This window comes from Chlamydotis macqueenii, chromosome 6, assembly GCF_036417535.1.
Source record: "Chlamydotis macqueenii isolate bChlMac1 chromosome 6, bChlMac1.mat, whole genome shotgun sequence".
In the NCBI taxonomy this organism is placed as follows: Eukaryota; Metazoa; Chordata; class Aves; order Otidiformes; family Otididae; genus Chlamydotis; species Chlamydotis macqueenii.
Genome location: NC_141561.1, coordinates 29,853,783 through 29,967,258, shown reverse-complemented (window position 1 = coordinate 29,967,258; position 113,476 = coordinate 29,853,783). Strand labels below are relative to the sequence as shown.

At 41.7% G+C, this 113,476-nt stretch overlaps 2 protein-coding genes across 2 annotated transcripts; one reads left to right on the top strand and one right to left on the bottom strand.

Moving 5' to 3' along the window:
• Nucleotides 1–5,332: 5,332 nt before the first annotated feature.
• Nucleotides 5,333–46,944, bottom strand: ALS2 (alsin Rho guanine nucleotide exchange factor ALS2). Its single transcript, XM_086751003.1, has 34 exons — nt 46,879–46,944; nt 41,988–42,077; nt 39,401–39,555; nt 37,085–38,004; nt 34,399–34,759; nt 33,340–33,508; nt 32,801–32,897; nt 32,321–32,398; nt 31,213–31,389; nt 29,416–29,587; nt 28,839–29,019; nt 27,042–27,107; nt 24,305–24,467; nt 23,413–23,544; nt 22,984–23,112; nt 22,542–22,612; nt 22,116–22,182; nt 21,625–21,827; nt 21,419–21,484; nt 20,134–20,232; nt 19,397–19,561; nt 17,436–17,547; nt 17,067–17,144; nt 16,825–16,958; nt 14,486–14,653; nt 14,100–14,217; nt 13,372–13,529; nt 12,534–12,656; nt 11,293–11,469; nt 10,852–10,897; nt 9,163–9,224; nt 8,370–8,519; nt 7,970–8,066; nt 5,333–6,595 (listed from the first exon to the last, which is right to left on the bottom strand). Exons 2-34 carry the CDS (start codon nt 42,005–42,007, stop codon nt 6,557–6,559), a joined length of 4,953 nt encoding a protein of 1,650 aa, XP_086607129.1. The 5' UTR covers nt 42,008–42,077; nt 46,879–46,944; the 3' UTR covers nt 5,333–6,556.
• Nucleotides 46,945–50,442: 3,498 nt separating this feature from the next.
• Nucleotides 50,443–83,309, top strand: CDK15 (cyclin dependent kinase 15). Its single transcript, XM_010129790.2, is given in 11 exon segments — nt 50,443–50,546; nt 51,211–51,290; nt 54,801–54,895; nt 55,662–55,724; nt 57,715–57,838; nt 58,419–58,539; nt 63,077–63,170; nt 67,974–68,037; nt 75,068–75,116; nt 77,711–77,850; nt 83,200–83,309. Coding segments are annotated over 11 exon segments (1,044 nt in total).
• Nucleotides 83,310–113,476: the final 30,167 nt, after the last annotated feature.

Here is a 113,476-nt window from a genome sequence, read left to right as displayed (position 1 = left end):
CAAGTAACCCTCAGCCCGGTTGATCTCTGTCCCTCTCCTCTTTTTGGAAACTAAGAGTCTATAGCTCCAGATTCAGTTGCAGAAGCATTTACAAAGAGATGGTACTCAATATGAGAAGGAAATTTCTTTGACAGCTTATCCCATCCCATAAACTACATTTCAGAAGCCTCATTTGCTATTTCTAATTCTAAATTTTCACTAGCTTCTAATTTTTTTTTCCAGATTTTTCAAGAACTAAAGACAGACCCTGCTGACATCTGTTGGTTCTCACATACAATGTCTGTTTGCTTTATATAGTCTACACAGACATCCAACACCATACTCCTAATTGTTAAACCCTGATTACAGTTTTGCGATAAAGGATGTCTGAAGACAAAATAAAAGAGCATGTCCAATCACTTCAGATTTACTGTAAGGCAGCCAACTCCTGATCTATATGTTATATTTCACATACTGAATGTCCAGATTTAAAAATCTCATCACATACATCCCTCAAAAAAAAATGACCCAACTTTTTCCACCTTCCTCAATGAAAAATAAATGAGTAAAATCCCTGTTATAATACAGCTGGGCTTTGTGGGACAACTCCCCTAATCCTATCTGAATCTGTTTGGCCAACTCATATAGAATCATAGAATGTTTTGGGTTAGAACCCGAAGGACCTTAAGGGCCATCTGGTTCCAAACCATCTGCTCTAGGCAGGCACACCTTCCACCAGACTGGGTCACCCAAAGCCCCATCCAACTTGGCCTTGAATGTTTCCAGGGATGGGGCATCTACCACCTCTGTGGGCAACCTGTGCCAGTGCCTCACCACCCTCAGTGTAAAAAATTTTTTTCTTAAGTTTACCATCTTCCAGTTAAAAGCCATTACCCCTTGTCCTACAATCTACAAATATATTCTGGTTGTCAACTGTAATCAACTTTATTACTATGCATCTGTTACATGATATATGATTTCATAGCAGTTAGTTCACTCCAAGTATATGACTTTTATCCGTAAAGATACTCTGCCACCCAGAAGGCTCTCAACACATTGTACTTACAGTACCTTCCCATTCGACAAGCCCAATTCTCTCCAGAATAAAACTCCAGTTATTCAAGTCTAGATCTGGCTTTTCCTATGTTTTGTCCTAGTTAGCTTCAAAGCATCAGACTGTGTGCCCTTTTAAGTAGGGTAGGAGCCTGCAAACACATACAGGGAAACAGGTGAAAGACAAGACGTACTTCCAAAAGCTTTTTGGTTTAACTACTTAAAAGAAAGTTTAGAAGACCCCTTAACTTCAAAATAGACAAGTGAAACCCTTCAATTTTTTTTTTTTGTAGAAGATTTCTCAGATGCATACTGAAAACTGCATCTTCTCTTGTGATAACTGTAGTGAAATTACCATAATCTTAAGACCTGCTTTGTTCAAGCAGTGTTGTCTACCAAGCCAGTATGTCATCATATTGACAATTAGCATTGCTTATACTCTATTGAAAAACAGAGAAATGTAAAAGAAAAGAGGAAAAAAAAAAAACCCACACACAATCCTCTCCAGTATAGTCTTAGGAATACCTGAATCAAGGGCCCTTTTTGCCTTTGGGAGCTGGATCATATTTATTTCCTCTTAGCTAGGACAGATCTTGCACAGCACAATGACTCAGAATGGGAAGGCAGTAAACCAAAGTAAGTCACCCTGTTGCTCTCAAAGAAAGGATATTCTACAATCTTCTACTGAACAGTTATTTCATTTTTAAATATGCCACTGAGAATCATCCTGCAAATACAGACAAAGAAGAAAATTTCTGGAGATGCTAAAATACTTCCAATTCTGCTAAAATCCTAACCAATATTGTTAGTACTTTAAAATACTCGCGATACTAATTTTTTTTTCCTCAGAGAGCCCTGTAGCTACTGGTATCGCTACTTCCATAGAGAACAGATGTGGGATTAACTTGAGTGTGTTTAGAAGTTTTAGACACACTGTTTGTCTTGAAGGTTGACCTCAAATTTCAAAGAAAAACTGAGAAAGCTACTGAATGGTGATTGCTTGCTTTTTTGGGTGAAATCCTTGGGTACAGCTATCAGAGCTGTTAGGGTTAATAATTAACACAGAGTTCATAACTCATCCACTGTTGCCTTTTTAAGCTAGCGTTTACGTTCACACTGACAGAAACAGCATTTAAACATTAAAATCTGTCAAGTTCTTAACAACACAGCTCACCTAATTCATAAAGTAGCTGTATCATATTTTCACACAACAAAGAAAAGCAGCTTCCAGCTGTGAAGCCTGGTTTCAGCAGCTGTCAGTAGCAACAGATGATGAATAAGTCATTACCAGAAGAGAGGAAAAGTAACTGCTTCTCTGCAGTTCTTTAGAAAAAGACCCACTAATTCACTTGCCTAAGTGGAAAGGTCAGAGTTCAAACAAACTTATAACTACTACTGTGCCTTCATTTCCTGAGACATACCTATGTCCAGACCTCAGGGTCTCCTCACTGCAGAGATCTAAATAAATTAGACGGAAGTTCTTACTAAAAGGCTTACCTGACTAATCTCCCAGCCAGTGTAAGGTCCTTCCCATTCACATGTATCACATGCAATTACAGATGCTCATTAATAGAAGACTCTCTGTCCATTATTAGGGACAGAACTGGATATCCACACTGAGTGTGCCAGAATTTAGAGTCAAAAGGAGTCCGTCACCTCATATCTACAAACATCACTTATCCCAAATGTGGGCTACAGGGCTTACTTCCTTAAGCAGTAGAATATGAAATTCCTTGACTCAATTTGTTAGACAGACCAGAAGGTCTTACTGATACAGGACTAGAGTTGCAAGGGAACACAAGCTCTGCTTTTAATACAGTTTTCAGAACTGTCTTTAAAGGGACAATTTTGGATGCTGGCAATCCTCTAAAGGGGACAACACCAGAGAACCTCACATTCAGAACATCAACCCTCCTGCTCTTATAAGCTGCTTTGGTTAAGATGCTTGACAAGGTTTTAAGCACTTTTAACAAGGAAAACTACTCATTATCTTTAAATTTATAAAAATTAATGATTTGGCATATTGAAAATTGAATTACCTTGAGGGCAGGTAACACTGAGAAAGCTCTTGTTGCAAATAAGCCACTATAAATCAGCAAAAAAAAAAAGTAATAAGAGACATTCAACATCTCTTGATTGACATGCACTATTCGGGACTTTTTTGTTCTGCATTAAATAAACTTCATTAGGCTAGTCTCATCACTGAAGTCTGTCAGCTTTTTCTAGTCAGTATCTTGCTTTTTGTACACTTTTTCAGACTTGAAAGTGTTTTCATTAAAAAAGCAACCCTGAATATTTTTTTAAGCAAAGGTTGAGATCTATCCTTTGAAACCATATATCCTTATCTTAACCCAAGAACCATTTATTGCAAGTCTGACGTGGTACAGGTTAAAAAAAGACTTAATAAATTTTGTTCATGTAAGGCATTCTGTGATAATTTAGATCATCACACCTGCATATGTAAGGTTGCTGATGGAACAAATTGTGCTATTACTTTTTGTAATCAGGTATATTCAGTGCTGGTTCATTCTGCCTGCCACTAAAAAACTTACAGCTCCAGTGGTGGTGCAAGCATCTCATTTACATGGGGGTAAATGCCACTAAAGCATCGCTTCCTAAAGAGTGGCACATTCAGAGAAAAATACTTGGGTGCTGTGCACTGCAGTCACGTGAGACAGCCAGCTTTACTTCCAGCTGTTTACTGCCAACAGCTTGGGCTTACGAAAAAAAAAAAACACCAATCCAAACAATAACCACCTGACAACATCCACACATTAATACTAAATCAACTTAGAAGTACAAGGCTAGATAGTTCAAAGAAAGGATTTGTTTTACAGTCCCATATCAGCCACGTATCTTTCCTCTACATCCTCTCCCACCATACCAGAACAAGTAGTTCCCTAAACTGCTTCTAACCACAAGTACAGTTAGGAAGTCAACCTACTTTTGGCAAAATAAGTCAATAATGTATAGCAGCTGGCATTCAAGTCAGTACTTTGTGAAGATTAGGAGCAAGAGGAAAAAAAAAAAGTCTTTTTTGAGCTCTGACTCCCCACTCACACATATCTTTAATATTTAGCTAATGGCAATTAAGCAGGTAACACAGGTTTAATTAGCTTTGCCATAGGTTTGAGAAGAAACTAGATTTCACAGTTGCATGGGGGAAATGCATCTCTGCAGTACAATGATATCAGGACAGTGCATATGTTCTTACCTGCAAACACCGCAGAATACACCGTGTTCAGCTCATGCAGAATTTCCAGAGGGAAAGAGTATTTGCTGGATGTTAGTAGAGCAAGTAACCTCACCGCCCTAGCTAATCTGTGGACATCCTCTCCTTTCTAATCCGCAGAAACCTAACCTTAGAACTACTCATTACCAGGGAGAAGAGAACAAATCCCCTTAACCCTTTTCTTGCATAAAAAGCCTACTTTAAGTTGTCTCTCACTTCAGCAGTTTCTTCTCAGCAGCTTTCCCAGTCAATCAGGTACTCAGGGTCTGTCTTCAGCTACCATGCCTGCAATTACAATAAGAATCTACAATACTGTAACATCAATCTTCCTTGTTACAGGATTTCTGCTGCAGCACAGGAACTAACTGGCTTTCAATTTCATGAAGAGTGGCAAAGACAACACGAAAAAAGTAATTACTATGAAGCAATACAGAGAACTCCTGCAGGTTAACTCATTTCTTTGTTAGCTACAGAAATACACAAATCAAAGCTGGTCTGTACTGATTTCCTAATGCCTCACAGTCCACGTAGGCTGTAAAGTGGAATCTGTGTCAGAAGCACATTTAATCCTAGGATTCTCTTCAGCTAATAACTGAGCTATATATCAGAAAGACCAAAAATAATCCAGCTCAGCTGTTCAGCACAGCTCCTTTTCAAAGAGCAGCTCTGCTCCTACAAGTTTCAGTTAAATATTTTTTGTACATTGAGTTGAGATTATTGCATGGAAAGACTGCATCTAGCACAAAAGATTAATTTCTGCCTCACACTTCATTATACTCTCCACCCTTAGCTGTGTATCTTTTTTTCCCCCTCCTTCTCAAATTAACTTTTTTACAACTTCCCTTTTATTCATATTATTGCTTATCTCTCCTCAAATTATTCAGTATCATTTAAAAATAAGATTAAGCTAACAAAAAATTGTTTGCAAACATGAAGTCTATTATGTCTATTTTCTATTATCTCTATAGTCTGCGGTGAGTATAACAAGTATAACAATAGTTTTAAATGTCATCTTGCCAGAATTAATCTTTCCCTTCTCTGACAAAACTAAAAATCATTTCAGAAAGATCAATCTTTTTTACTTTATTATGAAAATTGCTACATTACAGTCACTGTTCAAAACAGTATTTTGACATATAGTTTCTTTCCATTTAGGTGCCAATACACAAGCCATGATTATTATTTCAAAAATACGATTAGCATTATCTATGGTAGTTTGGCATAACTTAAGCCATTATAGCATTCTATAATCTGTTCCTCCCTCCCCTTTTTCTGAGTCAGTCATGGTAAAGAACAGCACCTACATTATTCAAATTATCCATGGGTGTTATTGGCATAAAGTTAACCACAAACCACAGAAGAATACACACACACAAAAACCCCCCAGGCAAATTACTTGTCTCTACATGTTCAAAAATGCAACAAGGTTAGCTTTTTTCAGTCTGATATATAAGTTAACAGGCAAAAATCTCAAGCCTAATCCATTGTCAGCTTGTTCAAGAGCACATTCCCATTCTTCTGTCACGTGGGCTTCCAGAAAAAGTGTTTGTCCTCAGACATCGGGGTAGTGAAACTGAACACTACAGATTTCAGGTATTTAATTCAGTGCCAAAATTTGAAGTGATCAGTGCCTTTTATTTCATGAACACAAAGAATGGTGAATGCCTTTATATTTATAATTCTAGTAAACAGAGAAGTTCATAACAGTGTGATTATTTCCACAACAGCACATTAATACTGCATTCAGCAACTCTGTTCAACACAGATGCCTCAAAACCTTTACAGCTGAACACTCTACAGGCTATCCATTATAAATATGAACATATTTCTATTTTTTAAATAAACAAATATAATAGCTTTATTCAGGAAGACTGAATGGTTCTGTGGTGCAATTAATTCTCTTTAAACATCTCTGTTGACAAACCAGGAATAATGAAAACAAACCCACTGCTTTAGAAGCCATGCAGTCCAGACTTTCACATGTAGTCTATGTAGATGCCATGCCTTTTTGCAGCATTGTTAATCAGAAAGGAGTGAAACAGGAAATTATTTCTTCTTGGCAAGTACTTGATAAACCAAGTCTCTAGCTTCATCACCACTTCATAGATAACCTCTCACTGCAGTTTTCCAATCTTAAAACTGGAGGTTCAGAAGAAACAAGTGAATATTTTAATCTGTAACAACAAGAGCTGTAACAGAGTATTTTCTAAGTGCCATTTCAGGGAAGAAAATGGGTATTAGTGAAGTTCCACTGAGAAGATTATCCCACAGAGCCAAGTCGTAAATGATGGTCTAGGTAAGCTTTTCATGTTGAATCTGGTAGTAACATGCCTAAATTAAAACAAAGTTCAATTTAGCATACATACCAGTTCTTAGCAAGCTGATAAAGCATCATACACAGAAAGGCTGATTTTTTTCCTATCCAAGAAAACAGACGACTAGACTTTCTACAAGCAGTGATGACAACACTGACACACAACATAAGACATGTAAACTAGCAAAAAGAACAATAGGAGGAGTTTTTAAGTTACAAATTATGTCCAACTCTTAATGGAGCAAGAGAGCATTATTTGAGACTCTTCCACAGCTCCCAGCTTTGACAAGATAAAGTACTTTTTTTTTTCTCACAAGTCTTTCTTTGCCCTTTGACAGAGGGATCCAAAGAAGAAAATATTTTCTTACAGGACAAGGATGCAGGGATTAAGCATTTCAAAAACACTCAGGTTGAAAAGCAAAGGTTTCTATCATCTGGATAAATACCCTGACCTGCTGCTTGATATCTATTCTCTCCTTAATGCTGGTTCAAAAATGCATTAGGTCAGCCATGACCAGAAAATACAAGTGTCTGTGACAACACTTGCATTCATGGAAAATAAGTTTCTGCTTCTACTACATAGATTTTTTTGACAAGTTTTAACCAACTCAAACCTTTCCTTTTTGCAGCACTATAAAAATAACAGGTATAAAAAACCCTGCACCCAAGTATTTCCAGTTTGCACAGACAGAAAATACAGTCATGTTCATCTAGCAGCTCAGCTTAAGATTTTCATTTAAAGTTAACAGCCTCCTTCCAAAACAACCCCATAAAAAAGCTCCACACAGCTGAACTGTCACAAGACCTCCTTGTCTGAACAGTTTTGAGGTACCAAAACAACTTATTTCCATTATGGAGGTCCTAGTGTACAACAGGATATTCATCAGAAGAACAGATTATCTCCCTTTTTCTATACTTAGAAAAGAATACCAAATAGAATGTGGAGAGTGACACAGTAAAAAGATTTATTTATTTATTTTTGCAATCTTGAATTCCTGAAGCATCTTGATTTAATGTTAGACTTACATTACTGGAATGGCTAATCTCCACAGCAGCGCTTCATTCCAATTTTTATAAAAGGAATAAGGTTTGTTATGTTGCAGGGGAACTACAAGCTACAGGCGAGCATTCAGAACAGTCAACAGTACCCAATATTACACTTGAATAAAATACATTTGTATATTGCACCATTTTCTTAGCAGTACCTGCAACTGTTAGATTATCTTAAGCTGTAAGTTAAGTTTCCTTGCTTATCCTAGCTAAAAACTTCAATAAAAATGTCAAAGAAGTTACAACTTAACATTCATACAATTGTCCTAAGCTGATCAGCACTGCTCAAAGCTGATTAATTGCCAAATAAAGCTTTTAATAATCTTGAATAATTTTCATACCTTCAAGGTAGTGAACATGATGCCTTGCTCCCCATGCTGCAGATAAGGATCCATGAGGTCTTCAATTAAGTGCACCTCAGACCCCAAATTCCTTATCCTGTCACATGAGGGAGAGAGAAGAGGTGAACGAAAGATACCATTATAATGTTTTTATTTTTTTTGTACATGGTGTTGTGCACAAAACATGCTTTTCCCTATTCTCATTCTGAGGTCACAGTCATTTCACAGTTAAGTATTCAAAAGTTCTTCAGGCCAAAGCAAACAGCCACAATGGAAAATTTATTAAGTTACAAAAAGCTAGCAAGTTGTTCTATAATGGAAAGCAGGAGTGTTTAATACACGTAAAAGTACTCATATGGCCTATGTTCAGCTTATGACTGATGCCACTCTTAATGCCTACCTGGCTCGTAGCACCACGTAGAGAAAAACAGGAAATAAGTCATCCATGGACCACAAAAAATCTTCCTGAAGTGTTTCAAGTACATTCTGAGAAATCTCTTCAAAAGTCTGCTGGATCACCTTCAACTTGTCAGCTGGGGTAAAGGTGGTACTGTTTGGAGAGCAAGAGCAAAACGGGGTAACGATAAGAAGTTACATATCTGCATCTAAATTAGGAAAACAATTTGCTAGTTAGCATGCCCCTGTGCCAAAGAAGCTAAGCCAGATCATTCACACCACAACAGTCATGGCTGCCAGGGTTGTGTAGTACCCCAGGCTATAATTACTGGATCAATGCACACTACTGCAAGTGAGACTGTCTTCACAGTTTTAATATATTTTTTAACATAGTGGTAAAGGTGGAAAAATAATCCTAAAGGCCTTTAAATTTCTACTTATATTCTTACAGCAGAATTCCTTATGCCAACTAACCAACACAGAAAAGCTCCCCATACACAGGTCATTTTGCCATAACTGTTCAGAAATTCACATGTATATTTTATTAGACATCCTCAAGCTTTTGATTCTAAATAGTGTCCTATGGACACATCTCTCAGTTGCACTTATGAGGCTATACTTCATTCCCCATTGGGAGAATTTGCTAACGTTTTTAGTAGGAACTCTGAAACTTCTTGGTGACCTCTCTTACAAAGGAGAGCAAAGAAAAGGTGACAGGTAAAGGATCACAATCAAGTAAACTAGGTATTACTATAGCAGGAACAGTAACGACTAAAAGACAGTTTTCAGATAATTACCTGATTTGCTGTAAACATTCAACTGCAGAGGCAAAGCAGGCATCTTTTGTATTTGATGATACCTGTGTTATCATAAGAAGATTTATCATGCAGGTTTAACAACCCCACTATTCAGCAGGAGAAGAAAAGCAGACTATCATGCAACACTGGCATAAAAGAAATCTTTTCAGTTTTCCAGTGCAAAGAAAGGGAAATGCACCTGAACGCTGAAGTCATCCAGGAGATCTGCCTACATATAATTTGTAAGAGTTTTATTTAAAATTCAGAAAACGCTGTACTCAGTTCCTTGGCATATTACAAGAATCAGTGATAGTTTTTTATAACTTCCAGGTCAAGTAAGACTGAAAAACCATTAAATCTTAACAGTTAACAATCAAGAGGGAACAGTTGAAACCTAGAGAAGTCATAGCAGTCAGAGACTCAGGTTTAGAGCAAACAGAAAAGAATAACAATGTTAGCACTTAGTATGCAACCGAGTTTAAGTCTTTCTGAACAGAGCAGGTAGAGAACGGATGGATGCAAAAATACCTAGAGAAATTCACAGAAATAAGGAAATTGAACAGAGGAGAGAGGCAAATAAACATGATGTCTAGGCTAAACACATCCTGTTTAACTGAAAGAATAACCCAGCAAATAAGGTAAAAGGTGGCAGAGAGCATAAAATACTGCGTAATTTCAGAGAAGACACCTGCGACACAGCACTTCACAGTGCAGGGACTCTACTCCATAACTAAAAAGTCAGAAGTGTGAAGGATTTGGACAGTTAGTAAGAATTTTGTCCAGTATTAAAAATACAGAAGATCTGAAGTAACTCAAGAAATGTGTTATTGTTGGATTTCGTAACATTTAGTCTGAGTGGAGGTTCATATCATGTGAATCTTAATGATTTGCGAAAAAGAAGTCTTGTCTTGCTGGGAGCCTATAGCCTCAAGGGTAGGGTTCAGCAGCAACTTTGGTTATTACTACAAACTTGTAACACTCAATCTCTGTCAAGGAATACCAGATCATCTGTGTGCAGCAATTACTATAATGAAAGCAATGCTTCCGATTATTACAGACTTTGCATGAGGCACAGTTATAAACAGGGAAAAGGTGATCTGAACACAGGAGTGTCTAAATGACTATAAAAAAATGAAAGTTTCAAATAAAAGCATACTGATGCATAAACAGACATGACTTAAAGTATACTGTAAACATTTAAACTGTTCAAAGTTATTATTATTAAACTACTCTTACTAGAGCACAAAGATTAAGTACTGCACGATTACCATCTAAGATCGGTGTTCACTCACTTTCAGCAATACAACGATTAAGAATAAAAACTATACAATTCTTCTCCTAATCAGAAAGTATACAGTGGTATATAACTCTCAATCAAGCAGACTGAAAATTTTCTTGGTAGACTTTTATTCTGACACTTTCATAATTGAAGACCAAGCAAATGTCTTCCAGAATTAGAATTCATTACAGAGTAAGACAGTAAGTGACAAAGCTGGACTGATGGCTATTGTAAGAAATCACTAATGTAGCTTTTAAGTAGTAAATAAATTTTAAGGAAACAAGACAACATACCATCTTTTAAACAAAAATCCTAGTAAAAAATTCTTTGACTGTTTCTTCATGATCTCAGCTTCTTGAAAGAAGCACTGGACAAAGCATACTATAAAAGTCAAGGCCCAAGGAACATACCTTTCTACTCTCTCCAAGGATGGATACAGTGCCTGGCCAAAATTTCCTGTAAGAAACCCAACACAGTCTATTAAGACAGCACAGTCTTAAAGCATTCTTCACACTATGAAGATGAAATCATCATGTTCTATAAGATACAACAGTTCTTTCTACAGGATCAACTACATCTAGCACAAATAGCTGAAAAATAGCCTAATTTGAAATGCTTCACTCTGGTTTTGTAGCAATGTCAGTCTTTTTCTCCTTTGCCCCATCTCTCTCTTTTTGGAAGAGGGAAGTTTTGATTCACACTCTCAACCATACTAACTAGCTTGAAGACATGTTTAGATGTACTTTAATCAAAGAAAAGCACTTTAGATAACAGGAGTTTTTTAGTTGTCTTATCTAATTATATACCATAATGTTATTCTAGGTTCCATTTTATTGTTGAAGCATACTCACGCTTGCACTCCAAGAAAACTCAGAAGAGCCATATCAGTTTGTTTGTTTAGACGTAAAACACATTCCCAATAAATATCTTCCTCACGCTCGTTGTCTAAGGCATACAACATAAATAGAGGAGGGTAGAGTCGTGGTAGTAATACAGGGAGCAGCAAGCCAAAACTGGTTACCACATAGCTATTAAAAAAAAAAAAAAAAAGGAGTGGTTTGAAGAGGAAGACATTTTTAAAACCTAATTATCTATAAAAACAGAATGAAAAAGAAATCATTGGACCAAATCTTTCATTTAGGGATACTCCATGAGGGGTAAGAATAATTAAGTACAAATCCATCAAATAGTATCTGTGCTAAAAACCACTTAGGAGTAATTTTCCTTTACAGTCCACAAACAGGTGGGTTTGGGGCGGAGGCAGTGGTTGTGGTGCAGGCTTTTTGTAGTTTTTGTGTTTTAAACAGAACATTGGTTTTCTTCCTAGTAAAATGTAAAAACTGAATACTGAAAGCCAAAACCAGGACAATACTGCACTATATTACAGTTCAAGTTTTACCTGTATCTTCATTGTAATCTTTTAGCTCTCATTCTGAGCCACTCTGCTTACAGCTGAACTTTACCTTCAAAGCACAAGCTAGAAAAAAAAAAAGGCTAAAACTCCTAGCTCCACAAGCTTATACTCCAGGCTTCATAAAGTCAACAGTTGCTTGGCATCAAGCTTTAATCCTAATAGGGAAAGCTGAACTCAAGGCGCCTACTAATACCATCTGCACAGGTCACTGAAGCCTTTCTCAGAATGCTGTCTCTACTGATCCCTCTTCCTTGTTTTGACCACACCTGAGGCTGCTGTGGACAGGACAACAATGGACTCAAGGGTGAGCTTCATGTGCCTGGCTATTTGTGATGCAGTCTATGTGCACTGGAATTGTATCACCCCCAGTCCTCATATCCCAAACAGTTTTCTAAAGCCAAGGCCCAAGACTGAACTTTTTTTACCCACAACAGACAAAAGCAAGTTTGGGCTTAAGTAAAGAATCATTGCATCAAACAGGGATGAAATGCTTATTGAAACCATCACATGGAGGTTGGCTTATCAGAATCTGTCATCAGAACCAAAGGAAAAAAACATCTGCTTGTATCCATCAGCCAAACATGTGCTTGTCTTTCTTCCCCCATTCAAGAAAAAAAAAAACTGTGAAGAGGAATAAAATTAAGCCTTCCTTAGTTCAGTTTCTTTTCCATTATGTACCCTGGCTCAGGAGATTCTGATCTGGAGTCAGATTTCCCACTGCAAAATGATCGCCTTCCCTTCGTCTCTGTTGCCAGAAATGGAATTGTGCTGCCCTCTTCCGGAAGATCAGGAAACAAGAACCTAAGTGGCAACACACATAACGTATTATTTCATTTCATTAAGTTCTTAAAAATCACAGTATTTGAAGGCAAGACTGAAGAGGAAAGAAAAGTCAGCGAAATAATACATGGTGGACTAAGACAGCACAGCTAACAGATATACTGTACCATCTACCTGGAAGAAAACTTAGGAAGGCCAACCCCTCCAATGCCAGAGATAGCTTTCCTACCTTGATATCGCTTCCCTCCAGACAAGGCTTCTAATGTTTAAAAATTCGGAGTATTTCTGCTTTCAGATTTGGCAGGACCCAATTAAAGCTGTAATTGCTTTCAAGTATCTAAGCAAACATTTCATACATTGCTCATCCATGTTGATAACAACTTGACTGGAATACACTGCGAATCCCCATCCTCACTATTCTTCTATACCCTTTGAACACACACAATTTTTTTTCCACAGCATGGATATCCACAGACACTAAACTGGAAATCCACACTCAAGATGAGCTTCATACAGCCATATTTTAAAGTACAATGTAGGATGTAATACACTGGTGAAAATTTTAATTCTTCTATTTTGACAAAATATTTAAGACTCCTTAAAAAGCTTAAAAAAATACAAGCAACCCCCAAAAAGATATTGGCATACTTGGACTGCAAAAACACTACACAGTTTCAGTACAGGAGACATCTTTCATTCAGCAGTAGTTTGACTTGAAAATTAAGAGTCTCGTTACCTAACCAACTGGAATATGCGTTTGAGGTAGGACTTTATCTCTCTTACAGCCTCCTGCAGTAATCGTCGATTAGCTCCTACTCCAACGTAGGTCATTCTGTAGACAGCCACTAGTGTTTCCACCAGCTTGCCCAATGGATGGAGAGGAGTATCACAAGCCTGAGATGAAAGATATTAATTGGCCAGTCAGATAGGTCAATGCTAGACCAAAAGAAAAAAAAAAAGGGAATTCAAGAGATGGGTCAGAGATCCAAGAATGCAAGAACAGGCTTTGAAAAAAATATTAAAAATATTACAAATACATCAAAAAGCAATCTATATTTAACAAATTGCCATTTGGATTATAAAATTTATGTATCAGCTGAATACAGCTCAGAGGTGGCAAGACAGTACAAGAACTTGGTGCTACTACTTGGACAAGTCATCTGTCCAGTACTGTTAAAATTAACATGCAATAATTAGTAACTCTTGCTGGGATCCAATGTACAAGAATTAGAACAGTAACTAAGCAGAAACTGACTTGAAGGCAGTATCAGTTAGGTACATAATGATTTTATTCTTAGTTGTGGATTTTAATTCAATAAATTAGGAAGTTATGAGCAAACATTAATTAATACAACACGGATTACAAAAGTGTAAATATGGAAGGAATTAAAGAAAGCTATTACAAAGTGAGCTTGATGTCATGCCTCGCCAACAAGCTATGTGAGCATTTGAGAGTCACAATACCTTTACCAAATATTTTTTTATATTTTCATATTTCTCCAGGTTGAAGGCACCAATGTGTTGTGGAATGAACTCCAAACTTTCCAGTGTCTGAGTATGTGAGCGGCTCAATAGTTCTGGGCTGTAGTTATAAAAAGGACAGTGTATTTATTAGAAATACAGTAGGAAAAAAAACCCCTAAAGATAACAACGGAATTAATTCTAAACACCAGTATCTGCTGCAAATCATTTATAGTGCAAAGCATTAAGCGTTATTTTGTTTAACATTTGTTGTTGCTGTTTTAACTCAACTTTTACAGTTAAGAGTTTCTAGTCTACAGTAGACTGTGATTCCAGTTTCTCTCTCAATACTTTCTTCATCTTGCTGACTACATTCTCTAGGAACCAACCTGTCTCTGTGCTGCCGTCGGTTGGTGGTCAGGGCCACCGCAATGTTGTCCCAAGCCTTCCATCTGTCCCCCTGGCCTGGGGTTTCACAACCAAGTTGGTTCCAGCATTCTTCAAATACTGCCTTCCATTTCTCATCGGGAGGCACTGCCAGGATCCCAAGTTTCCTCCTAATAAAATGACCAGTTAGTCTGTTAAAAATCAAACAGCCATAAAACAATAAATTCAGCTACAAAAACCACCTATGATTAATGTCAGTCTAATATCTCATACTATTTTACCAGAAGCTGATACACTTAACAGTCTTCACTAAGAATAAACCCAAAACATACTATTTAATTAATGTCTTGACTTTCAACACTTTTTAAAAAGAACTTTGAAAAGTTATACTTACCATTAACTTTTTTTTTCCTTGCTAACATACATTAACCCATGTAACATGTTATAATGTTACAAGATTAAGATGTTTCTAATACCTAAATGTGTAACAACTATGAACTTTATTACATCAGACAAGGCAGTCTTACTCTTTCTTGTAGGATTCCAATAAATGGTTTGTTTAAATAAAAGGAGGACTGGTTTGACTTCCAAGAAACAGGACATACTGCACTTCACTGGGCTTATCTTCACTGCTGGTATTCATTCAGAAGGCTTAGAACACATTCATGTAGCAAAGACAGTACAAAAATGTCCCAAATACGTAACTATCCTGGAATATACAAATAGCATAGCTACACAGATAAATACCAAGAAGGGGTATACGGCTTCTGCCCCTAAAGCAGTATTTACATATGATGTTGCATGACATGTTAGAGATGTGCTGGTAGAAAGTAAAAGCAGCTCAGGCATCTTTTCACTGACAGCCAATGCTCAGGAATCCTCTATAGCCCGTGGAAAAACCAAGAACTGTTGTTATCCTTATATATATAGAGATAAATATACACACACATACATACATATCAGGAGAGATATATATACACACACAAATATATAGCTACAGATATCTCAGACATATAATGAAATTTAAGCCTTTGAAAAGCTTTCGTGAAACAAACACACTGTCAGGTTAATGGTTCTGTCCTGATTTAAATCAAGTGTCAGAAATTGTCAGACCTTTCATTAATATTTTTCTACCATGTTTCAGATGAGAACTAGAAACACTGGTATTTCCCCATGCTTCCACTTTCACAAAGCAGAAAAAGTAGGCAATAAGCCTTTTCACAAATTATACCAAAAGACTTTCAACTTCAAGAGAGTCTGAAAAGGGTAGATGAAACCCTTATTTCACAAGCAATCTTCACAAATATGTACATACATTTATTCATAGACTCCCTACTGGGGTAAAAAGCAGACAGCTGCTAAGGTTGCAAGTGTTCGGTTCAGCAGGGAGGCCTGCTTAACTCTGCATTCTGTTGTAGGTGTCAGCACTGTCAAAAGACATTACCAGTGAATGCTTCAGGAAACATATTGAGAAGTAACCTAGGTAAAAACATTAGAGTTGCATTTCCCATTTTAATCTGAAGTTTGAGAGGATGCTTCAAAGATACTGAATCCTGTACAATCATTACCACTATAATAAACCAGTATATAGTGCCACCAAGTACTGAAATTTCACCTACTCTTTAAATTTACTTGCATTTCTTCTACTCAAAGATAACTCAGTTATAACAAAAATGTTTTTTTTTTCTCCCCCAGAGATAATTAAGCAAATTGACCTAATGCATCTGCTATAGAGTTATATGGATACTTTTGAAAAGTATGTTTGCCAAGGTGTTAAAATTCTCTCTTTTGCAATTCAGCAGATTTTTCTACTATTTTCTTATGCATTGTTTGGAAGAGGTGTGGTAACTAGCTAATTTCATCCAAATGCAACCCCACTGTCATTATTAAATGACACATTAAATTAATTAATTTACCAATGGGATAATTGGCAAAAGGCAGAGATGTCTGATTGACTTAATCACTCAAACGTAACCATCTTTCTCAGTACCTCAAAAATCATCAGCAGCTTTGAACTCAATTTCTAATAGTCAGTTCAGATATAAATAAAAAAAATTTCTGAGACAGCTACAGGACAGTAGCAGCATTTCAGCTATCCTGTAATTTTATGTTGTTACTTGTGTATTGAAGTAATATTTAAAACAAGAACAGCTATAAAGAAGATTTTTATCTTATTTTATCTCCTAAGCATGAGGGAAGAGGAATGAAAAAGGAAAAGTGTTTCCAAAATCTCACTATTTCTTTGAAAAAAAATTTTTTACTGGCCTTTGAAAAAAGACAATAGTTATGTTCCAAAGTATTATCGAACCATATGAGAAATTATTACTTATTCAACACTTACAATGCTTTAGGTTTGTCCTTCTCATTTTCATACAAGCTAGGTTTGAAGTAGGTTCCTGTGATTTTTATCCCAGATCCCCATTCTCCACTGAAGAGACCTTCAATATAGTCTCCATTTGGCAAGGTCAGTGTTCCCTTGAGAGAAGATAATAAATTTAAGTTAAATCCATTGGGAACGAAATTACAAGAAACAGACTTTTTCTTAGATGGTAACAGTTTACAAGTGACAACTGTAATACCAACCTTTCCACTCAGAGTCCAGTTATCTGAGAATTCGCCCTCATAAACTGTATCATCCTCAGAAAGTAGAATTCCAGTCCCCTGTAAAGAAATCATAAAGAACACAAAACAATAATTACATTGGAAGGCTAAACAGCAAATCTAAAGATACACTGAAAAACCTGTTACTAATTCTTAGCAAATAATTTTTTTTAAAAAGCAGTTTCTGAAGTGAAACAGAGCAGGTATTACAAAGACAGTTTAAAAAGCCAGGACAATAGACGGTTAGAAGAACAGAAAGTTTACACAGCCTAACGTACACTCATCTACCCCAGAAAGCTACCACACTTAGAGGAAAAGTGACTACAGCACAGAGTCTAGTGTTCAACTCACCATCATTTTGTTGGTGCTGAAGGCTCCTTCATAATACAGTCCAAACTGAGTAACCACAACACCATTGCCTTGGCATAGATCATCTTGCCACATTCCCATATACTTTTCTCCTCTGAAGAAAAATGAAGTAGGAAGAATACAGTCGAAGCAGTACATTTATATCTTTTCTTTGGCTTCACTGCGATATTTGATCATTACAGAAACAATTATGTAACAGTCATACAGCACTTGCTTCAAGCCCATCAATCTACATTCACTAGCTTCATGGAAATAAAGACTTTTTTGATAGAAACAAATTGTAATGAAACTTCCTTTCACAATTCACATTACGAATCAGCCACATCCAAGCAAACTGTTCCTGATGATATGAAACAATACTGATACCCAGTTAAGCCCAATTCCTGTCTAAAGGAACGTGAGCAGTAGTTACAGCACGTAAGAAACAGGGAAACTTGTTAGCTGATCTGGATCAGATTATCTAAGATGTAAACTGCATATGAAAGGGGATCTTTGGCTTCATGAGGCATCTACCTGATGTACTTAACAGTTATGTAGAAAAGATGCAAGAAGCTTATTTTGGGCTTTTTTTTTTTTGCCAAAGCTTTTGATTTCTTTACCTCAACTCAGATGACTCAAATTGAGAGGATAAAAAGATTAAAGAAACCGAACTGTTTTACTTGGAGGATAGGAGGGAGACCTACAAAGTCACACATGGTATTTTGAAAATATTAGAATGCAAAAAATGTAAGAAAACAGATCATGTTGTAGAAAGTTTCTGGATAATAGCCTAACAAAGGTAATAATAATAGCCTAAAAAAATTATTAGACAATTAAAGATTGCTCACAAGTAAACAGCCTCTTTCAGACTACTATTTCAAATATTTTTTTTGTGAGTGTAAGTCCAGAAAGGTCAGGCTAGAGTGTTTGAAACTAATTGCAAGTCCCAAAATATTTTGAAACAATCTATTTCTCCAGTTGTTCAGAAAAAGAACATGATGTTTTCACCATACAAGTAATAAAAAAAGTCAAGGACTTTTTTGTTTTCTTTTAGAGGGAAACTAGTGGATTGATTTAATAGAACTCTGCTTGTTACAGAGCATTTTCCTTCTAGTATCCAGGGAAAATCTTGACACTAGAGTATAAGAACAACCACCACCACTGAGCAAGACTAGATGCAAAACTGACATCAGGAAATACCTAGAGATGCTACACGAGCTCTGTTTCAGAAAAATATCCACATACGCACTCCCTCCAAACTTCCTACTATTCTACTTTTTAAGTGGGCTTTCAGCTCTGTTAAAACAAAACCAGTTTTCTTGCGTTCTCACCAAAAGCTCTCTTTTCAGGAAAAAAAACAGCATTAAATTTTTGCCTCAAAAACCAGACTGTATTGATCTGTACTGAAACAGTATTAATTCAGTGCAAATACTTACTGCGATTCTGCTTCTGAGACCATAGTTTTACTAATCTGCCCTGAGATAAAGCATCTTCCCTCCGCTGCACTGACAGAATAAGTCAACGGAAAACCTGAGCCCGAGCTGAAATTCACCTAGTCCTGTATATCCAACCACTGAACAACCCAGTCTTATATGCCTGAGATGAAAGAATACTCTTCACATGTCAATTCATAAAAACTTTCAGCGGTCACACAACAAAATACCTCAATAAGATACCATATTCAGTTCTTGTTTTCAGGCAGGAATATGATAGGAAAGCAATGCAGAAAAAAACAAAGCAAAACAAACAAAAAAATCCCATTTACTCCAGAAGCAACATCAAAAAGCAGTCTCTAGACCTAATTCTTTAGATCAATCCTGAAAGCCTAGTATAACAAGAAAAAAAAAAGAAACCAAAACCAGACAGACATGCACTACTGCTACTAAAAGATCAAATCCTTTCCTACTCTTTTTGCACTTGTACATCATATCAACGTTTAAGGATTTGTGGAACTGAAGAATTACCTTGTGATATCATCAAAAACTCCATAACCACTCTTCTTATCCATTGTCCACTGTCCAATGAACATACTGGGAGAGGAAGAGGTCAGCTTCCCACTGCGTAGCAGACCATGCCCATGACGCATGTTATCCTGAAAACACCCTTCATACACCTCACCAGTAGCATAGCTATAATGAAAAAGAGAGTAAGATTCCTATAATCTACTTTTCTGTTGTAGGTTTGTTTTGTTTTTTTTTTTTTTAATTGGTTTTGGGGGTTTATTTTTGTTTGGGTTTTTGTTGGTTGGTTTTTGGTTTTATTTTTATTGTGGTTTTTTTTGTCCCCCCCCTCTCTTGTTCCTTCTAGGAATTATGTGACAGCCATACTAAGCAGGAACTAAGCAGTAAAAGTATATCTGGGATAAAAGCGAGCCTTTAATACAAGTCTTTCAATGCTTTGTGGGTTTAAATCCACTCTCTCCCCAACAAGCAAGGCCACTAGAGGTTATATTTTTCTCTCAGAAGAAAGAATCCTCTATTATTGAAAGGTGGTAACAACATTAGATATTAACAGAACACTGTACAAGTATGCATTGTGAGCAATCTTCCAAAAGCAAAGCAGCAAATAAGCCAGGCTAAATATAATCACAGGTCTGAAGTGTAACAAGAAAGCTATATACAGAGACTTGGTAAGCACTGTGCCAGAGCATCAGCCCTGCTCTCCTTTCTGCAATGACAGCAATGTAAGTGCTACATGTTACCTGTAGACTCCATGCCCACACATTTTGCCTTCCTTCCAGTACCCCACGTAATGATCATCCTTGTTCAACGCTTTGTTTGGCACTCTGTATTCACCATACCTGTCAATGCACGGGAATGGAACACAAGCAGCTATAATGCTAACCCATTTCATTAAAAATAGGAATGGATGCATGTCACAGATTCTGGTGGGGATTTGTTTGCAATATTGCAATCTCCAAGAACCCTAAAATGACCAGGGTTAGTTACACTTACTAGTAGTTACAAAAGACCAAAGCTCCAATCTGGTTTTATAGTTTGACATTTTACCAATAGCTAAGGTGCATTTTAAAAAGTTGTCTGCAGTCAGACCACATTTCAATTTCCCCTCCAACTCAACACTTCGAAGATACATCTAGAAGCCAATGGGACTCCTCATATATTTTTATCCTGCCCAGTACAGACATGTCTGCTCACAAGACTGATATAAAAGTGTCTTGGGAAAGAAGTTAACCTTTTCGGATCAATGGTGCCCTAGGCAGATACTTAGCAATAAAACTCATAGATTAATTCAAAGCTGTGTAGTAAGTTACTTTCAAGTGGTCTTATTTGTTTCACCAGATAACTTTAACGTCTAGGACTTCTGTTCATCCTATTTTCAAACTCGTCTGCGGTAGTGATCATAATCAACAGGATCACATACTCATTAGTTTTGTTTTCATCATCCAGACCCTGTAGTCTCAATTAAAGATTTTGTTGTCTCCTTCCTAAGTCATTTAACTCTTGCTCTACCAGAAATACAGCAAGGAAAACATTAGAGAAGATGCATCACTACATTTTATGAAAGGCATTGCATTTTCTAGTAAAAAAAAAAAAAACAAACCACTGAACTTTCGAAAGAATATTGCAACACAAAAAGTTAATAGTTACTATATAGCAGAAAGCTGACTTTTCAATTGGCTTCCTCTGCTTAGGAGTTTGCACCCACACACCCATTCTTTCTCCTCAGCTGTTTTACCATTTCCCTCCTCCATCCTACAGCTGATTACCCCAATTAGTTTCAGTTTTTATGAAAGAGCAAGGTTTTAATCACACAGTAGCAGAGTCTGTTGTGAAGACAACTAGAATATCTCTGAATAAATTAGATATTACCTATATATCAACATATAGAGACATCTTGTTAACATACATAACCCAGAGTCACTAAGATTCACTGCAAAAGCTTTCATTAAAAGGTTTTTGTTGTTATTGCCTACAACAAAACGTATTTCTTGCCTTCTGGCTCCACAAATACTTAGAGTATCTTACCCATCCTCTAGCCCAGTCCGGAAAGTCCCAGAGTACATTCTTCCATCTGACCACTTCAGGATCCCTCTGGAAAAAACAAAGCCATACACCTGTGTAAGATACTCAGTTCACTTTGCAATTCCCAAATAACTTCTGTGAGCGAGTCTACTTATTGATACAGCAACCACCTCAGTTTGTTTTCATCTGTTAGGTTCAAATGCTTTTACCTGCCATGGGGTTTTCCTGAAAGCCATCTCCCATCATAAACAGCATCCTTAAATCGAGGGTCCTTATAGAAGGTGTATTTGGCACTGCGAGAAATAGGAGGTTCCTGTCTTGGCACATTTCCACCAGCTCCGTATAGAACGAAGTCAGAAGTCCCTTTAAGGGCCTGATCCACTGCTTGGCTTATTGCCCTCAGCCACTTAGTCTGAAACAGAAAGTGTTTCATCACAGAATTTAACTAACATCTGTCTTTGCATTGAATCTCATCTTTACATGAACTACAACAATCTCCTTCGCACTCCTCAGTACAGTGTTGTAAATCTGAGCACTGCTACAGTCAAGCACAGTGTACAGTCAACCTGCGTACCAAGTGGTAGGAAAACTTCATTCTTGGTGAATACTTAGGCAATACTTCTCTCTATTTGGTTTCACAGTAGGAGAGAACTCCTCATTCATATCACTGAAGCCATACAAAATCTGTAGATATGCCTACCTTTTCCTGTGGCGTTGAAGAAACAAGAACAAACTGTTCCTCTGGTGTTGTAATCTTCAATCCATTCCTACAAGGGAGGGGAAAAACGTATTTTAATCTAGTGAAGTTTCATCCTGAAAAAGGCAAGGTTTCTTAGAGCATTAATATTTTATCTTCCCTCCCTTTTCCCAGCTAGCATTCACTTTAAGCCAGTAGCAAAATGCAGCAGAAGCAAAGACTACTAGCTTTCCTCTTTACCACCTTATTCTTTCTGATATTTATATATTTTTTTTTTAAAAGACACAGAAATACAATAAGTTTTCAGAAAAAAGAAACAGGGGTAGACATGATTGCATCCAGTCTATTCCGCTCCTAGTTTACAATAAATGGCTCATCGTCCCTCCCAAGATATCTGACTATTTCTGCATCACAAGCAAGAATACTCACACATTACCAGCTTCTTCTGAAAGAGCTTCTACCCACAGTGTGGACAAGGGAAAAATATGGTGTGTTGAGAACTGTAGGCAAGGAAAAAGAGAAGGGAAACTTCACTGGGTACCGATCCATTACCCCATGCTTTTTCTGAACATTTTTTTTTCCCCCTTTCCTCTAAGGCCTAGGGAAAACTGTACATTACAGGCTCCTTATATGCACCTTGCTCCAAGAAACAGCCAACAGAAAACATGCCAGCTACAGGGCAATAGCAATCAAGCATTAAAAAAAGGTTTATCATTTCAAATATATTTGTAAACATGAAAAAAAATAATCACTTTTAAGAGTTCAAGCAACATTGCAGTGAACAGGGCAAAAACTTATCTTCACTATGAAAAACATGTCGTGTTGTTTGAAGCAGAGAAAAGGTTTTGTTTGTGGATACAAGCTGGCTTACCTGAGCATGTACCAGAGCGTCGTTAAAGAGGATGAACCAGTTTACAGAGAATCTTCCAGCATGCTGTAGGGACAACCCACGATTGCTGCTTTCACAGATTAGACGACGCTCTGGCTTCCGCAAAGAATCCTACAGGTAGGGTTTAAAAAGAGTTACACTACCATAGAATCACAAAATCATAGAATAGCTAGGTTTGGAGGGCACCTTTGAACCTTTAAGAAGCTTACTTCTAACTGATTGTGACTTAAGGTCAGTACTATTTGTCTTTCATAGCAAAGGTCTAACCTTTCTAAAGTTAAGAGTACGTCAGCAACACAAATTAGAAAAATAAGATGTGCAATTGGAACAGCAGCATTAGCAATAGACTCAAGGTATAATGCTAACAGCAAGAGATTCAAGCTCCTAACAGACTGACAATTGTCATTATACCGTCATTTTCCCAGGAAAGGTCTTCCAGAAGCCAAGTGTGTATTCTGCTTCTTTCCTTTTTCTGCTAAGATGGACAGCAAGGCTCTCATAGCAGGAACTAGAATCCTGTAGTTTCTGGTATTCTGGAGATGCCTATAGGGCAACAAGGTAAGACAGACTTGAGAGTGTTTCTGAACACCTGTGCCAACAACCCTAACCAAGCTGCAATGCAACTGCTCATTTTATTAAATCAGCACCAAAAGCATGACAGTTGATCTGTTAATAAAGTAACAGTGGAGGCTAAGTTACTTTCTTGGTCACATGTTCTGCTGCTATGCTGGAAGTTTTTAAAAATCTCAAAAGTTCCATGAACATTAAGAGGAGAATGATTAATATACAATTATACAATCAACTTTCTTGCAGCTTAGCAAGCTGTAGCAGAAGTAGTGCTAATAATTGCAGGAGTAATACTTTAAATTGCTATATTGGGATAAACATACAAATAGTTATTGTTACTGTTTAGTCACCTTCTATTTCAAAAGAATGCAATTATACACATCTAAATGGGTGGTAATATTTTCAGTAGAATATTACAGCCAAGGATAGCTACATAATGTAATGATGCCAGATGGAATTGAAAAGCAACAGGCAAACATCAAAATAATTATTTGCAATTAAGTGCTTAGGCACACAAGTTCTGGCAGGGTAACAAGTTTCTACCTGTCAGGTGATCTGGGCAGGTGTGGTGCAAGACTGTGCAAATAAATGTGCACGATATTCCCTGCAAATACAAGTTTGAGGTAGCTTCTCTGAGGACTAAGCTATTTCTAGTTACCTGGCATTTGCTTCACACAGTTACTTCCGAGCCATATGTGTCACATGTATATTTACTCAGATAACAAAGCCAGCTTACCACTTCAAAACACGTGGCAAGCTTTAGCAAAGTTCTAGCATAATTATGAAGTCGTCCAAATGGCATGAAAAACAGCGCATTCAGAACTTCCACTAGCTGGAGGTTTTCCTCACTCTTCTCAGACAGTTTCTGTAATAGCTCCTGGTTTTTACTTAAGAAGTCTCTAAATGATGGGACCATTGGGGAACAGAGGGAGGAGAGAAGAAAAAAAGACAGCAAGATATCAGTGATACTTTATATAAGAGCTCAGAATGCCCCTTTTTGGATTATCATAAACCAATAAAAATTATAAAGGCAAATGTATGGTGCTTATTAATCTGTTCAAAATTAGTTTTAAAGGAGTACAGTAATACAGACATGTAGATCAACAACTGCAACACAGGATTTTTTCTACTTCTGGTCTCACATGCTCAGTCATTTAACTGGTTGAAGAAAGTTGACTAAGCTGCCCCACTTGGAGAGTAACTAATTGTCTTTTTCCCCTTTAACACTTGCTTAGTAAAAGAGCTAACATGTGGAATGACTTCCCCACTACTGTTAAGAGCAGAAAGTTTCTAACACTGTTGATTCATACAAGAAGGCCTGCAAGAATCTTAACTTTGCTCCAGTGCACTTCCTTAAATATATCCAAATAATCTCTTTCCCACCCCTGCTGTTCAAGGCAACTGACCAGTTTTTCCCCTAACTAGAAAAATTACATCCTACCTCAAAGAAAGGCAGGAAATCTGTTCAATCCTCAGTCTGATTTCCAAGAGGAAGAACTAATCTAGTTCAGAGAAGAAGAGGGAAATGATTCTGAAGACAATGCATTAGCACACAAAACCAGGATTTCTTCATTAAAAGGAAAACAAACCTGCTTTTCCCTCTCCTTCACCATATCTGTGTGCACACATGTGCTGGGACATGACACCGGCATTAAAACACATCCAGCTGAGAAGCACTTAAACCACAAGCTGCAAGAATCAGGTGATTCTTCTGAGAAAGAAGGCCCCAGGGAGAGCAAAACAGATCAGAGAATTGCACAGCAGGGTCCCTAAGAATTCTACACAATTAGTAAGATGCCATTTCACACAGCAAAATAACATAGCTTGTCTAGGTCTGGTAACGATACTTGAAAACTCTCCTGTTCAACAAGCCTGAGGAATGAAGTCTTCTTTAAATAGATGGCTACATTTCTTAACTTTAAATTTAGCTGTCTGGATGGCTTGCATTTTAAAAGTGCTTTGACATCCTCACATGGAGGTCTCGCTGTAGAAAAGTGTCAAATCATAGCAGATTCATAACATTGAGTTTAGCTTGTCTACTCTTTCAGAGGAAATACTCAAAAACCTGCCAACAATGGAGACTTATATTGAAGCTGGCACTTTTAAAAAAAGCTAGGACTACTTCTAACACATTCATATTGTGGAATATCCATAAAAGACAGGCCAACATTGTTAACCACTGACCTAAGAAAGTATCCTTCAGGAAGGGCGTGAGGGGGAAAATAATCATTATTAGCAAAGATATTCTTGACTTCCTTTTGTAAGTAGCAGGACAACACTTCTAAGACATCTCCTCCCTGAAGTTTCACAACCTGAAAAAGCGTTATTCACCTAGTGAGACCCTGGTTACAGTAGGAGAAGCTGTGACATCTGACAGTGGCAACTGATGTGAAAAATTCAGTATAAGTAATTTCAGCATCCAGATCTTTTCAGTAATAATTATAAATAAGCTTATACTTGAACTAAGATTTCCTGTAAGTCACCCTAAAAAGCTTGACCAATGCAGAAGGATTCTCAGCTTCTCTGCAGTGGGAGTTTAGTTTTTGGCACTGGTCCGCAGGTGCAGAAGATCCTTTGCATTAGGTACCCTAGTGTTTCAAAGAACTTCCAATACCACAACTTACACTACATTCAAAGTGCTCCATAAAAACAGCTGTAACAGAATTAGTCCCAGATTACAGAATTTAGGAAGGAAAGAAAGCTGGCAATTCCTCAAACGAGTTAAAAAATAACCTCATTGCAGTAACTACTTCACAGCACAAGAGTGAATGATGCACAGCATTGTTCTGTTCAAAATTCATCATTCTATTCAAAAATACTGTTGGACTTGGAAAACAGCCTTACTTCATGATCTATGAACTTCAAATATACTGTCTCAGGCCTTAAGGTACTATTCCTTCCTCACGTTTAAGAGCATCTATGCATGAAATAGAGTAAAGCAACCTTGAGAGGTAGAAGATACATGTGCAGAAGTGTTATTTTTGCATTATTTTAAAGCTCTTCCACAAACTTAAAGAATTCAAATGAAAGTGAATTCACATTATCTATTCTTACTATTTCTTAAAGACAAGTTTGCTGTTCTGTATTTTCTTGACAACATTTGAAAAAATAAAATACTAACAAACACTGAATAGATAATGAAAATTTAACCTGAAGATTAAGCTTTCAAAAAATAATTATCTGAAATCTATTTACATGTCTTTCAAGGAATTTACAATAACTTATGCTTTTCTGCTCCTTTCTCCACCTTCAAGATAAAGTAACTGAACTCATTCAGCAACATTTTAACCTAAATTTTTATCACAGTTGAGAGGAAGTAACTTTTTGTTCATTTGATGGAAAATAAATTACTCAAGCAAGCTGAGACCAAGTCTCCGCATGCTCATTACTACATACATACACACACAATTCTTTAAAGTAGAGTTCTTTGCTAGTTAATCAAAAACTCCAGAAAATGGTAAAGGCTTGCTTACATTGCTGGCTTTGCAAGGAGCATAAATCCTCCCATTACAAGGAAGTTTGTTACTGAAGTACAATACCTAAAATGGGGAAGAAGGAGCTTCAGTTACAAAATCAGAACATCCCTGGAAATACCAACTGTTCTAATTGCCAATAATTTAACAATGAGATCTGTAATATTTTCTACTATACAAGTAATCTAAGTACTTCAGAAAATATTAAACAGCGAGACAGTAAAGGTTACTGGAACACTTAGTATTTGCTTTCCATATGGAGGATAAAACATGCATTACTATTACACATTGCTGCTGCTATTAGCACAATGCAGAGGGCTTACTTTGCAACGGAACTTTATTTTTTGTTTCCCCCAAATTTGGGTATGTTCAGAATAGGCCATCTGTTTCAACAGTTAGAAGCTGCTAGCTTCTAATTATATTCAAGATAGACATTTCAAGAAGGGAATTTATCTTCTCCTGCTATTCAACGTTCTACCTTTCACTTCTCCCCTAACAAAGAAAACTATTTCTAAAAAACACCTTTCTCTGAGAGAAGAGGTCTCAGCTTAACTCAATTAACAGATAACTCTTATGTTGCATGATAGATCCTTGAAAGATGCTGAAGGCACTATGCTGAGGAGCACGCACAGGTTCTGATACCATACACAGAAAAACGTGTACAGCATTAGAAAGCAAAGAGGGAGAGCAAAAGACAAACAGTAACAAGAACAGAAATTAGTTGTTTCAGTCTTTAACAAGCAGGAAGAAATTAAGAAACCCTTCTAATCTGAGTAATGAGAACCAACTCTGGAAATCTACAAGAAAAAATTAAGTAAAAGACTAAGTAAGAAAGGGAAAAAAACATATTTACAATTACAAACAACCCATTTGATAAATGAAGGAGAACACTTCTTTAGGGTTATATTGCATAAGTTTACCACTGACCCAGTAAAAGTGGTAACTGTTGTGCTTACGTTAGAAAGAAGTGCAACTAGCTGCACATTCAAAATACTACTGCGTAACAACGGAAGTTGATGATCTTGAAAATTTGTTCCCTTGGAGATTCGCAGATGTCTGGTAACCAAGACTACATTCAGAGAGGACATTTTTAGACTCTCCCCTCTGTCAAGACAGTATTTTTTCCACAAAGTCCTGTAGGTATAAAGTATAAGACTTCTACATTTGGATTAAATTATCCAGCAAGTACAAAAGCTACTGAGGAGAAAGACAGCAAACAGCATGACTGCACAGACTTACTCTCCCCAAGGCATTAAGTTATTAAAAATAATAACCAGGAGAATTCAGACTTAATTCTGAGCACTAAAGCAGCTGTCTTTTGGGTGAAAGGTATAACGCTAGCAGATATCAGGACAGAATAATCGTTCTTCTAAGAGACAGTTTTTAGTTAATGACTTATCGAAAAGGCATTTTGTAGCTACAATAAATCCCCACAGCTAGCTTTACTTAGTGGCCTAGTCATGCTAACTCTATTACATTACAAGATCCTTACTATTAAGTAACAAACAGGTTGCTTTTAAACAGGTGCATACACAGCAACCAAAGTACAGTTTTACATAAATGAAGCTGAAGCTGTCCAGTGTGCCCCACTGATGAAGACTTTGAAATATGTAGCTTACTAGAAAATTAATTAGTTTGTGTAAAACTCTCCATACATTTTAAATTGCAAGAATACAATTTGCAGAACAGTTGCTTATGTAGCTTTCCTTACAATGTACTTTACCCTAACTCAAGGCTTATTGTGGCCAGTAGATTAAGCCTGCAGAGACTCAAGACAAGAGGGAATTAGATACTTGCTCAGTGTAACTATCCAAAAAGAGACTGGAATGCTTCAGGATGGCCAAGCTCCTGGCTTCTTTTACTCCATGAAGAAAGCTACTTAAAGAAGCTCCATGTTGACCGATGAGATAGCATAGCTTGCTGAACCTGCTTGCCATTTCCTGCAACAACTGGATCGTATTTGCACTGCCCAAGTTATCTGTAACAGACCAGAAAGCAATTTAGCTTACCTTATGAAAGTGCAGCACCTACTAATAAAGAGAATTACCAGAAGGTGCTGTTTAGATGTTTTATCAGCAATTTCACCTCATGGCTACATTATCCAGAATCAAGAATTCAACAATTTTAGACTAAATACAGCTCAAATAATTAAGTTATTTCAAGTGAAACTGAATGGAAAAGTGTAAATAGTAATAATATAATGCAGATGTGAACATGCAGCTGTTATTTCACCAGTTCATCTGAACAGGGGAGAAAAGTAAGACCTTAGCTTTTATCTTAAAAATATATAATTACTTTTAAATTTCACATGAAGAAATTTGTTGTGGAATATAGGGGAAATAATATCAAATAAAATATTAAAATAAGTTCTTACCTAAACCTAAAAGAGGTCTAAGAACCTGAGATTTGATCTCACTCAGTTTGAAATAAAACCTTCTCTCAGTAGAAGCCAACTCATGCAAACTGGCAATATATCCCATTACGTTTTTGTCCACTAAGAACAAACAGTTGTCACCACCAGCTATCACATTGCTTATGTACCCTATCTGAAAGATGAAAATGAGAAAAGAAAAAACAGCAGCTTTAATATTGTTCTTTTTACACTGCAATTTAAAAACAGAGCAATGCAGAATAAAGCATATCTTTAGGACCACTAAGTGACAATCAGGATTAATTACCTACAGTGACAAACAATCCACTCAATACTGGCTTAATACAAGAATGATAAGACAGAGCCTAAAAGACAAATAGATCATCTTTTAAAGTGACTTATAGAACCATTCATGTTTAAGGACAGTGACTTCAACTTCAGTCACTTGCAATATATTTCATGCTTTGTATTAACAATGTTGATACTAAATAGTATCATTACATCAGCTATTTCTCCTATTAATTAGGAAGTGAAAATAACAAAGCTTTACTATTATGACTGTGCTCTGAACTATAGTCCTTTCTGGACCTGAAAGATGTCAATTTACTGATAAGAATAATATTACAGTATAAACAAACTGGACTAATACTAATAACTACACTAACATCACAAGTGGTATTAGTATGTATTTGCTTTCCACAGTAGTTGGAAGCAGAATTTTCCTCTAAGGTCAGCACAAGTGCCACTGATGTATTGTGGCTCCTCACTAATTCTGTTTCACATGCAATATCATATAGTAATTCAGTGTTTGAGGTCTACTTTTATTTCTTGTTGTTAAATAGCAGATTCTCTAGAAAGGTTGAGCCAGAGTTGTTCAACAAGCAACCCACAGGCCAATTCTGATATGCAGAAGCCTAGAAGCCACCCTACAAGAAAAGAGAAGGGAATGGCTAGCAACAGTCTTATAAAAGGAATACAAGTGTGCACACATGTCCATGCACACACACGTGTGCACAGACCCAGTGTCTAAATCCTTGTCCCTCCTCAAAACCCTTCTCCAACTGCTATTCTGCTCAGTCTGGTGAAGTAGCACGGAGACCCAGAAGAGCAGACAAAAAGCTGCTTTCTACTCTCACAGTCTCCTTTTTGTTGCCTTAAACTCTGTTTGATCTGAAATACAAACAACTTGGAAGAGGACCTCATGCCAACCTCAAGGCAGATACGAGATTCAGATTGATGAAGAAAATTGCATAAGGGCCACCCCCTCTCTCCCATAAATATGCAAATGCAGATTTTGGTGCCTTTGCTCTGTTCCTCCTTTACACCCAGAAGAAAGGGAGAGAGAGGGAAGGAGATGGTGCAGAACTCAGGAGGACCTTCTGCCCACTCACAGACAGGATCCATAGGAAGTAGAATGGAATCGAGCAGACAGTGCCCTCCACTTCAGAAACAATGGGAAAGTGAAGAGCAATAGTAGCGAAGAATAAACACACAAAGACTGTGGTGAAAACAGAGCACAACATAAAAGTGCACTTCTGCAACATACACACATGGAAGGAAATGGATTATACACACTGGAAACGCCTCCTTGTCCCTCAAACAGAAGGAAAGACCAAGAAACAAGCAGGGAAGAGAATACTAATTAGGCCTCCTCTCTGCCCTCCATAAACTGTGCTCCTGATTTGACTGCTAGGAATCAGTTACTTGACTTGACATTCTTAAAGTTGGTTAAACAACCAGCACTGTGCTATTTCTAAAAAGCAGTGGGATTTGCACTAATGTAAAGGAAATACCACTCACCTTACTACAGGATAGTAACAAAATTGGACTCTTAGTAGAGCTATTTTCATACAAATTATTTTCTGTTGTTGTCTCCTGGCCACTGTAATATAATCCAGGTTGGAAGTCTTCCTCATCTGCTAAGAAGAGGGAATAATCTAATCCTGCTGCTATACTCCAAACACCATCACCACACATCTGAAATTCATGAGGACAGAAAAGACATTAGAAATCACCACCTGAAGCTGTAAGGGGAGAAGAGTACTTAACTCTTCTAGTCACACATGCACATAATACACCTGCCAAGAAAAAGTATTGCAATAACTGGTAACTTTTCAACTTCAGTGTCTCACAACAAATACATTTCTTACGTGTATACTGAAAATGATCTTCATTTCCAGTCTTCTTTCTAATGGTTGATTTGTTGCCTTTAAATTATAAATCAGTTTTATTTTTAAATGGCCATCAGGTGAGCTTGATTAAAATTGGGACACTGTTCTCCCCTCTACATTTAACTGTGAAATCTATGAATTTGGGACAGTTAACATGCAGTACATTAATTTGCATAAGGCCTAAGCAGGAAAGCTCTGCAGCTAGTTTTCCACTAAGACAAGCACCAGAAGACATAGGCAAGGGTCTGGTCTAACCCAAAACCATTATTTGGCTACTGACTCAATGTGTTGAAGAGTGCAAAACAAGCAGAAAACCTACTGTCAAAACAGATCCGGAAATACAGAAATGAACAAATATGGTCATGGTTTAGTAAAGCTAAAAATAACAGAAGAATGTTCAGAATAAAAACAGTGTTTGAAGGTATTTAAAAGTTTCAGCACTGCAACATCGATATCAGAGAAACCAAATATAACGTAGAAGTGAAATTTGTTAAGATACAACCAGTCATGTTTCTCAGTTTTAGAACTTCAATGTGGTCAAAAAACAGAAGTCTGTGTACACAATTTCTTTGCTATATTTTCACAAGCTCATCTAATGATTGTATTCACAGTATAAGCCAAAGAAATCAATAGCACACAGATCCATAAACAAGGTCAGTTTTTAGAAATTACTTTGCACTCACTTGTATAAGAAGAGATCCTAAACTGAAAGAAGAAAAATATGAAAAACAAAGTACCTTTGCAAGACGAGGGACTGTTGTTGGGGAGTTCAAGTGACCAAGTTGTCCAGAGATATTACTGCCCCACGAATACACCTGTAAGAAACACAGCTAAGCATGAGAAGGTAAGTTTATATACACAGACATATACTGTAGTAATACAACACATCAAGTGTGCAAATAGACACAAGTCAAGAGTACAAAATCCATGTACCAAGAAGCACTTCCCTAATTTCCACCATCTTCCTATATTCTCAAATTCTCTTCCCATGTTCAGAATTGGAATGCACCAAAACCAAGTCATGGCAATCTTTAAACACAATGCTGATGGGATATGCAGAACTTTGGCAGAAATAAAGTCAAAATTCCACACTGCTTCCAAGTTGCCTCCCATAAACGGAAGCAAAAGTTTAGAAGCAAAAGAAATAAAAACCTTGAAAACACCAAACATGACAATTATGTCATAGCTCAGCAGTAAGTGATAACAGTCACTTGTACCTGGGATTTGGCAGTGAGCGCTAAGGAATGATGGCCACCAGCAGAGAGGTGAATCACTTCTTTACCATCTAGGCTTTTCACACATAGTGGCTGAAGCCTGTCAATCCCCATAACCCAGGGTGGAAGAGGGAGAAGAAAAAAAAAAATATTATCAGAGGTATTCTTAAGACAAAAATAAACTAGAAGTTGGTGGGTTTTTTTTCCCCTGAAACAAATTAGAGAAAACAAACATACATGGAGCCTTTTGGCAACAAACCAGCTTAGTCAAAAAGGTCATGAAGGGTGATAGCTGATGACAAACCTCACCCTAATTTGGACAAAGTCAAAATGTCACCAAAACTCCTAGTGATTACACATGGAAAAGTCATAACTGATTGACGTTCAGTAACAACACAGCATAAAACATGTTACTTGAAGGAACTTAAGTGATAACACAAAAGAACAAGAACAGAATGCAAGGGACTTGACTAAATTTGAGAAAGTTGAATACTTAAGATTTCCTAGAGACCTATTAAAAACATTTATCAAAGAAATCTCACCTTGGTAGAACATCACCATGTCCTAGCTGTCCTTCCTTCCCCTTTCCCCAGCTCCATACCTCCGTTCTTAGAGAGGGTAAAAGAGCATCAGCCTCACCACTGTAGGTTGGAGTCAGAGCTACAGTCCTCATTTTTGCCCGCCCTACCTTCCGTAACAGCCTAGGAGAAACTGAAAATGGGCCAAAAGATAGAAAAATTGCTCATCATTTCAGGTAAATATATCACTTAGACTATGTGTTACACAGTAGCACCATCTGAGTACCACTTCAGGTAACTGATCAAGTTTTCTTAAAGAGGTCTTAAGTTTGAGATCAAAGGCTGACAGGTAAGAAGATAGGTTACTGATACATAGAAATAATATATGTGCTAGAAGTAGACAGACCCCAATTAATTTTCACCAGCTATTAAAGGATAACAGGCGTATAAGAACTATACAGTTATACTGAAGCAAGTGAACCAAACTATACAGTTAAAAATGTTTTGAAATAAAAATATATCCTTGCAGCGAACAAAGGATTTCAATGCTTCCCAAGATCTCCCCTCAGATCCAAGATCAATATAGAACTAAACCACATACCCACCCATTCAGAGCAATTAACACTAAAATCTGACGGAAGAAGGTCATTAACTTTGAAGTTTGGCAGTCGGAACTGGAATATTTCTAAATCCCTGGCTCAAAATCAGCTCAGTGCAGTAGGGATTACAGGCCACAGATTTTTATGTACTCTGTAACCTATAGGAAAGACAGTTTGCTGTCATTTTGGAGTAAGATGCTCAGACTACTACAATGTGCCTGCTTTACATTACTTTATCTGTAAAAAACATTCTTAAATCCACTATGCTTTTGGTTTTCTTAGCATGCAGTATATGCTAGTCTTCATTCCCCATACTGCCTTCAAGTCCCAAGATACAGTTTAGAATTCATAAACATCATGTTCAATAATATGTTCATAATTATCTTAATTCATTACGTTCAATAAATGTTTTATTTTCAGTTAAAAAACTTCAAATTATTAAATTTTTTTCCAGTCTCTTCATTTTCCCAATGTGCTTTTTTACCTTGTGACAACAAGCCAGGCAAAGAAAGTCTTCGACTCCCTCCTTCAGATTCCTCCTCTCTAATATCTACTAAACTGGAACTCTTCTTCCCCTGCATGGATTCCAGTCTGACCTGCTCTTCTCTACTGTCTTTCAGAGCTTCAGGCCCTGGGGAACCGCTGCCAGACTGAGATCCTGGTTCACTTGAAGGTGTGCCATAGAAGTTCATTACTTTCTTCAGAGACAATGCTCCAGCTTCATACGTAGCAGCTACTCTCACACCAACTGCTGATGCACAAGAGGCCACTAGGCTGTTCAAGGCAGATGTGCTGGTACCTGGCGGGCCAGGTATACAAGCACCAAGTTGTTGCTCTTGAGAATGCTAAAACCAAAGAAAAATTGAAGACTATCATACCAGACAGCACATAACAGTAGGATGATAATATACACATTCAGTATTCAAACTATATGCTATACTCAACAAGACATTATGGGGAAGCTTTTTATACTTATGTGTACATCTGTTCCTCAGAATCACATTGTTAAGGTAGCACCTTAAAGCACCATTTCTACATGGATTGAGCGTTGTCTGTTGCACTCTTCTTGTAGCTCATCCGTAAGAGACCGTGGGTCTGTTTTTTTACATATAAAAAAAAGGATCTTTGCAAACAAATAAAAAGAGATTTAATTTTAGGCTTATTACGAGCTTCTCTGCCACCAATTAAAGTGCATCAGCGAGCATGCTGTATTCGCAGAGAGCGAAGGTCTCCCTTTGATAGGTTAAAAGGAAAACAGCAATTCACAGATTCATTTTGCAAGGTCTACCTTAAGACTGGGCTATGTGTCCCCTTACACTACTGTTGTAGCCATATAAACCTCAGTTAACAATAATCACATCACACTAGGGACAAATTGAAGACAATTATTAGTAACAGCACATGATTACCTATAATAGCAACCAATTTACCCACCAAATAAGAAATAACGCACAAGATTATATTTGCCAAATAGTTTTAGTGTTAAAACAAAGACAGCAAAGTTTCATTTTCCCACCTAATACATGGTGGGAAATAATATTAATATAAAAATATTATAACTCATTTTATCCTATCAGAAGGAAAACAGTCCTTGACTTCTCTTTTTATTTTTTGTGAAAAATTAGGCTAAAGGATTGGGCCTATTTACTTATACTTCATTCCTATTTATAAAAGGCATGGCCAGCAATACAGAAAAGCAAACTTGTTGTGTAGGAAAGCAAAGAGAAACAAAGGATTTTACTAATGCTGAAACATAACATTAGAGTCCTCATCTCTGCTCTTCAAATGTATGCTCAATTGTGTTAAGATTCAGTGACTCAATTCCAGGCTTGTTTATTCTTGGAACTGTGCAAGGGAAACAGTATTCTGGAAATATTCCAGGAACAAGGAGTTGAAAACAGGAGCATGAAACTACATGTTTCAGTCATTTCCTAACAGCAGGAGTTCTTGCGTGAGTCTGAGGCCCACAACTGCTAGAATGGACTTATTAGCAAAAAGCAAAAGGAGGACAACTGTGTTCACACAATGTTTATTTCTCTGAAATAAGTTTCCCTCAGAACAGGAAAACAGAACCTGCCGAATCACCAAGTTACTGGGCAGTTTGCTGTGGTTTTAATACTACTTTTTTTTATTTTCAGTCAGAGATGATAAAAATAAAGTATTTATTAGGCACCATGCAATTTATCTCCCAGAATCATTGTGAAAAACTTCTTAATGTACTTATAAAAAAATTTATATATACACAACACTTGAAATGACAAAAGAAATGTTCAGAATTCTGATTTTGGGCCACAGAGTGGCAGTTTTTCTTACAGATGTTACCTTTACCATAAACCATCCAGCAGTATGGTACTTACATAGGGACTGCCAGACTGCACTGCAAGATTTTTTATTAGTTTTCTAATAGCTTTGAAGTTGTATTTTCTTCCCTCCCACACTAAACAAGATTTTTTTCGAAACAGTGGAAAACAGTGTTTTGGCAGGGAGCTTGGAACAGCTCTTGAACCTACATATTAAGCATTTTCCGATGCTTTTTAAGAAATTACTACTTTCCTGTTCTGCTATAGCATCAAAACAGTGTTGTTGAACCATTTTCCACACCACTACAAAACAGAGTAGTACTTATGTATTTCCCATCCCTGTTTATAAGTTGATGTTACCCCTACATGATTAACATTAGAAGCCTTTTGGTCAATGCTTTAACATTACCTTTACAATCTTCACTTGCAATCTATCATTTTTAATCTACTGAGAAACAGACAGATCTGTGAGAGATTTGTTCCACATATAGAAAAGAAAGTTTTACCTCAAAGGTAAATTAGACAAGTACCAGCTTACTGCCCCACACAAATGGGAAACCTATGCATCTTAAACCAGCTGCAGTACAAGAAACTGGCTTATGTGGTTCTGGTGCTGCAGACCATGAAGAGGAGAGACTATAGCGCTCTCAAGGCTGCTCATGTTAAAGGTGAGCAGTTCAATTCAAAGATGAAGGACAAAAACTCTTCCACTTAAAAGCTGAGAACCATCACAGAGAAGAAACGCTTTGAAACTACAGGAACACCACAGCTACATTAAACTAAAAGAAGTTTTACTTACTGAAAAGAGTAACACTTTTACATATACAAGAGGAGTTGTAGCAAATTAAGAGCTAGTGACTAGGTACCAACCTGATCAGGTTCTGTGCACATATTTTTCTCCAGGCTCTCATTTAATGAGCGATCTGATAAACTGATTAAGTACTCTTTCACTTCCTTTTTGTCTGGGAATAGAATATTTCCAGGACTAGAAATTCCACTGTCCTCCTGTCCATCGTTGCTGGAAAGCACGCTTGCTCCATCAGATTCTAAAGCAACAAGTGTATGTTCTTCCACAAGTAGTTTCTGATAGTCTTCATTTTGGCTACCTGTGACACTCTTTCCTTCTAGGGTCTCCAACGAGGGACAGAAGACATGGTTTTCTGGTTGGTTATCAGACAGTGCTACACCCAGTGGGCAACAGTGACTATCTGAAATAATTACATGATCTTCCTTGTCTGTCATGGTAATAAGGAGTTGACTGCAATGATTGCACCTCTCTGGAATAGGCTTCATTTCCTGCACAGGGAGACATTGTACCAGAGCCAGGCTGTGGTACGCTCCACAAGCAATCTGGAGCACAACACGTCCTGACAGGTGCTCTACCTTCTGTGGTTTTGTCACTGGGAAAGTTGTTGTTATGAGCCCGAGCTGGCAGCCGCTCCCCCAAGCCCATATCTCTCTGCTTAGTGATAGTGCCAGCGTGTGTTCCTCTCCACATGCTAGCTGCAAAATCCTTACTGATAACAGAGGACTGGTTTCCGAATCACAAATACTGATGGGTTGTGGCTCTGGCACACATGGCTGATTAGCAACTGCGCACTGGCCAGCAGAATTGTTCCCCCACATGTACACCACACCACTTTCTGTCACAGCTCCATTATGGAAGCTGCCAGCTGCCACTGTAATAACATGATGTCCAAGCAAATTATTTTCTAAGATAGGACTATTAGCACATGACTCCTCCGGTCCTGATCTCCAGGGCAGTCTTCCGAAACTGTAGACCTCTCCACCTGGGAGGAAAAAAAAAAAGCACAAAACAAAACACACCTAACATGAGTCTAATGAAGTTAAAGCAATACCAAAATTTGAAGAGGGACTCAGATAAACAAGTATCAATTTTCAGCTTACTCGAGGCTCAGCGAAACTATGGCTGATGTATGAAGACTGCTGATTGCTCTCTGCAACTGCTGCCCTTAAGTTCTACACCTCATGTTAACGTTACCTTGTGTGTGCATGCATGCACTGTTGAATTAAGTAATGTTTTTCTGCTAAAAATTCTACTATACCTAAGTGCACTTATTGGTCCTTTCTATTTTAAGAACATACAACATATTAAGGACACACAACTATGCTTGAAGAGCACGACAAAGTACAGAGCTCATCTTTCCATACAGAGATCTAGCATCACCAAACTGCACTGTTTGCCACCCTAGAGTAAAACAGGATTCCTGTTTCAGGTGGAAAGTGGAAGAGGTGGGTGGGTAAATGTATCTTGCCACTGGTTTGATGTTGTATTGCAGCCTCTGCAAAATTTCATTATTTACCTGAAAAGATTGCAGCAATGCTAGATCAAATTACTTTGCTAATCTAAAGAAAAGCAGAAATCTGTTTTTAAAATGAACAGTTGTTTTCACAGTGATGGAAAAAAGATAAATGATATCCACAAACAACATGCTTCATGGGGCAAGAACACGTGTGCAAAAAGCCCTTTTACTGATGAAACAAACATGTTCTAAAAAAAAATCAAAACAAAAAAACCCAAAACACTGGAACACCATAACAACTCCAATAAAGAAGAGGTGCTTATAGCAGGCTCATCAATAACCTGAAATCTTTCCCTCAAAAACATCAGAGAAAAATCAAAGAAGCAACTTCCAGTTTAGTCTTTACAACTGTATGCCCACTGATCAGTACAAGTAAGGACCAAGCTATGCAAACACGTAAAGGGACTGGCTTTTAGAAATACTTTGATTCACAATGCCAAACTTCTCACAAACCAAGATTCACTCTAATGCATCTATTAGCTACACATTTTTTTCAGAAGCACACAGAAACCAAAGCTCTTACACATCAAGAGAATCTCTTGCTGTAATGTCTTGTTTGAATGACAGACATCACAAGAAGTGTCATTTTGAGTTAACACGGTTAGAGATTACCTTATCATCTTTAAAGAGGAAATCCAGAGCCATTGTTAAAAAAAAATTAAAGACACAATGCATAAAATTTCTATTCCAATAGTTTTAAGTAACTTATAACTAAGAAGGAAATACTGGCAAAATTAAAAATCTAACTGTTTAAAAGTTGTGTATAAGACATGGATAGAATAAAAAAAAACTAAAAGAAGAAAACTTGATAATAACTAAGTTTGTTACTGCCTCAAATCTTTACAATTAAGATGTTCATTACCTTCTGTTAGAAGTAACCCATGATTTATTCCAAGGGCTGCCTGTAATACAGTCTTTCCACTGAGGCCTGGAAGCCTTTCTGGAGTTACAGAGCAGGAACCAGCCTTCCAAACATAGACCAGGCCTCTCTCTTTGGCTCCTTCTGCCTCTTCTGAGCTACAAAAAGATTGGAGGAAATATAGAATCAGCTTGAAGTTTTCTGTGGTTCAGTAATGTACAGTTTGCTATTCTCATATGTAGGAAAGGCTTAGTAGTTCAGGCATTAATTTCAGAAAGTCAACATATTTCATTTACAATTTGGTAATCTTAATTTAAATGTTATTTGAATGAAAAACAAGTATCTTCTGTTTGAAATCATTAGTTTTCTTTTTCATTTTCACTTTACTGCCTGAAAAGCAGCTAATCTTGTCACTAGTAAACTTAAAGATACATTTATTTACAACTGATACAGCCCTTATATTATATATTGTATTTGTTGCTGACAGCAAGGAGATCAAATTAATACACAATTTTGCCACTGTATGCTGAGGGAGATCAGTGCTTCAGTTCTACACATTATGCAAACAGTGAGATTTATAGTGTTAACACTCTCTGTGTTGTTAGAAAGGAGAAGGAACATTTCTGGTTTATTAGGTTTTATTCATGTTTAGTATTACTCTTCTTTGGGAAATCAAAATGCAGGAAAACAGCCTTAAAATAACGTTTTTATCAGTTACATAGAACAAGTACACTGGAAATACACACAAACATCTCACATAACACTTGCTTTAAAAGTCATTAAGCAAAAGATTTATTGTGTGCAGATTTTACCTGAACTAATTGCTCCCATTCATAGTATCTTCAAAACATAACACCTATAAGAGCTCATCCTTTATATACCTTCATTTCTACCTTTAGAGTGAAAAATGGTTGTTTTTTGTTGGGTTCATGGTTTGTTTTTTTTCCCCTCTTAATTCTTACTGAGTTTCTCAGATCCAAATGAGCCAGTCACTCAAATCAATTGAGCCAAGGAAAAACAACAAATATCCTGAAACACAATGGAAGGAACTGTGCTTGCAACTATCCAAAGCTGGTTTAACACTTCACAGACTCTAGTCTGAACACTCAGTCAGCAACTTCTCCCACTCAGCAAAAAGAAATTCCTCAGAACTTTGACAACAGGCACACAGTTTTAACAATTTGTGGAATCACTTGATTTAAATAAACATAAGAAGTAATTTTAAACATCAATATAGACTGACAGCATTCCAAGTTAAATTAAGAGTTTTCTTTAAATTCATTTTAAATGTTATATAGAACAGATTTTTATCTACCCTTCAGGAAAAAGTAGGTTTAGCTTCTTATTTGCCAACAGTCAAGTCATTTACTCCCCACATAGATCAGTTCTTGCAGCTTTGTATGAACTTGTGAAATTATATATATATATAAGGTAAAGAGAAGAGCTTTGACGGAATGACAATCTTTGTCTAGAAGAAAGGGCACAAAACCCAAATATATTCCAATACCAAAGCAAACTCCGAAAATGCTACTCTGATAGGCCACATTGTGGACAATTAAGTAGCACGTTCAAAAGCCAGAAGGCCCTATACATGCAGACTACTGATTTTTTTAAACTAGAAATTGCTAATTGTGGTACATAGGATGAACAATACTTTTGCACAACCTGCCCCTGAAACGTTCAAGATAAGAATAACTAAGAGATGGAATTCTCTTAGCTCCTGTGCCCATCTCCAATTTTTATTCTTTTTCCACATTAAAAAAAAAAAAAAAATCAACAAAAAGGTGACTGTCAAGAACTCTTCTAAAATCAGGTAAATAATTTAATCCAAACAACACAGTATTAAAACACAGAATCCATCTTGCATTTTAAATACATAGGACCTATCTTCAGAATACAAGTAAATTTAAAAGGAACCAATCGAATAATATATAGAGTAGAAAAAAGTTAGAAAAATCCAACATCCTAACTAGGACATTTACCTAAAATCAAAATACAGATTTTACTCAGATGGGCAAAGCACACCAAAGAAAACAACACGATGATACAGAGTTTGCATTAACATACATTAAATCAATTGCATTACATTCAGTCCAAAGCCTGATATTTAGGCCTTTATCCATTTAGTAAGTCTTCAGAGAACAGTCTAAGACAAATTTGAACAGTCATATACCAGGATTTATTACAAGACACTCATTTTCCATCCCCAAAACATCTGACCTCTGTCAGGTATCTTAGTGGAAGAAACAAGGAGCAAAATAACAGTCTACTGCAGGGCTATTGATCCAGGCTCAGTTCACGGTGCAGGTAACAGATATGATTTACTATTCACCAGAGAATGTTACTTTCAAGTTTCCAGCCTATGGCTATCCCTCCACAAGTTTCAACAATCAACTTTAAAAGAAGTTGCTGTTGTAATAAGTTGAGCATTCCAGACACAACTGAAAGTAAAGCTAAGTTACTCTTTTTCTTCCCTTTAGTGTAAGTTACATAAAGAGTATACTGACATCACTTAATAATTTTATGGGATGATCACGAGCTGGCATATTTCAGGGAGCCTTTGTGGCTTCACCTAGCTGCTCATTCTCACCTTCTTTCCTGTGAGTCCATCTGTCAGTGGCAGCACTCCATTACCACCAAATCATTCCTCTTTCAAAAGGAACAGTATAATTTCCACAAACTGCAAAACAAAAACTGCTATTTAATTGCAAATAACGTTAAGCATAAAAAATAAACAAATAAACAAGAAGCAAAGCTTTAGATCCCATAATAAATAAATAAGCACTTCCGCAACACTAGGATTGCTGAAGTATTTAGTTCACTTACGCTGAGTTGGCAGACAAAAGCTAAACAGCCAGACTTGTCCTACCTACTCATCTCACAATAGGTCTATTGTAAGGACAGACTGAACAAGACCTAGTTCAAAGGCAAAAATTAACATCAATCTCTCTCTGTAATTCTCAGTATACCACTCAAGAGACAACAAAGCAGGATAATTGACACATTTTCAGTCTAAAATAAGATAGAATTCTACACTAAAGCTAAATTTATAAGGTAAACAGATCGGTAGAAACAGAAAATAGTTAAGAGTTGAATTCATAACTGTATTCCAGAACCAAAGCACATATTACCATTAAAAGGTACAGTTCTATTAAAACCTGTGCAGAAATGCGCAAAGCCAATTAAGAGTTCATAGTATTTCTTCATGCAAACTGGTAGCAGAGTATCCATTAAGATATCATAAGACCACAGAAGCGAAGGAGAAAAAAGTGGCTGCTCTATTTATGCTCCTATCCTTTCAGATTTTGAATTTTGCAAGTTCACCATCACACCTTTCCGGCTCCATGAAGGTACCTTTGTATTACTTTTGCTTCTAATAAAACAAAGCTACAAATAATCATTGTTTCTTATGATCTATTTGGCTTTTTAATATTGAAAGAATTGTATTTTTCCTTGATCTACTGCCTTCCTAGATGAAGTATTAAAAATTTTAGTTACATTAATGCATGCATGGTCTTATTTATTAAAGTAAAATAAGTTTCATACATAAATTCCTTAGGTTTCTTTTGCTTTATTGTAGCTGCTGTCTGATATCCACTGTAATAAAACCAGAAAATAAATCATTTAATATAATGGTGTTTTAAGACAATATATCTCCAATAAAAGATCCAGAATGAGTAGTCTGAAGCTCTTTGATACAGAAAATAGAAATAAAATATGGCCAGTCTTGATTACAAGAGAATATATGCAAACCTGTAAACTGCATGCAGATGTTTTGATTCACACTTGGAAACAGTAATCATCAAGTTGATAAATAATTGAATTAACTAACACAAATCCCCACACCTTCCCTAGACTGCTCTGAATAATGAAGTACCAAGCAGACAAAAACAGCAACACATCATGCCAAATGTTTTCAGTTTTCCAAATACAAGACACTAAAACCAGTGATTTGGGCTTCAGGGTTGGCAAAAAACATATCACAAAAAGACAAAGAGCCATGAAAATATGAAATCAAATTAATATGATAGAATAGTATTGTGGTAAGTCATATGCACCTTGCTCTAAAAAAAGATCAGAGCATATTTTCTAGGAACACATACACACTAAGCCAAACTTGTCACCAGAAAGATACTGCTTTCCAGACACTTCTGTCTCTCCTTCCTCAACTGAAAAAGAAAAAAACCCACCCACAACTGTAAAAGTTAACTTTTAAAATATTAACAGAGGAAGTTTCACAATTATAAGTAAACTGTCATGCCACACTTCAGTAATAGAGGTGTTGATGACACATCAAAGGAAAATGGAAGAATATTTTTGGAACTTCCAACTTTGTGATGTGTTCTTGCTCAGAAAAGTACATTTGGGTTTTTTTTAGCCTACTCAAAACCACCTAACCCTACAATTCATTTTCTTGAAAATGTTGGTACTTCTCTGTGAAGAACTATACCTTCACATATAAATATCCAATGGATCAATGAATCAGGAGCTTTGATTCATTGGGAGCTTTGATATAGTCATCAAATTATCAAAAATCGTATCGTTTACTCCATATGTTCTTACTCAAGATCAGCGAAGTGAGGCTTAAAATTCTTGGCTTCTATAACTTCAGGGGAGTTTTAATGGTTTGGTTTTTTTTTTAAGGGCTCAAAGAATTTCTTTCATTTTCGCGAGCTTCAACTGCACAAAAACTTACTGTCGTTCTCATGAAAACAAAACAAATTTAAGCCATGCATCTGATTAGCTGCTTTGCAAGATCTCCCTTCAAGGTCCAATTGAAAAATAATTTGTGTGCTTATTAAGTAAGAAACCTGCTATACTGGTGGACTAGAAATTAAGAGAGTGATATGATGGTGGTGATATATTTTATTTTCTTTACAAAAATCACACTTAAGGTTGCATTGCTAAGCATTTATGCACATTAGGGAAAATGACAGTCAAACGGTTTTATTTCCATAAACAAGACATCTTGAATTCAAGTTCAGTGCAAGTTTTCATTCACTCCTAGGACAGCATAATATTATTCCCATTTCACAGCTAAAACAAAACATAAATCATTTGGTCACAGCTACAAACTGAGTACTTATAAATAGAAAGTTTCCTCCTCTCAATAGAAATATACAATTGACTGATTTTTACCTAATTTCACATTTATATCATATTATGCTGTAGCATTAAGTATACATGCTTTCTCTTCCACTAAGATTACCTGAATTGTTATCAGGTTTGTTATTAGGTTTAATTTTCATAGAAGTGAACACCCAGGCACAATACATCATTCTCATGGTATGAAGATCGGTGTGATACCAGCACCTGCACTGCTCTGCCCACACATTTACTTTCTACTTTTTTTTTTTTTGCTTCAACACTGCAAGAGGAGGAAGAAAAAAAAAAATAATAAATCAAAGAGTGCCAAATAGTGACAAATTATGAAATGGATTTGTGTTACAGACAGATGGTCACTAGGAGGACACTGATGTCATACTTTCCACTTACAGACTAGAATGTTAATTCAAACTTCCCAGAAATCAAACACTATCACACTATAATAACTGCTAGGGCAGGGAACAATGTGGAGTAAACATTACTCTCATTAGTAGTGGACTGCGTCCTTCACTGGGCACTGACCACTCAGTAATAAGCATTGTAGGTATAAAAGTAATCTTACATTCAATGCTAAACAGGAACAACTGGTATGCTCCTGACTTTCAGAAATACTAGAACTCCATCAGCCTCGTGTGCTTATTTATCTGCTAGTTAATAAATACTACAAATACTTCTACAACTTTCAGACATGTTTACTTACATATTTGCAAACACATTTTTAATAAATCTGTTGTACCATATTTAGCGATAACTTACACTACCAAGACTGCAAGTTTGTTATACAAAATTATCTACTCAGGTTCTGAACGAGGCTACCTCCAAGCTTCCTAATTCAAAACAGATTTGTCAACATGAGTATTGTCTACAGGTATATATCATCATTTATTATTTCTAACTGTGATTCACATATAATGTGTTAGCAGTTCAAGAAGGCCTTGTGTTTTCGTCAGCACTGACTAGGTACAACCACTATTTTTAACATTGCGTGATTAAGACCTGCTCAGAGCAAAACAAAACAACTTGCTACTAAAAGACAGCAGCAGTCCCTTCAAATGAGGGCTCAAATCTTTCAATGCTAGTTCCAGTGAAAGAGTGACAGTAGCAAACAAGATATAACAGTGAAGAAGCCAGGGAAAAAAAAAAAACAACACAACAAAGAAAGGGCCTAGTATCAGCTAAAAGAACACAGCTGAAAACTACCTGGTATAGCACATAACTAATTTAAATTTTACCAAACTCATAAGAGATTCAGAAACTTCTGAATATCCCTTCCTCCTCTTTTTTCCTTTGAAACTACACCTTATTAATTTAGCACATGTTCAGGTGTTTCCCCTTCTGAAAACAGTTACCTGTGCAGGAACTGAAAGACAGTAACTATAGCTAGTTTTATAAGTCACTGCACTACAACAGCAGTGGCTAAGTCTTGACAGCAGAGGTAAACTACCAATAGTCTACAACTACTCTAGTTGCTCCCCAGTGTCTCACCAAAGTATTTTTGTGCTGGAACAGGAGATCTGTGAGAGTGACAGCATGCTATGTCACCTGTAAATGATACTGCAGCCATGCCAGGACTGTAACTCTGTAGACTCCAGAAGTTGAAGCAGCATTTACTCCCGAGCAACCAAGTCATGCAAAGAGAAAGGACTTTCAAGTGAAACTACAAGGAGATAAAGGGCATACTATTTAAACTTCAGGTGGTCTCTTCCCATCAAAAGGGAGGAGTCCTTTAGGAACCTACAAAGACAAATCTCAACCTCTCTGCCCTACCAGCTTCTCGAAACGAGAGGAGCTGGACAGCCAGCACCTTCAGTCAGAGCTGTCCTTTACCCTCTCCCAGCTTCTCCAGCCCAGGCCCCGGCTGAGAAGGGGCCTGTTCGCCGATCACCAGCGCAGCACCCCAGCACACCTCCTCTCCTAACGCCCAGGTGTGGCAGGCGCAGGAAGCGCGGCGGGCCGGCCCAGGGCACTTCGGCCAAGCAGGTTCCCGCCACAGCGCTGCGCGCCGTTTCCCCTCAGGGGAGAGCGGCCATTTCCCCCGCTGTTCCTTATCACCCCCCCAAACTCTCCCCCACCTGTTGCCCCGCAGCCAGGGCAGCACCTGCCCTGCCGGAGCGGCGCCCAGGGGAGAGGCCTAGGGGAGGGCGGGGGCAATGCCCCAGGCAGGGCCCGAGCGGCGGGGGAGCCAGCTGAGAGAGGCCGTTGGCGGGGTCAGGGGGCGCGCGGGCGACTAACGGCAGAACGGAGCCCTTGAGAGGCGGCGGTGGGAACGCCCCCCACCCGCACAGGTCGGCGCCCCACATGGCTTGGGCTCCGCACCTCCCTCCTCCTCGCCGCTACCGCCACCAACCCCGCCCTCACGCCACCGGCCGCCTCACCCGGCGCGGCGCTGGCTCGCTCGCTGACGGCCGGTCCCGCCGCCGGCTCCCGGGGCGCAGATCAGCTGATTCACGCGGCGGCGCGGGGGGGGGCCGTCGCCCTGCAGGGGGTGGAGCCCAAGCGTCGAACCGCGCGCGCAGGGGCGTCGGGTAAAGAGAGCGCAGCCCGGGGGCGGGCCCCGGCGCTCGCGCCGACGGGTCCCTCCCCGGGACAAAACAGGGCGAGACCCGCCTGAAGTGAGCACGGCCCCGCCCGCCTGCCCTCCTTCCGCCCGCCTCCCGCTTCTCGCCTCCCGCTTCCCGCCTCCAGCGGCAACCGAAACGCCGCGCGGCGAGAGCGGCAGACGGGGCAGCGGTGAGGTTGGTTGTGCAGCGGCACCGTTACGGTGTTGGCGCCAAGAGTGCAGGAACGACGCCTGATGATATATTTTAAAATATTAGAGGCACAAATAACGAACAAAGCTATAACCCCCGCAGGAAGCCTGATCAATAACTCGCAGTAATACCCGGCTGCCCTTTCCTGCTCCACAGGCCCTCTGAGTTTGGCTGTTGGTTTAAACGGGAGCGGGCCTGCAGCAGAGTCTTCTGAGATGCTAATCCAGAGCCTGCCCGCGGGCCAGGGCGACTCTTGATGTACATGTGTATGAACAGATGGCGCAGACACATTTTATGTATGTCTTTATACCTGCATAAATTTTACAAAGTATGTTTACAATATGTAGACACACGTGTTTGTGTGTATGCGCACTATATATATATGTGTTTCTACTTGAACAAGTTTTGTAAAATGTACTTCCATATGATGTCAGCACTTAGTAGACGATTTCTCACATTGCCTGAAGCTTTCCTTTAAAAATAACGTCTCTGAAGACAGGGATAGACTCTACTTTATAAACTCTTACATTTTCTAAGGATAACTATTAAACATTTCTATTAGAGCATTTCTTTGCTAACTGGAATTAATTCTTTTTTAATAATTTTTTTTTTCCAATAACCAGAACAACCAGCTCTTCCTAACTAGCAAAAATTGGATTATTTTTCTTTGTAACAGAGTAATTATCCTCTACTCCCTGACACAAAACATACCTAAGATTAAAATGAATAATCTTCATATGAATTAATATGTATAATTTTATAGTCTACTTTTTGTTCATTTATCTTTCCATTCCTTTGAAACAAGTATTACTTTTGCTTAAATATATTTTAAAAGTCCATTTGTATAAATATGGTCATAATTAAATACTTTCTAGATAAGAATCTTTGTACAGATGTGCACACAATGCTTGCATAACCAGTTTATTACTGAGTATGCTGCATCTAGACAACCTTTCTTAGTGAAGCAAAGGCAAGATTTCATAGCATGCATTCAAATTAGTACTGAAGGACCTAAGAGGTCAACATAAAAATTGCAGAGTATGATGCTTGCTCCCTCTCCCCCGGCCACATTTTCTTGTGTGGGTTGGCTGTTAGTCCTAGGAAGCTGCACAGTGAGTCCCACTCATGGGGGACTGAAAGAAGGGGACTTCTGTTTGCCCACATCCAGCCTAAGTCCACTGTGTGTTTCCTGCTCAGTACATAACTGATGAAATCTGTTTTGGGCTGGATTCATCAGTTTGCTCTGGCTATTTTGCCATATGGACAAGACTATTTTCTGTTAGCTACAACTCATCGCATCCCTTAGACAGGTGATCCAACAGGGACAGACAGCTCCCCATGCTGACATCACCAGCACATCATGGCTAAGAACGTAAATGCTGAAGCAGGGATTGTCAATGTGCAGCTCCTGCAGAAAGCACAGCTCAGCCACACTGCTCAGATAACTCAATTTGGAGCCTAATGGCACATAGAATAGTAACTGCTATAGACACGGAGGGAAGTCAAGGGCTGTTCCTGTATGAAAGCTATCACTTAATTTCCTAACATATTACACTGAGCGTTGTTTAACTGAAAGAAATGTGTACCAGCAGAAAGTCTGGATTTATTGCTGAATTCTCCATCTTTAGGTATGAAAAAATGTTGGCTGTTTTTGGAGGGCACATGCCAAATGAGCTGAAATCAATGGAGCTGCTCCAGAGGTGAATTTGGATCACTGCATGTTGGACTTTCAAAGAAAAACTGCAGAAATCACAAGACTGCTTGAGGCAGAGACTTCATGTGAGTCACATGAACTGTTATTACAGATGGAGGGATGAGGAGGAGCAAAGGAGAAAAAAAGAGATACATTTTAATGGAAACAGGACAACATGGGAGACATGTTGTGTGTCAGTGCTGTCAGACCAGGATGCTGCAGCTGCTGTTCAGAGAGAAGGGGCTCCCAACATATCCAAGGCCTTCAGCACACGGAAGCAGCACCTACAGCAGAGGTATTTAATATCCCACCACGATGCTTCTGCATTGAGATAGGTTAAGGCTGGGTTCTTCCAGTGGTTGTGAGAGTGCAAAACACTCACATTTGCTTCTAACCAGACAGCATCAAACACTGCAGCTTCAGGCTTCTGAAGCTACTGAAAAAGGATTCCGTGCCTTAGATGACAATAAATGCCTTTGATGTGATGAACGGGGAGAAGATTGCACTCCCGTGAGCTCTATGCCAGTGAGGGATGGTAAAACAGGGAGGGAGCCAACAACCTACAGTTCTGGAGGAGGCAGCATGCCATAGATTACAAATCCTGTTATATTTGCGTCAAATGATAATACAGGCACCCATCCAATGTAGCTGCTCAGGAGGAGCTTGCAGGCTGCCTGCCAGTCATTACTACTATTTTTATAGTTTATGGCACGGTTATGGTCTATGGGCAAAATCAACAGGCTGTGTAAATTATATAGTGGGGTGGGGAATGGAGGGGCAAGGGGTTAAGGGAGAGAAGAAGACATAAATTTAAACTTCCTGAAATTTCACTCCTGCATTTGGTTTTTAGTCCCTGCCCTAATAGATTGCTATCTAGAGATGAATAAATCAAGGGTAAGAGAAAATAACATGCATTGAGAACGATACTGGTAGAAATGTCCTCTGCAGTTAAGGCAGTTTTCTCTTCATATGTTCTCAGAGTGAGCGCTACCATTTACCAAGACAGCAACATACAGAATACAGACAGTTGCTCTCCTTACAGATGGAGCTGAGAAACTGTACTGATGATCCGTGCCTGGTGGGGAGGGAGATGAAAATGATGTGAAGTGCTCAAAGCCAGTGCAGTCAAGGAGAAAGGAAAGAATCAGATCAGTAAAATGGTGGTTTGCCAGTGATAGAGTTTGTCTTCTTTTCCTGTTCCAGCTGTCAGATGTAACCAGAGCATCCCTTCCTCTACCCTCACTGCAGGCCCTGCGGCTGCACACCCTCCAGAGTTGGAGGTGCAAGACGCAGAGGCCTTGGAGTTACGCTGGTCCTTTGCAGGAGCAGGACGGTGTGAAGAGTCTCAAATGGGTGAGTGTGCAGCATCCGCAGGGCCAGACAGGAGATATTTCATCCTACGATCATTCCAGCCATGAATAAGTATTTAATTACTGAATGACATGCTAGTAGCTTCTTGTTCTACCCAGCAATCTAAAATACATACCAATTTCTTCATGAAGCAGAGACAAGGCATCCCGTTCGGAGCTGCCACATCCTATGTACATCTAGAGAAGCTGTGTGAAGGATCCTCTGCAACTGTGTACAAGCGGATCAGCAGGTAAGCAGGGACCACTGGTGCCATTATTGCCTTCCCAGTGCCTGCTGAAAATACATGTTATGGGAATCCATAAGAATGAGCTTGAAGCTCAGGAATTCATAATACTTACAAGAAGATAAAGGCAAATCAAAAGTCCAGCTTTGCCTTTAACCAGGATGTTCACAAAGCTCCGTCACAGTTTTTCAGGGAACTCCTCCACTACAGCCGTGGAGGCCCCACAAAGACACTTTGCCCTGCAGCAGCATGCCAGGAGATGGTTTGGTGGCACCAGGGAGGGAGCAAGGGTTTTTCTTGGAATGAGGGGTCGCTGCATGATAGAAATATTGGAGGTGAAGCCATGCTGCCCTCACATGGGGGCAGGAAGGCTGTGAGAGGGCAGAATAACTGTGCCGAATAGCCCAATAAATAGCACTGCCCAAAGCCATGCTCTAGCAATACCCAGTCAGCAGAACGGTGCTACTCTAGCCAGGCGGACTGGTTCCCGTTTTGCTACTAATGAAGACAAGGTGGAGGGAGTTTGCAATTCCCTTTTGAGCTTGGCCTAGGTCGGGGAGTAAGCCCTAGAAATTTTGCTTGCGTAACTGTGGAGCACCTCAGGAGACTGTTAATATTGTCATGCTGAGCACTGAGGTACTTCATGTGACCTTCCACTCTGACCTGACAGGATCAATGGCCAGTTGGTGGCATTGAAAGTGATCAGACTGGAGACAGAGGAGGGAGTGCCCTTTACAGCCATTCAGGAAGGTAAGACATAAAAGAGCTTCTTCAAACACTGATGAAGAGTGACGGACATCATTCTTGAAGAGCATTTGTTTTAACCTGAAAAAGCTCCATGTGGCATCTTCCTAAGTCTTTTCTTGCCTACTTAACGTGCCAGCTGTCCTTCTCCCAAAACTCTTGGTTTCTTTATCGCTTCATGAAGAAGGTCTTTGTGCTGGGCTGGGTGAGCGTGTGATGGACAGAGGGGGAACCTGCTGGGTGGTGTATTCCCCTGTGACAAATGCATCTGAGCTTGTGCGTGCATCACGCCTGAGTGTGTCCTTCCTAGCAGTGTAGTGTCATCTTACACTTTCTACCTGCTACCTGCTCTGTAGTTGCTTTCTCATTCCCATTTCTATACACTAGGACTTCACAGCAGTTTTTGCTGCTGTTGCATTGGGCCATTGGGGACTGAAAGTGCTCTTTGCACCAGCACCTTTGCACAAGTGGTACCACTTTCCTGTGTGATGGCAGCTGATACCTGGAGCATCACAAACCCTAGCCTGAAAAGAAACACTTTCCATAAAACTAGTGTTTATCAACATCTATTATTTCAGCCTAGTAGAGAAATTCTTTCTATTGGTTGACTTTGTAGAGCACTGGGCAAAATGTCCGCAGCTTTCTCAGTTTCCTTGAGAAAGAAATACTTTTGTTTAAGTGCTTGATTTTGGCTGAATTGTATTTATATGTCCCTACAGACCAAGTTCACAAACTGCCTGGTTGATTAAGGCTTCTATTTTAGTCTGCTCTACAATCCCAAGAGCATCATAATCTGATTTATTCCTTACACACAGAAATATGCAACTCTCTTGCCAGTCTACTGTCTGGTATTAGTGAGAGCTATCAATGTAAGAGGTCACACATATTTTGTTTCTACTTCTTACTGCAGTTCAAAACTAGGGTTGACTTTGTCACCACAGGGATACAGTGTCAGGGACCACATGTGCCAGCTTTCACAGAGCAGCCCTAGCACAGAAGGACTCTCATACTGGTCAGCTCAGAATAATGAGAGACCTCAGTGGACCCACTCCAGGTTTAAAACAGTGTAATTAAGATAAGAAAGTTTACAAAGTCCTTGGTCCAATTCTGGGTGAAAGCACAGGAATACCTACCTAAATATTCCTGTTTACAGAGTGGCAGTTTCCTATGCACTCATTTGCTGTGGTGCTTTTGCTCTGCGTTTACACTTGTAGCCCACCAGTAAAATAAGCCTTAAAAGCTTTATCTACATAGAACTAATGATGCTCTAAAGATCAGCACTCCTTTAACATGCTCTACTGGACAGGCTGAGAGCCTTAACTTCATTCATTATGGGGGAAAACAAGAGTGATCCTATGAAGTGCCTACTTTAAATAGATCTTTTGTGTACTGCTGAGCTTTGCAGCATCTGACACCTCAAATTTACAATGTAAGTCAGCAGCACAAACAAAGCACAAGATTTATTAACACGGTGCATTCTGTGCTGCTCTGGAGGAATGGCACTTCCCTAACAAAGAACCGCTGCACTCCAGGAAGCCCCACAGAGACGAAATGCATTTAAAGCTCAGTTCTGACCGCAGCACCTGACACCCCAGCAGGGGGTTGTAGAAGCAACCAAGTGAGGGGCTGTTCCCAGAGGCCTGATTCAGGCACAAGGGCTGAATTCTCCATATTCCTGTGGACTCTCTGTACTGCTCCTCTGGAGCAACAGCTCTGGCCACAGGAGATTGTTGAGGTACCACAGAGCCCGGTTAGCAGCCCCTTTATGTAGCAGACGAGATCTAGCCAGAGTATCTTTACTGGGCAATTAGGTGCAATGTGGAGCATGTTTAAGGTTCATACTACTGCACACTGGAAACATACTGGTGGTAACTACATGGACTAGCATCAGGCAGTTTAGCTGCAGCAGCACCAAGCTCTGTGCAGACTGATTTTCAATCTGTGCTGTTTCCAGTACTGACGCTGAATCAGGCATCTCTTACTGCTCAGCAGCCTCAGTATTGCCATATGCTTAGGCCACAGCTGTGGAATACAGTGTATCTGGCTCTAGGGCTTTTAGAAACAGGTTAAATTGTAATGGTCACAAAAGGCAAAGTGCTAATCCAGTAAAAATTTGCTTTGCCAGCATGAAACTCTTCAAATTTCTTTTGCAGATTGTTTGAAAAACAAAAAGCAGCTTTTATCCAGGACCAAAACTCATTTGGCCTCCTACGGCCGGCCCAGGCTCTGTATTGTGTGCTTCAGCTCACTCAGCAGAAACAAGATTGTATGCCCATGCCTTATCTGAATGAAATTTGTAGCACTACGTGGTCTAACAGTAAACTAATTTGGTTTTAATCAGCAGGGAAAGGTGAGTCTGGAGCAGCTCTGAGGCTATTCTGCTGTGTCAGAAGCTGAACTAAACCTGACCCTTGTTTTGTGGAGCTTTGGGGCTTCTGCCTGTGCACAGTTTTGATATAACAGCTGGCTCAGATTCTTCAGTAGTGCCAGGGATCTACAGGCAGAACGATCTCAGCTCCATCACTTCCCTGTGTCCCTCTTCTGTATAGACCTATGGCAACTATTGTCTCAAACTTACGGTAGCAAATGATGAAGCTGTGCATGCTCATCCCCAGTAAAGACTGTCGTAGAGACTTTCTGCTGACAAGCTGCCTTCATGAGTGGTCGGCTGGAGCCTGCTCTATCATGAGAAACCTAACACAAGGCTGAAAGGCTCAGAAGGCTGTAGCTTTTGTGTTAGCATCAGTCAGTTCTGAGTCTTGGTGAAGGCATGTCACCACCTAAGGACCAGGGCCACACAGTTGTAATGATGCTTTAGGCTGAAAGAAAAATGGTGCCAAAGTTGAACCACGACAGTTATATAAATACAAACAAGTTACTGCTCACTCAGTAATTTTATCATCTCTGCTCTTTGAGTTTTAAACCAGAGAAAGTAACCAATATGCTTTCTCCAAGCTAAAAGCACAGGGTTAAATTCAGAATTCAGCTTAGCATCTACAGTGATTTTTTTGAGGGGGAGATCTTTACACCCTAATATTGTGAAGCTGGAAGCTGATAGAAACTCAGCTTTCCCCAGAAGTCTCGTAAGGGTTCCGCTGAGGGCACATGCCAGGGGGTGGATGGGAGAAGGATGAGAAGCTCAGTGACAGGCCGGGGGCTGCTGCATTCTGGCTCTGGGAGCTCCCAGCCCTTGCCTCTTGGCATTTGCCTTGAAGAAATTATTTCTCCTCATCTGACAAGCTGACAACTGGGAACTCTGAACTGCTATTTCTGACAGAGGCAAGATCCCACCTGTGAGAGATGGACGGGTTCCTGCCAAGCCTGGAGCACTGATGCTTGCTTCTCTAAGGAGCTATTCCATCCTCCTCCAGAATCAGTAACTGCTGCTTCTTACAGAACTGCCAAGTTTGGACTATTTCTCCCCAGTTTTTTATTTTCATTGCCTTGCTGTGTGTACTGTCTCCTTCCACTTCCAGCAGCAGCAGTTACGTTCATCTTCCTTTTGTGTTTCCCCAGCTTCTCTTCTCAAGCATTTGAAACATGCCAACATTGTACTGCTTCATGACATTATCCAGACCAAGGAGACACTGACATTTGTCTTTGAGTACATGGTGAGTTGATCTTTTTCTAGCTTCCTGTGGAGCTAGTACTGGGAAGTGGCTGCATAATTAATTTATTGCATTATGAAACATCTACAAAGAGACGAGTTGTAATCCTTTAGTGCAATGATTGATTTTCCTTCTTGATCTCCTGCTTTCCTGCCACGCAGCCTTACTCTATGTGACAGCTGTATGCAAAAATGATTCCACATCTTGTCTCCACTAGGGTGGCAGATACTATTTACCTCCATTTCTGCCTTGACAACACAATAAAAGTACTGTTCTTGAGCCACAGCAAGGATGGGAAGTAATGATACAAGCTCACAAGTTGAGGTCAGATTTGGCCCTGACCCCAGTGGCTCACCATGACCAAGCTGTGGGTTGCTCTCATGGGGACAGCAGGATGCCAATAAAAAAGTTGTCAGCATGAGTCTTGCTACTTCTGTGGCTTTTGCTGATAGCTATCAACCAAGTTCTAAGGAAAATACGGGGCTATGTCTTCTTACTGCATCTTTATGATTAATTCTGGGACAAATATGAATTATGTTAACTATCAGCTTCAGTTCATAAACTGTTAGGGTGAGATAGGTCACCCAGGTCCCTGATTTGATCCAGCACTTAAATGCATCCTTGTGTGCTGCATCAGATCAGATGTTCACCAAGGTGAAAGAGACATATTTGTAGTAGTTGCGTATTTTTTCCGTTTACAGAAGAGGCATTGTTGGTAGAAGCATTTTACATTAGTAGCTTGGACCTCAAGTTCTTTTCTTTTATTTAGCACACAGATCTAGCACAGTACATGAGCCAGCATCCTGGAGGACTTCATTCATGCAATGTTATGGTGAGTTTCTTAAAAGACTACTATCCCTTAAAGCAAGGGAAGTGTTATTCTCCACTATGTATGGTCACTATAAATTGCTTACTAGTATTTATTTGTTCGATATATAACAAACACTTTGGAGAAAAGCTGCCTTTGATAAAGATGTAACAACCTCCCTCTCAGTCTCCAAAGCCCTTTTTTTCAGTTAGTCCCTCTTCCCATTTCCTGAGCCTGCAAGACTTCAACTTTTGTGAACAATGATATCTTGTGGCAAGCAAATCTGTCTCTACACAAATTTGTATCCTCTCATCATTAGAATACATTATTCATCTCTCTAATTAAAAACTCTCAAATCTCACGCCTCATCTGGAACTATCTTCATATTTACGGTCATTTAAATCGCTTTTATTTCTACTACAGCTTGTTGGGAATGGTTGACTGGACCTGAGCACAGCTGAAGATGTGCCCTTACTTTATAGACTGATGTTATAATCGTCTCCTACGCTCCTTTGTACACATCTTCACATTTAATTAACTTTCAGGATTGTTGCTGCCCACTAACTTAAAGTTTCACTGCAGATGTCCTCAGTGAATGCCTGGGTCCTTTTTCTGAGCAGCTTCAGTTAATTTATCTTACAGCTGTCAACAACAACTTTGTTTCTTATCAAGCTGCCTATTCATCTGACTTTGTCAGATCTCTCTGAAGTTCCTCACTGTTACTTCTTATCGCAGCTAATCTAAATACTTATGTCATCTTCAAATGTTGCCACCTTGTTCACATCTTTTTCCAGATAGTTGTTAAGCAACACCAATTCTAATGAAGTTTCTTGGGGCCCCAGATTTTAAACATCCTTAAAGCTCAGATATGTCCCAGATGCAGCGTAGTTTTGGCACAGATCTCAAGCGCTCTGCTACCAGGCAGGCTTGTAAAGCCCATGGGGTACATGGCTGTAACATGTACTCACTGGCATTTCTGTGAGTAAACAGCTGCTATGCTTTCCTGCCTCAGATCCTCATTGTCAGCAGGAACTGAACTGAACTGCAAAATGATTTACTGCTTCTTTAGGAGGGTCATCTAGCGTCCTTCATTTTTGCTGGCAAATGTTTGGTTTTTTCTCTAAATGATTCCTAGTGAATATGATGCAAGTATTCAGAATATTACAGGGACATTTTTCTGGCACAAGAATGACCTATGGGTGTCGCTGTTTTTCCTCCTCTTCAGATTAAGATTCTGGTGAAAAATATCTTTTCTCTGGTCAAGTCTAATTACTTTTGCTGTGTTTTGTTTTTATCCCCTGTCCAATTTCATACTTTGTTTCAGCCCAGCTTGTTTTACCCGAGGCCTATTTACACTGCCATGGTGGTGGGAGTTAGATATTTCTTGCTTGGTTGCTTTCTTGCTTGCTTCATTCATCATACCTTATTTGCCATATCTGGTCAAATCAGGTGACCGTGTTTTCTCCTAGCTTGAAGATAACAGTTCACATTGTCAAATCAGCCAGTTCACTGGTCCAGCTTATACTGGGAGGAGCTGGTGTGTACAGCAGCCGCAGAACTCCCTCTGCTGGTGTGAAGCTGGCTCAAATGGGCAAAGCGTCCAGCTCCTTAAACCTTCACTTTGCTTGGCTGTATGTCTTTGTCTTGAACACCGAAATTAGAATATCTGCTGTTCTGCAAGCCGAGTCTGTGTTTTGGCAAGTTGCGCTTGCTCCTAAAATCAATAGTCCATTTAAAAAAAAAAAGTTAAATTGCCAATATATGCCTTAGGGACTGCACTATAACTGCCCTCATGGTCAAATATTCCACCCTGGAAACCTCAGAAAGCTGCAGGGCAATCATACCTCACTGCAGTTTTGTCTTCCTCAGCCAGCTCTATGCATTTTTGGGATTTTTACTGGTTTCTTACTTGCTTTGTCTCTGCTTTGTTCCAGGAGTTCTTCTGAAGTTCAGAGTTAATGTATCAATGCAAAGTCACACAAAATCATTTCAGGTTTTTGTTGGCTTTTTCTAGCTCTTCATGTTCCAGCTTTTGCGCGGCCTGGCTTACATCCACCAACAACACATTCTTCACCGTGATCTGAAACCCCAGAACTTGCTCATCAGTTGCCTTGGTGAGCTCAAATTAGGCGACTTTGGTGAGTCACAGTTTGGATACTGCTAATATATCTGCTCAGACTGAAGCTTTAGCATGCATATAGATCTGTATCCACAGTCAATTAAGGCACAGAAGCATAACCTCTTCCTGAACTTCAGGAAACTTTCTGTGGTCAGTCCGGCCTTTCTTGCCTTTATACTGATTGGTGCAGGGAGTAACCTCATTTATGTCACAGCAAATACTGCCACATAAAACTGGTTCAAGAGAAATGAAAATCAACCCTTCCCTCTTCACAAAATAATGTAATATGTAGAGTCCACAGCAATGTGCTGAACCAAAAGGCTTTCTTGGCATTGGTTTGGAATGGCTGCTTCAGTCACAAATGGTTAAGTCCTGCAAAACACAGCATGTTGCTTGATCTGATCTGCCCCAGAGGTATATTCCAGACGCACTTTCTTTGACAATTACTTGTAAACTGCATTGGGATTGCTTGTGTTTAAAGATCCAAGAGAAAATAATGTCCTGTTTCCAATTGGTATTATCATCTATGAGTTGTACAGGTAGAAGGACTGTCCTAGCACAGCGGTCTTTTTTTTTTTTTTTTTTTTTTTTTTCTTCAGGCCTTGCTCGTGCCCAGTCCATCCCCAGACAGATACACTCCTCTGAAGTGGTGACACTTTGGTACCGTCCTCCTGATGTGTTGCTTGGAGCTACAGATTATTCTTCTGATCTAGATATCTGGTAATGACCAATTTCAAAGCATCTGAGGTCCCTTGGGAAAAATCATCTTTATCTGATTTAAATTAAGTAAACCAAGTTGCAGTAGATACAGTCATAAGTAGAGGAATTAGCACCTGTGAGCAGAAAATGTGCTGAGTTCACAGAAGTTTTTGGGAATTATGTCACTACATCTCAGCTATGGATTTATATAAACTTCATCTGATAATATTTATGAGATATGTACATCTCATTTGATAACGTTTATTTTCAGGTCTTGCAAGAGAACACCTTTGCTTAATTCACTTATTGTTTTGTATCTATGTGGTTGACTGAGTCAGTGGTAGCTCTCCACAGCAGTGGTTTTGTGCAGAAACAACTGCACCAACAATGACTTTGGCCTCGGTAACAAAAGGTGGCATTAAAGGGTTTCTGAATGATTCTGGAGATAGAAAGGTGTCTGAGATTTTAATTATTTCTGTGATACTTTGTCCTTCTCAAAGAACACGTCTTAGATGCACTCAGCATCTCATACAGGAGAAGGGGTCTGCTTTGATAAAGCCTTCTTACCCTACGAGCTCTATCACAAAATCTTAATGTGGCTGGGAATCACAGGAAAAAAGCTGCACATTAACAGAGCTGAAGGGAGAGGGGTCTCTGAGAGCAGGCAGAAAGTAGGAGAGGATGAGGGCTTCCCAGGGGTGCCACTGGTCCTTCTGGGCTGCCTTGGATGTGTAGCTGGGCCCTGGGGTTCATCTGCCTTCTGGCTCCCTTCTGCACCAGCATGAGCCCACTTCCTCAGTCACAACACAGTCCTAACTTACTCACGGACAACATGTAGCTCACGAAGTTGCAGGAGACTGCCCTTATTCTGGGCAATTTTATATCTGTAGGTGGTATTGCTGCTTCACCCTGTCTTCAGACTAATTGATTTTCTGCCTGTGCGTCACACCAGGACTTTTCTTAACTGCTTTGCAGAGTCAAAGGCTGGGAAAGGGTAGGAGTGCAGCAGGCTAAAGAATATGCAGGATGAGTGCTGGGAATGCTTACAAACAGCAACGCTCCAGGTCTTCTCAGGCTGCATCCCCCTCCAGAGATCTGCAGCTTATCAGAGACTCCAGTGGCCTAAGTCTGGAGGGCAGTGCAGGGGAACAGAAGCTTTTAGTTTGTTCACTTCCCTAGGCCTGCTGCTAATTTAATTGCTTAAATATTTCTCTCAGGAGGAAAACCTTGCTAAATTCTAATGGCATCTAGCTGCTAAGCCAGTCTAAATAGCCCTGCCTTCTCTCCCCCACTATCTGTCACTTCTCCCCTCCAGACGGTCTCTTAGGAACGTCTGCCAAGTTTGAAGAAGATGCCTGCCTGGCAGACTGGAGAGTTTGTATTAGGTAGATGCTGGTATAAGCCTGTTTGTTTGGGTTTTTTTCTGAAAGTCAACCCCTGTCCACAGCCCTGGCTAGGCACAGAAAGCCTGGCGTTTCTGCCTGGGCAAAACCAACATCCCCACTACGTAACTCTGCTCTAGTGTAATGAATAGTGACACAGGAGTAGTATACAAAGATCCCATCCAGCACTCCGACCAGCTCTAACAGCGCAGTACTCTCAGTCTCACTGAACTACATTCACACTATAGGCACCTTTGTTATAACGCCTCCTTATAATAACAACATTCAAAGTGTTTGCCCTAAAGAAAGATGTCATGCTGAGAGAATAGAGAGTACTTTAGTAAGGTCTATTCAGTAACTTCCTCTAACAAGAATCATTTATTATCTTGATGTACACTGCATTTAAGTTCAATTTTTGTCTATTAGGAAATAATGTGAATTCACACAGATGTTACTTGTCTATTGGGAAGAAAGGAAAAAAAAAACCTTATGTCTTTTGGATGCTGCAATTTACATGAAGGCAGGTCAGAATGCCCTTGGTAATGGTATGAGACAGTGGGTGTTAAAGCCTTGGTTTAAAGAAACCAATTATAACAAAATAAAAGATTATGGCAATTCATGCATAGTGTGCTTGGGCAGCAGTACTGCCAGTGGGAGGCACATGGGAAGTGAATGAGGCCTTGAATAGATGAAGAAAGAGATACAGAAGGAGACTCACTTGCATTTGGACTAACTAGAAAAGCTGCTTTAATCTCTCTATATCTTTTTTCTCTCTCTTTCTCCCTCACTATCTCTTCAAGACTTTAGAAGATTCAATTAAGGGAATTCAGGGAGACTAACGTATTGAGAGATTACACTGGCTATCAGAAAGACTTTTTTAAGAAAAAAAAACCACCAAGGGTTTTATGCACATGTAGCACTCGTAGCTGCTAACATCCTGAGCGCCTCAAGTCATATCTTTTTTTTTAGTCAGGCTTTCCTTGTGTAATCTTCCATTAATAAAAAAAAAAATCAGTCACAGGAATCTTCCCAGGTCATTTTATGTAGAATAGGAGTTCCCATGCAATCATTTTAACATGTATCTACCAGGGCCACTAAAGCTTTCTCCCCAGCCTGGTTCCCATTGTCCTGCTATGCCAAACTGGGAGAGGTAGGCTAAGGGCTCCACTGTACAGACCACACTTGGTGAGGAACAAGAGAAAGGATCTATTTCTGGTTAAATATAAAATTGCAATCTCCCAATGCCACAAAAACTGTGGAGAGGGAACTCTGGGATGCCGCAGAGATATCTTAGATCTTAATTCTGATGAAGTCGTCTCTCCATTGTGTGATGCAGCACTGCAGGCTAAGGAGTAAGTGCAGCGTTCAAACCTGCTCCAGGGATTGCAGGCAGATGCAGCCGTGCTGTCTGAACCAGCTTTGTTTATGCTCACTGGAACTAAATATCCTCATAACCAGTTATACCTCTCCTACTACTTTAGTAGTCACTGTCTTGCTTCCCCTGCATATCTGGCACGTGCTGAAACATCACATCTAGATGTGCAAGGATGACCAAAATGAATACCGCAGATGAGTTTGATCTCAGGCTTTCAGCTGACCACAGCCAGGTGGGAAAAGCATCTCCAGTATTGCAAAAACAAGGTGCAAGGGGTAACAGTAGTACAGATGACCAGAAGAGATTACTAGTTGTTGCTCAGCAAGTAAAAATAATACTTTCAGAGTCTGTTAGACAAAGTTGGGTTTTCAACATTTGAACTTTTTACTTTGGTTACTTTTGCTGTAACCAAAGAAGACTGAGACTGAAACCTGAAAAGCTGGAATGAGGCTTAGTGAAAAGGCAGGAAACCTCAAAAAAGTTTGGAGGAAAAAGATTAAAAAGTAAATGAGCAGAGTTTGATACCATACAATAAGAGATGGAAATACTTGCAAATAGGTAGGTCTACCCTGAGCACAACTATTATTGCTAGCAGAACTAATCCACCTTAGTAAAATTAAAAGTTTTTTGCAGGGTTTGGTGTTTTTTTTTTTAAGCTGGCTAGTTTGCTTTGGCACAACTGCAAAGCAGGGGATGGGATAAAAATAAGAATAGTTTAACTTGCTATTGTCACCAAGTTCTTTATGCTATGAAAACTTGCCTTCAGTTTGCCTGAAGCTAATTGCTTCTGAAGGAAAAAATCACTCTAATAGTTGGTGTCTCTGTGTTCTTTCTGCATCTAATGTGTCCTTCAAGCCAATATACGGTGTAGTAGTTCCCTATTTATCTCTCCTATTGTTATCACTCCAATATTGTACCTTTTTTTCTCATGGAAAACAACCCAGTATTCCACAGGCTTCTGCCACAACCATCTTTTTTAGATGGTTGTAACAGGATAAGTTGAAAGAGACCTGAAACAAATTGCTTGGTTCTGGAATAAAAGATGGTGCTTAGTGGGTTTCTTTTCCAAGGGTATCACTTGTCATGTTATGTTGGTGAAGGGTGGGGTTTTTTTAGAGGATGATTGTTGATGAGAAAAAGGAGATGGGAGCAGACTTGTATGGAACTTTGCTTTATTTTTTTCTAAAATCCTGAAGGAGTGTGAATGGGATGAATCTCTAGTCTGCTCCTGTCCTATTTGACTTGTCAGCTTTTTAATTCAAATGTTTCAATCTGAAGGGCTTGGATGAGGTTAGTGATACTACGTACAACTTGCAACAAGGGCCAGTTGCAAGTGCTTAGAACGGTGCTGCAAGACCAGGGATGTGTAAGATGGCCCTTCCCAAAGGAAACTTTCCTGACTTCCCACAGTCAGTAGGGTTTTTTAGAATGCTGCATCCTGCCTACCACCATACTGTAGAGGTGTATCAGCCTTCACTGAAGCCTGTATTTATTTACATAGATACAGGCACCCCATGTCCTGCTTTGCTTCACACACATGCACACACACACACACACACTCTCTCTCACTAGATGACATGAGGTGGGTATACAATACCTACACATCAGACTGGTACTTTTTAGACTTGAGCTGCAAAATATATAGAGTTTACAGCTTATATCAGGATTTCTGCATTTATAAATCAGGATTTCTAAATTTCCATTTCAACAATTATCTCTCTTCCCTTCTCCCTGCCCATCCCAACAATCATATTATATATGTCATATATGTGAATGAGTTAATACCTTGGGTTTCTTGCAGGAGTGCAGGCTGTATACTTGTTGAAATGACCCAGGGCCAGCCAATATTTGCAGGAACTTCTGCTACTCGTGAACAGCTGGCGAAGATCTGGGCGGTGAGTAAAATATACCTGGAAATGGGAAAGAGTCCCAAGCACATGTCCTGTGAATAGCAGAAGTAATTTGGTCCAGTCTGCCAAGTTCACAGACTTTGTAACCCACTTTATATTTGGCAACTTTCTTACAGACACAGGAGTAAATCAAATGACTTTCCTTTGATGTTTGTCATCTCATCAAAAATTTAAAGCCAATTAAAGTGACATCAAATTGAAGAAGGCATAAAAGGTGTGCAGGTACTGCAAATTCTATTCCTTGTTAAATCCTTTACTTACTGTAGGATACAGCACTCCATATTCTCACAAAGGACCTCTAATACTGCTCTTAAACTATGAAAATGGCAAGACACTGAGGTTTTTCAGAGATCCTTCTTCATTTTAACTTGGAACATCTTGTATCTTCCAGTTTATGGTGCAGCCCTAGAGACTGCTTTGGCATAATGGAAAGTGTGAAATTACTTTATAAAGGCAGCAATGAGTGAGAGCAGACTTATTCAGGAGCCTCTTAAGCTGTTTTTTTTCTGCTGGGGAAACTGAAACACAGAGCCACATCCTTAGTGCGGCTCGGTAGAACTGAGGCAGTTACCAGCACTAGTGGATTCTCTGTGTTCCTGAGTGCTTGCTGCTGACCCTGTTACTGACTCGACAGGAAGGTCAGCCTATAGATTTCTATTGGGTTTTGCTGTAGGTGTCTGCCCTTTCACTTCTCCTCCCACGGATTTACTCTTCTGCATAGAGTATTTCTCAACATGGATTTTCAAAGCAGAAAATACAGAAAACTGAAATTTGGAAAGGACTTTATAGCCTCAAGTCTGTGTAAGTCAGATTCTTCCTTCTTAATCCCTTCATCCAGAAACACTCCTGCCTGGTAGGGTTCTCCCCTCTGCTTTTAGCTAGAATTCAATAAAAAGACAGACAGGCGGGTCCAGTTCTTAGACTTGAGTTCAGTCCATTTAAATAAATACTGAATTTCTCTTTGACAAAGAGTGAAAAAAAAAATTACTGAGTTAAAAAAAAAAATCCATACTTGGCCAATTAACAGGGTTCAAAGGCAGGACATGGTCCAGTTTCCCAGAGTGTGAATGAAGGGTATCCTTCCACTTAGAGCTCTGAAATCTCTGGATACATTTCCTGTGGTTTTGCAGTTGGAGTGTTATAGCCCTATCGTCATTTCTCCGGTATTATAACTAATACCTTGATTAATAGGATTTGTGCTATAGAAGGCAAGAAAACCTTATTTAAAAATCATGAGGAAGCTTTAAGAGCCATGAAATAATTAGTGCCTTTCACAGAAGGTTTTATGTTATTATACAGCCTGGAATGAAGCTTTGTGTTAGGTCAAGATTTCAAAGCTCCTTAGAGGCTTTCGATGCCTAACTTGAGATATTTCACTGAGTGTGAGGTTCAGAACAGGGATTCCTACTGTTTTCTAATAGTCAGTTCCTTTCATGTACCAGTAATAGAGCCACCCTGCACTGGTGTAGAGACTGTCTGTGTTTCTGTGCATGAGTCTGTATCACCCAGCGTGCGTATTTCCACGTAGGACTGTTGGTTCAAACACCCTATAGATATACAGCTGGAAAATCCTCATTCTGTGAAATGCATTTGTCCTGCTGAATCATCACAACTGACTGACTGTCATTTCACCAACATTTCGTCTACAGGCAAGTGCCACCTTAAGCAGTCTCCATCCCGCATTTCCATCCCTGGCTGCTCATTCCTGCTCCTCTGTCACCCCTCACATGTGGGGCTACATGAACTGGGGAACCTATAACTTGAGTTTCTTCTTGGTTTACTCTAAACAAGAACAGTTTATTTACCCAGTTCTTCATCTGGCTGCAAAAACAGTAGTACTAATGCCCAGTATTACTAATGAAGGGGTGACACAGAAGCAGGACCAAATGGGAAGGGGGTAAACAGGAAGGAGCTGCGTAGGCTGGCAGTGCTGGTTATGGAAGTGTGGCCTGAGTGAACGTGAACTGCAGCGTCTCCAGTCCTCTCATGGCATGGAGAGTAAGCAAACCTGGCAAACTTAAGATCCATAATTCAAATTTCAAGAGATCAGGCATAGGTTTTGCATTCAAAAGCTCCATCTTATTGATTAACTTTGTGCTAAGAAGGACTTCACGTGGGCTGGATTAGGCTGCAGTATGCCACTAGCGTACTTCTGCGGCTGAGCCCAACATGTGACAAGCCGAAGGAATGAATAGAAGGCTTCTCTATGTGAAACATAAAATATAACTTCCCAGCCAAACTAAGCAAAATCAGCTAGGTTGATTCCTTCAGCTGGTTCATCACAGGAGAAGCAAGCAGTTAGAGGACAGAGAGAGTGGATAATGATTTATACCAACTTAAAGCACTTGCTGAAATATGGGCATTGTAAATATGTTTCTGGCTGAAACTATGCCTCTTCCAAAGTGGACTGAACTGAGCTGCTCCAAAACCTTTCGTTACAGTAAAAAGTGCCTGCTTGGAGAAGCTTGGCAAAATAGCTATTACAGAGAAGCTGTTTTGCTTTGTCTGGTGGCATGGGTCAGAGAGTTAACAGCTAGATTTAGGGTGGATACTCAGCAGATAAAACAATCCCAGAGTATAATTAATTTCCATTAAATAAATATAACTCATTGTCTGATTTGGCAAGGAATCTCATTAAAGGTCCAGGGGTAGAAAAAAGGGAAAAGGAAATGAGAAGATCACCTGTCCCATAACCATGGAAATTCAAAACTAGATCAGAATTAATGGGTTGGAATAGCATCTTTTGTAAACAAAAGACTCAGAAAATAGAAATATAATCCATATTTGTCTGGCATTTAGTGACTGGTGCTCTGAATGCTTTAACACCTCAACTCAGCAAAATTTAAGCATTTGCTGAAAACCTTATGTAGCAAAGTACCAGCATGCATAAATAACTATTCTCTTAAATTCTTCACCAAAGAGAGGCAGAGTGCTGAGTGGAGCCAGAGGATGATTTTACTATGTACTGAACTTCCCCAGCTCCCTCTGATGCCTTTAGGACTGATGGCTTACAAGAAATCTCGAAGAATGAGGGCCCAGATAAATGCGGGGATGACACTTCAGAACACACACCTCGATTTTCAATGCAGAATATTTTACAGGTTTTGTTGTGGCTTCCTGGAAAGCTAAGGCGAGAGCAAAAGAGAGCAAATTCTGGATGCAGGTTCAGATTCCAACTTTATCTTCCCTGTGCACATTGATTTTGCTTTGGGCAGACCTGCCCTACTTACATGATACACACACCAGTCAAAAGCGCATCCTCTTCCAGAGTTGTCTAATTACCCTCAGCGTGAGTGACCTTCCAACATCCTTACATGGCTGAATCCCACAAGGCACCTTCTCTTTGGGGAGCTTTCAAGGGTCCAAGACTGATTTAGGGCAGTTTCCAAGACTGATTTTACAGCTGAGCAGAGACAAGGGTCCTATCCCTTGGTCTTTGCTGTGAGGGCTGAATCCATAAACAGTTTGGAAACATGGCCTACAGGAAGCCACTCTATCTTGCTTCCCACCCCATTCCACCACACTAATATGTGCCAGCCCTGAGATGCAATCCCTGCTTGTAGCTGTCTTCGCCAGGTAGCTGTAATTGTCCTCACAGCTGTTTTCCAACTGTGAGTGAGAAAAGCAATCAGTTACCAGATGCATAACAACTGCAACAGACAAGCTTTCTTCCTTCTTTAATGCATTTTTTTACTGATGCCTGTTTTCTTGCAATCTTATCACAAGTTTCTGTGAGGCCAAGCTCCGGGTATCATAGTTCTCAGCTTTCATTTTAAGGAAAAGGAATTGTCTATCATATGCAAAGTGTAACTAATGGGAGGCAAATCTAATGTTGGAGAAGAGGAAGTGAATAAAAATCCCTGTTAAAATTTCACCATTTTTTAAGGAAATCTGATAATTTTGGGAGGTGTCTAGATGATAAGCTTTGAATGCTTGGAGTTAGCAGTACTGATTTATAATACCGTATCACACGCTGTGAACTCTTCTTAAATATATGGCTTTACCACTTCAGCACAACTCATCCATGTCAATAGGCATAAGGCACTTTGCATGTGGTAAGTAATAATAATAACAACGCTAAACATCTGCAACGGCAACCAGCACAGAAATACAGATATGCTTGATCTCACACATTTCAGCAACTAAAATGAGGCTGGAGGAGGCTTTACTGGCCCAGACTTTGCTCAGTGAGGACCTACTTCTGAAGACCACAATTCACAATAAAGTCCAAAAACACTGATGAAACTCTGGACCCCTGAGGATGAGACACTGGACTGCTTTCTAGCACCTGCCACTAGACCTGCCTGCCAGCTTTTCTTTTTCACCTCAGAATGGTAGGGGTTTCTATCACAGCTCACAGCCTGTGCTGCCACTGAACATATCGGCTGCTGCCAGTGCAAGTGGACAGAATATGTCCCCAGTGCAGCTCTGGTGCAGGAGGACACCTTCAGTGGTGGCAGGGCTGAACAATGTGACCCCTGGGCTGGCAAATGCATGCAGCAGTGGCACCTGGCAGTAAAGCTGCATACATCTTCACTGATGTTCCCAACAGCAACAACATTCAACCTCAGCAGGACCCTTTCTGCTCTGAAATCAAATGCTAAAATGTCAGTGTCCTTTCTGTGCAGTGATAAATCCAGCACGAGCCAGGGCACTGTGAATCTGCGCTGGTTTACAGTCAGGACCACAGTCTCTCTCCATTGAGACCCACTCCTCCAGCTATACACCAAGTCAGGGTACTGGCAGAGAAGTTATTGCTCTTCTGACTCTCTTTCTTCTCTTGCACAGGTATTGGGTATCCCAACTGAGGACACCTGGCCAGGACTTTCCAAGCTCCCCAACTATAATCCAGGTAGGAACTTACTTACAAGAATGCCAGCTTTTTCTCTGAGCCACCAGCCTTCTCAATTTTGGGTCAGTAGTTCTCACTATGAAAAATCCTGCACTTCAGTGTTACTAAATCCCTTGAGCTACATAACAATAGTGTTGTAGGAACTACAACACTGGGATTGGCTTAGGACACAAGCGTACACGCGTGGCAAAGTTGCCTTATTGAGTACACATTGGGCTGATGGAAGCTTTCATTGCTGCAAGTGCTGACAATGTAGTTAGTCTCCTCTCCTCAGTGCAAAGGAGCAGTGTCTCCTGGTTTAGACTGGAAAAACTGAGAGATACCTGGAGACACAGTTTATCTGAACTCCCCTTATTTTTATGGAGATTGGTTTGGGGTCCTTTAAACCTCAGTTTTAAAGGTCCCTGTCCCTGATTTTGATGTGGGCAAGGTGAGAAATCTGTGATTTATAAAGCCGGCTTCCTTTATTTCCACATGGGCTGGTAGAGAAGTCTGTGTCCCGGACTTCAAAGGGCCAGTTGTCTCTTATTTTGATGTGGGCAGGTTGAGAAGTACGCTTTGAAAAGCTAGCTCAGTCACTCTCCCTCTCCCCCTCTCTCTCTCCCTTTCTCTCTCTCTTTTTGTTTAATGTTTTCTCTTGGGAAAATATATTCAAGTGTCAGTGAGGGGGAAATGATGAGCACTGATTCTCAGCCTCTCAGCAGGATCATTTCTCTAAGAGAAATATAAAAGTGAAATATTAAAAACCCTAGAATGTGAAATCCACCCATCTACAATCCAGCTATTCTCTCTCTTGTACCCTAAGAGAGTGGTGGGGGGAGCCTGTCTATCCAGAAGGGGGGAAAAAGAGCAGGGGGGGAGGAGGAGGGAGAAGACGTGCTTTGAGCAAGAGGTTTACAGGTTTAGTAGAGCATAGTAACATCTTTTCAAAGAAGTGGGTGTTGGTCTGTGACCCAGTCCAAGATGCCCCTTCTTTGATTCTGGTGCATGAACACTAAACAGCCTCCATTTTCACATGGTAGCCGCGATTGGCTGAACAATAACCTGGTCTCACAGCCGAAAGGACTGGAATCCTTCACACAATTAGCTGAGACACATTAATCAAACCAGCGTGAAATGGGAATGTGTCGCTGTCCACAGCAAGTTTAATTTGGATAGGGAGCAAGCACAGAGCAGACAGCTGGAGGAAGCACTTTCTCCTCTAAGTTGTTGAAGGCTTGGCTGAGTAGTCTACAAGTTGGGAAGGGTAGTCTGGGAGGAAAGAAATGCTCATATGTGGGACAAATTGATCACAAAGCATTTTTTCTGTGTCAGTCATCTGCTCATACAAGGCCAAAAACTCTCAGTGATGATGATTAGTTATCCCAAGGGACACATATAGAGGGACAATCTCAAAGTGCAAGCATTAAGGCTACACTAGCAAAGAAACTAGTACAGGTAACAGAGAATGTATGAGTGCATAGAACTTCCCTCAGCGGTGACTCCCACTTAGCTCTATTTTGTCTGAGTAGCAGTGCTGTCCTCTGATGCTGTGAAGGTTGCCAGCGGCAGGGCTGGGAGGGAGAGGACAGGCACCTAGGCAGCATGGAGATAGCTCCAGTAAAGACAAGTCTAAGCAGTTTTCAAGTCTGAGTTGCTTTCAGGCTTGATATCAAGTTTCCCTAACAGACTCCAGTGGGGCAGAATTTACCTGTGGTGCTGGGGCCTTTTGTGGCTGGAGCAGACAGAAATGCAGTGGTTAGAGGACACCTTCCTGTGGGAGCATCCCACTGTGCTAGCAAACATGGGAGAGGGGTGCTCAGCCAGCGTTTGGGGCAATAGCTGCGCTAGCTGGAGAGGCAGCATCCCCTTTCCGCTCCTCAGAGCCTGCCTAAGGGGCTCCGAGCTGCTCCAGCCACGTACTGGAACCAAGCACTTGGCTCACACCTGGATTATACAAAGCAGTCTGGATAGAAGGTTAGTCAGATAACGTTGGACTATTTGCCTTAATAATGAACTAAATCAAGTCAGTTTTTGAAGAGGCTGTTGGTAAGAAGGCAAATTAGTCTCTTTGTTTAAAGCTATTTACCATTCATATGCTCCTGCGCACTTCCCCTCTCTTCCCTGAAGCACAAGTGCTGTTTCCCCCTGCAGCACACATTCACCCCGAGTGGAAGCTGTGGAGTCTGCCTGAGAAAACCTTCTCTCTTGAGGTTATTTCCAGCCCAGTTGTGTGAATCTGAGTGCATGGGATGGTTCAGATAAGCAAACAAACTTTGGAGCGCTTCCCCAAATCTGATGGCTTGAATGCTTTTAGCTAGTCCTATTGATGTTCCCAGCGAGCACAGGCAGCAAACAAACAAACAGGTTCCTGCCCGAGGCAAGGAACCAACACGGGCAAAACAAAGCACGGAGGTGTGATCATATTCTCATTGAAGTTGATGGCAAAACTCCCACTGGATTCAGCAGTTGTAGGCTCAGCCCCAGACTGAGGTTGCTGCTGGAAGAGTTCCTGGGCCAGGTGGGTTAGTAGGAATCTTTGAAATGAAAGCTGGAAACCTTTAGATGTTTTCCTGCCACTACTGTGGGCTGGAGCACATCCTGCTGCAGAGTCTGAAGAGGGGATACAGCATGGGCGGTAGCGTCTGTGAGCTAAGCACACCCAGGGCGGCTGGAGGACGAGCTGCTCCCCTGCCCCCATTATGGGCAAGTGGCAAGAGATGGAATGTGCAGAGGAGTATCTGATCACCCTGTGCCCCTGTGACTTCTTGCACAAAGAGGTTCAGAAATGGGCCTCATGCTCATTGCCTGCAGTTTGCCAAAATCTCAGCCTGTGCCTGACCCCAGGTGAAGAGGAAGGATGGGTGAGCAACTCTTCCGTGGCCAGCCCTACAGCAGCTGTGGGGCCTGAAAGCACGGTTTTACCCCAGCCCTGGCTTGAGAACCGGTTCCTGCAGAGAATGAAGGGCTGGGTTTGCTCCTGCCCACGTCTCAGAGCACTCGCTGGCCCTCTCCCTGACTCCCTGGGCTTAGGAGCCCTGCCCATCGCGACAAGGCTTTGCCCAGTGTTTGTTCATTTGTTCGGTTCCCCTCATTTTGCTTCCCCTGAAAGAGGCAGTCATAGCTCTGTTAACACTATTTTTGAAAGCTCTCATGCTGTGTGAGCTCAAATCCTTGCATTAATCTACTGCTGTGTTCATTTCACTGCACTGAAAAGCAGGGAGTTTAAATCCCCTCTAAACACCACTGGTGACACCAGAAGGCCAGTGTTTTGATCCAGCCCCATTAATGGTTACAAGTTTGAATCTAGACAGCAAGGGTCAAGGGCAGGAAAGGATTAGGAATCACTGCCCATGACATTAAACTAGTGCTTTTGCCAAACTGGGAATACTGGAGCGCCCAATGCACCAAGTTGGTTTTTGTTTCCTTTTTCTGACATTTGGATTCCAAAGAGTGGGGAACAGTGCTTATTTGTTTATAACATGATGAGCATGCTATGAGTGAGCTTTACTCCTCGATTCATCGCACAGGGTGACTAATGATGTTTCCCACGGCAGGTAGTATCATCTCAACTCAGCAGACGCAGGTTTTACACTGGGCTTTTTCAGATGCAGCAATGACTTTTAAATTAAGCCTAGTTTTTCACGTATCTGCAGGCTTTGCTACGCTCAATGGGATTTAGAAACATTCCAGAATCAACTTCTGCTCCCGAGTACAGGTTTTTAGTATCTGTGTGTTTCCAAACTGTCACCGGCAGATGGAGGCAACAAGCAGCAGGCTCTGAACGGCAAACCAAATCTCATTTTTGAGAATGCAGATGGAGTCTGCATTCTCCGAGTGCTTCCCCCCCCCCCCCCTTTTTTTTTTATCATCTCACTTTTTATGCTGATGCTTCATTTAACAAATGGGATGGTCGGAAACTGTATTCTAAAACGATGAAATTTTTATTGTCATCATAAACTGCATGTGGCTTTGATCCCAAAGGGGAGAGCAGCAGTGTAACTAATGCGCAGTACATGCTGGCCAGGCTGCAGGGAAACTTCCAATCTGTCTGGCACTGGGCACAAACTGCAGTTTCCAGCCTGCCACACAGACAGACCTCAGCTTCTGTCCTGCAGCTACAGAGATTTCACTAATGAGAGAAATTTTCTCTGCAAGCCTGCAACCCCAGCGCCTTCATCCAGCAGCACTTGGCATCCTCTTTCTCTCTCTTCATCAATTAGGAAAGTTTAACTTTTGTCCTCTGGCTTGCTTGCCTCATTATCAGTTCATTAGCCACTTCCACCTGGGTTTCCATACAGGAAAGTATTTCCTCATTAGCACACACTGCTTTGCATACAGATAGAAAATAACAAACCCAAGCATTACCTTTCAGACCTACTCATTTTGTTAAAAAAGCCAATCAGCCTTACACAATCCTATCATTTTATGTCTATATGATCATTGTAAGATCATTAAATCAGTAGTTCATCCACTTTTTGGAATGATATCCAAATATTCTTTATCTCTTACCTGTAAGGAGTAGCTGTTTACATTGTTTTACAATTTTAGATTGGTCTTGATCTTTACAGTAGGGAAAATATTTACTGCTTTGTTCTTACCCTGCTCAACACAATGGGGCCTCGGCATTCTCTGAGGGTTCGTCTATATGGGGTCAATCAGGAGATTAATCTGAACTGATTTAAAGTGGATTAGTTAACTGCATTAAATCCTTGAGCAGAGACACACTGTTTTCTTACCCATATCTGCTATTTATAATCAAAGCTCTGTGTACTTAAAGTGGCAAGTTTGGCAGTCCTCGCTCAAGCAGAATTCTCCACCAAGAGATGTGTTTGGACAGGGACAGCAGTAGCTGGCTCACTGGCTCTTACACTACCCCTTGTAGATAATTATTAATCTCCATGTTATATAAATGATAAATTTAAGCCAAGAGGCTTGCTTGAAACAGCAAAGACTATAGTTCAGATATTCCTCTCAGTTCCCAGTAAGCAAGTGGACATTTCTATCTGTAATGTAAAGAAAATCCTATTTCTTCTTTGGAATGTTAATCCTGAAAATGCAGTCCACAAAAACAAAGTCACTTTTCGGACAGATATCATTCAAACATTTTGCCCTGGTGTTATCAACTGAACATGCATTTTTTTACTTTTATGTTAAAACTCATTAAAGAATATTAATGTTAAAAGATTTCAGTAGAGGTAAAGTACAAGATTTAAGTAATCTTTAAATTTTTATTAAATAGTAAAGGAAATTGATATATTGTCATGGAATGTTTCCATTTCACAAATCAAATTTTTCTGTTGGAAAGTTACAACATCTGAAAGGTTTTGGCCAGCTCTGTGAAGAGGTAAAAATTTCTACCTCATACAAAAAAAATCTTATGCCTTTCCAAACCATTTTTTAAACTGTTTTTCTTCTATGCTGTGTGGAAACTTTACATCTCTACTCAATATGGACGATTTATTTCTACACTTTTATTACAGTCAAGGGGGCAAAAAGAAGGAAAGAGGATCTAGAGAAAATTTTATTAGTGATCCAAGAGGAATGTTCTGCCAGAGTTAATCTTGGTGACTGATTTAGGAAGGGGCTAATCAAGATACTAATATATAACTTCTGTACATTGGCGATAATTCCAGTGCTCTGGCACCTAAACAGTCATGAATCCCATCCCAGGTTATATTGCCATTTACTGCTTTCGCAATTACGTTAGTGTTTGGGTGTAGGCGAACAGTTCAATTGTGAACTGTTACTTACCCTGTGATAGACAGGTTTAACAACCTGCTTGCCTGGCTTAATGGTGAAAGATGGCTGCTGGAAAGGTTAAGTACTGAAAGTGCAGTCATTTGCACTTATTCAAATTGTCTGGCCATCAAGTCAGACACTGAGTGACCGAGCTCCGGGCCTGGCACTCTGGAAATGGCCATGCAGGTGAAGGCAGAGGGGACTCTCACTTCACCCGCAGCTTCTGTCCCTGAATGATGTGGCTGGTGCTCCCGGGGCAGGAAGGGAGGGCAGATGCTCTTGGATGGTGCAGCATAAGTCCCAGCTAAAGTCCGAGTTTACTGGCAACAGACCAGCGGTGCTTGCCTCCTGGTGGTCTCACCATCATGGGGAATGTTTGGCTGGGCTGGGCTGGAGGAGGGGTCTACACCACCCTTCCTGCTTTCCTTTCCATGGCTAGAGCACCGTTCATCTCCGCTGTCAAAAATGGTGCTCAGGAAAATGTGACTGAGTTGAAATTATAGCCTTTCTCATGCAAGAAAATGTCTCTGCTGATCAGCTCTAAGGGGAAATCTTCCAGGCTTAAGCCATTCATTCATTCATATCTAAGCCTAAGAAAATTCATGCTTTGTAAGAAAACATTTGAGGAATGTTTTCCTCTACATTTTCCACAATGTTGAGAAATGTGTCCTTGAAAAATGTCAACACCACCACAGTCTTCCCAAAACTGCAAACTCTGCAAAGTTCCAGTCTGGTAGAGATGTTTGAATCCTTAAGTACAAAGCCTGCATGAAAATGGTTAACCTGATAAACAACAAACTTAGCGAGGGATTGACAGCAAGAGCAGTGGGCAAGAAGAGAGTGGAACCTGAGTGCCTTTGCTCTGTCCGCAGTATTTTTGCCAGATCCATGCAGAAAAGCCCCACGTGCCCACAGGGGAATACATGAAGCCTAGGAGCCCCTTGGTAAGCCAAGACAATTGCTGGGGATTCAGGCCTGCAGACCTCTTTCTGCTTCCTTCATGTGAAGGCTTTAGGGACTGATACTGCTTTTACTGAAGTCAAAGCTAAGACTCGCACTGTAACCGGAGGAGGCCCAAGGCCTGTATTCGCAGACGTATGAAAGGAAAGGGTTACAGAACTGGAACAGCCTTATTAACATCAATGCTGGCACTCAAGTCCTATAGGAATAATGTATATTTATAAATACCAAGATGACAGATTCTATAGGGCCCTTTGAAATTCTGAGCACAGGTTTTTTGTAAGGGCTCAAAGAACGGTTCTTGGCTTGATTTTCACTTAATTCTGTGATTGCATATTGCACTTTGTAGAACTGGTTGCTTCCAGGAGACCTCAGAGACTGCCAGTCATCTGTGACAGGTAAGCTACCTATAATGGCAGTGTCAAAATCACCTCTGGGTTTATTTGTTTCTTTATGCAATCATTTAACTTGAAATGAGCTCTTTTGGCAAGCTCAGGAAGAGCATGGTGGCTCTGTAGTAACAAGCAGATCTAACGTCAGTTAGGCAGCTGATTGCAAGAGATCACGGTAGAGGTAGGCACATAGTGGGTTTATTATTCTCAGAGGAGTAGTGATTATTCTCAGATAAGCAGTGATTCAATGACATTATGAGCAGCTTTTTGTGGGGCATAGTTCGATTCAGAAGGTCGTGCTTTCCCAGGCCCTCTTGCTCAGACTGAAGACAGACTTTGCACTGTCCCAATTTTCATGTCTAGAAACAGACTGTAGGAACGTTGCTCAACAGTGGTAAGGAAGGCGTGCTAGGCAAAACAATGAAATAATCTTGTGATTAGTTAGGAGGGGAAAATTCACATTGTTCAGTGGCCCAAAGCTATGAGACGAGGGCCATGGTTACATACCTCGGCTTGACCGGGCACACCAACACCACCCAATCGCTACCTAGTTGCTAAGAGAGGGAAGTATTTTTCAAGCATATATATTTACACACACACACATGCACATAATGTATATATGTATCGGTGAAATAAATTTATTATCAGGCAAAGTGCCCTAACCTAGCTCAGAGAGTCATCAAAATCAAATCCCCCCCAATCCTGATTTTGCAGCAGGCTGTATAGATATGTAGGAAAAGACTAGACAGCATTTGTCCTCAGGATTGTGTTCATGCACAGGTCAAGAATCAAATATTCTTTGAGGATCGCATTTTTCATCGCTGCTATTTATTATCTGTTCAGCTCATTGCTTGGGATCCAGCCATGCTCGGAGGGAAGCGTGCTGCCCTTCAGAGCCAGGTTTCCCAGACGCTGTTCTGAACGGCTGAACAAACATGTTGAAGTTTTCAGCAAAGCACAGGTTGTCTAAATGCCAGCCGTTGTCACTCGAATTTTCAGAAACACACAAAGCTCAGCATACCTGATACACATACACAAAGCTCCCAAACCCTGGTAACACAGGTCCTGGAACAGAACAAAGCCTCTCTCAGCCTGAACAAAAAAAAACAACTATATTCCTTGAAACTCTGCTGTACTGCATTTCTGCTTTTTGGCCATAATCCCTTGTCAGGCCCCATTACAACCCCATACCAATGGGCTGGCCCAGAAGCTCTGCAGCAGAGCTGTGAGCTGCACGTGGGCCAGCTCCAGCTCTGAGTGAGAGTCCTTATGCTGGTAGGGCCGAAAGGCTGCCTTGGCACGCTTGGCTCGTGAGAAGGAAAGAGCTACTTCATACAGACCACTCAGCCGTGAGTCTCCATGGCCAATTAAAAATCAAAGGGGAGCTCTGTGCAGAGCTCAGCCACCACCAGGAAGCCTGAGCCACGGTGGGAAGCACTGAACCACGTTGCTGCCAGTGTGGGAGCCTGCAGCAGCAGGGACCAAGGGGGCAGGGGGTCTCCAGTAAGACCCTGCCGTGGCAGGGGCAGCCTGTGGTGCAGCTCTAGCAAGCAGCCTCAGGCTGGATGCTTCAGCTCCCTGTCCTGTCCCTGCTCCCCAAGCCAGCAAGGGCTCAAACTGTTTTGCTGGAGGTGAGAATTCAGCAGTTACCTACCACAGTGAGGCCAGACACCTTTTATAAAGCTGTTTCTCAGGATCTCTTTCTCTCTCTCTGTTTTTTCCCTTCTTTTTTTTTTTACATTTTATCTCCTCAAAACAAAAATGTCAGCATGTCAAATGTGTAGGGAGGGGGAGTGCAGGGGCAGAGGGATCCTGGCGCCTGATGACACTTGGAGGGGAAGCACCGGTGGGGGCCGAGGGAGGAAGCACAACAGGCCATGCTCTGATGGGCCTCCTGATGCTGAAACATGATCAGAACAAACAAAGCAAAAGCTGTAAAACTAAATTACTATTTTTATTTGTTTGCTTGTTGATTTGTTTTCTCTATTCCACTTCCTTGTCCCCAGCTGTGTGCTCCTCTAGGAAGCAGCCACTTGGCATTGGTGTTTGCTGGGCATGGAGCATGTGTGTATTACATCTATTTTAAGCACTCATCCTGAGAAACAGATTCATCTTCATGAATACCCAACACATTCTACAACCAGCTGCTCTACTGGTACTAGGGTAGGAAAAAAGCAAAGAGTATTCTCTTTAGCTTTTTAATTTTGACCTCCGGTCTGCTCAGTGGGCCAGTCAGGTTATTTTGTGCACTTGCATTGTTCCCTGTAAACTCGTAACACCTATCTCTGACATTCCAGTTAGGACATGTAAGATATAGTCTCCCCAGCAGTGTTTTCCCTTTTACTTAACGACCTTCCTTTTACAAAATAACAATTTATTTTCGAAATTCCTCTGAAAAGATGAATTTGAGCTGAAATCCTGGATGCATATGCTCCAACATAATCAAGCTCACGTGGAAAAGCCATGTAGCTGGGGTGGGCTTATACAGCTCCCCGTGTCCCTCTCTGCCTCAAGCTCTGAGAAGGGCTGGGTTGAGTTCTGGTTTCAGCTTTCCAGCTTGTTCTTCTCTCCTATGCTATTTTTTTCTTCTGTTTTCCTAGGCTGAGCAAGGTGCCAGCAGCAGAGGATTTGGCCACCAGAATGCTTACAGTCTTCCCTTGAGGCCGGATCTCTGCGCAAGACGCACTTCTTCATGGCTTCTTCAGCCCTCTGCCTCCTCAGCTCTATCAGGTTCCCGCTGGTAAGCTAACCCTCGATTCCATCTCACCAAGAAAGAGCTACTAGACATGCCACTTATTATGAATTTCTTCCACGCTTCAAAGGTCTCTGCCATCCACCCGGACATCCCTCTCTCTTATGCCTACCCTCTACCCCCACTCCTGTATGCTGCAAAGTTTACATCCCATTGCAAATTTGTCAGCTTGTTTTTCTGTTTTCTTCCATTTGACCACAGTGTTAATACTAGAAGGGCACCTGGATGTGCTGCCGCCGTGGTACATTTACAAAGCGGAGGTGTATATGCTTTGACAGGTCATTTCTCCCCCACCCATTCTGTAACCCCAGGGGCCCGGCACTTTCCCTCGGGCTGGCTCACACTGTGTATTCAGTGTAACTCACATGCCAGTCCCTCCTGATGTCCCAAATTCCCAGCTGCTCAGCATGATGTGCTAGCCCCAATTCCCTTGGACCGCTCTTCCTGCTCCCTTTTGATGTTCAGAGACAACAGCTGTTCCTCTTACCCCGTCGCACCAGTTCTCATTCAGTTTTACCTGCTTTATTTTCTTCTTCCCTTGCCCCCTTTTCTTAAGCACATAGCTGCAAACACACAGACCTGCCTCTTTTGCCCTGAGCTGACAATAAATACAGGGTCTCTCAAGCTACAGGTTCTGTTCCTCACTAGGAAAAGCTCCCTCCTATCAGGCAACCAGCCAGAGAGCCCTCGATATTCCCCATTGCTTCCTGGGCACCCGCTAGCCTAGTTAGTTTGGTGGGGTTTTTTAAGACAGGGGCAATTAAAAAGAAGCTTTCTTGGACTGTGTTGTCAAGTTATTTGAAAACTTAATTTCTGGCTCCTGCGACACATCCCAAGTGAAGGAGCAGCCAGCTAGCGTTTCTCCCAAACCGCCGCCCTTCAGAAGGTGCTCTGTGTGTGTATGTGCATGAGTGAGAGACATCTGCATTCCTTTTCTGTTCACCCAGCCACAGAGCACAAATCTACTTTGACACTTTTAGAAAAATGAAAAGATGGAATCTCGCAGGAGCCTGCCTGTGCCGGGGGGGGAGGAGGGGAGCACGCACAGCAGGAGGGAAGTTGACTTTTCTTTATACATATAGGGTTTTTTCCATGCAGAGTTTAAATTATGCCTGATAAAAGGAGTTTCGTGGATGTTTCAGTTCTTTCAAACCCTCCTGGCTTCCTCCCAATTAAATGAGGTTTGTCAAAGCCACAGGGCTCTGCTGCTGCCGGAGAGGCGGACAAGCACTTCCCGCAGTGACATCTCCAATCCCCAAGGGAGAAGATGAAAGTGTCAGTGCCGAGAGAGAGAGAGAGTGTGGAAAAAAAACAGGTACAGAGACAGACAGTGTGAGAGAAAGGGAGAGAGTGAGGAGAAATAGAAGGAATGAGAAAACAGATTGACATAATGTGTCAATCTCTCCGACACGCTGCCAGAGAGGGGACAGATTCATTTCACCTGGGTTTATGCACCATCCCGTATTTATTATCCCCATATTGTGCTGAGAAGTACCTTGTGGACAGCAAACTGCATGGCGTTATCATAGCAACCAATGTGCCAGGAACAGAATCAAAGTGCACAGGGCTGAAACAAGCACAGTAAGATCATGCAAGACCATATTAATGAGCGACTCACTAAGCCTGTAAGAAATTAGGCAATTCTGAATAATTTCCCGTGTAGCCATCCCTATTGCCATAATCGTGTAAGACATTTGTTCTCTTGTGTCGTTTTGGCACCACACTATTTTGGAACTTAACTGTATCATTTTAAAATTCTGGTTGCTATGATAACACAGTGCAGATTTAAAATATATTCTCTTCCGACTTTGTTCTGGAGAATGCTGGCTATTAGTTCCCATCCTCTGAAGGAGAAAGTTAAAGCAGAAGGGCAAAGAACGAGCTGGAGATGAAAGGTGAAAGGAGGACGGGGTTGATCCCAAGATGTGTGAGAGAGTATGTGGGAAACAACATTTGAAAAAATAAAAGGTTCCCGTAAGAAATTATTTTCTATTTTTATGAAATGGTTGTAGCCATAACTGTCCTTTTTATAAGTTGCTATGACAAGCTGGAAGCCAGAGGATGTTTTTCAAAGGTCAATTCCTGAGAAAAAAGTAATTTGAGAAATCAGTGTTTCAAAGATAAGTACCCCTCCAAATGGCCTGTTTCTGATTACTGAGGGGAGTGCTAATGGCTAGAGGCTGGCTGCTGCCCCTGGGAAGCTGGAGAGGGAACAAGGGGCTCTTCGCTTCCTAGTGGTCAGCTCCTGCAGAGGGGAACAGGTTGCTGTTGCTTATGCTCATCTGGGTGCAAAGTGCTAGAAAAAAGAGTAGCCCATGCTGTGAGAGAGGAAGACTCTCTGTCCCTGAGCAGGGCTGGTCCACAGATGGGCCTCTCCCACAGCTGCTCGCTCCTGTGCCTCTAGTGCTGGAAGGGGCTGCTAAGGCCCACTCATCCTCTTGGTGGCCTTAATTCTATACGCGCCACCAGCACCTCTGGATATGGTAATGAAGAAGAGGAGCATGGAATTTCTCGGCTTCCTTCCACTGTGGTTAGTAGCCTGAGGGGTGGCAATGATGACCTTTCATAAAACTGGAACATTTGCTGTCCTTTTTCTGGCCTAAGCCAATCCTGAGACAATTATCTTTGTGCAGTGCAACCCTGCACTACAGCAGTTCTGATAAAACTTCAGCATAACCCTTTGCCACCTGCTAAAGCAGAATGTTTTCTGTCCAATTAATCACTCCTGGAAGAAAGATGAGATCCTTGAATCAAGAAAGCATGAGCTGTGCTCTCAACTCAGCATCAGTCCTGAAGTGCAAAGGGCCTTCTGAGAAGGTATCTCACTCTGCTGTCAGACAGGTCAGACACAGTAACAATTGAAGCTTATTATTCTTAGTTATAGATTTGTTTTATTTTCCCTCTTTTTTTGCCCTTGAATGCTTTAGAGCAGGCTTGCAGGCAAGGAGGGTGAGCAGTGGGATTTGGGGTTAGCATCAGTGTGCTCCCAAGAAGACATACGGCAGGAAGAGCTCTAGCTGAACGGCCCAGGCACACAGCCGTTGAGCTGGCACCTCACATCCTCTCCCCACCGGACTGATGTCCAGGCTCAGCAGAGACCTTTCTCACAGTTCAGGACACATATGACAGTGGGCATACCGTCGGCACAGCAGTTAGACATCGAGTCCAATTTGTGCTCCGTGAGGAGGATTGCGTGTTGCACGGATGTGATCCTAGCTTTGACTAGGAGACACTTGATGCTTTTGGGTACAGCTGGTTTCTGGTTGTTACCTTCCCCCAGCTATTCAAAACCAGTGTGCCTGTTGGTGATGACATTGTACTGTTTCTCCTAAAGCAGCCCACTCTTCAGCTTTTCAGATACAAGGAGGAGGAGGGGGGCTTGATATTGACAGAGCGCTGTCATTTTAATGCCTGTTGCATCTAAAGCAAGCGTAGGCAATGAGGAGATTAAGGCCACAAGCCATTGCCTACCAAAAATCCCATTACTGTCGGGTTCAGCCAGCACTGGTAGATGTTATCACAGGGCGTGTATAAAGAAGAGATGGCTTTCATGGACATCTTGTTTAGGCTGGCTGCTTTCCCTACGTTCTCCTGCATAGCTGAAAGGTTTATGCAGTCATGTTTTTTACCTTTGTGCTTTGCCACCTCTGTTTACAGCAAACCGATATCCTTCACTGCAAATCAGATACAGACACTTAGAAAGTGAAGTTCCTACCAGGTGCACGAGTCTAGTTTATAATGTGTCTTAATAAGGGAATAAACCAAAATTGGTCTTAAGCAGCAAATCAGTTGTCACTCCTGAACCAGAAGCAGTCTTTTCTGTGAGGTGATAAAGCAAATCTTCACATAACTCAGACAAAACACCCCTCACTTCACCTGGCCTGATCTCCACAGTGGTGGAAGGTCTGCTTGCCTAAACACTGACAGGACACTGAGGTTTTGTATTACATCATTAAGCCACCAGCCTAGGAAAAAGCCATTGCAGCATCACAGCAGATGTGTGCCAAGGGCACAAGCCTCTGGAGATGTTGCCCTGCTTAAGCTCTTCCCTGGGCACTGGCCTGGAGCAGATATCGTGCGGGCAGTTGTTGGGCCCTGCTTAGGAGCACAGGGTGAAGGGGAAGACAGGAAAAGAAGGAGGGTTTGCTTTGCTCACTCCCCAGCTCACGCTCTTGCAAAAGCACAACTGGCACAAAGTTTGGCCCACATGACTTGTGGAAACAAAGTCCTACAGACATGGATCAAATGCTCTGACTCCCATTGGTCTCAGGCCAGAGAATCTTTATAAAGGTCTTATTGTTCAGGGAGATGAACTGCTCCTGAGGGGGAGCACTGTTAATACCCTTCATGGAGGCAGACACTATTGCATCAGAGGTTAGCAGATGTTTTTCTGTATTTTGTCTAATTGCAAGTTATATCTATGGTTTCTTTAACTTCCACTTTCCCTTTAACACTCTTAAATGCAAATCAGAGAAGATTTAGTTGTCTTGTTTGCTGTGAAAGACATCGGGACTGGAACTCCCATGTAGTTGTTTCCCATCCTCAGGTGCACTTCTGCCTTCACCCAGTTATCAGCAGAAAAGAGCAAATGGGGATGTAGTGATCAGATTTCTAAGGCACAAAAGTTAAAGCTAAGTTTGAGATTGTGACAGCAAGCAGCCATGAGCCTAGGAACTCAATTAGCCTGAAAGACAACTATCTCATTATCTTTCCTAAAATGATATAAATACATAAGAATATAAAAATTTAAAATAAACTCCCTCTCTATTGACTGTCTAGATGACTGAATTTCACTGCTCAATTTCTTTAAACACCCACTTTAGTATTTATTTATTCTAAGCGCGAAGCAGCTACGATAATTAGACTGTCAGATTTGGTAAGTTAATGAGGAGTCACTGGAGTGGAAGGTTTTGCATTTGTGAGACTGCTGAAGGAGAGAAGCTCCGTGCCTTCGCTCTATCTCTTTTTTCTTTTCCTTTTTTTTCCCCTCTGCCGGGTGGGAAGGAGAGAGCTTGGCAGTGTGTAGATCCATTTGAATCCTTTTGATTAGCGGGTTGCATTCCCACCACTGTTCTACCAAATAATATTTTGCTGGTTGCTCCAAGAAAAATAAAAAAGAAAAAAAAGAAAAGAAACCATAGATGAGATTTCTAGAGAAGAGTGCCTAGATTAAAGAAATCATTTTCCAAAAAAAAATGAGAAGGAATGGAGCCGTGAGAAATAGGATCCTGAATTAGTTTATATTTCGGCTAGAGTCACAGGAGAGCATTAGGAAAGTAGCACAGTGAAGGAAAAGAACCATTTTGCAGCTTTGTCTTTAACCTGATTTTTCCACAGGACAATCAGTGCTCACAGTTCCAGGAGTGAGACTGCAACCAGAAATCTGTGACCTGTTTGCTTCTTACCGAAAAGGCTATGTCTCAGGAGGTTCAAGCAAGTTTTGGTAGACAGCAGCGATGACTGAGTAATTCTTGGGTAAGCACATAGTTGCCACTGTCAAACTGCTGCCATCATCCTTAGCACATGAATTCCTTTGTGTATTGAAGGTGGGAAAACAGAACTGATACCCAGAGCTGGAGGACCACATCGCAGGCTGAGGACAAAGTGGGAAGAGAGATCAGCAAACCAGTGGCTCCCAATGCACAATGCTCAGTGGTATGATGGAAGGAGTTGGTTTGTTTCATCATATTCCCAAGTCTTAGACCAGCGCCCTTTCCTCTGATGCCTCTCCAGTCAAAATATTGCTTCATTTCCCCGTTGCTTAAACTGACCAAATTGCTTTGTTCGCCTTTGTCCTTGTCCATTGAGTTCACATTTTATAGCTTACTTGTTTTGATTTCACAGGCAATGGAATCTGAGCAGAGCTAGGCAAAATCTCCTTAGCTCGTAACATCCTTTGTTTTAATTAATCACTCTTTTAATATGACACACCTCAAAATGATGCTTCAGCATCAACATTTTTCATCTCCTTTTTGTTACAGAAGACTAAAAGATCACTTAAAATCACTGTTTTTGAAAGAAATTTCCAGAAAATACCCTTTATTTTATATCCTGTCTCTTTGTTTACTTTGTGCATTTGTTAACAGCATGTGTCCAGTCAATGTCACCGGCTGGGTCTATGCTTGCAGGCCAGATCTGGAGGCCAAATTAGTTTGACTGTCTTATTTTCTGCCAAGCTAAGAGGCAACCTAGCTGTGATAGCAGGGCAAACCTCAGCTACCCATCTGTGCTTTCAAATGCATGTACCTGCTATAGGATCAGGTCCCAGCACTCAGCACCTGGTCTCACAGCCTCTCTCTACCCCATCTGCCCTTGTCGTGTAGACAACAGCAGGCAGACAGCCTCAAGTCCTTTCGAGGAGGACCTGACACTGCCAGCCCTGTGACCAGATTGGGTTTTGGAGGCAGTCTGAATACATTCCCTGCTCACCTGCTCAGCTAAGTGCAGACAAGGCGGCTGTTCCCTCTCTGTGATCAGAGAGGAACTAATCCTGCCAAAAAGCTGGCTGTCAGTTCCACTAAGGCTTCTGGGACAACTCACCTGAGAAAGGCACTCATGCTTCAGTGTTCAATGAACTTGTATTTCACCAGTTTTAACTGATTTTGAGAGTATTTCACAAATAACGTCATTTAAAATAGTGAAACTAGTAGGAGATGCTCTTAAACATTTTCTTTTTTTTTTATATATTAACCTGGCCTCAAAGTGATTGTGTCCCCTTTTATTAAACTGCTTAGAAAACATATGAGACAAGCTTAAATGTCAACTCAAGTTTTCTTCTGCACTTCATTACAGGAAAACATTCTATAAGTGATGGTGTTCATATTATTAATTCTCTTTTTAAAAAAGACATCTGGATTCAAACATGCAAGCAAGGTTATAAATGAAACAGTAATTTTTTTTGGCCATTTTAATAGGCTACCAATGGAAAGCAGGGGGTTCTGCATGCTTTTAAAAATCTAATCAGAGGTAGATAGGCATCTAAAGCACAACAGCCTCATGCTGGCACATAAGAGAATGGAATTTCCTGGGAACATAATGGAACTGGTCAGCCTTCCTTCACTGGCCCACTTGAGTTAAGTTACAAAAATAGACAAAAACAAAAAAACCTAAACATACCAGACTCAATCATGAATCCATGGGCCCTGAGCAACACAGCAAGGGACAAAACATCATCACAGTCTCCTCCTTGTTCTCCTTCTGGTTTCAGGAAGGGAAGAGAGAGTGCCAGGGTCTATCCCAGGGTGATATACATTCCATGGCAATGCCCCATCCTTTTTCTGCCCTATTCCACCTCCTTCCCTCTACCTGCTGATGAGCAATGTATGGATCATTGGAATCTGCTTCTGTTCTCATGTTGCCTCTCAAAATGCAGACAAATAATGCAGTGCTTCTTATATGTATGTGCTACTGAACTAGCTAAGTGTAGGTGAATCTACAGGAAGATTAGAGCTTGTTTTAAACCAACTGAAGTCACTAGTCCTGCAGAATATTTGTAATTAGGATTTATTTTTCCTTTTGATTCAGGACTTAGGCCGTGGATTTTTATCCTAACAGAATTCCTTTGCAAAAGGAGCAGGTTCTACCCTCCATTACACCAAGGACTATTGAAATAACACAATACTGACAAAATTAAGCAAAATCTTTGAGAGTATAAAACAAGGACATTTTTGAAAATGACCTTTCAGTAAAAGAGAATGAAATTGTGCAGATGTCCTGCCTTTTGTTTTTCAGAAAGCAATGTCAGAAAGATTGACTTGGCAACGACGATGTAACAGCACAGTCTGTACACTGGACTTGCAGAATAAACTCAGCCATGTGTCACTTAATAGAGAGATCCCTGGACCAGAAGATCGATGTACAAACAGGACAGATGGGGACTGACAATTAAAAGAATGTAGAGGCTGATCCAAGGCTTACAGAGACCTGTCATTCCTGGGGTTTGCCTACAATCTCCTTCAACAAAAGAGCTCCTGAGGGAAGGAGGGGATTAGTCAAAAGTTGAGTGAAGTCTCCAGGGAAGATGGTTTCTTGGATAAAGTTGTCAACAAAAGGAATTGTTTAAGACTATTTGTTATAATTTCCTAGAGAGAGCTTCTGCCATTACTAACAGGATTACCAGCATACTGGTTCCACACCAGCAGAGCATTAGACATGTGCATTGCAGACTGGTTGCTTAGAGCTGAATTCAGAGGTCTTCTTATACTGGGTCTCACATGTGTGTAGGTGTTGATGAGCAGAGGGGAGATGCCAAAGAATTAAGATGCAGCCAAACATGGGCCATTTTTGGTCCAGCTGATGCACAGAGTCCTGGCTCATTAATGTGTTACCAGGGTGTTTTAATCTCCTTGATCTTAGGGCTGCTGACCTGCTACGAGAAGGAAAGCTAATCTGAGGTGAGTGCGAGTCAGGATACATGGGGAAATCAGAGCGCTCTTTCCCAACTACAGTTACTGTGAAATTTCTCATAGAACTATTCCTGGAAGAATCAAGAAAGCAAGTAACTTACTGTGTTCGTGTACTAGTCCGATTGGTTTCAGTAATCTGGGATACTTTTTCTCAGCTCTGGGACATCACCACAAGAAGCCTCAGTGTAACCTCAGAACAGATCTGGGAAGAAAAGGAAGACAAAGATAAATCATTAAGGTGCAGGTATGCAAACCTTGAATACTTCTTATTCATCTGAGTAGCATCACTGGCATGACTGGGAGAACTTCTCTGACCAAGAATTATGCAGAGCATTGAGGCACTGGATAAAATCAGCCATGGAGCTATGGGGAAACACCAGAAATGGGTGGCAGCCATAGAAAGAGCTGGAAGGCGACATTTTAGTGTAAGGTAGTTACATCTCCAGCCCCACCCCAGTCTGTTGTTTGCTAACCAAACACTGCAGATCTGGGCAGGAAGCAGCACAACTGTTTATGTCCCCCTTTGCCCTTGCTATAGGCATAATTGCAGGGATGTAAGATTAGCTCTGTAAAAGAGTGCACAGACTATCTGCAGGCACTACTCAGTTAAGAGGACAAGAGGTATTCCTTATGTTACATGACAGCCCTTAGAATTCTCTGCCTTGATGAAAAGGCAAGCTATGTCCCAAAAGTCTTTCTACCTCTAGATAGCATGGACCCAGATGTCCCAAACACCGGCCACTCTCAAAGTGCGTGTGAATGCCTGACCTCCCTTTGTAATACTGAACAGAAATTTGTCTTAATATTAGGACCTTCTGCCTTTCATTTGCTCTGCAGTGAATCTGGAATAATATTGCAGTGACCTCACAGCAGTATAAGCAAGATCAGACTAGAGTATCCTGTAGAGTTCTACTTAGGCATGTATCTCTGTGTCAGCTTCCCATGTGCAGGTTTATTTGTGGAGTAAAGGACATTTGGAACCTTTTTAGAAGAAAAACAATAGTTTTAAAGCACACTGGCACTGGCTGTTGCATTGCAAAAGCTTCTGTGAACTGGTACAAATAAGCGTTTCTGAAGTGGATGGCTAGCTGCAGAGGTAGAGGACAGCTCTCCACTTCTGAGTTATGCTGCATTGTCATATGCATGTTCAGAGTGGCTGTAAATTATGCAAGTTGGGATGGGGGGGTTCTGCATTCCTTTTGCACTCTTGGAGATGGCTGGATGGACTAAGAACAGTGAAGAAGCAGGATCTCTGATGCCTGCCATGGGATGCTTATGGCTGGATGTCTGCTCCTAATTGGGAGCCACTAAACGCTCCTAGCATAGCTGCTACCCCATAATGGCCAAAGCCCTTACACTAAATTGCCAAAGGGCTGAATGACACCTTCTAGCTCTGTATCTGGAGGAGTGGAAAGCCAAGAAGAACTTGAAAAAAGGATGTGCTGCAACACAGTGCTCTTCTGTTCATTAACTCAATATTGGAGGCTCAATGCCTTAAATATCCCAGATCAGAGAGAGAAATTGCCCTGGAACCACGCCTTCTCCAAACTAACAGGAGTACTATTTACCTCAGGAGTACTCATCTCAGTAGATTTTCCATCCCCTGGCCTGCACAATCTCAGGAGCAACAGCTCTCAGGGAAAATGGATGAGGTGGTGTAATGCGTTGGGAAGAGTAGGTAACAAGAAATACAGTTGAATTCACGTACCAAGTTAGAGACACTCAAAAAGGCAGTCCTGCTTCCCCATTTCCCTCCCTGCTTCAAGCTTCACAGTCTTTCTCTTTTGCTTTCTGACACTTTTCTAAGCCCTTGATGAGCTGATTTAACTCACTAAACAGGTGAAAAACTATTAAATCTTTTGCTGAGTTAGTTTTTCATTGCTTTAGTGAGCTGAATCAGATTATGAAGGGGTCAAAGAAGTACCAGACTTCATGCATGGCTGAGGGTGGAGTGGGAAAGGAGGAGCAGGAAAAAGCCGTGAAGTTCAGACTCTCTTATCTCCAGTCTGCTCACATCTAGTTCGTGTGGGTGGTCATCCTCTGTCTCATCTGGATGTTTGATGTTCTGTTTTGAGGTAATAACTGAACAGGTTCTGATGAGTAAGTGCTCAGTACTGCTATCGTGGATGTGGGCCCATCTCAGATCTAGGTGTTTGCTGTTGAAGACCTCACAAAAAATCCCAGACATTGGCAGAGAAGTGCAGGACTGACCTTTCCTTTTTTCCAGAAAAGACTTTCTCTTGGCAGAGGTAGGATGCCTTGGTAAAGCAGGTGAGAGTTTATGAAGTGCATGTAAATGGAAATCATTGTGCTCGAGGGTCATCAAACTGTTTCTTCTCACCACCTAATAAAAAATTAAAAATGAATCTCAGATTTTTGAGAAATCCTTTAAAATCCTCTTTTATGTAAAGAGAGTTTAGCAGACTTAAATATTTGCTTTAAAAACATCTTGAAGTAAATGAAGTAACTTCTTTCTCAGGCCAAGATTCTGTTTTACTTCAGCCCAGGGCGAGTTTGTTGGCCAAATTACATATCCCCAAGAAAAAATCCAAGGGCTTTAATACTTGCAAACCCCTGTCTGTAATGGCACAAGTGGGCAATGCTCTTTAACGGGGGAAAAGAAGCGCCAGGAAAATCCCCCTCACAAGCCAGAACTGCATTTGGGGAGCCCAGATGAAAGCCCTGATGTGGGTCATGTGACAGGTGTCACTTCAGTAATGATATTGGGGCAGAGATAAAAGTCCTCGCCGACTGGTCATGTGACACCGCTTCATTACTGGCACAGCAGGTGGTCGGAGAGTCTCAATGCCTTTATTTTTTTATTATTTTTTAATTTTTTTTTATTCTGTGATAATGAGAAAATGTTTAAACTTCCATCCCTGTGTTTAAACACTTCATGCTGACAGCAGCAGGAGATCCCTTGATCAGCTGTCAGATGGGAAAGTGCAATTTTTCTGGAAAGTAAACAGCGTGTTTGCCAGTTGGAAATAATTTTCTGTTTGTTGGGACTGCTAGTCGTGGCGTGATGGAGCCGTGTCACAGCATCTGACAACTCAGGAGTGGGGAATAGAAAGCAGGCTGAGAAATGGGTTTCAGACTCTGCCTCTGATAACAGGAACTTGAGATTTTTGACACTACACTACTGTTATTGTGGGAAAAAAAAAAAAAACACCACTTAAGGATTGCTTATGAAACTTTTAAAGCAGCAGCTCAGTGTCAGTGTGAGTATGTGGGACCTTCTAAGAAGCTCCTGCATTTTAATAGAAAATTTCCTTGGAGAAAAACAAAAGGGACACACAAAGGAACTGAGTGCGTGTGGAGGGGGTGAAGGTGGCCAGATCTCATTCCTGGACAGCAAGAAAAAGCAAAACTAATTCTCCTTATAATGATATTAGAAAATGTTTCATGGCACTGATGTCACATAGGCTTGGGGAACCCACTGGGAGTTTCAGGTGAGACAAGGAAGGCAAATGTGGTCACAGGGTCATGCCGGAGAGCTCAACCCTGTCACGGGGCAGCCAAGGCCTGGCTGAAATCAGAGGTGTGATGCTCTCCTTCAGAAAGAAGTACCCTGGAACCCAGCTAAGTTCACTTTAAATGCTAACCACACTTTTTTTCTTTTCCTATTAGGCAAATACCTCCTCAAAGTCAATTCCCACAGAGAACAGATACAGATATAATGCACATAATTTTAATTAAAATTAAGGTTTGAATGTGCATATGCAGAGGCACACACAGCATTTTTTCTGTGCAGACATAAACAACATCTTATATGCAGAATCAACAAATCAAGCTGATTTCAACACTGGGAAAGCTGACTACCCGGAGCACGGCGTGGATGGCGCGTTAGATGCTTGCAGCAGTGATGGAGCCCTTGGTGGTCTCCCAATAAACACTCTCCTCGGCTGCCTGCACTGCAGCCCTCTCCCTCTTCCTGAAGGTCCCCATGAAAAGTTTCCTGTCTATTACACCTCAGGACCTGGCTCATTAAGGCAGAAGTTTCGATGTCCAGTCGGTATCTCGCTCGCACCAGCAGCTGGTGCTTTGCCTCCAACCCCACGCTCCCGAGCGGGGCCAGACTGTGCGGGGCGGCGGGGCCGGGAGCGGTGCGGCCGGGGAGCGGCCCCCTCCCTCCCGCCCCGCACGGCTGCGACTGGGGCAGGGCTGGACCGTCCCAAGCGAAAAGATCAGATCAGAATCTGGCCCTTTGTTAGCAGTCATTAAAAAACATTGCACTTTTAATAGGAGCTTATTCAATTAGCAGACTAAGAGGCTCCATCAGATAAGCTGGGGATTCCCCTGGGAATCTGAGTCACATACTGCCAAAGCGGCTCCGCACCCTACGGTTAACCCTCTCCACCCAGAATCAGGATGAAGAGGCCAGGTCTTAGGAAAAAGGTTTATTTTGGGATTCTTAAGGGAGCAGGAAAAGCCCTCCACCATGCCGGGAAGCCCCCGGAGGTGCCAGAGTCACACAGTCGGCAGGGCCCGGGAGGATCAGGGCACCAAACTGCAGCTGCTGCCGGATCCTTGACAAACATGCTGACATTTGGCAGCCTGACAGCTTCACAGTCCCATAAGAGGCTTCCTAATTAGAGCCTGGGTGAGAAATAATCCACAACTTGAAGTTTGTCTCTAGCTTCCTTGCTGTACTTTTTTTTTCCCTCCCTTTTTGTGCCTTTTCTCCCTTTTCAGTGTTTTCTCTCACACTTTCTCAACGCACCCCGTCCCTGCGGGCGGAAGCTGTTTGAAACACCACGCAGCAAAGGGTCTTTTTTGCCTGGCCTCTCTGCTCAGAAAAGCTCCCAGCAAAAGCATCCCTCCTGCATTCCAGCTTTGCCCTTGAAGGAGACAGAGAGATAAGGCAGGGAAAAGGACAGTGCATGGTGAAGTTTATAATGAAGCAAAGCACAACCGGTCTGGAAGAAAACCAGACCAGTCCCGCTCATTCCTAGTCAAACAAGTAGGGCAAACCTCGTGCTCCCAGCAGCAGCAGAACAGGGAGTCTGGGCTGGATTCAGCCCTGAGTTTTGCTTTGCTATACAGCAAGCTGGCCCCCAACAGCACCCTCACAACATCCTGAGTCCTTGAGCTGGAGCCAGGGTCTGAATTTAGCATTGCCTTCAAGACGTACGGTACTGTGATGCTGCTGCATCACAGCAAGACGTTAATCCAGCTGGTCATAAGATGAAATATATTTTTAGAGATAATGTGCTGTTACAGAGCCAGATCTTTTAAAGCTAAATCATGTTCCACCCATCTACCCCATCACATGCATATTCTGTGATTAGTTCCAGAAAAGATCTTCAAATGCAATAACCTCTGAATTTGAGATTAGCAACATCTGCTAAGACAAGTATAACTTTCACTGTATTTCTTTCCTGGAGAGTTATTTGCTGATAGCAGAATTGATTGCTCCCTATTTAATATCCTAAAGTCTTTTCCAGGGTAAGGAGACAGGTAGCAAAGCTCTTCAAAGACAATACCCATCATATGCTCTGCAACACTTGGATACAGATACAAACATCAGAATCCACTTTTATGTTAGAGGGTTGTTCCCCTTCACCATCCTCCTTGGTGAATACCATATTCCCCAGAGAGCCACGGGAAACAGGCAGAAACCTGGGAGACTCCAATCTTGGCCATACATTACATTACATAGGATAGCTCTGTACATTACCACCATTCAGCAGGATCCCCGGTGATGACATGGGACAATACCTACAGTATTTGACCACTAGGTCTTTACAATGCAAAGAGATTTCATTCAAAATATGCAGTTGAAGCGATATCCAGGACCAACATATTTGTTGCTGAGATATACTGGAAGGCTTCCATCCAATGCCTCCACAGTTCAATACAAGTCTCATGTAGAGGACTGGGGGTCCTTGGGAGTGTACTTTTTTGAGGTTTCACTTTGGGTGCTACATGATGATTGCTGACAACCAAGCGTTTCACGTGCTGCACAGTATTATGCAGCTGTGGACCTACACCTCTGTACCAAGGAGAACAATGCCGCATTAGGTCTGGAAAGGCCAATAACATCATTCTCATCTGTCGTGCCTGTGCTGCTAAGATACTGAGACTGAGAAAATTGTCTATTGAACTGATATTGCCAACAAACAGATGCCTATGAAGTAAGCAGAGCTGCTCCCTGAGGTTCTAATATTAACAAATTCCCTGAATAGACTGTAGCTGTGTGTTTTCTCCCATGCCTCTCCATAAACTGGAGTATGGATTAATACACTCTATTTATAGAGCCCAGCCCACCCACTTGCTTGGAGCACCCCTGAAGCTGAGGGAGATGTAGCTGCATTTATAGCCAGATACCATCTCCAGGGTCCATGTAGCATCATATTAAAATTCTGCCTTTCAGCATAGTAGAAATCTCAGAAAAAATTAGAGGTTGTTCTGGACCCAAAATACCTGGCTCCATCCCTGCCCCGATTTTTTTGCATGATAAACAAGTACAGATACAAAGAAGCAGGAGAGCATAGATTTGGGGAAAGCTCTCCTGAAAGACTGACTGAGGAGAAGATGAGGCAGACCTGGCTCTGAGTCACTGGCTCGCTGGGTTCCTGTTTTTCCTGTCACAGGAAACGTTGTACACCTACATGCATGTTTGATATGAACCGTTTTCAAATTCAGGTGAATCAGATGCCATGAACGGGTGCAATACCACAGGAGAAAAGAAAAACATTTATTTTTTTAAATTAAACTCCATTTTTTCAGGGTTTAGAATTTCAGTAACTTAAATCCATTTTAGACTAAGTCGTGAAATACAAGTTGGCAGCCTGGAGGAATTAATGTTTTTATTATTTTATTTTAAGAGATTAACTGAAGTTGATAGATTTAGAGCATTTTTTAAGTTTGTTGGTTTCAGATGTTTAAAAAGAAATTTAAAATAAACAAACAAAATCCAGTTGAAAATTTGGCAAGGGCTGAATCCTTTGGGCAAAATTTTCCCAGGAGAAGCATAGATCTCTGATAAGCAACAGAGGAGATGCCGTATTTCACAGCTGCAATGCAGATCTGTGGCCTCTCCAGAGACTCCCACACTCTAAACAGGGATTTCTTTAGTTTAAATGCTAGATCTGCTTTGGTCCCAGTGAAACTCCAGAGGGGCATTATCCAGGAAAAAGGGTCACGTTTATCCACTTTATCATTAACGCAAAGAATAGACTCGATATTTCTGAAAATCAAACCCACGGAGGGGGTCCTTCATATCTCGAGTAGATTAAAGTCTACTCACCGGCCTCCCCAAGGCAGTTGGGCCAGTTTGTTTGTAACATCTCTATTTACCACATGCAGGTCTTTCTGGGTCTGTGGTGAAGCAAATATGAGCTAGACCACTGGCCTGACTGGGCACTTCCCTGAAGGATGTGATGGGAAGTTCAGTTGTTTGATGACTGGAAGTCACCTAAGGCTGGAAGTGCCACAGGTGCCAAAGAACAATAACAGCTCTGAGCAACACAGTCTGACTTTGGCTTCGACCTTCTCATCAGGAATGGTTGTTGCATTTTCTCTGCAGAACCTTCTCTGCTAGTGAAATCTTAGGCCATGTTACATTTTCACTGGAATTAGAATAAAAAGGATGAAAAGATTCTGAACAGGGCTCTTGAGTTTATCAGCGTGTGACAGTACTGCCAAGGCTAACTGTCCCTGCGATGAAGGCTGGGAACAACTCTTGTGAGCTAAACACAACGCTGTTGTGCAGGTCTCCTCCCAGGCAAGCAGTCCCCATGCCAACGCTGGTGAGCCATGGGCCAAGCTGCACAAACCTGCAATCGCAAATGCTGAAAAGCTGCAAGGCAAACTGCACCACGCTTTGCTAGGTAGGTGCTGAAGGCTCCTCATCTGCTAATATGTCTGTGTTATACAAAACTCTCTGAGATGCTGTTCAACCGGACACAGACACAAAATATTTAATTCAGCTGAAAGAAGACTGTCTGCAAGAGACCTGGGAGCAGGCACGCTGACCATCCCTTTGCGGATCCTGTGCAGGAAGAGCCAAGAGACAAGCTTGGAGATAGCTGTGAGGCCTCAAGCTCAGCATCATGTTTCAGACTGCTGCAAGCGGAAAGACAAGGCTGCCTTGGGGGCTGAGTGAGGAGGTTATCTGAGAACCATAAGCTCTTTGAAGGTGTGTCTTGGTTTTGGCTGGGATGGAGCTAATTTTCTTCTCAGTAGCTGCTTATTTTGGATTTAGTAAGGGGTTTGTTATGTGAAGAACGTCAATAATACACTGATGTTGTTAGCTGTTGCTAAAGTGACCAAGGATTTTTTCCAGCTTCCCGGGTTTTGCTAATGTGCAGGTGCGAGAAGCTGGGAGGGGTATAGCCAGTACAGCTGACCCAAACTGGCCAAAGGAAGTATTCCATACCACAGGCGTCATGCTCAGTGTTTAAGGGGAGGTTGGCCGGTGGCCATTTCTCTCAGTTTTTCACTTGCTGCTGAGGATCATTCCGAGATCGCTTTTCGGTTTTGTTTCTGCGATCACTGCTTGGGACAGGCTATATCGGTTATCGGGTCGTCAGAGGGTGAGAAATTGTGCTTTGTTCATTTTGTATATTTTATTACCCCTATATTTTGTTATTATTATTATCTTCCTTTGCTATTCTAGTAAAGTGTCTTCATCTCAACCCACAAGTTCTCCTTTCTTCCCAATTCTGTCACCGAACCCTGCTGGGGAGGGGGAGGGTGAGTGAGCAGCTGTGTGGTATTCGATTGCTGACTGGGGTTAAACCACAACAAGGTGATAGAGAGAAAACTAGGAAAGCGGCTGCCCAGTGGGCAGAGAAGGGATCGTTATAGTCTGGGCATGACAAATGAAGGCAGACAGGTTGGTAGCCGTCCCTGTGTATTCAGGGAGCTGCCTGTATGAGCCAGGCTGCACCACAGCCCCTGCTTGGGGCAGAGCACACTTGACTTAGTACCAGTGGGGAAAAAATGGCCAGGCCTGAACAGAAGTATGCTGTGAGCAGTGAGGGCTGGATGCTCCATGTCAGAGGGCACCTGAGGCAACTGTGGAGGAGATATCCCTGAAAGGCCTGCCGGGGGACCCTGGCCTGGGAGGAAACAGCCCCTGAACACAACCTCCTCTTGTTCTGCCTCTTCCCTTCACAGCAGGCACCGCTATGCAGAGTTCCCTTTGGTTTCCGTGAGTGATGGAGGCGGAGGGAGAACATAGCCTCATCTCACAGATTTCCACCCACCTCCCCTGTAGCTCTGGATACAGTTTTGGAGGGAAGCAGGAGCACAGAAGCTCATCTCCAGTCGTGGATGTCTCTGGCCGATGCCCATTACAGCTTCCTTCAGGCAGATCCTCCAGCTGACACTGAGGAGAACAGGCAAGCCTTGGGCAAATGTTTGAATCCTCCAGCATCCAAAGCACTTTCAAGGGTCTGAAGATATCTTCCATTGCCAGTATGATTACAGCTCTAACGAGATTTGAAGCAAGCCATTTCTTCTAAACAATGGTGCTATTTCATTCTAACCCATTTAGATTATAATCTGCTCTTCCAGATATTAATATTTTCATATTAATGTAGATCCTTTTATCCCTGTAGCTTGGCACTGGGTTCTGATTTATTAATAGCTGGCTCCCTCTGGACTAGGGGAGCAGGATGCTGCGTTGTGATGAGCTTAATAACTCACTGCTCCCCATTAGTAAATCACAGACTAGCACTTCACATTTGCAAAGAGAATTGGGTTGACTTTCCCTCATCCCTCGAAGCATCTTAGTCCTGTTGTGCAAAACTACCTGCTAACAATCTTTCTCAAATGAGCCACGAGCGCTACTATGGGTTCAGCCCACTCAACTGAACTTCTAACAACATTTCAGGGAGCAAGGGCCAGAGCAGAGTTAAGAGATGTCACTGGCTTTTCCCATCAAATGGTGCCAGGGCACTTTTCTGGAGGCACCAGCAATATAACATCCAGCAGAATTAATGTATTTATTATTTTAGAAGAGCTCATGTTTTTTTAATGTCTCCCGGTTTGAAGGAAGGGTTGAAAGTAAGGGCAGCCTATTTGCATTGTGAATAAAGTTATCTGCCTCCTCCGCTCCCCAGAATATGCAGAAATAAATGCCTTCTAATGAACCCTGGGGGGCTGAAGCTTTGATATGGATCTTGCCGGGGGTATGGTGGTCGAGGAGAAGTTCTCACCAGACTGAAACCCAGCATGGCGTGGGGCGGTTAGCAGTCTTCCTCTGAGTGCGAGAGAAGGGAAATTGGATTATCTTACTAGCAGTTGATGTCTTTTTGTCTGCAAGAACTTACAGATGAGAGGCCCCAGTTGGGAAGTTAAATCCAGCCCTCTGCAAACAGTAATGTTGTCTCCTCATCTAAATAAAAGATATTATCCTATCCAAGCTCTGGAAACTTTCTTCTCTTGCTCTGGCTGTATGCAGGGCAGGTGGGTAGAGAAGCAAAACTGCAGGATTTGAATTTTAGTCTGGTGGCTGCTGAAAGTGTTGAGTATGTGTGGCCATGTGTTTGTAAACACAAATTACTCTTTGAATGTAAAATCTGGCTTTCAAGGAGCTCCCACAGCAGGCAGAATCACAGCAGTACACACTTCAGCTCCCTCAGACAAATCTATTGTAGGACTCTGTTTTGCAGTTTACAGCACACCGAATAAGCTCAAAAAACCAACAAATGCAGCTGAAGCCCCTTAATAGAGAAAATCTGGTTAAATGGGTTGCTTTCTGGAAACAAATTGTTGAATAAAAAGAACACCCTGGCAATGGGAAAGTATTCTGCGTTGCCAAGAGGCTCCATAAAAAGACCGTTTTATAGCGTTAACCCATTCCCTATACAGCCTGGAGCATACCGCAGAGGATCACATGCTGCCTGGGAAGCAGCAGCACAGGGAGATGAAATACAGCAGCCATTGACAGAAAGGGCGTGCAGCATCCAGGGTGGCTGCACTCACTCCCTGGGCAGCAGTCGGCACGGGATGGTGCCGTGGGGATTCCACCAAAGACACCAGACCAAGTGGCTCTTCCCTTGGGGTGCGGACACGTCGCCTTCCTAACAGAGAGGGCAATATGAGGAAGCTTCCTGATACATAGGATGTGCCAAGGAAGGAGTGAAGGAAATCACCAGATTTTTCTTCTGTCCCAGAGGAGGACAGAGAAGAAATGATTCTGCAAGAGAGCTGGGATCGACAGGAAGGAGCCAAGATAAAGTGCTGCTGTTGTTTTTCAGGATCTGGATGCTGCACCAATAAGCTTCACAAGGTTGCAGCAGCCTCATGCATCAGCTGCAGAGTCCCAGTGGCAGCATTTGGGGATGATTTGCCGTGACTACTTGAGAATTTCTGCAGCTTTTTTGAGAGAGGCATTTGTCCCCCTCCCTGCTTCTGTGGAAACTGCAGCCAGCCCTGACACAAGGGGAGCATTCCAGGCAGGCTCTGGTATCAGGCTCCGGCCGCATTTTTGACAACAGGGCTGCTTATGTCAGTTTAAGCAATCTTGCTCTCCTTCCCCTTCCGACTCTTCCTCAACCATACCCCGCACCACCAGCTGTGCCAGCATGCTGTCCCTGCAGCACATGGCAAATGAGACCAGAGAACTGATCCAGATAAAAAACAACCCAAGGAAAAAAAATGTTTATTTTTCAGCTGGATTGGTTTCTGCTCTGGGTCACTGCACAGCAGGGCAACTGAGGGATGAGAGTAAGTGCTGAGGATGGGGTCTGTAAGCTGTCAGTCAGTAAAGGTTCCCACCACCACCACCCCCTTTCTACCCCTTTATGTGCTAGTTTAGGCTTCACTTTATGTAGGGCCTTTACTTTCACCCCAAGTTTAGATTTCTCCACAGAGATGTGATCCAACCTACAAGAACTTGAGACACTTCCTATTTCACAGAATAGCCTTGGAGTGTCAGGCTACATTTCAAAAATGCATCTTGCTGCAAGGATCCTCAGGATCTCCTGCAGATAGACTTGTCTGCATATGTGGCACCAGCCAGCACCACCAAGTGAGAGCAAATTCACTCGCAGGAACAAGAGTCGTGTTATGAGCATGCCGCACACTGCATACTTGGCTCTTTCCTTCTCAGCGTGTTTTTTGGTCGCAGAGATGTAGCTACTCTGTTCCTGGCTCTGGGATTAGTGACTTCTGGGCAGGCAGCATGGGGCTCTGCCCCACGCTCCACCACAGGCTAAAAACCTCAGGAGGCAGCCCCTGTCTGGGCTGCACAGGGCCTGTCTGCTGTGCTGCAAGCAGGTTAGTTTTAGCACCAACCACTCCAGTACCAAAAGGTGTCATGGAATTTTAATGACCACAGATGGCCACAACTTCTGTTTTATGTCTAATCTGAGCCCCCCCACTTCCAAAGCCCCACCACAACAGCACTGTGCTCCTGTCCCGACAGGCTGGGGAGAGGGCAGACTAGGTGAGTGAGTGCTGCCAGTTCTACACTTCTGCTACCTGCTGTGCTAACTACATGTAAATATGATGGAGTGAGGCAACAGAAGACTGTAGGTGAATGTCAAGTAAAATACTTTTTATCTACCTCCTCTGAAACATTCCAAATCCATGTCCTCAGGGTCTTCAAGACACGTATTAGCTGGAACACCTTGTTTTTGTACTGGATGATTAGATTCCCACATTTTTCCACAGGCAAAGGAAGCATGCCCAGATATAGTTCATAGCAACTGTGCAAATTCATTGTAAGTAGTGGCCAGATGTAGGCAAGAAGAGACTGAAGAAAAGCGCATGCTGTTTTCTCATTTAAATATATAGGAAAATGGATCCTCCTATCCAGCTGTGAGCCTTTCCAGAATACATCCCGGAGTACAGCTGATGGATGTGCCTCCCACAGCCTATAGGGTTTGATGCCGTTCCAGGCATGCTTCATGGGGAGTATTCCATTCAAAATAATTATCAACTTGAATAGAGTAAGTACCAATCTATGCAAAAGCCACTTTGGCTGCTGCCTGGGAATAGATTATAAAGCACATTTGGCTATTGTGTGCATACTTGCAAATTTTGAAGTGCTGGGTGAGATCTCCGAGCCTGGAGAGCATCAGAGGATTTTAAGAGCACTAATGAAATGTGGAACCCAAATCTTTCTGCTTCTTCCTCCCAAAGGAGTCCTGGACTGTATTCTGTAAAAGTCACCACAGCTTCAGTAACTCCTAATAAATCTTACACCAGCTTCAGATTAGGGGAACCAACACAGGAAAAACCTGCTCCCAAACTCTCATCTCCCATCTTGGTTACTTTAATTTCTCCTTGTGGTCCTTCCCTGACATCCATAATGCTCCACCTCCAGCCCAGACAGACCAGAATAGTGCAGATCTGACTCATGCAGCACTGCCACCACATTGCTCTCAGTCCCTCCACTGTGGCACTTTTTCCATCACACCATGCAGCAGGGCCTTTAAGCTCCTCTCTAACACTGCTCTTTTTTTTATTCATCCACCAGATCTTCTGTTACACGATTAATAGGATGCAGCTACCCACTTCACTCCTCCAGTGCTGGGTGCTTACTTTCCTCCCGTCTGCATTTCCAGCAACTGCCTTCTCCTTTCCATGTGCAACACCTCCCGTCAGCACTGACCTGCCTCTGAAGGTCTGCACAATTCCACCTCATTTAGACCCCTCCTGGATACTAGGTATCCATAGTGGCCATAATAATCTGCCTAAATTAGTCCCAGGCTTCTATACTTCACTTCTCCATGGGCTTTCCTTAAGGGAACGAGGACACTGGCTTTTGAAGTGCATCTCAATGTTAAAGACCTTGAAGGAAGATGAGACAACCTTATGCGTAATTTAAGTGCACAACAGACTCACTGAAGACACAGTAGGTTAGAAAAGTCCCCGCTGTGCCCTGAACACACAGCCAGCTGAGGTGCAAGTATAGATTCCCAACATGTGATTGAGGTCTGCAGTCTGGGCCATAGCATTTCGAGACTTAGGCTGCGGTTTGATTATAAAATAAATCTGACTTTGTGGTTCCCAGTATTAGATCAAAAATGCCACAGCCATATGACATGAAGCATGGATCCAGCATAAACTCACTCCACCAAGTTAAAAGCATTTAGACAAGTCAGTTTTACATGGCAAGGCACTGCAGTAGACCAGTCTGTCTATGCCATCCTACTTTCCTGTCAAATCAAGTATAAACTTCCCACCATAATCAGCCCAAAGCTCACAAAACAGCATGAAGCAGCATAAGCTCTGTGTTGTGTGCTCTGGCTAGTTTGACAGAAATGCAGTTGTATGTGCAAGACCAATCCAGGTTAAACGGGGACTTCTAGGTGATCCATCAGTGCCCAGATCCACAGTGGTGGTGAAACTTCAGCCTTCTGAGTACTGTGGGGTTCTTTCTTCCAGGACAAGGCAAGATTTTCTCTGTTTGCAGCTGCATGGTTCATCCTGCTGCAAAAACTGAAGCAAAGGGGTTTGTGTGGGCTGTAAGCAGCTCTGAGACTCCAATAAGGATATCGGAGATGGCAGCTGTTAACACCGCCAAACCTCCTTCTGAGATGAGAACTCTTTGCAGGCAAAGACTGGCTCCTCTAAAGCACATCACATATTGTGAGTGAAACCGTACTGCCTGTAATAGAGACATATTGGTAACCAGCCACAAACACAGCCAAGGGTGAGAGTAAAAACGCCCTGCACCAGGAAATGTGCAAAGGCAGCGGGAGGCGATGCATTCTAAGTATGGGAAGGCGGGTGGGATGGGGTGCCCAGGGCAAGGGGCAGCGGGGTGGGATGAGGCAGCCAGGGTGAATGGGGCAGCCAGGGGGGAATGGGCACTCAGGAAGGATGGGATGCCTGGGGGTATGGGGCTCCAGGGTGGGATGGAGCACCCAGGAGGAATGGGGCACCCAGGAGGGATGGGGTGCCCCTTCTCCATCCCCTGCAGCCCGGGAGAGGGCTGCACAGCTGCAGAGAAAGAGGCAGCGCTTGTGGTCTCAGAGGAGGGAAGGGGTTAACTGGATTCGGGTGCTCCCCTCTCTGTTGAACTCATTGATTCATTTTCTCTGTTCCTATTTCTTTCTCTCACTTTCTTCTTCTCTCTCTTGCAGACTGATTAAAAACTCTTTGAGTTTGAAGGTTTTTGTGTCAAAACAGCTCAGCTGCCAGCTGGGTGCCAAGCAGTGAATATTCATGGTATTTAAATGTGACAGTGCGGTGGGGGCTAAAGGACGGGCTACTTAGCTCTTTTTAGATGGAGATTAGCTGCCTCTTTGCTCCTAATCACCACTGTTGTTGAAATATTACAGCTTCTGTTACAACTATTAATGTCCTAAATGAAGAACAGGCTCCTCTGAATAACATCAAACATGAAATGGTCACTTCCAATTTCAGCCTGTCTCTCTCCTCTTTGCCAACGCGTGTTTTCATCTTTAACTGGAGACCTGCCTCAGTACCACCCGGTTCCGCTTCAGGTCTTGCAGGAGAGGAGCTATCCAGGCTGGAGGGAGCTGCCGAGAGCTGAAAGAGCGTTGGTCTTTGGGTCACTGGTTCATGAGAGGTCAGCGACTGGCCAGAGGTTGTCATTTACCTCATGAGGAAGGTGGCTGCTTGGAGTCAGGAGCAGGTACCCAGTTGCAAGTCGGTCCTTCATGGGCGAGCTTTTAGAATCTGCGACTCCAGGTGAAGCCCCTGTTACCAGCACAGGATGGAGGCAAGTAAGTTATTTTCTTGGGCTAGCAAGGGTTCAGGCAAGTGTGAGCTGAGGCCCACCACTGGAGTGAGGTGCAGGGAGGCACAGTGCCCCACTGCTCTCTGGGCTGCTCTTTGCCAGGGACAAAATGAAAATCACAGCCCTCGGTTCCACCAGGAACATTATAAATGGTGAGGTAAGCTGACAGGCTCCTATTTGAGCTCTACTCAGATAAAACTCACACTGAAGTCAGAGGCTGGATAAAATCTGTGACAGGATGGTGTGAGTTGGTTCTTTCACAGCAATATCTGGAGGGAAGCCTGATGGAAAATACTTTGCAGCAAAAACTGCCCAGATGTCCAATGCATGTTTGGCCATTTGGAACCCCTCCGCATTCATCCACAAGAACTGCCTGCCGTTATCCGAGAGCATGCCTGGCAGTGTGACGAAAAGGAGGGAAAACCCATGTGTGGTCCTTAGGCTCTGGCAAGAAATAGCAGAGCAGAACACCAGGCTATTGATTTCATGTTTGCTTTAAAAACAACCTAAGTGCATTCCTGGAGCAAGGCTGGTCTGGAAGCCTAAATAAAATAATATTCTTCAGCCTTGAAAACTGACACTAGACTTCAATGACTGCTTTAAAGTCCTGTCCCCCAGACTAAGACCTGCACATTTCCTAAGCTCTTGTCTACACACAAAAATGGTGCTACTTTAACTAGAGTAGTGTAGCTAAAGTAACACATCTCTCCCCTTTTCCATCCCTTTCTTCTTCCTTGTGTGAAAACTGTTAAAAAGCACCCTTATTTTGACAAAATCTTCTTTATAGGAGGAAAATATGTTTTTACCAATACAAGGCTTAGTAGTATTAGCACATCTAGGTAGGAGTAGTGGTAACATTACTGTTTTCGTAGCAATAAATCACATCCATAAACAGCATACTTAGATTGTCTCAGAAGGGATGCACAGAGCAAACCTATGGAAAAAGGCAAGCAGAAGAAGTCTGATGCATCTTCCTGCTGGCCGGACTTACGCACTGCACGCCACAGAACACAAATGGTCCCACTTGAGATAGCCAGGGACTCCTCTTACTCTCAACAAGGGAGCACAGTATCTGGTTAAAATGTGTGCATGTAATTTGTAATGTACTGGCAACAATAGAATTCAGACCTTCCACAGCATAAGCAGATGAACAGAAACTGTATGTTAGCTAAGTTCACTAGAAAACAAACATCTCTCCTCGCCAACAGCCAAACAGAAGCCACAATGCATTCATAGACACAAATAATAGATTTGAGCACTGATCTGTGTGAAATGCTAGTTTCCATGGATAGTATCAGAAATACCTGGGCTCAGCCCTTTAAAATTCTTGCCTCTCAAGAAGAATTGCATTGGCTGACATTGGGTTCCTGAAGAGAAAAAAAAAAAGATATACCTATATTCTCTTCTGGCAGAACATCAGGACTATAGATTTTGACAGATTGTATTTGATATTCAAGATTCTTGTTGGCAATGCAGTTGCACTGGAAAACCAACATGATTTCTCACTGGTATCTTTGTAAAAGCAGTCTGGTGGTGGTGGTAATAATAATCATATCAAAATCCTAACTTCTGTCTTGATACTCTCAGGATTTTCCTGCATCAACCCTATTACCACTCAGGCTGAACACTTTCCCGAGGTTCTAAATGCTGTATTTAAAGCTTCACTAATTCTAATATTATCAGTAATAATATCAAGGCCTTCAGGTGTATTATTCATTGAAGCTAGGATGACCTGAATTGCATTAGATTTTCCCTTGAACAGTGGTTGTTTCATTCTTTATAAGTAAATCGGATGGTACTTAGTACATAGTTCTGGAGGAAGAAAAAACAAAAGACAGATGGATGTGGCTCTCAGCAGGCAGCAGTTCGAAAACATGGCACCAAATACATCAATAGTCTCAGTCTGTTCTTTGACATATTGGAGTGCCTCTTGCCTTCCTCAGATCATTTTCTTCAAATGTGTTCAGCCCCCACAAATTCTGCGCTCCAAAACTGTATGAAATGGGAATATCCCCAACACAGCCATAACTGAAGCTGTGAAACGGCGTAGCTGTACAGCCAGAGCTCTCTGCCCACAAAAGGAGCAGATATGCGGAGAGAGTTTCTTAGCTAAACAACAGCAGGACAGGAAAACGGAGGAGCAGCTCTTCAGGCCAAAAGGAGACTTGTCAAACAGGCACACATTTCAAGGGCAGACAGTGCATCACATTCCAGCATTCCCGCTTGTTAATCAGGAACCAGAGACAAAATTATAACCTATGCTGGCAGAGCATGGGCTATGAAATTCCTAACACCTTTCCTTTCTGACATCAGTGATCACAGAGCAAAAAACCCCCATCTAACTCTTTGATCAACTGTCCTGCCGCCCAGTAGCCTGCCAGGAAGAAAGGACATAGAGCAGTAGGCACTACTTCTGTTGGTCACAAGTGTCTGAGGGGATCCTCTTTCCTTCGTAACTCTGTTGTTCTCTTAATGACGGCTGCTTACTCTGTTAAGGAATAGTGATTCCTCAGCTATTGATTGTGAGTAGAATGAACTGAAGGGGCATGTTCATCTCTTCCTTTCACTACTGCCACATAATCTCATCTCTCCCCACTTCCTAGTTTGCCCAAACCTCACTAGTAAAGCTGCCTTCCTCTGCTTTATTACAAGCGTCATATCTTCCCTCTCTCCCCTCCATCTGTCCTTCCTCTTCAAGACTTCAACTGCTGACCCCATGCCCCATTCAGTGCCTTTCCCTTTCCTGCTCCGTAGCTCCCTTTGTGTCCTTTCAGCTCTTCTGTCTTTATCATGCTGATCTCCCCTCCCCAGCACAGTCGCCTACTTTCAGGCCACAAAGCCCTCCTCAGCTCCTCCAGAGTTTTCTAAAGCAATCCCTTCTCATCACCAGTATCTCTCCATTATCACATGCCTCTTGTGTGTTTGTTTCACTTGCCTGAATTGATAGGTGCAGACAAGTTTGCAGACCAATGTCAAATTTGGATTTATTAAATGATTGATAATAAGGATTTTTGTGCATGGATGTACACTACAACAGACCTTCACAATCGGGAAGCTGTGTCAGCTCCCCATTGTCTCCTCATGGTCCAGGTAACCCAGCTAACACAGCGTATCAGGTCCTGTTTGGCTAGGAGGTAGATGTCTTTTCTTTCTGCTCTGAGGTCTGCTTCAGACCGGGTACCCGCTCTGCACACCTCAAGCCCACTAGGGTGTTGGCTGAAGCAAAATCCAGCTCAGTCCCCAGGCTCATGAGGAGCATGGTGTTCTTGCACTGGCCAAGCTGCAAATGGGCTCTGAGGAATACCTCAAGATTCCTCTCATTAAATTGTATTTAATTTAAATCTTGCTCTCTCCATGATCATCTCCTTTCTTTTCCAGCTTTCAGAAGTAAAAACCATTTGTGTGACTTTGTTAACAACTGCTGGGCTACTTTCACATCTGACTGATGCAAGTTAAAGCAAGGACTGAGAGCACCTGAGACAGGAAAGTTTTCCATGAGAAAAGCTGGAGAGAGCCAATCTCCTCCTAAAACTGAGAGCAGACTGAGAATGGGTGGTAAAAATACAAGCACCTCCTCCCTGATCCCACCGCTCAAAGCATCCAGTTGCCTACATCCCTGCTGCATCCCTGCTAATCCTGGCATTATGCCTTCTCCATGTGCATCTCCAATGTCCCTGCTTCCAAGGATGTTATCCAAAGTGACCTACTTTCCATGCTACTCATTTTTATAAGTATTTACATGATAAATCAGTAGATAGAGGCTACACAAATGAGTGTTTCTAATCCTTCACTTCCACCATGTTTTCATTTTCTTGCCTTAATCACCTTGTGCGTATCTCCTGTTGGCTGTCTGGCACACACTTTGGCACATCCCAGCCTGGGGAAGGCCAAGGTGAATGCTTGCTCAGTTACGGCTCATCTGAGAATCCAGAAAATACTTTTTTAGATTAAAGTCCATTAAATCCGCACTCGTGTCTTGTCCATCCACCAGGACAAACAACTCATCCCCGAAAGCCCACCTGGTAGCCTATGGCAGGAGACACAACAGTGACAGAGTGACAGACCTACCTGGACAGCCTGTTTGCTGTCTCTGCTAGTGTCTGCTCTGCCCTGTGCATGGACCCTCAAGCTGCCGCTTCCCACCAAGCCAGTGTCCAGCTGGAGAATGATTTTCCACCTTAATTTTTCCTCTTGCTCTTTCCTTCTGTTGATCAGATCTCTGTTTGGTTACTTTCTAAACTTAGTACTTCCATTTTTTAGCAGAGATCATTGTATCTCATTATGGTTTTGTTCACTAAAATAATCTGTATTTGCATGGGGGGAGTTAACTTCTCAAGGCACTGCCTTGCTGCTGATCTGTCACATAGCATCAAGCACGAGGAAGAAACTGAATACAGGGTCTAGGTTCTTTTCACAAAACCAAAGGCTGGCTTTCCTCCAGGAAAGCAATGTCTTCGTGTGTCGCCTCTGCCAGCCGGACCCACAGTCGGGCTCTGCAAGGAGCTCTCAGTGAATCAGCCTTGCTAGCAGAGGAAGCGCTTCGTAATGGCACAGTCCCTTTAGCAGACTCAGCTTCAGGATCTAAACCCTGGACAGGATTAATTACCCAGCAAGCAGCTTGTTAGAAGCTATGTTGGCATGCAGATAAGGGGAACTGTAATGGAATCAGCCAATTAACCAGCCGATGGTGCTGAACTAAATGTGACCCCATCGCTAATTGTGGTTGTTTCTCAGCAGTTTTCTCATCACATTGGGTGCTTGGGAGAGGGGACAGAGAGAGGGCTCATCCAGGTGCTTAATTTATTTCTCCTCACAAACAGGAGTCATGGGATATAAACTTCATGACAACTACATGGCAGAGCTTTAAATCTCATTACACCTACTCTTCCTGAAAGAAAGGGGAGATGAAAGTCCTGGAAAAGCAGAAAAGGCAGCCTGCTCACACTCTTCAGCAGAGTAAACAGCTGTCCAATATAACGAAGCCTTCTTAACATAGTTTACCTGAAGGGAAATTTTCTTTGAGAGTGGTGTGTGAGAGGAATTCCTCTCACTCTATCTGCCCCATGGCCTGTGGCCCAGCCACATTGTTCGGAATAGGAGCTAGTGCTCTTAGAGAAAGCTGACATGAAAAGCTCAGGATGGCCCGGAGCTACAGCTGTGGATCTGGCTCCAGACTTCCCCTCAGTTCAGAGGTGTTTGAATCTCAGCCCCTTGCAGAGCTTTTGAGCCAGATGGAAAAATCCAGGAATGAGTTTCCTTAAAGTTCAAGAGGGTTCAAGAGGTTTTGCTTTAAATCCATCTCTAGGGATGACCTAAAGCAGTCAGTGATGCAGAACAAAGGTCTATCTTCTTGTGGCTGCTCCCCTAAAGGAAATGATTGGACAATTCTGTGTTAGGAATTAATCTCACATGCTCCTGAACAGCTAACCCTTCCCTGAAGTAGGACTGTGATGAAAGACCATCAGTCACAAGAACGAGTACATTAATTGCTAAGTGTTGCCTTGCTTCCTGGAGGATGTGGAGCCTGCACTGATCTAGCCACAGCTAGACTTGTAACACAGCCTTTGCCATATCTGCCGTGGACATAAAGTCCATCTTCTTCTGCATCCTGTCTGGCAGTAGCCAGTGTGACAGCTTAGAGCAAAACACAGGAGAGGAACAGGATGGAGATTCTCCCAATTTTCTGCAATCTGGAACATTGAAACTTCCTCAGCTGGAGGTTGCATCTGCAACCCTGAGTTTAGCATCCTTATTTAGACTTTACTTCCATGAGTTTTACAAACCCTTTGAACTCATCTATAACCATGTCACTGACTTGCGTCCTGTGACAATGAGTTCCAGGTTTTGCCATGCACTGATGAAAAAACAAGTCTTTTCACTTTCCTTTAAAACTTTTGCCCGATAACTTTGTTTCCTGCCTCCTAGCTCTCATGCTGTGATAAACAGTGAATAATCATTCCTTACGCACGTCTTCACGCACATCATGACTTGATGGATCTCTAGCGTAATCCCCTCATCTGCCACCTTTCCAAGCTGAAGAGCCTGGTTAGTCTTGCTTCGTAAGGGGGTAATTTCATACCAGTTGCCTCTATGTTTGCCACTCCTGACCCACAGCTCTTCAAAATTTCACCCTGTCGCTGCTCCCAGTTCTGTTCCTGCCTCTCACTCCCAGCCAGAGCCCTCTGTCACACTGCAGGACTCCTGCCAGCACTGCCACACTTTTTCTCATTCCACTACATCCTCTCTGGGGGACCAAGACTGCATGCAGCATTCAAGACACATATGCACCATGGATTTATACGGCAGTATAATGATGTTTTCTGTTTTGCTGCCGGCTTCTTTCCCAACCATTCCCTCCCCCCACCTCCAGTTTGACTGATGCTGCACAGTTTTCCTCCCCAGGATGGCTCCAGATCTCCCTTCTGGGTGGTAATAGCTAACGTACGTACACATCCACTTATCATTGTTTTTCCCCACATTACTTCTACGTTTATCAACACGGAATTTCATCTGCCATTCTATCACCCACTCACTCTGTATCCTGCAGCTCTTTGTTCATTACAGCTTATTACAGCAATCTCATGGAAAAACAAGCTCATTACAGTGAGAAACTCATGTCTTATTCCACTGACTGAGGGGCTGCCTGTGTTGGAGGTGGTGCTGACTGCTTGAATTTCTTCCCAGCTATTAACAGAGGGCCCAGTGTGCACTCCCATCCCCTACCCAGAGGGGCAGGACTGATTGAGGCTCCTTCATCAGCCAAAAGGGCAAAGGATCACATGCACAACACACCATTATTTCCCTACTGCTGGCAACTTTCTCCCAACAGACTGCTAATGGCAGTCACCTACCCACATTTCCCTCCAGTGCTACCCTTTCCCAGCACCACTGCTTCTCAATAGATGTGGAGAGACCAGATGAAGCAAGACCCTTTCCAGCACAGCCCAGACTTGTAAGGGATCCAAGTGGAATAAGGAGAAAGGAAGTGCTTTGGCCAAGGCTATCAATATCTACCATAACAGAGAGGTAAAAAACTGAGCAGGGAAACTCAAAACCTTACTGCAGCAGCTACTTGGACCCATTACCATGGAAGGGATCAGGGCCAAGGATGTTTTCTCAGCTGGGTATGCCGTGCAAAAGCACTTTGGTCCCCCTCTCCCCAGAGGAGACTTGTCTGTGTGGTACTCTCGGGATGAATGACCTAATACAAGTGTCAATCCTGATTTATAATTTTATCTAATTATTCCTGATTATAGCTTGTTACAATCACTTAAATTATGCCCCTCCCTTGTGGAACTCACACCTGGCAAGCACGTGGACACATGTAATCTCATTTTCTCAGGCTCCTTGTTATCTATGTTGCATTTATTTATTTTTTTGGCCAATCAGTCCCTCCAGTCCATCTCAGTGCCTCTCCCTGAACCTCCCGGATTTATCTATAACTTTCTGCTGTGATACAGCCCAGAGCTGAACACAGTATATTTTGCTTGGGATCTCATCAGAGGCACCGAGAGGAATCAGTGCCTCCCTCAGCCATGTTTTGATGCCTTTCCACACACAGATAAGAATCTCACTAGATACTTTCCCTTGCTACCATAACATGCTGTAGTCACATGTGATATTCAGTTTGCTGTCTACTACCACGCTCCCATCTCCTATAGCATAACAGCTTTTCAGGTCCCTCTTCCACTAAATCACTATGGGCCAGCTGACCTAAATGGAGTATGCTGATTTGCATCAGTTAAAGATTTGGCCTTTTGTTTGGCAGAAGTGCTTTTTAGGCTAACCAGCCTTCTTTAATCCAGGTCAAATCTCACATCATTTCTTGCTCATATTGCTAATCTTTGCAGTTTCTGCGGGGATTTTTCTCCAATAAAACAGTCAGAACTCTTTCTTCTCTGGTATCACTTGTGCATTTCCACCCGCACGGCCCACAAGATAACTGAGTACTGTGCACCTTTAAATACATTTTTAGATACTTTCCCCCTTAGAATATTGCATTTAATTTCCAACTGTGTACAGGTGGTCTATACATGGTATACTGCCAGCCAGCAGTCCAGGTATGAGAATTCCTTTCCAGAATGACTGGAAATGTGTAGTTCAAACAAAGCTGTGCCTGATTTTCCACTTCTCTCCCTCTGTTTTCAGTGGCAGCAAGGCCAGTGTGCGGGCAGAGCGCAAGAGTGCCACAGCAAAGTCTGTGAGAGCTGCTTAGCAGCCTGTGGCTGCCTGCGTCACAGGCTTTCCGGGTTTCAGATTTCATCTAGTCCCATACAGCAGGGCTAGCTCCTACAAAGCCCTCCCAGAACTAGATCCTACAGTGCACATGCCTTTTTGCCAGCAGCTCAAAACGTTGCTCAAGAGTTGTCAGGATTTAGACCAAGATAACAAGACTGATTTTGGCCTACATGTCCTTACCAGGAATGGGAGGCTTCAGGGAAGTGGGAGACTTGTCTCGTTGTGCTGCTGACTGCCTCTTTGTTGCACTTCATCCCACAAAGGATGGGATGTTGTGAGATTCTTTTGCTTGCTTTTTAGAGAACTGGCATTCACAGCTGCGGGGAAAAGTTTGGTAAAGCCTCCTAGCTGTGCAACTCAATAACCAGATAGAGAGCTGGCTGCAGTATGAAAGAGTAAGTGGGGAAGACAGAAGGGGCAAATATCTAACCAGCTTCTTACCATGCTGGCCCTGAGAAGCAATAAGAGAGTCCTTCCCAGTCTGTATCAGTAGCCAAAGATGTGCTTCCCCCTCTGCATTAAAGAAACAGTTCATCCTGTTCACATGAGCTACAAGAGTTTGGGTCCACGTTGCAAAACAGCCTATGTGGATTTAACAAGACATGTGGGTTCTGGGAGCGCTGGACAGGCAGAGGAGTCAGAAGAATCAGCAGCCTGTGGGGATCGCAGGGCAGGTCTGAGAGCCCTGGCAGGGTGCCTGCAGGTTCTTCCCCCTGAAAATGAAGGTCGAATGTACTGCAGTCACTGCTTGCATGGCTCCTGGGGAGAATGTCAGCGGGCTTTGCAATGAGAGACCTAAGACAGGCAAAATATACTTCTCCAGGTCTACTCTTTCTACGGTGACTACATTTAACAAGCAAGTAAAGAAGTCTGTACAAATGAGTTTGCAATGCCAAGTCTGGCTCTTCATGAATAATTTGATCCAGAATAAGGCAGCACAAGTGGGGATAAAGGTGCCTTTACACAGTCATATGCTCCTTGATCAGTTCTTAAGCTGTCAGGAGCTTTCCTGGTCTTTGCTGAGAGTCTGGGCCAGCAAGAATTGATCTCATTCTTGGCCTGCCAAAGTCCCCATGAGATCCTGTAAACTAAGCAGCAAAGGGAATACCAGAGATTCCTGTTTATAGCAACATTAAAATCCCCTTAACAACAATTAACACAGATAAGGCAGGTAGTGTGGGACAATAGATTTCCCTTATCCTCTGCAAAAAGTCTGATAGACTTTCACACCTCAGCCTACCTCCTTAGTCTGTTCTCCGTATCCATACAAAGCGCAGTGTGACTGCTCTGTCTGCAGCAGCTGAGGGAAGGCCTCTGCAGTCTTTGCCATGAACCTGTTTCAAGATCCAGACATACCACGCTCAACGCACTCGGACTGTGGCTCTACAGGAAGGCAGGCCCAGCTGGAGGGACCCCAGTGCCAGTTCAGTACGAAGCACTATATATCTCAAACAACTGAGATGTCACTTGCCAGCTTGAATTTGCTCAAAAAAATGTTAACAAAGGAACTTTGTCCTTGCAGAGTTGATGCTGGATCAGGTGTCACATTATTTTCCAAACCTCCCTCTCCTACCCTGCAGCTGACAGAGGCCAGCACCATGCAGTATGCAATTCAGCTACCTAGGCAGAAAATAATTTGGGCTGCCTCCTGATGTAGACAAAAGTTGTGCAGCCCTGGAGGCTGCAGGAAAGCAGAGATCTGGCATTGAAGAAGGTCCAGCCATGTTCTTAAACTAAGCACCTACATGCTGTGCAGCTGCCCTGGGCAGCTTCCTCCCTGTGCTCCCCAATGTGTGTGATTGCTTGGTAGCAATGAGAGGCTTCATCGCCTCCATGATCTGGCTCCTGCCCCCCACGGGTTTAGGAGAACATATTTTAAAGACCCTCCTGGGAGCTCACTCAAGCTCTTTGTTTACACAGCAGATTGGTGGCTTCTTGTTTGAAGTCAGGATTTAAGCTGCTCTTTCTAATTACAGAGAGACTCTGAAACCTGAGAGATCTCTGCTGCTGAAGACTAAGCACAGAGGAAAAAAACCCCAGTTGCATAGGTAGAACAATACTACATCCAAAACCCTGGAGTTTGCTTTAAACAGAAGGCCCCTGCAGCAAAATAGGACATATGCTGTTATTTGTCCCCTATAGTCTCTTTTCATCATGCTATTTTCTGCTCATCACCTCTGTTCCTTGCAAGTTATCACCAGCACTCAAGGACATTTGTTCCACTTTGTCTACTACGGAGGATGGGGGATAGTAGAAAATATCTGAATCCCAGCGAACTTCCCTAGACAGATGAATGAAAGCCAGGGTATTTCTGTCCTCTCCAAACCAACAGCTGCCATGGGATATAACTACATTAACAGATTATACATTGAAATTCATTTGAACTGATTGGTCACTAATGTTTCCATTAGGAGAATAAAAGGGAATATAATACCACTCCATTTCAGAAAGGCGGTTGCAGTTTTTAAATGATTCCTTAGTAGCTCTTGTGTTTCTAAGAGCCAGAAAAGGGCTGCCCCAGTGCCTGTGCTCTTGTGTGGGTGTCAAAGCTTTTTAACGCACTCATCCCTGCAAGGAGGACAAGATGGAACAGGAGATTTGGGGCAAGGTGGGACAGCAATGTTTGCCCCCTCCCAAAGTGCCTTGTGTCTGAACAGTGTAGGGTTTCCCACGAACAGGGCTGGTTCTTACAGCCGTTCGCACAACAGAGTCCTGAGCCTTCTTGGAGCTTCCAGACACCGCTATCAGCTGTGTACAATGGGACACTACCTTTGCTGTCTCTAGCAAGTGTGATGTTTTGGCAATTGAAGAGGAGGCAGGAGGTGGAGAAGGCAAGGTGAGAAAATACTTTGGGAACTTTCCCAGTGCATCAGAAATAGTCCTCCAGGAGCACAAATCCACAATTGACTGGTCCCCAGTTCACCTTGGGTATGTGAGCCAAGCGGGGAATATGTTAAATAGAAGGTGGAAAGCAGCACGTTTGAAAGAAGCTGAAGCACATGAGTCTAGTCACAACCTGGAAGCAAGTCCAGTTCTTTCCTCACCTGAGTCTCCTTTGCAAAAGATAACTGTTGTCTGCTGGCTCAGGGCAGCTCCTGTCCCCTTGGCTCACTCTGGCCTGAAAGGCTAGCACTTCAGTAATCAGATTAAGAGCCTCATACAACAGCTGTGTTTGTTCTCTGAATTAAAAGCAAAATAATTGTGATTGTTTTCCTGCAAATTAAAAGACTGTCTCCTCTCATCCTGATTTCCATTTTTTCCCTGAATAAATACATTGCAGCATGAACAGCAACAAATTATT

Bases quoted from the DNA above. Each gene is read 5' to 3' on its own strand.
- ALS2 (XM_086751003.1), bottom strand. From the start codon at position 42,007: ATGGACTCACAGGAAAGAAG. The intron at 31,390-32,320 runs GTACTTTGTTTT...CATGAATTTCAG, and splicing joins CAGTCCCTCGTCTTGCAAAG to ATGTGTGGTGATGGTGTTTG. The intron at 21,485-21,624 runs GTAAAAGCATTT...TGTTTTTTCCAG, and splicing joins TCAGGAAAACCCCATGGCAG to AGGGATCCTGAAGTGGTCAG.